The sequence below is a fragment of the Prionailurus bengalensis genome, chromosome E3 (genome assembly GCF_016509475.1).
Source record: "Prionailurus bengalensis isolate Pbe53 chromosome E3, Fcat_Pben_1.1_paternal_pri, whole genome shotgun sequence".
Taxonomy (NCBI): Eukaryota; Metazoa; Chordata; class Mammalia; order Carnivora; family Felidae; genus Prionailurus; species Prionailurus bengalensis.
In genome coordinates this window covers 20,278,352-20,401,375 of record NC_057357.1, presented here as the reverse complement: position 1 = coordinate 20,401,375, position 123,024 = coordinate 20,278,352, and the positions used below count along the sequence as shown (strand labels likewise).

Sequence of the window (123,024 nt, the reverse complement as noted above, 5' to 3'; positions counted from 1 at the left end):
GAGAAACAGCACCCTCAGAGCAAAGCGTACTACTTATGAGACAAGGATATTCTCCAAATTTTTATCAAGGGAACCTGAATATCTTCTCCCCTCTAAGGAAGAGCCCAGAGTAATTCTCAGATCTAGTGGAGGGGACGGGGGCTAATCCTCACACTGGGAATGTGAAATGTAACTGATCTAGAATAAATGAATTCACTTCATCATATTATAATCAGATGGAAGTTAACAGAAAGTTGTGTTCTTTGAGAACAATAGAAATAATGTCACCAAAGTGACAATTTGTGAGTGTATCACTAGGCTTGACCTTGAGAGCAGACACAAATTTCTTCAGAGTGCAATAGAGGAAATTAATCCAATTATAATTTTTTTTAATTTTTTTTAACATTTATTTATTTTTGAGACATAGAGAGAGAGCATGAACAGGGAAGGGTCAGAGAAAGAGGGAGACACAGAATCTGAAACAGGCTCCAGGCTCTGAGCTGTCAGCACAGTGCCCGATGCGGGGCTTGAACTCACGGACCATGAGATCATGACCTGAGCTGAAGTCAGACGCTTAACCGACTGAGCCACCCAGGCACCCCTTATAATTTTTTTTTAAGTAGGCTCCATGCCCAAGGTGGGGCTCGAACTTGGGACCCCGAGACCAAGAGTTGGATTAGCCACCTGGTGCCCCTCAACTATTCTTACTTAATGAAAAATGTCTAAGAGGGGGCACCTGGTCGGCTCAGTCGGTAGAGCAAGTGACTCTTGATCTTGGGGTTGTGAGCTCGAGCCCCACATTGGGTGTAGAGCCTACCCCACCCCCCAAAAAAAATATCCAATTTCCTATTCATTGAAAGATTGCTCATAATAGTGAAAACATGAAAACAACATAAGTTTACCTCAATGGTTATTTTAGGATACTTTATTTTTTTAAGCTTATTTATTTTGGGAGAGCGAGAGAGCAGAAGAGGGGCAGAGAGAGAGGGAGAGAGAAAATCCCAAGCAGGCCCTGTGTTTTCGCTGCAGAGCCCAGCGCAGGACTCGATCTCACCGTGAGGTTCCTTCCCAAGAACTCTCAGATCCTGACCTGAGCTGAAACCAAGAGTCAGACGCATAACCGACTGAGCCACCCAGGCGCCCCTTAGGATACTTTAAAAGGATATTACAGATTTTACAGAATGTTCTGTAATAGTTTGCTAGAACTGCTACAATAAAATAACACAGACCGGGTGACCTAAAGAATAGAAACTTAGGTTTTCGTAGTCCTGGAGTCTAGAAGTCGCAGATCAAGATGCTGGCAAGTGTGGTTTCTTCTGAGGCCTCTCTCCTTGGCTTGTAGATGGCCGCCTTCTCGCTGCGTCTTCACGTGATCTTTTTTCAGTGTGTGCCCGTCCCTGTTGTCTCTCTGTGTCTGAATTTCCTCTTATAAGGACTCCACTCAGATTGGCTCAGGGCCCACCCTGATGGCCTCTTTCACTTCACTTCCTTAAAGGCTCTCTCTCCACATACAGTCACATTCTGAGGCACTGGACATTAGGGCTTCAAGACACATATTTTGGAGAAACACAGTTCAGCCCCCTTCCCAACCGTATAAGGCAACACGGCCTCCTTTTTAGCTTCTAGTAGTTTGAGTTGGATTTCTGCCTCTCCTTTTTTAAAATTTCACTTCCTGGGGGCACCTAGGTGGCTCAGTTGGTCAAGCGTCCCACTCCTGACTTCAGCTCAGGTCGTGATCTCACTGTTTGTGCGTTTGAGCCCCGCGTCGGGCTCTGCCCTTACAGCACAGAGCCTGCTTGGGATTCTGTCTCTGCCCCCTGTCTGCCAAGTGTCCGACTCGTGATCTCAGCTCAGGTCTTGATCTCGGGGTCGTGAATTCAAGCCTCGCATTGGGCTCCGTGCTGGGTGTGAAGTCTACTTAAATACTAACAATAATAATAATAATATTTAAAGTGCTCCTAGGTCCCACTTATACCCAGAAAGTGACTGTGTATGTGAACTGGCCATGGAGATATAACCCGAGGGCCAAATAAATGTAACTCTTGGCCAAATGCAGCACTAAAGAAATCGCATCATCCTCTCTCGATCCACAGCCAGAGACCGGTCGTGGCATCCACAAGACTGCTCAGAACCTAGACGAACAGCGGCCACCTCGGGATGAGGAAGTCACTCTGGCAGCGGGCCAGCAGGACTCCTGTTCTTGCTATGTCTGCACTGGAGGTGGACACATTCCCTCTGGAACCAAGAAATGCTCTGGGGTTCAGGGATCATTCAGGGTCAGGGCAGGGGGGCAAGGCAGGGGGAAAAAACCTGGAGAGAAATGTTATAAACGTCCTGCTGATAATGCAGGTGCACGCCGAAGCCACCGGTCAGAGAAGTGAAAGCACTCTGCCTTACTGATGCCCCAAGTCAGGGGAAAAGTTCTTGCTGGCGACCTGGAAATAAATGGGAGACCAGATCTACATGGCCACGCCTGGTGCCCACTGAATGCTGTTATTGTCGCTGGCCACGTGCCACGATCATCTGTCACTCAAATACTAGCTCATTCCATTCAGTCCTTTCCCAACAACTGTGAGGTCGTGAGCCTTATTATTAGTCATCCTTCCATCACAGATAAGAAAATGGAGGTTCAGAGAGATGAGATGTGCCCACAGTCCATCATGCTGGAGCACAGACTACGACCCAGATTTCTCACTTTCCCCTCTAACACTGTCACTGGGGGAAAAAAAAAAAAAAAAGGCTTTTTGTTGTTTTCAAAGGCAGTAGACAAACAGAGATAGGAAGCCTGCATTTATTGAGCACCTACTATGGCCGGGTCCCACACACAGCATTTTCACACGTTTGCTCATTTCGTCTTTTCCCGCAGTCCTGCCCCCGGGTTGTTATCACCCTCTTTCGGTAACGGGCAATGGAGGCTCAAAGGGGCGAGGTACGTTCTCTGCATCACTCTGCCGGTGTGGGGCTCCGAAGGGACTCGGCACGTTTAAGAAGGAACCCAGGGATTCTCCAGGAAGGGAGCTCCCTGCGCACCAGAGTGCCATCCTCACCCCTACTCTCTAAGACCTTGCCAGACTACTCTTCTCTTCCAGGAGATCCAGTCTGTGCATACTCCACGGCCCTCAGAGGAGCCCCCGGCTCTGCTGGCTGGGTCCAGCCAAGAGAGGGATGTCTGAGCTACAATAGCAACTCGAGGGATTCCAAGATAGAGACAGAGACAGACAGAGAGAACCTGAAGGGCAAGGAGGGTGGGTAGGGGGAGGTTGGGAGGGGGCAGGTAGGAAAGAAAGGGTAAGGAGGACTGAAGAGGAAGAACAGGAATGGCAGAGGAAGCAGAGGGCGGGGGAAGGAGCAGGCGTCTGGGGGCAGACATACCTAATTTTTGTAATAAAGGAAAAATTAAACTTCTTTACTCAATATATTTAGTCCCTAATCTGTACCCATCTCTGTACTAAGCATCGTCAAGACAGATCAAGTCCGCTCTCGCAAGCAATTGTAAAATGATGCCTAACTAGTGGGGCGTCAAGATGTGGGACAACTTTCCGTGTGGGCAAGGGGAGGAAAGGTCTTCCAGCCAAAGGGAACAGCATGCACAAAGACCCGGGAATGTCAGAGCGCATGGAGTCTAGGACGGGCAAGGAGCTAGTTAAGGTTGCAGCAAAGAACAGAACAGAGCCAGAAGTGAGGCAGGGCTAGATCACTCTAGAAATGGAGACTTTATCTTGAGGACCAGCATCTAAAATTGTCATTCGGGGCGCCTGGGTGGCGCAGTCGGTTAAGCGTCCGACTTCAGCCAGGTCACGATCTCGCGGTCCGGGAGTTCGAGCCCCGCGTCGGGCTCTGGGCTGATGGCTCAGAGCCTGGAGCCTGTTTCCGATTCTGTGTCTCCCTCTCTCTCTGCCCCTCCCCCGTTCATGCTCTGTCTCTCTCTGTCCCCAAAATAAATAAACGTTGAAAAAAAATTTTTTTTTAATTGTCATTCAAGGATCCCCGAGGGGCACCTGGGTGGCTCACTCGGTTAAGTATCCTGACTCCTGATTTCGGCTCAGGTCATGATCTCATGGTTCATGAGATCGAGCCCCACGTCGGGCTCCATGCTGACAGTGTGGAGCCTGCTTAAGATTCTCTCTCCCTCTCTCTCCCCCCTTCCCCGCCTTCTCTCTCTCTCTCTCTCTCCCTCTCTCTCAATAAATAAATAAATAAATAAATAAATAAATACACTTTTTAAAGAAAGGATCCCCCAGAATCTGCTGACTTATACTTAGGGATTTATGTGAGTGCTCAGCAAGAACTTTTAAAACTTTGATGTGTTCACCAAATATCAGCACGTCCTGGATCCTCTCCCTGACAACCAGCATGGAATTGTAGTTGGCCACGAGGTGTTTTTGCCTGGGATCACTTTGGGGTCTAGTAAGAATGTTTCAATTGTCCCAGGACAAGGGGGAAAGAAAGGAAGTAGAGTTGATATGCGGATGATATGTTTGTGGCAGTGAAAGGCCAATTGGTGGCTTGCTACGACAGGGAAGTGTTCCTAGAAAAAAGGGTAGGAAGATTGGGTCTCCGCACCAGCCAAAGTAATAAAGGCAGTGGAACTCAAAAGGACCTGTGCCAAAACAGCAATTTATCCTCAGTAAGTGGCAAATTAGCTTCAACAAAACAACGTCATCTATCATATTAACGGACTAACACTAATTTGAATTTTATCACTTTTATTTGTACATAGTTTCTAATTTGTGTTAGTCTTACAGCTGTTTATGAACTTTTGTCATTGATCCTAACACATAATTTCTGTCACATGTTGACTCTGAAATTGGGATGCATCTTAAAATCTATAGCCTCTTATAGTTACAACTGACAGCACTTTTTCTGTCTTCATGCTACGTAAAATAATTACACATCAAAAAAAATAATTATGTATCTTACAATGGATGGTGGATCAGATTCACATGAAGACTGAATTGATACCTAGTTTTGTTTGTAAATAGCTGAGCAATACTAAAATAAAAAATGGTTAAGCCCATATGAAGTCCATAGAATATTCTTTATAAAAATAGTTTACATAGGGATGCCTGGGTGGCTCTGTAGGTTAGACATCTGACTCTTGATTTCAGCTCAGGTCATGGTCCCAGGGTCATGGGATTGAGCCCCATGTTGGGCTCTGTGCTGAGCATGGATCCTACTTAAGATTCTCTCTGTGTCTCTCTGTCTGTCTGTCTCTCTGTCTCTCTCTCTCCCTCCCTCCCTCCTTCCCTCTGCCCCTTTCCCTCACTTGTGCTTCTCTCTCTCTCTCTTTAAAAAACATAGTTTATATAGTACTCAAGTTGGAGTACCAAATATAATCACAGAAGTCATATTTCCATATTAGAAAGACATTCTAGCACTACACCAGATAGAAATAGGCCAGTTTTGCAGGAAAGCAACTGAGAAATTATGAGAACATATATAGAGAAAAATATATGTAAATATGGAAAGATGATGACATAACTTGAAGAGACATGCAGGAGACAGAATCAGTGGGAGGTGTGAAGATGTGGGGAAAAAGAAAGAGTGGTGGGAGGGCCCAAGGAGGATGCTGGGTTTCTGGATGGGATGGAGTAGCACCTCCCAGGTACAGAAAAGTAATCAAGGTTGAGATTGTATTGTTGTAGCAGTAATCATGGTGATTGTGACAGTGGCATTAAGAGCTGTGGTGGTGATGGTGGTGGTGGTGATGATAATAGGGTGATGGAGATGATGGAAGTGGTGATGATGGTGATGATGGGGGTGATGGCAGTGTTGGCTGTGATGGTGGCGGTAGAGGTGATAATGATGGTAATGGTGGTGATGATGGTGATGATGGAAGTGGTGATTATGGTGGTGGTGGTGATGGTGGTGGTGATGGTGATGATGGTGGTGATGATGGTGATGATGGTGGTGGTGTTGGTAGTGGTAGTGATGGTGGCAGTTATGGCGATAGGGTAATGGTGATGATGGTGGTGATGGTGATGATGGTGGTGGTATTGGTAGTGGTAGTGATGGTGGCAGTTATGGCAATAGGGTAATGGTGATGATGGTGGTAATGATGGTGATGATGGTGATGATGATGACAATGGCAGTGGTGGTGATGATGGTGATGATGGTGGTGGTGGTGATGGTGGTGGTAATGGTAATGATGGTGGTGATGATGGTGATGATGGTGGTGGTGATGGTGGCAGTTATGGCGATAAGGGTAATGGTGGTGATGATGGTGGTGATGGTGATGATGGTGATGATGCCAGTGGTGGTGATTATGGTGATGGTGTTGGTAGTGGTGGTGATGGTGGCAGTTAAGGCGATAAGGGTAATGGTGGTGATGACGGTGGTGATGATGGTGATGATAGTGATGATGGCAGTGGTGGTGATGATGGTGGTGATGGTGGTGATGATGGTAATGGTGGTGATGGCAGTGGTGGTGATGATGGTGGTGATGGTGATGACGGTGGTGATGGTGGTGATGATGGTGGTGATGGTGATGATGGTGGTGATGGTGATGATGGTGGTGATGGTGGTGATGGTGGTGATGGTGGTGATGATGGCAGTGGTGGTGATGATGGCAGTGGTGGTGATGGTGGTGATGATGGTGGTGACAGTGATGATGGTGATGATGGTGATGATGATGGTGGTGATGGTGGTGATGATGGTAATGGTGGTGATGATGGCAGTGGTGGTGATGGTGGTGATGGTGGTGGTGACAGTGATGATGATGGTGGTGATGGTGGTGGTGTTGATAGTGGTGGTGATGGTGGCAGTTATGGCGATAAGGGTAATGGTGGTGATGATGGTGGTGATGGTGGTGATGATGGTGATGATGCCAGTGGTGGTGATTATGGTGATGATGGTGGTGGTGTTGGTAGTGGTGGTGATGGTGGCAGTTATGGCGATAAGGGTAATGGTGGTGATGATGGTGGTGATGATGGTGGTGATGATGGTGATGATAGTGATGATGGCAGTGGTGGTGATGATGGTGGTGATGGTGGTGATGATGGTAATGGTGGTGATGATGGCAGTGGTGGTGATGGTGGTGATGATGGTGGTGATGGTGATGATGGTGATGATGGTGATGATGGTGGTGATGATGGTGATGGTGGTGATGATGGTGGTGGTGATGGTGGTGATGCTGGTGGTGATGGTGGTGGTGACAGTGATGATGGCAGTGGTGGTGATGATGGTGATGGTGGTGATGATGGTGGTGATGATGGTGATGGTGGTGATGATGGTGATGATGGTGGTGATGATGCTAATGATGGGATGATAGCAGTGGCGGTGATGGTGGTGATGATGGTGGTGATGGCAGTGATGACAGTGGTGATGATGGCAGTGGTGGTGATGGTGGTGGTGACACTGATGATGGCAGTGGTAGTGATGATGGTGGTGATGGTGATGATGATGGTGATGGTGGTGATGATAGCAGTGGTGGTGATGATGGTGGTGGTGGTGATGATGGTGGTGATGGTGGTGATGATGGTGGTGATGGTGATGATGGTGATGATGGTGATGATGGTGATGATGGTGGTGATGGTGATGATGGTGATGATGGTGGTGATGATGGTGATGGCGGTGATGATGGTGGTGACAGTGATGATGGTGATGATGATGGTGGTGATGGTGGTGATGCTGGTAATGATGATGATGATGGTGGTGATGGTGATGGTGGTGATGGTGGTGGTGACAGTGATGATGGTGGTGATGGTGATGATGATGGTGATGATGATGGTGGTGGTGACAGTGGTGATGGTGATGATGATGGTGGTGATGGTGGTGGTGACAGTGATGATGGTGGTGATGGTGATGATGATGGTGGTGATGGTGGTGGTGACAGTGATGATGGTGGTGATGGTGGTGATGATGGTGGTGATGGTGATGATGATGGTGGTGACGGTGGTGGTGACAGTGATGATGGTGGTGGTGACAGTGATGATGGTGGTGATGGTGGTGGTGACAGTGATGATGGTGGTGATGGTGGTGATGATGGTGGTGATGGTGGTGATGATGGTGGTGGTGATGGTGGTGATGCTGGTGGTGATGGTGGTGGTGACAGTGATGATGGCAGTGGTGGTGATGATGGTGATGGTGGTGATGATGGTGGTGATGATGCTAATGATGGTGATGATGGCAGTGGCGGTGATGGTGGTGATGATGGTGGTGATGGTAGTGATGACGGTGGTGATGATGGCAGTGGTGGTGATGGTGGTGGTGACACTGATGATGGCAGTGGTGATGATGATGGTGGTGGTGGTGGTGATGGTGGTGATGATGGTGATGATGGCAGTGGTGGTGATGGTAGTGGTGATGGTGGTGGTGTTGGTAGTGGTGGTGATGGTGGCGGTTATGGCAATAAGGGTAATGATGGGGGTGGTGATGGTGATGATGGCGGTGGTGATGATGGTGGTGATGGTGATGATGGTGGTGATGGTGGTGATGGTGGTGGTGATGGTGATGGTGATGATGGCAGTGGTGGTGGTGATGGCAGTGGTGGTGATGGTAGTGGTGATGGTGGTGATGATGGTGGTGGTGGTGGTGGTGATGGTGGCGGTTATGGCGATAAGGGTAATGGTGGTGGTGGTGATGGTGATGTGATGATGATGGTGAGGGGGGTGGTGGTGGTGTTGGTGATGGTGGTGAGGAAACTGGTTTTAAGTAGCGAAAATGGTAGTGGTGGTAGTGGTCATGAGATAATGATTAATACAGTAGAATCATAATCATGATGCTATACCAGGAGGCCTAGAAGGAAAAGTGGCCACACTGGGGACTGGCCACTACTTTTTCAAGCATCTACTGGGAAACAGCCTGGCTTCTCCAGGCCTCATCCATAAAATGAAAATCACACCTCTCTCCTGTCGTGACGGTAGGCATCAGCCTCACTCTCTAATCAATCACACGATGGGGAATAAAACCTGTGTGAACACTAGAACCAACGGATTCCCCCCACAGCGGGGAATAACCATTATTTACCCATAAAAATATTTCAAGGGTTATTAGCATGTAAACTGTGATTAATTAAATTCACAAAAATTGTTTCTGAGGCATGCAAATGAGATGGTTCCTGCTGGGTGGCACTGAGGCTTTACTCTTCCAGCGGCTGCTGGAGGGCACAGTGGAGCGAAGTCATTCAACACATCTCCTCCAGAAACTTTGGAAAAACTATAGGGTCCTGCTGAAAGGTGGCTCTTCCCCGATCTCTTCCACATTCATCCTTCTGGGTCAGGTCTACACAATGAAGGGGATAGATTTGGATGCTTCTGTGCCCATTTCGAATCTATTCACGTCCATGAGTCCTGAAGGGACCCAAAAATTATGGAGCTTGAAGGAACCAAAAGGGAGAAAATCAGCTGTCTTTTAGTCCACTCTGACCGCTCTGCCCAGGAAAGGGCCAAGACTAGCTCAAGGTTATACCGACTCCTTTCCAGGACTTTCCATATGCTACCCTAATTCTTACAGGGTTTTTTTCATGAAGTCAGTGAGACCCTGGATCTCACACCCAAAGGAAGCTGGCACAGATTAGCAGCCAGAGGAAAGGGACAAGGAGACATTGGGAGGTGGGAGTCGGGCTGAGTTGTGCTTTAGTGACCTCCAGATCCAAAGGGTGGGTCCACTGTCTCTGTCTTTCAAGCCTCTAGATATCCAACTGGCTGAAGCTCTAGGCCCTGGTGCCACACTGGGCCCGTGAGGGTTTCAACTACCCAAGAACGCGTCCAGATCCCCAGCGCCCACCCTGGTACAGACCATCTTCAACAAGAGCCCTTCTCCCTGCAAACTCCCCATGAGTCCAGTCTTCTGTTTCTCCCAACCCCAGAAGTGTCCATATCAGCATAGACACCTACCCCCACCAGGCTGCCAAGGGAAGGAAAGCACTGTGTGTGCCTGGACGGAAGTCCCAGTGGCAGGTGTGTGTCGAGGACAGACCCTCTCCTACTAGGACCCGGGTCCAGCTGCAGCTACCTTTCCCTACACTCAGCCGGGGGCTGTGTTGTGTGTTTTCACACACGGCCCTGTAAGTGACAGCATTGCTCAGATGAGGAAATGGGGTCAGCTGTGCCTCGGGGACGACAGCTGCACCAGGAACCTTCAACGAGACAGGCAAATCCCCTGCACAGGCAGCGATGCCCCACACCATGGACAGCTACCAGTATAGCAAGACGAGGCTCAAAGAGTTCCGCTCTCCCCCAGAAAGCTTCCTTAATAATTGAGGGCAGCCTTTGGCTCAGTGTCCTGGGGCCTGGTTGCTAACCCTTGACTCCTCTGCCCCTTTGATCCTGGAGGCCCATGAGACTGCTTTGAGTGTGGCAGGTTGGGAGTTCTCAGATGTAACGCCTTTGAAGAACGAGAGGCGGCCTTTCTGGAAAAAACACAGCTCTCGGGTAGGATCAGGAGGGAGACACAGAAAGACCAGGCCCATGGTTGGGACAAAGGAATCAGGGAGAACAGAGCTTGGCCCAGGAACGGGTCCCAGAGACGTAACCGTCCCTGAGCCCTGGAACTCAAGCAATCCCACTCCTGTAGGCCTGCAGATCAGGTCGCCCAAATACCAGGAAGCAGCAGACACCAGAAACAGAGAACTTGCCCGTCTGTCATCCGGGCAGCTGCGGGGTCTGTGAGGTCAAGTGTGAAGAGGCCCAATAATAACAACAGGGAGGCCTGATAATTAATAGAACTGGAAACAAGGCAGAACACAGCAGAAAAACTCAGATCTCGTTTGAGTCTAAACCACTCCCTGACGTCACTCCATGCCGAACGAGCCTAGAACAATCTCGGGTTCCTCTTGTCCTTCCTGCGTGCAGCCAACCTCTCTGAAAGGCCAGACCTCTGCTACTTCTCCACATCATTCCTGCCCACAGACTTTTGGGGTCCTCTTAGAGAAACCCAGACCCTTGGGCTCATAAATAACCTTCAGGAGGGGCGCCTGGATGGCTCAGTCGGTTGAGCATCCGACTTCGGCTCAGGTCATGATCTCACAGTTCATGGGTTCGAGCCCCACATCGGGCTCTGTGCTGACAGCTCGGAGCCCGGACCCTGCCTCGGATTCTGTGTCTCCCTCTCTCTCTGCCCCTTCTCTGCTTGCGCTCTGTCTCTCTCTCTCTCAAAAATAAATAAACATTAAAAAAATTTTTTAATAAATAAAAAAATTTTTTTAATAAATAAGTAACCTTTAGGGGACCTTACACTTGACTGAGCAGGTGTCATGGTTGGCTACAGTGGTTCCAAAACCTGTTGGCATCCAGATCGCCTGGGGATATTTTTTCTCTGCAATTAATAAGACAGGTGCACAGAAGAGATACATGCAGTCATAAATTGAAGCAGTGTCAGAGGGCACAGAGTCAGAATGTAATTTTTCCACCTAACTCAGTCCTGCTGTCCCCACTTCCAGTCCCCACAGGTGACCGGTGTAATAATTTTAAGGGGTGTCCCTTCCAGAAAGAGTCACGTATATACAAGCAGACGTGAAAATACCCCCCAACCTCCCCACCCGCTTCAAATGGAAGCACACATCCTAAAGATTTTCATCATCCTGCTTCTTACACTTAATATTTATGGGAGAAGACGCCATAACAATATCTGTAAATCTGTCTCATAATTTTAAACAGCTATGGTTAATCATAATTTATTTAATGGGTCCCCTTGTGACAGGCGTTTAAGAAGTGACTAAGTGCATGGCGTTTATTCCTCGAGACCACCTCACGAGACACTCGTGTGTTATTCCTGTCGGACAGTTCAACGTATTTCAAAGGCCAAGTCTTTGTATCACCTCAAATGGTTTGAATAGGAGTCCTGTGGTATCGTGATTTGTAATAAGAAATAATTTGGTCTCTGTGCCTGTTTCTGGCACAGAACTCCTAAAACCCTTGGAACTCCCCAAGCGATGAGAGCAATCAAGGGGACACGATCTTCAGAGCAAACCCCTTTTCCACCACATCGGACTTCATGGTACTGAGGTGACTTTTGGAAAGCACCTAAGGATGGGCACCTGTTGCCAGGGAAACCAACCATGTGATTGGAGGGACTTTCAGCCCACCCCCCTCAACCCCCAAGGAGGGGAAAGGGGCCGGAGGGTGAATGGCCACCAAGGCCACAATTTAATCAGTCGTGGCTGTGTGGTAAAGCCTCCACAAAAACCCAGAGGAGAGCTTCCGCGTTGGGGACCACGTGGATCTGCAGGGAGATCGGTGCCCAGATGGAGCCTGGAAAATCTGTGCCCTTTCCCCATACCTTGCCCTATGCAGCTCTTCTATTTGTTCCTGAGCCACATCCTTTTATAACAAACTGGCGATCTCGCAAGTGACGTGTTTCTCTGAGTTTCGTGAGCTGGTCCAGCAAATCAACGGAACCCAAGGATGGGGTAGTGGGAATCCCCAATGTATAGCGGGCCAGAAGCACAGGTGACAGAGGAGCCAAGGTGGCGGAACAGCATGGAAGGTTTTTTTTTTTTTGCGTCTCGCATCCATGAAATACTACCAGACCAACTCTAAACCACCCTGCACACCTAGAAAACCGATCGGAGGATTAACACAACAATCTGCACAACCTGAACCACAGAACTCAGCAGGTACACGGCGCGGAGAGGTGAACTGGGGGGGGGGGGGGGGGGGGGAGAAGCCGCTGAGGGCAGGGAGCTGGTGGAGAGAGGATGGAGGCGGCGGGAGAGTACGGGGAAAAGCGCCCCCCCCCCCCCACCAAGCAGCTGGAGAGAAAGTGGAAAAGTGGAAACAGCCGCAGGGGCTGAACTAAAAAGGGAGAAAGGAGAAAGGAGAGGGTTTCAATTCCATTAAGACTCTATAAACGGGGAGCGCAGAGGCTGAAACTCTGCAGCTGATACCTGGTGGTGCCCTGGTGGGAAGGACGAATCCCCGGGAGCAGAGTGGAGTCTGGGGGTCTTCGGGCCACACGGCAGAGGCGGTTCCCCTGCTGGGAGGGCATCTGGTAGAGTCCGTGTGGCCACCTCGGCAGACCCCAAAGAAAAACCACATTCGCAGGTGCTGGAACACAGTCCCTGGGGGTGAAGCCTGGTGCCAGACGCGTGTCGTGATTTGCCATAATCCCTGAAACGCTGCTGCTACACTGTCGCGCAAACATTTTCTGGGGCGGGCTGGCACCCGGCCGCGGTCTCTGGGCCTCGGCAGCAGCACGGTCTCTCGAACGTTCCTGGGTGCGGCCGGGACCCGAGCGGCCATCGCTCGGTGAGACCCTCCCGCAGAGGGGCGGAACAGGTCAAAGCCACAGTCCCTCAGAAGTAAGGGGTCGGGAGAAACAGCCGCATCTGACACAAAACTCAGGAGGGAGGTGCCGTTTGGTCACAGACGGTGTAAAAGCAGGGAGTAGACAGAAGCCGAAGACAAAGGACGGGAGCGCGATTGCCGATCGGGGAGAACTGGAGATCTGATAAGAGACTGGGTGGCTGGATGACGCCATTTTCGCCGCTCTGGCGCATGCGCATACGCACCTACAAGCGCCACAACCATCCACCCCGTAAGCTAAGCAGCGCCATCTAGTGGAGAACAGAGCAATTACACTAAGCCCCGTCCAACTGGGTCAACCTCGCTCTTCAGAAACCGGAGTCCGCCTGCTTAGTTTACGGACTATAAAGTGCTTCACAGTTTGACTTCTAGGAGAAAACGAAATAATCTCAGTCGTATTGCAGTCTGTTATCTGGTCCATCTATTCAATTTTTTTTTTTTTTTGGTTCTTTTCTTTTTCTTGAATACGGAAAGAAAAAATTTATTTTTATTTTCAGTTTTTATTAAAAACATTTTTCTTTAATTTTTTTCTACTATATTTTTTATTTTTTGTAAATTTTTCAAATTCTATTTTACCTCCATAATTTCATTTTATTCTATTTCATGGTATTCATTTTTTCAAAATTTCAAATGTTTTCCTTTTTTTTTTCTTTTTCCTTTTTTTCTCTAATCTATCAAGCCCCTTTTAAAACCCAGACCAAAACACACCTAGGATCTAGCATCATTTATTTGATTTTTTGGTGTGGGTGTGGTTTTTTTACGTTTTAATTTAATTTTTTTCTTTTTTTTACCTTATTAATTCCCTTTCTTCCTTCCAAATGACAAAACAAAGAAATTCACCCCAAAAGAAAGAGCAGGAAGAAACGATAGCCAGGCGGCAAGGATGGATAAGGCAGAGTGGTGAATCAGCGATAGAGAGGACAAACTTATGGAGAATAACGAAGCAGAAAAAAAGAGGGAGATTAAGGCAAAAGAGCACGACTTAAGAATTAGAGAAATCAGTGACTCATTAAAAAAGAACAACATCAGAATCATAGGGGTCCCAGAAGAGGAAGAGAGAGAAGTAGGGGTAGAAGGGTTATGTGAGCAAATCATAGTGGAAAACTTTCCTAACCTGGAGAAAGACACAGACATCAAAATCCAGGAAGCACAGAGGACTCCCATTAGATGCAAAATAACAGACCATCAACAAGGCATATCAAATTCACAAAACACTCAGTCAAGGAAAGAATCATGAAAGCAACAAGGGAAAAGAGTCCTTAACCTGCAAGGGAAGACAGATCAGGTTTGCAGCAGACCTCTTCACAGAAACTTGGCAGGCCAGAAAGGAGTGGCAGGATATATTCAATGTGATAAATTGGAAAAAATATGCAGTCAAGAATTCTTTATCCAGCAAGGCTATCATTCAAAATACAAGGAGAGATTGAAAGTTTCCCAGACAAACAAAAAGTTTTCTATACTTTCTATGAAGTCAGCATTGCCTTCGTTCCAAAACCAAAGAACCCACTAAAAAAGAGAACAATAGACCAATTTCCCTGATGAACATGGATGTGAAAATCCTCAACAAGCTATTAGCCAACTGGATCCAACAATACATTAAAAAAATTATTCACCACGACCAAGTGGGATTTATACCTGGGGTGCAGGGCTGGTTCAGTATCCACAAAACAATCAATGTGACTCATCACATCAATAAAAGAAAGGACAAGAACCACATGATCCTCTAAATAGATGCAGAGAAAGCATTTGACAAAATACAACATCCTTTCTTAATAAAAACTCTCAAGAAAGTAGGGATAGAAGGAGCATACCTCGAGATCATAAAAGCCATATATGAACGACCCAACGCTAATATCATCCTCAATGGGGAAAAACTGAGAGCTTTCCCCCTGCGGTCAGGAACAAGACAGGGATGTCCTCTCTCACCACTGTTATTCAACATACTATTGGAAGTCTTAGCCTCAGCAATCAGACAACACAAAGAAATAAAAGGCATCCAAATCAGTTAGGAGGAGGTCAGACTTTCACTCTTTGCAGATGACGTGATACTCTATATGGAAAACCCAAAAGATGCCACCAAAAACTGCTAGAACTGATCCATGAATGCAGCAAAGTCACAGGATATAAAGTCAATGCACAGAAATCAGTTGCATTCCTATACACCAACAATGAAGCAACAGAAAGAGAAATCAAGGAACTGATCCCATTTACAATTGCACCAAAAATCATAAAATACCCAGGAATAAATCTAACCAAAGAGGTGAAAAATCTATACACTGAAAACTATAGAAAGCTTATGAAAGAAATTAAAGAAGAGACAAAAATATGGGAAAATATTCCATGCTCCTGGATAGGAAGAAGAAATATTGTTAAAATGTCGATACTACCCAAAGCAATCTACAGATTCAATGCAGCAGCTATCAAAATATCACCAGCATTCTTCACAGATCCAGAACAAACAATCCTAAAATTTGTATGGAGCCAGAAAAGACCCCGAATAGCCAAAGCAATCTTGAAAAAGAAAACCAAAGCAGGAGGCATCACAATCCCGGCCTTCAAGCTGTATTACAAAGCTGTGATCATCAAGACAGTATGGTACAGGCACAAGAACGGACACTCACTTCAATGGAACAGTATAGAGAGCCCAGAAATGGACCCACAAATGTATGGCCAACTAATCTTTGACAAAACAGAAAATAATATCCAATGGAATAAAGACAGTCTCTTCAGCAAGTGGTGCTGGGAAGACTGGATGGCGACGTGCAGAAGAATGAACCTGGACCACTTTCTTACACGATAGACAAAAATAATCTCAAAATGGATGAAAGACCTCAATGTAAGACAGGAAGCCGTCAAAATCCTCAAGGAGAAAGCAGGCAAAAACCTCTCTGAAATTGCCCACAGCAACTTCTTACTCCACACACCTCCAGAGGCAAGGAAAACAAAGGCAAAAATGAACTACTGGGACCTCATCAAAATAACAAGCTTCTGCACAGCCCAGGAAACAATCAGCAAAACTAAAAGGCAACTGACAGAATGGGAGAAGATATATGCAAACGACATATCAGATAAAGGATTAGTATGCAAAATCTATAAAGAACTTATCAAACTCAACACCCAAAAAACAAATAATCCAGCGAAGAAATGGGCAAGAGACATGAATAGACACTTCTCCAAAAAACACATCCAGATGGCCAACCGACACATGAAAAAATGCTCAACATCACTCATCATCAGGGAAATACAAATCAAAACCACCATGAGACATGCTCTTACACCTGTCAGAATGGCTAACGTTAACAACTCAGGCAACAACGGATGTTGGCGAGGATGTGGAGAAAGAGGACCTCTTTTGCATTGTTGCTGGCAATGCAAGCTGGTGCAGCCACTCTGGAAAATGGTATGGAGGTTCCTCAAAAAACTAAACATAGAACTACCCTACGACCCAGCAATTGCACTACTAGACATTTATCCACAGGATACAGGTATTCTGTTTCGAAGGGATATATGCACCCCCATGTTTATAGCAGCACTATCAACAATAGCCCAAGTATGGAAAGAGCCCAAATGCCCATCGGTGGAGGTGACAAACCGCAAGTCGTGTTTGAAGTGTGGGAGCACTCTTGTGGGACTGAGCCCTTGACCTGTGGGATCTGACGCTGTCTCTGGGTAGGAGACACAGCTGGTGTCAGAGAATCGGTTGGTGTGGGGGAAAAACTCAGGGAAAAACGGTGCTGGTGTCAGAATTGTAAATCCTCAATCCCGGCCTCCCGGTAGAACTCCTTGGGGAGCCAGGCTGCCCCTCAGAGCTTCTGGTCCCAGCAGCCCCTCCCTGGCCTTGGCCGCTGGAGCCTGTGTAAGGACTGGCCAGTCTTCGTTTTTATTTTGTATTAAGGTTCCTATTTCGGCGGAGACTGCTGCCTCCAGGCTGTTTCTCAGGACACTAATCTTTATGGTCCTTGCCTGCTGGGGCGAGGTAGGCGGGGTAGCATTTGACCTGGGGACACATTCGCTGCAGAATAGTAACTGGGCAGTTAACCCTGCAGGATCTCTGTGGGGCTGCCCCTCCCAGCTGGGACTGGTGGCTTTGGGTTCAGTCCCTTAGATTGGGATCTTGAGCTGGACACACATGAAGAGAAAGACACCTAGAGGGGCAGAGAGAATGGAGACGGATAACCGGGAGAGGCAGAGAGGCAGAGGGCTGTGTCCTCATCCACAGCTCTACAAAGGTGACTCAAAGAGGAACGGGTTCAAGAGCATTTTCAAACAGATAAGTTAATAAATAAATCACTTAAGGGGCGCCTGGGTGGCTCAGTCGGTTAAGCACCCGACTTCAACTCAGGTCATGATCTCGCAAGTTCGAGAGTTCGAGCCCTGCATCGGGCTCTGTGCCGACAGCTCAGAGCCTGGAGCCTGCCTTGGATTTTGTGTCTCCCTCTCTCTCTGCCCCTCCCCCGCTCATGCTCTGTCTCTCTCTCTCTCTCTCTCTTTCAGAAATAAACTTGAAAATAAAATAATTAATGAATGAATCATTTAAGACGGTTAGCAATAAAAAGCATTACTAGTTTTGAGTGCCTCCTGGGTGCCAGCGGTAACATAGACATCATATCTAACCCTCTCCGAAGTCCTACAGAGGGAGGTTTTATTATGAAGAAACCACAGCCCGGAGAATACACTTTGCCCAAGTGTATCAGTCAGTATAAGCTGACTCCACATCGGAGTCTTTGCGGACAGCACAGAGTCTGTTTTGGATCCTCTGTCCCCCTCTCTCTCTGCCCCTCCCCCACTCATGCTCTCTCTCAAAAATAAATAAACATCACCCAAAAAATGTTAATTAATAAAAAAAATAATTGTTCTCTGAGGGAAAAAAATACATGTGCATATACATGTCCATACATATACACATATTTATCCACACGCACCTATATGCATATATACACATTCATTATAAATTTTGCCGATATAAAGGTTGTGCAGTATAGTTTATCAATAATGATAAAACACACAGTACTCTTTACTGTAAATTCCATATAGCCAAATAATGCTCATAGAACGCTTTTGTTGGTTTCTCCTGATCCCTTACACCTCTAGCCTTCCTAAAGCTGCGTTTCAGCTATGACTTGACAATTCTTTTCCTATTCACAATGTAACAGCTACTGATACGACGCTTTCTGGTTTAACCTGCCTTTTTCCCATCACTTCCTCAACTCAACAATGAACAAGGCCCTGAGTTGTAGCATTTGCCTATGTCTGTGGGACAAATACCTCCACTGTGACCGATTTCAAGTCACCACGGTCCCTGGAAGGCAGGGCTGGAGATGTGTGATTGTATGGCATGTAGGACTCCCCCCCCCTCCCCCCACAGAGACCGCGGACGTGAATCAATTCAAGGCTTAGGTAAAAGTAAAATGTAGTAAAGCTATTCAGAAGCAACGTGCTCTGAGTATTCATCACCTTTGTTTTTAACAAGACGTATTTAATTATAGGTTTACACAATTTTTCAACGATGGCTGTATTGAATAACTGGCTCACAGCATTTCTGAACATTTAACGACCAGCCCTTGTTGGCCGAAGGAAGCTAGCTCCAGCTGGTCACTGCTATTCCCCAGTGGCTGGGAGGGCTGCCCTCAGCCCCTCGGCTGTCATCCCTCTCCAGGAATCATTCACAGCTGCAGAGATCCATTTCTCGCCAGCTCACATCTCCTTTATGGGGGTAACTCACATCCAATGAGTGGTTGACGTGCAGATATAAGAGCTCAGACCATTGCCCCAGCTTGAGACATCTGCTCCTTAGCTCTACTGTGGATCCCGACGTCCCGATCTCTGCCGCATCCTGGTTCCTCCTGTTCCCCTAGGAGAATGGATCTTGAGATCCTGGTAAACTTTATGCATGTGGCTCTCCCTCTCAGAATCTGCTTCCCAGGGGGCCCAATCTTCACTCTGGGGTCCAGGTGGATGGAGAGGTCCCACCTGGAACATTTCTGCTGGTTTTCGTGGAGGAAGGATAGAGCGATCCCTCAAGGGTCTCCCTTCTGCTCACAACCCACTGGTCCAAGCTAAACCCACGATCCTACCTGGCCATCCTACCTCGCTCCCTAAAAATGAGAGATCCGGAATATTTGGCCACCAGCACTAGAGACTGCCACTGCACAGTCGCAAAGCTGGGAAACAGCCGCTCTGGGATGTGACTCCAGGTACCTTCTAGTTTCACTCTATGCTCTTTCCTCCAGGCCATTTGAGGATGGAGACTCCTTGCTAGGTCCTGAGAATACGAAGATGAATAATACGAGCTCCGCTCTGAGGCACCCACAACTCTAAAGGTGATATACAGTCTTGTCAGGTCAGAAATGCACACACAGACTGAATCTTGGTATCCCGAGGAGACTCCTGAGAGATCAGCTGTCTGGGGCGGCAAATACACTCCACCCTTCCCTCTCACATCCACTGCAGACATCACTAATCGATCGTGGCACTCCCTCCGCCCGGCCCGGTGGGCAAGACCTCCATTCCTGACTCTGGGCAGGCATTACCAATCGATCAGAGAAGTGCATACCTTGAAACTAGTCGCCATTCCGAAACCATCCATTTTCAATCCGAGGAAACTGAAGCCAGAGAAGAAAAGTTCATAAACCGCACACAGGGTAAGTGTGGGTGGTCACAGTGACACTGAAGCGAAAACCTATGTGCAGGAAGGACGGGACGGTCTGCCTGAAGCCTCCCCCTGAGTGCTCAGCGCACGGGGGCGGAAGGCCAGCCTCAGCCCAGAGCTTCCCCCAGTAACCCTCCTTGATAACAACACTGATAGCAAAGCCAGTATTTGCTGTGTACGGAGCCCGTTCCACGCGTGAGGTCCAGCAGTAAGTCATTTCAACACACTTATCTCTTCTCATCCTCCTACCATCCCGAGGCGGTTGTCAGCCATTGGCGGCATGATGTCAGTCCATTTCACAGACCGAGACACTGAGACTCGGGGGCTGATGATACTAAGTCTCGTACTGAGCGAGTATTTACAATGTGGCAGGCGATCCTCAGAATAGCCCGGCGAATGGGCTACTATCACCCCCATTTTACAGATAGGAAACTTGGGGCTTAGTGAGGTTGTGTCCATTGGCCTCAGGTGACCGAGGTGGGACCGGAATCCAGACAGTCTCACGATACCATCTATGCCGATGACAGTGAATGGTGAGACATAGAGAGGTAGGATTTGAAACCCTCCCCCATTAGCCTGTTGCCCTCAACCCCTAAGCTGCCCCGGCAGTGCCCACTGCCCATCTCAGGGTGGTGCTAGGGAGGGGCTTCGAGCTAAGTCTGGGACCCGGAGGCCACGCGGTCTGCAGAACAGGGCAGGACAACGGACTGGAATGCGGCGCCCCAGGCAAGAGGTGAGCAGCCGCCCAGAAGCCGTGATCAGGGGCACTCTACCTCCCCACGGCCAAGTGCAATGCCTAGCATGGGTTAGGCACCATGAGATACTTGGATGGTGGTTGTTTCATTTTCACATTTACTACAGAGCAAACCATCCCAAAAGACGGTGGCTCAAAACAACCATTATTTGATTTCGCTCACGACTCGGTAGATTTGCTGGGCCGGCTCACCGCAGCTGGATGGTCTCAGGCGGTTCCTCGAAGGCGAACAGGCGGCTTCCGGGCCCATCAGCTGGGCCGGCGGGCCCAACCGTGTTCTACAGGGTCTCTCGTCATCCAGCAGCCTGGTCTGGGCTTCTTCACCCAGAGGTCTCAGGACAGCAAGAGGGTACTAATGTCAGCATGCCAGCTCTGGGGGCATCGCGTGACCAAGCTCAGCTCCAAGAGGTAGAGAACTAGACTTCACTTCTTAACAGGAGAAGCACATTACAAAGCCACCACATGAAGGGATAGGAAGATTCCGTGCCTGCTTTTCTGGCAACGGACTTGTGATTAAGGGAATAGATGAATCAGTGCGAAAGCAGAGAGGTGTGCCCAGGTTAAGCCCCCGAACAGTGTCCGGCCTCAGAACTTCGTATATTTCTGTGTCCGTCGCAAGGAGCAGGGGCCAGGGCAAAGCCTCTCAGATGAGATTAAGTGGCTGGCAGGAGACAGCAGGTGCCTGGAAGCTGAGCAGATCCACACGCTCGGCTGAACCTGGGCCCCTGGCAAACTGGTCCCCCCCACACAAGCCCCGGGAGGACAGACAGACTTGTGTGGCAGGCAGGTCTCTGTGTCCCCGTCCCCCAGCGCCCGCTCCCCCAGAGCCACAGGCCTGCCTCTTGCCCAAGCCATCCCTCTGCCCACCTGAGCATTCTTCCAAATCCCTCCCGCGCCCCTTGTGACGCACCGTGCCGGGGAGCGTAATTGCTGTAGTGATTACTTACAGCCATTACATTAAGTTTTAAAATGCTCCCTTCAAATTGAACAATGTTTTTTCAAAGTCAACAGCTGGTTCACAGCTTGAATGCAACCGTTAGGATAAATTAAATAAAAAGGGTAATAAAATCACAGTCTAAATTTAATTTCTGAAGAGTGCATCGCCTCCAAAAAAAAAAAAAAAAAAAAGGCTTTAAAAAAAGTGCCTTTAAAATACGGCCAGAAAAGCAGAAGTTAATTCACTCCCTGATTATGTCAGCTAATGGGCACACTGCAACAGTCAACCACCTAGCTGCCCTGGTGTGGACACGGCCCTGGGCTCACTCCCGAGGGCCGCGCTGTACAGCTTCTGGGGTCTACGTGCAGAGGGGGTTGTCAAACAGGGCACTTTCACAGGCCGACGTCCCCACGAAAGTGCTGATAAAGCGTCCCTGTCCCCTGAAGCAAAGCAACAATGAAGACGATGTCCCAGACAAGCCTCCGTGCGCCCTCTCATTCCCTGCAGCTACCTGGAGACACCTGGCAGGACGCTGGAAACTTCTTTGTCCTCGCTGGTGCACAGAGGGCGAGATTCAGCCACTGAGACCCTTCATCTCTGGAGGGTAGCAAGATAGGCCACCTCAAAATACTCTACTCTGGCATAAGGATTATTTTGAGCCCAAGGCGATGGAGGAAAACAAACAGGTAGCACTCGGTCTCTGCCCCCTCCCCGGTTACTTGAAAGCTAAACACAAATCTGTAAGGGCGCCCCCCCTCCCCTCTCTACCAGAAAGGACAGAAGTCAATCGGTGGAGGCAACTCTGGACTCGTATCAGCCCAGCTAATCAACCAACCTCAATAACTACCTTCCCCGTAGTGACCTTCGCACATTTGTTGCCCTGGAAACTCAAAGTCCTTTCCCTTTTGCCCTGTCACCTGTCTATGAATGTCTTGTTCTTTGTTAAGACACCATGGATGCCCAAGTTCTAACCATGCTTTGAGTGACTCAGCACCGCACACATTAATACACTGTTTCCTCTTCTTAATCCAGCTTTTTTTGGTCTAACTCAAGGGCTCCATCCATGACACTAAGGTGGATGGGGGGGAAAAATAACTTGTTTCCTCCCCTACACCTGAAGGCAACTGACCTAAAAAGACTGGTCCAGGGGCGCCTGGGTGGCTCAGTCCGACTTCGGCTCAGGTCGTGACCTCACGGTTTGTGGGTTCGAGCCCCGCGTCGGGCTCTGGGCTGACAGCTCGGAGCCTGGAGCCTGCTTCGGATTCTGTGTCTCCCTCTCTCTCTGCCCCTCCCCTGATTGTGCTCTGTCTCAAAAAGAAATAAACATTAAAAAAAAAAAAAGACTGGTCCGGCTCTCCCCCCGCCCTGCCCCAGGATCAAAACCTACATTCCAAGCTTTGGACTCAGCCTGGACTTGAATCCCGCCTCTGCCACTTATTTGCCATATGACCTTGGACAGTGATCTGCTCCTTCCTCAGAGCCGTGGTTTCTTCCTCTGTGAAAAGAGAACGCATTCATTCTTTCATACAATGAGTAAATATCTACTGAGCACCTAGTCTGAGCCAGGCCGGGTCACAGGACCCCAGAGGACAGCAGTGAGCCAGCAGACAACATCCTGGCCTGAAGGAGCTTATATCCTAGTGGGCAAGACAGACAATGAACACAGTCAGCAAGCAATGCATATAGAATGTGAGGAAGCAACTGGGGAAGATTAAATAGGGGAAGGAGGGAGAGGGTACTGTAATTTTAAGGTGTTTAGGAAAGGCCCCAGAGAGAAGGGGCCATTGGAGTACAGGCCTGAGGGAGAGGTGGGAGCCAGCCACATGATGTTGGGTGAAAAGCATTCAGGCAGAGGGAACAGACATGCAAAGGTCCTGAGGCAGGTGTGCCTAGAGTGGTCAGGAGAAGCAAGGAACACAGTGGGCACAGAGAGTGGCAGGAGATGATGTCAAAGCTAACAGGGCAATAATATCCCATTCAAACGGCTTGTTTGTTCATTCAAGTAGTACCCACTGAGGATTTAGTCCACTCGGACAGAAGGGCTATTGTAAAGATTAAAACCAGATGAAGTGAGGGCAGCTCCTGGCACATACTACATTCTCAATAAGTGTTAGCTGCTCTTAACTGCAGAAGCGTGGACCCCCTGCCTCCTGGCCAGGTGGAGGTGGAGGCACTGTTGAGGAGAGCCTGGGTTCGGCTCTGCTTCCCACCCCCCACTCCCCCAGGGGAGGGAGGGGTGCTCCCACTCTAGAGAACCACCTGGTACAGCCTCAGCTAACGAGATCGGTCACTTATAGCAGGGTGTGCACATGCGTGTGCGTGCATGAGAACAGTCTCCTTCCTCCGAAGCTGCAGCCCACCCGCGACGTCATCATCATTTCCTTTTCCCCTTGTTACCACCCGGCCTGGGCACCCGTTCCAGTCACTACCCAGGTCGGCCAGCAGGGGGCGCCCAATGTTCCCCTTTCTCCTCCCTCCTCCCGTCAGTGTTCCCAGGCCACACACGCGAGCTCACGCACACTGGCGCCCTCTCCGTCTTCTCTCGGCCCTCACTCTTGAAAGCCCTGGTCCCAGGACTGGTGCGGTTAAGAGGTAACCTGGGTTTCCTGCTTTTTAAGGACGTTCCTCGCTGGGGGCGGCCTGACGGGGAGGGGGAGGGTCACACTGACCATTTCTACGGAAACACTGGGGTAAACACTTGTTTTCCACCACTGTGTCCTTAAGGTAAGTCCTTGCACAAAGAGCAGCAAATGCTTCCCACGCGTAAGATCGAGAAGGAGTGGGTGATACTCCCGGGTGCTCCGGGCCCCGCCTTAGAAACATTGCCAACGGGGGCGCCTGGGTGGCTCAGTCGGTTGAGCGTGGGACTTCAGCTCAGGTCGTTGATCTCACGGTTTGTGGGTTCGAGCCCCGCACCGGGTTCACTGCTGTCATTGCAGAGCCGGCCCCAGATCTTCTGTCCCCCCCCCCATGCCCCCCAACTCTCTCTGCTCTTCCCCTGCTCACGCTCCATCTCAAAACTAAATAAACATGAAAAAAGGAAAGAAAGATGGTTGAGGGAAACTTGTCAGGTGCCTGGGGGCACCTGGACCACAGGGGCACCTTCAAATGCAGACCCTGCCTGACTCGGTAGTTCTGGGGTGGGGCCTGGGAATGGGCATCTCTAATAAGCCCTTGGATACGCTGGTCCAAGGCTACGCTGAGCCTTGGGTAAGGATAGGGGCTGTGGGCGGTCTCCACCCCTCCGGCTGCCCCAGTGCCCCCTTTCTCTCCCTCTGGAGGCAGACAACAGGTACTCACTGAAGCACCATTTATGAAAAACAGAATATTTGAAACGTCTCACGGCTCTGCGGATGGGAGGTTGGTCAGCTAAACCTTAGGGCCCCCACGCAAGGGGTGCAGGGCGGTAAATGCCCCCCGGGCTGTCTGAGCAGGAAGCCCTGGGCCTTGGAGTCGACCCACTTCTGCCAAGCAAATAATTCCACCGTGGCCACTGCAAGCTGCCAGCATGCCACCAACCCGCTCTCGAGATTTCTGACAGCTTGAGGGTCAGCTCTTCAGGGGCTCCTGGGCGGCTCAGCGGGTTGAGCAGCCGACTTCGGCTCGGGTCACGATCTCACCGTTCGTGGGTTCGAGGTCCACGTCAGGCTCTGTGCTGACAGCTCGGAGCCTGGAGCCTGCTTCGGATCCTGCCTCTCTCTCTCTCTCTCTCTCTCTCTCTCTGTCTGCCCCTCCCCTGCTTGTGCTCTCCCTGTCTCTCAAAAATACATAAATGTTAAAAATTTTTTTAAACATCAGCTCTCCAGAACCAGAACGGCAGATTCCAGCATACCCTCCTATGCAGCCGTAAAATAATATAAATCACGATTAAGAAGCTCTCTGTGTACGGGTGTGGAAGGAGCTCCAGAATGTACTGGCAAGTGGAAAAAACAAGACATAGGACAGTAAGTACAGTTTGCTACCTTTTGTGTAATAAAGGAGGGAGCATACAAACACACGTGCTTGCATTCGCCTAAAGAGCCACTGGAAAAAAAACAAAGGAAATAAATGTCATCTGAGAGACCACAATGGGTAAGAAGAGGATTGATTTTTTTTTTATATAAACCTCTTTTTAGATTATACAGCATGGCGTTTATTCCAAAAATTAAATTAAGAAAGAAAGCATCTCAAAAATGCAAGCAGGGTGCCTGGGTCATTCAGTTGGTTGATTCCGTCAAGCACAGAGCCCGACGCGGGGCTCGAACCCACCAACGGTGACATCAAGACCTGAGCCAGAGTCGGACGCTCAACCCGCTGAGCCGCCCAGGTGTCTCTGGAGATTCCAAGGCCCGGGTCGCTCTTGCCTTTGGCTCAGGTCATAATCCCAGGGTCGTTGGATCGAGCCCTGCATTGGGCTCCATGCTGAGGCATGAAGCCTGCTTAAGAGTCTCTCTCTTTCCCTCTGTCCCTCTCCCCGCCTCTCATTCTCTCTTTCTCACTCTGAAATAAAAAATAAAATGCAAGTGAGCGACTTTGACATTCTTTTTTTTAATGTTTATTTATTTTGAGAGAGAGAGAGAGCATGCATGAGCAGGGGAGAGGCAGAGAGAGAGAGAGAGAGAGAGAGAGAATCCCAAGCAGGCTCCATATTGGTGGCACAGAGCCTGACACGGGGCTCAGGCTCACAATCCCTGAGACCATGACCTGAGCCAAAATCGAGAGCCAGAAGCTCAACTGACTGAGCCACCCCGGCACCCCGACATTCATTCTTATTGGGGCCACGGGTATGAATTGTTCTGTAACTCCTGAAGTGCAAGGTATGTCCCATTTCGTTGCATTTCCAAATCAAATCGTGTCTCCGTTATCAATATAGGTGGTAGGTCCGAGAGTGCTCAATTTCTGGATACTTCTCCTTTTCCGTGGATCTTACAAACCCCGCAGGGTTTGGTCCAAAATAATCAGAGGGGCGCCTGGGTGGCGCAGTCATTAAGCGTCCGACTTCAGCCAGGTCACGATCTCGTGGTCCGTGAGTTCGAGCCCCGCGTCGGGCTCTGGGCTGATGGCTCAGAGACTGGAGCCTGTTTCCGATTCTGTGTCTCCCTCTCTCTCTGCCCCTCCCCCGTTCATGCTCTGTCTCTCTCTGTCCCAAAAATAAATAAACGTTGAAAAAAAAAATTAAAAAATAAATAAATAAATAAATAATCAGAAAGGATTCAGTCTCCAGTTTGTGTGGTCACATCGTCACAGTTGCTGCTTGTGGCTGAGGAACACAGGGACCAAGAACAGACTGTAGCCTACCGCTAAAATGTAGATACCAGCTCTGCCTTTCACTGGCTGTGTGACTTCGGGCAAGTTGCTAAACCTCTCTGTGCCTCAGTGGCCTCATCTGTAAAATGAAGGGTACTAACAAGACCTGTGACTTGGTGGATTTAACAAAGTGAGACCGGTGCCTGGCACTAAGGAACGTTTGCTATTGAAATCGCCACCATCATGCCCAACACCCCTGTCCTCAGTGTCCATCTGCCCTTTAGGATGGGTGACAGACACCCCGCGAGGCACTGCGGACAACACCCTAGGGCTGCAGAACTGCGTCCAGCCCTTACAGACCCCACGGAGCCACTCCCGGCTAGGAACCGCCACCTGGAGGTCCACTGCAACATCTCCCCACCTAGTTCCTGAGGCCAAAAGGTCCCCTTCCCCGCCAATACCAGCCTCCTTCACCTCTGCCCCCCCGGGTGAGCCAGCTAAATTCCTCTCCAGGGAGCCTCAAACATCCAGGGTTCTTCCCACCATATTAGAGTCTCCCTGAAGCGCCTGTTAAAAATGCAGAGTTCTGGGCCCACCTTAGACCAGGTGGGCAGAACCCAAGGGTCCGTATCTTTCACCTTCCTGCACTGGGCAGGGGCGGGGCGGGGGCGAAACCCTCTGCACTTGGCGGCAAGGTCCCAGGAAAATGGGAGAAAAGATCCCTTTATGCCCTTCCGATGAGTCTAAAGCAGTGAGAAAAAAGGACAGCAATTAATTTTTCAATAACTCACCCTGCTCCGTAGGAATAACTTTGAATCAGCTGTGATTTTTGTTAAAGGAAACTATCCCTTGATGTTGGTGTTTCAACTACTTTGAATATCAAATGATTATGACCGAACCTCACCTCTGATTACAGACCCCGGCCACAAATTCAGGAGGCCAGGGCACGAACTTTGTCAACCCTCAGAAAACTTTCTGCCCACCAAATTCTGCCCAGAACCCTGAAACGGCGTGTCACATTTCATGCAAATTTGCATTATGTGACTTGGAAATCGGGCGATTTAAAAATATTAATAAAGACTCGCCGTATGCTCAGATTTTGAAATAATGCAGATCTGGCTTTACATTCATCCCTCTGGGAAATTTAGTCTTGAATAATGCATAGCTTCAGGAATGAATCTCTTGCATAAATCTGATAAAAGCCGATCTGCTCTGATTGGGGGGGGGGTGCGGGAGACCCACCATTTAACACTTTCCTCCCCTCCCTCGCCCTCCCCATGTCTCCCACAGGAACCTGGCACTGGTCTGGGCCCTACTTGGGTATTCATTTAGCTTGTCAGCTGAGATTTCATGGCCCCGTCACGGTCCTGAGATCTGCACACTCATCCACTCAGTGCATATCTGTTAAGCACCCACCGTGCGCCCATAGCATAATGTGGGTATAAGGTGGTGACTGAGACAGCAAGGTTCCCACCCTCGTGGGGTTTACACTCGGGTCCAGCCCTGCCCACAGCCTGAGAGGCCAGCATTATTAACATTCCCCTCTCGAGATGAGGAAACTGAGGACCAGGCTGAGGCCACACAATGTGTGCAGAAGCCACCTTGGAACGTGGGTCGTTTGATTCCCAAAGGTCTCCACTGTTTGCGTGAAGAGGAGGATGTTTGGGAATCTCCTATCTTGGCCAGACACCAAGTCGTCGCAACCATGAGTCTGCTGGTGAAGTCACCGTGACTTTGGTCGCACTCAGAGGGCACATGCTTACGTCACTGCAAGGGAGGTGGGGAAAGCGTCTGGTGTCTTTGGAGACCCAGAGACAGAAGAGGGGCTGATGGCGGCGGAGAACCGGACAGAAGGCCGTGGGAAGCTGCTGTGAGCTCTCCCATTCCCAGTGGCCAAGGACAAGGGACGTGTGCTCCCATGCACACGCACGTGGACTTTGCATGTGGACGGACCAGCCCCGTGTGGCTGTGTTTTGCTCTCCCAGTGAGTTAAGCCTTTTATTCGTAAAAGCAGGGGATTTTCGCCCTCGGGAAAAGTCTAGATTCTAGGAAACATTCCATTTCACGTTGCTTCTGTAAAACCGACCCAAAGGCTTTCTTCTCAGTTTCAATTTTGCATATATGTAGAGCCCAGGATGCTACAGAAAAGCAGCCAGGTGCACCGGGGTCCTGGTGCTTGGGAGGGTGGGTGCATCCCTTCAGTGCCAGGCACATGGCAGGTGCAGAGGAGGCCAGCATGTAACCTGCAGCTCCCTGGGCGCACTTGCCTGATTTTCCGCGGTGGCTGGGATTTACCTGCGCTTACGAGATCCTTTGGCCTCAAGAGTCCCATGTTTCCATCCGCGGATGTCACTGCTGTGTGCTCTGTTGGGGGGGGAGGGAGAAGAGGGGGAGGAAAATGCATATTTTTTAATTCACTGTTGTATCAGAGCCATATCTCCAGCCCTGGACAGAGACAGACACCCACAGGGTGGGGCCTCCATAAAGACCAGAGTGGCCTCTTTGGTTTCAGCCGCAGAAATGTTCTTGAATGGGGTAGATCCTTGGGGACATCTGTCCAGCTCACAACAAATTCTCTTTCCCGGGAACTGTCAAAGGGAAGGGACGCTGCAAGAATGTTTGTATAATGTAACTCTACTCCGGGACACGGTAACCGGGCCAATCAGATATATTTCTTGCAAGAATTTGGTGCTGGGGCCAAGGGACATGGGGTCTGTTTCAAGGCTAGAACTCGTAACCATGGCCCCCATGCAAACAACAAAAAAAAAATCCGAGAGACCATATGCGTGGGCATGGATGGAGAGAAACCGAGATGAGAGTTGGAAGGAAAGACCATGTTGAGGTTTTCCACGTCCCTGCTCTGGGCCTGTCCTGGCCCGGACTTCCATGAGGCGCCTCCAAATCCCCTAGGCCAGTCGGGGTTCTTGGTTCCCGTCAACAGGCTGCACTGCGGCTGGTGTAGGGGACGAAGGCATTCACCAGCCTCCCTTCACCAAGTCTTCAGAGGAGCCAGAGAATCAGGCTGGGAGGCCGCAGAGCCAGGAACGACACAGCAAGGATAGTGCCGTAAAGCCCCCACGGCTACCACGCACGCCTCCAGGGCTGGACCCCGAGCGCTCCTGCCAGAACCTTCCTCCCGCTGCCCTGAGAGTAGGGCCTGCACCCCGGCTGCAAGGGAGGCCGCCAAACGGCCCTCTTGGCTTCTCTCTCGGGGAGGCAAGGCCGCTAAGGAAGACGACTTCCCAAAGGCGTTCAAAAGAAACCACGGAGCGCGACAGATGTCCACGATATCCCCCTAGTAATGTTTCTTTTTATTGCTGTTGGTGGTGTTGGCAAGGGTCTTAGGAGGAAAGCCGCTCAGCGTGCTGGCCCTGCTCTGACCACTGGGGGGCAGCATCACGGGTCTGGCTTCTCACCCGGGTTGGAACACAGGGGAGACTAAGCGCTCGAGGATGCAAAATTTAAGGAGGCACTCAGGCTCATGGGAGCACAGGGCAGGCACCTAAGGGCGGGGGCTTCCTTAAATCCTGGGTCCTAGGGGGCCTCTTTGGCCTCAGCCAGAAACCAGTGGTGCTTCTCTCCAGCTCCAGAGAGGTTGGCTCTCTAGAAGTTTCTCTGTCCTCATGCAAACATGGATGGATGCCACACCCACCAACACACCAGTGTTCCTGGTATATTTCGAATATATCTGAATCTACTGGAACCCAATCCGATTGTTTGACTGACTGGTTAGTTAATAACCCAACAGGACACATCTATCGCACACTGACCTTGCACCAACGCACTTTAGTATTTAATCAGTTCCACAGCTGGATGAGGCTGTCACTATGATTACCCCCACTTTTTAAATTTTTTTTTTCATGTTTACTCATTTTTGAGAGAGAGAGGGAGCAGGAGCAGGGGAGAGGCAGACAGAGAGGGAGACACAGAATCACAAGCAGGCTCCAGGCTCCGGGCTGTCAGCACAGACAGAGCTCAACGTGGGGCTCGAACTCGCCAATGAGTGAGATCGTGACCTGAGCCGAAGCCGGACGCTTAACCGACTGAGCCACCCAGGCGCCCCTGATTACCCCCATCTTACAATGTCTAAGGCACAGAGAGGTGAGGGGACTTGCTGAAGGTCACACAGCTCTGAAATAGCAGCACGAGGATCTGAACCCAAATCTCTACACTGAGTCTGGCAAGGCCCTTCACGGAGAGTGGCTGCCTGACTGAGAACACAGGAACGGTGGGGTGACAGTCTCTAACTCACTCAAGTGCAAGGTGTGTTAGAATGGACCTGGGGCTATCGAACCCTCGGCCCCTGAGTCCGACAGCTATTGTAATCAGTAGCATCTGTGTTAGTGCTGGTCCTCTTACTGTCACCATGACCTTGACTATGGAGCAATGACTCCGCGCTGGCTTTGGTGGGGGGATCTCATGTACGCTCAGTATAAGCAGAAGTACGAGCAGAAGAGGTGTTACTATCCTATTTTACAGTTGGGGAAACCAAGGCACCAAAAAGTCAAGGACGTTGCCCATGACCACGCAGCTAGGACACAGTGGACTACCTCACACTACAACATGGGTAGAGTCACAGGGGATGAGACACGGCGTGACCTCTCCCAGCCCTCGGCCTCTGCAGGGCTCCTTGAGGCCATGTCAGGGCAGGAAGGAGGAGGGTACAGAGAGCCAAGAAGAACCCACCAAGCATATCCAACCCAGCAACCACAGGCTCTTGAGAGAAATTGAAATTAGCTTCCTTCTGACTGGTCATTGGGGGCCAGCCCCATCATTTCAGTGCCTCCTTCTGCGACCTGGTTCAAAGGAAAGAGTGTTTTCCTCAGAAAAAACACAAAGGAAAGAGTGTTTTCCTCAGAATCCGCAAAGCCTTCCAGAGACCTCATAAATCTTGGTAATGGGAAGCAAATTCCTCCCATCTTCTGCTCTCGGCCAAGTGACAATTAATTAAGATTTATAAAGCCCTCCTAACACGTGATAATAATTATAACACTGTATTGGGGCCAGGGAGCCTTGAAGTCCGGCACCAGGTTGGCCAGATGGGCATGGAGAAGCCCAGGTAAGGATGGGGGGGGGGGGGGAACGTGTCCCTCCGGTGATCCCTCCGGTGTCCCTCCGGTGTCCCTCTGGTGACCTCCAGGCAGAGCCAACACGAAGTCTGCATTTAGACCGGGCAGGGGGAGGTGAGGAAGGGGAGGAGCTGGGTTCTGGGGCACGGTTTGCTATTGGATGAACTCACAAGTTTTGCAAGATGCTGTTCTGTTCAAAACAATTGTTTGGGCAAGGATAGAGATTCATACGGCATTAATGAGTTTCCACGAACAGCTGATGATGGTAATGATGGTGAACATGAATCACCATCATGAATCACCATGATTAAGCCCTTTTCTTAATCATGTTCGTATCTTGGCATTTAACACAAGCTTAAAATACAGAAGAGACTCATAAAATATCTGTGACTTATACGGAATTATACTGGTGGTGGTGAAAATACTGGTGATGGTGGCAGTGAAGGCGGTAGTGATGGTGGTAATGGTGGTGGTGATGGTTATGATGATGGTTATGGTGTTGGTGATGGTTATGGTGGTGGTGATGGTGGTGATGGTGGTGATAGTTACGGTGATGGTGGTGGTGGTGGTCGTGGTGATGGTGGTGGTGGTGGTGATGGTGATGGTTATGGTGATGGTGGTGGTGGTGATGGTCGTGATGATGGTGGTGGTGATGGTTATGGTGGTGGTGGTGATGGTGATGGTTATGGTTATGGTGATGGTTATGGTAGTGGTGGTGGTGGTGATGGTGATGGTGGTGGTGGTGGTGATGGTGATGGTGGTGGTGATGGTGGTGATAACAGTGGTGATAACAGTGGTGATGGTGGTGGTCAAGAATGGTGATGGTGGTGGTGGCCAGGCAGTGACAAAGACAGTTCAGTAGTAATGACAATGAGGACTGTGGTGAACGATGATGATGAACAGGTTCACAGAATAGGGGCGGCGATGACAGTACTGGTAGGACTGAAAATGGTGACAGTAGTGGTGACAACGATGTCACAGTGATGGCAGACACGGCAGCACTGAGAGTTCAGTGATGGTGTCAGCACTTTGGTGACAGCGGTGCATGGAGACGATGGTAGGGCCTTGGGTGATGGTCATAATGTGATGATGTAATCAGGCCAGCGAGCTGGTGTTGATAACAGTGGAGTGTAGTGAACAGGGATGGCGATCAGCGGATGGCATTGGAGATGGAGGCTGTGACAATGGTAAGTGAAGGAAGATAAAGAGGGATGGAGAAGCGAGGGGAGGAAAGAAGAATCCCAGAGCATTAATGTCATCAGCCTTGGTGACAGGAACTTAGTTCCATTTCTTACCCTCTGGTCACTGGAGCTCATTGTCCCCCACTCCAGGCACCCCTCCACCTACCACCATTTCAGCCGGAATGTGCACCCTTGACATCTGCCCAGTCAAATACCCTTCCCAGGGGCATATTGGCCCGGACCAGGTTTCATGGATGCACAGATGCCCTCCTCCCCTCCATTGTCCGAACCACCAAGCAGGTTCCCAGCAGAGTAAAGACAGCCATATGATGTGGTGGCTGAGAATCCGGGCTTTCAGTAAGACATGGAAACAACCCAAGTGCCCATCGATAGACAAATGGATAAAGAAGATGTGAGCACACAGTGGAATATTAGTAAGAGTGGGAGATACAGGCTTCCAGTTCTGGAATGAATAAGTCACCGGGCTGAGAGTCACAGCATAGGGAGTAGAGTCAGCGGTATTGTCATAGTTTCCTGGTGACAGATGGTAGCTACGCTTCTATAATATATTTGTCAAATCACTACACTGTATCCCTGAGATTAGTATAACACTGTGTCAACTATACTTCCATTTAAAAAAAAAAAAAAGCACATAGGAAGATAAGAAAACATATTATCAAAAATAGTCCATTGGCCAAAAAAAAAAAAAAAAAAGGATGTGGGCCCTGGAGTTCACTTGAATTTGAATCCTCGAGTGTGCTGTGTGGCTTCAGATAAGTCACTTAACCTCTCTGAGCCCTGAGCCGTTCATATGTATGGTGAAGTTCATAAGAGCACATACCTCCCAGGATCGTCGTGAGGATGACAGAGTTGATGCTGTAAAACGCATGGCCCGGCGCTCAGTGCCCTTGGGGATTCGGCAACGTTGGTTGGCATCGTTATGACGCACCGTGCTGTTCGACGAGTGGCAGGGCCTGGTCCCCACAATTCTCAGCGGGTAGGGACTGGCAGCCGGAGCCTCCCTCTCCCAGACCCTGTGTGCTCTCCAGCGCCGCCCGTCTCAACGGGACAGGAGAGGCGTCCTGCTTTCAGAACTGGGCTGGGGGTGGCTGGGGAGGTGGGCTCCCTGCCAGAGCGGTCGGGGGGTGGGGGCTAAGGATTTTTTCTTGCATGCACAGCTCCCACGTCTTCTGCTAGTGCCCCGGAAACGTGGTGATCTGTTGAATCGCTTTTTATTCTACTTAAGTTTGGAGTGGCTTCGGTGATTTGCGACAAAAAGCTTTGATACAGCGGGGCTCCAGGGCTTCCAGCCCATCTCTTCTGAGCAGACACTGCCCTCGCTCAATACGTGGCGTTACCTTAGTCCCTAATATTCTCTAAGGCATGGCCTGGGCGGCTTTGTCTGGAGATCCCTGCCCCCCCCCCCCCACTACAAGCCCCGGAGGACTGAGCCCCAGCCACCACGTCACTCATGTGCCCGACCACATGTATCGAGAGCCTCCTGTGTATGGAGTATCTCGCAGCCCACTGGGAAATCGCTGGGTTATCACTGGGGAGCGTGGGATCCTCGCTAGGGTAGGACCAGCAACAAAGAGGGTGGTCGTGACATCATCTAGCACTCGTCCCGCTCTTCCCAGACAACAGAGGTTATTTTTTTTTTTTAAAGTAGGCTTCATGCCCAGTGCAGAGCCCAACGCAGGGCCTGAACTCACAACCCTGAGATCAAGGCCTGAGCTGAGCCCAAAAGTCGGACACTCAACCGTTGTGAGCCACCCAGGCGCCTCCTGCAGATGTCATCCTAAGCACTTGAGTTCACTCGCTTCCTACAGCGACATTACCAGATAGATGATACTCCCATTTTACAGATGGGGAAATGGAAACACGGACAGGTGAAGCCACTTGCCCAAGTCTTAGGCTTTGTAAGTGGCAGGCCAGGGCTCGAAGTCAGGGTGGCCGAGCCTGAGCACGTTACAGAGGTACCTAACCCAGTCTTGCAGCACGCAGGAGGACGGGAAGGTGGCCTGAAGGCAGTGTCAGTGACCTTGAGGCCTGGGAGATCAGCGGGAGACAGACGGGCGAAGAGACGGGGGGGACGAATGTTCTTGGAAGAATAGTTAGGAGCAACTCGCACAAAGGCTTGAGGGCGAGAGAGAGCCTACCTCAAGCCCAGTTCATTTTTCTGAGCTATTCCAAACACGGTAGTTTATGGAGAGTGTAAAAATATGCAGAATGGGAGGAAGTTATCATCTGTGGTTTGCTTACAGGGTAGCCGGCCTCGTATTAGTCAGGATAAGCAATGCCAGCTGTTACAACAAACAAACCACAAGCTTACGCAATAAGCTTTTATTTCTTGCTCATGGAGAGTCCCCCATGGAGGTTCCTGGCAACCAGATGCCTCCTTCTATGTGGTTACTCGGGGCTCCAAGCTCTCCCCATCTCGTGGCTCGGCCATCTTCTAGGGCAGGGGTCGGCAAACGTTCCCGTAAAGGCACGACTGTAAATAGTTTTGGCTTTGCGCGTCATATAGCCCGTCACAATGACTTAGCTCTGCCGTTACAGCACAAGCGTCCAGCGACAGATGATACAGAAATGAATCGATGTGGCTGCGTGCCAGTAAAACTCGACTTGCAAAAACAAGCAGTGGGCAGGATGTGGTTCCCAGGCTGTAGTTTGCCAACCCCCCGTCCTAAGGTTTCAGAGCCATCGGCTGGAGCCTCCCAGCCAGCCAGCAGACAGGGGCAGGGAAAGAAGGATCTCCCGGGAGAGGTCGTAACAGCCGGGTTTGGAAGTGATGACGTCACATACGGCCACTCCCACTAGCCACAACCGAGTCCCGTGGCCACATTGCACGGCCAGCAGGGCTGGGAAAGGCAGGCCATGTGCCCAGGGGGCAGAGCACAGGGGTTTTTGTGAATGCCCAGCTGTCTCTGCCACGGGCACTTCACATGCGTTCATCATCCACTAAGTGGCGGGGAGGTGGGAAGCAGGTTATCGGTGGTCCCAATACACAGCTCAGTATACTGAGCCAGGGTCACAGGATCAGCAGCAAAGACCTATCTGCATTAAACCTGCAAACCCAGAGTCTTGAGGGAGAAGAGGAAAAGACAAGGAACTCAGTCTTGCGAGGGGGGAGACATTGAAAAAAAAAAAAAGTTTCACAATGGAGGATGGGGTCTGGGCTCAGACGCGCTCCATCCAAACACCCAGGCGTCAGCCCTGATTTCTCCCTTTCCCGAACCCAGGACAGCTCCTAGATGCAGACGGGGGGGGGGGGGGGGGGGGGGGGGGGCTCACACCGCGGAGGACACTGCCCCAGTCTCTCCTGGCCACCACATTCTGCCGTAGAGCCCCTAATGCAACCTTGGCCTCCCAGGTCCCTACAAAGAAATAGCTCCCAGGACGGGAGGGCAGAATGTATTTCATGTGGTAGAGTAGTGTTGACTTGCCTTCTAAACATCAGACACACGGTACGTGGATCTCTGGGCTTTGCCCCTGGCCAGCCGACAGTAGGGGGCCTGTCCTCCCCTACCCCCCCCACCCCCCACCCCCACCCCTGCACAACACCACTTCTTAGCCTCAGCAGATTCCATCACTCTCTGCCCGAAATATTTCCCAAACCCACCCGCTTCTCCCAGACTCAACTGCCCCCCACTAGTCCATACAATCTTCATCTCTGCCTGGTCTGGGGCAAGGAGTGTCCTGCTGACGAGCCTCCCGGTGGCCCCTGCAGCCCCTCACCCTCCTTTGTCCACACAGCAGCCTGAGCCATTACCGCAAAGTGCAACCCAAAGCCAGTTACTCCTCCACTCGACATCCTTGGGGGGTGGCTGCCTTGTTCTTACCGTATCATCCAGGTTCATGGCCACGGCTGCATCCCGCATTCATCTCCTGTTCACCTCCTGCTCATCCCTACTCTTCCTCAAGCTCCGGCTACTCCTTCACTTAGCCAAACCCATTCCTACCTCAGGGCTTTTGCACTTGCTATCCTGTCTGCCTGGACCATTCTTCCCCTGATGTCCACATCTTGCTATTTCCAATGCCGCTTACCCAGGAATGCCCTCCTTAACCCCCCATCTGAAGACCCCTGTCACCTCATGCCCTTCAAAGCATGGTCACAATCTGAAGGGATCCAGTATATTCTTTGTCTAATTGCTTATTGTCATTCTCCCCTCAGGGGCATGTCAGCTCCAAGAACGCAAGGGCCATCTTTAACCTTTTAATTTTTTTTTTTTTTACATTTATTTATTTTTGAGAGACAGAGCACAAGTGGGGGAGGGGCAGAGAGACAAGGAGACACAGAATCGGAGGCGGGATCCAGGCTCCGAGCTGTCAGCACAGAGCCCAACGCGGGGCTCGAACTCACCAACCGCGAGATCACGACCTCAGCTGAAGTTGGATGCTTAACCGACTGAGCCACCCAGGTGCCCCAAACTTTTTAATCATCCAACACGGCCCTTGCATGTTTTATTGCCAGGGTTGGGGGGGGGGGGGATACACACACACACACACACACACACACATTCATTATCAACCATCTTCAATCTTCCGTGACACTTGAGGACAATCCCAGCCAGGATCACCAACTGTTCCAGTTTGCCCAGGACCGTCCCAGTCATCAAAGCCCCTCATCCATCCTGGGACAGACTTCAGTCCCCGGAAAACCAAGACCGCTGCTCACCCCAAGTGCGGGACAGCAGTCAGGAGCACAGATGCCAAAGCCTGGCCGCTGGGCGTCCACCGAAACCCGGCTCTGCCGCTCACCAGCTGTGGGACCCTGAGCAATTTACTTAGTGCCTTGTGCCTCAGTTTCCCCATTTGCAAAACAAGGAGAGTAACGGTGCCAACCTTAGAGGGTCGTGGTGGGGACTTAATTGAGTTAACACTTGTAAAGCGCCATGTGGAGCGATATGTAAAGTAGGTGCAGTGTGCCTGCTACGCGGTGAGTGTTCTGATAAATAGACACCCCGTGGGCCCCAACCTCTCCCCTCATCTCCAGGGAAATACCAAGTGACTAAGCAAAGCCACAAGCACGTAGCTACTCTCCTCCTGCTGAGAGTAATAGCCCCAAGGTGGCACTTAACTGTCTCTTGCCCGTCCCGCAAAGCGACCTGTTCAAATGCCAACGGCCACATGTCACCTTGGCTGGCAGAAAGTTGTTCCACCTGGTAAAAGCCTAGAAATAATGACACTTTGCTGTTCTACATGGAAGCACAGGCCAGGGCGATCTGTAAGCGTTGGCACCTGCCAGTCTCCGCAGAGCCGATGACGGAGAGAAAATCCTAGGGAAGGGGGAGCAGGACTTTGTTCCAAGGGGACTTTTCTGTGCTGCTCCTCAGCGGAAATATGAACGAAATACATCCTGCTCCAGGCCCACCCACCCACTCATTTGACACAAGCGCCCCCCCCCCCCCCCAAGAGAGCGTGTCAAGGTCAACCCCAGCCCAACCCTCTAGGCTTTCTCCCAGTTAGAGACCTTGGATCCCTCCACGCCTTAAGTAAGAGATGTTAGTTGGTGCATTCTGGCTGATAGTCAATATCATAGAAGGTAGTTCTCAAGCCTGGCTATATATGAAAATGACCTGAGGGTATTTTTAGAAAATACCAAGCACTGACCTCACTCCTGTACGCATGATTCAGACAGGTCTTTTAAAAATCTCCCCGGGGGTGAGTCAAACGTGCAGTCCTGGGTGAGAACCCCCAACACGGGTTTTGATTCCGACCGAATTAACACGCAGAGGGCCCGCCCTGGGTGGCCGTGTTATCTCATTTTAGGCACACAAATATGCTGGCAAATAAGCATCGCCCTGTTACAATACAGCGAGGCTCGGAGAAAAGTGAGTCGCACAATGCCACGCAGCCAAGGCCTTAAAACCTATCTTCAGGCTCCAGACCCCACCTCCACCCACTGTCCCTCCAGCCGCTGTGTGACTTTGTTCATAGCATCTCCTTCTGGGGCCTCAATGGCATTAACGCGGAGCTTGCCTCAAAATCAGCGAGCAAATCCCAGCTCTGGTTTCCCCTGAGCGCGTAGAGAGACTACATCTCCCAGCTTCCCTTGCAGGCACGTGTGAGCATGTGACTGGGTCCCAGCCAATGACGGTGAGCAGAGGTGACGTCATCGCTTCCAGGCCCCGCCCAGTAAAGGCCTCCCAAGCGAGCGCATCCTCTTCCCCAGCCTGCCGACTGGACAGAGTGGATCCAGTTTCGTCATCTATAAAATGGGGGTGATGAGGAGGGCTTCTGTGGGGGACCGTGAGGAGTGGAGGGGTGGATACATGCCAAGGGCTTCGGGGAATGCAGAGTGATCACTGTATAATTGTTAAGTATTACAGTAGATCCCCCCTTATCCATGGGGATATGTTCCAGACCCCCGCGGATGCCTGAAACCCCAGGTAATACCCAACCCTATACACACGTACCTGTGATAAAGGTTTTCTCCTCTACACACGTACCTATGATAAAGCTTAATTTGTAAGTTGGGCACAGTAAGAGATTAACAATAATATGTAATAATAAAATAGAACAATTATAACAATACACTGTGATAAGAGTTGTGTGAATGTGGTCTCTCTCTCTCTCTCACACACTCTCTCTTCCTCAACATATCTGATTGTCCTGTACTCACCCTTTGTCTTCTTGTGATGATGTCAGGTGATAAAATGCCCACACGAGGAGATGAAATGAGGTGAATGACATAGGCGTTGTGCCGTAGTAACATTAGGCTACTAACGACCTTCTGATGGTAAGTCAGAAGGAGGGTCATCTGCGTCCGGACCGCGGTTGACCGCGGGTAACTGAAACCGCGGAGAGCGAAACCGCGGATAAGGGGGCCCGGGGGACTACTGAACTCTTTACTCTCTCCTCCTAAGAGAGGAGTCAGGGGTGAGCACCGCCCCCTACCCTTCCCATCCCTTCCCCCTCAGCTATGTTACCTCTGCAAGTTTAGGGATGCACGTCCTGGTGGCCGGGCTTGACTTCGTAGCAAAGCAAAGGAACCTTTTTTTTTTTTCTTCCTTAAAAAGGAGATGATAGATTCTACCTAATAAGATTGTGAGAACTAATTAATACGATTGTCTAAATGGGTGCTTCTCAAAGAGTGGTCCCCAGACCAGCAGCCTAAGCGTTCTAGGACCTCATTAGAAAGACAAATTCTTGGGCACCCTCCACCTGCTGAATCAGAAGCTGGGAGGCTGGGCCCGGCAGTCTGTGTTTTAACAGGTTTTAACACCCGATGATTCTGAGGCCAGCACTTTGGAGTTTGAGGGCATAAAGGGCCCCCTATTCTGCCTGACAGGTGAGAAAGCCCTCCTAAGAATGGTATTTTTGTTTCCTGGGGGGACAAACTGGACCCTGCCCCAATGTGTGGCATCAGACTTTCATCTCATCCACAAATTGGGTTGCTCAGGATATACATCAGTTTTTTTAAATTTTTCTTAACCCACCGAATCTCTGACTCGTGCCCTCTGTTTGGCTGTGCCGAGCCAGCACCAAAGCAGATTCAGACCTTCTTGACTTGCACAGTCCTTTCTGCCGTCGGGCCTCGGGCCTGGCAGCCACAAGATGTCAGTGTGGGTGGGGTGGGTGGGGCATCTGTCCACGTGGGTTACCCCCGAGATGCCCGTTCTTCCCGTTCACGTGACCCCTTCAGAAGCGGAATCTCTGTTGCCTTCAGAACATGCCTGAGACCCTAGAAGCTTCACTGAAGCTGCCTCCAGCACCATCCTCCGGGGCCCCGGCACCCAGATGCCCACAGGGGCTAGGCTAGTCAGGAAAAGGAGCCACGTGGACTGGCTGAGACCCGGCAGCAAGAAGGGGGTGCGTGGGGGGCAGCAAGTTCATGCCAGGCCCATGGGGGGGGCAGCCTCCTGGGAGCACAGGGGACCATGCTGGCCAGATCTCTTTTTCGAGATAAACGACAAATGTGGGTCTGAAGTTTCAAGAGAAATTTGAAATATACAATCTCTTAACTGAGAAAAGAAAGGAAGGAAAGAAACAAACAAACAAACATGAGCCAAACCAGGCATAGCTGTGGGCAGGATTCAGCTGGAGGGGGCCTGGGTTGGGATCTCTGGGCTTAGAGGCAACCTCTTCCCCAGGGCCTTGCGGCCTCCCCAGGGAGAAGCCGGGAGGTAACGTCCAGGACTTACTGCTCAGGGCTGGCAGCACTACCCCTCCTGCCCTTCCCCTGCCCCTCCCCTGCCCCTCCCCTGCCCCTCCCCTGCCCCAGCCCGATGAAGCGTCTCCAGTCTGCGGAGGGAGCCCCAGGCTCCCCACTCTGGCTGCAAGATGTTTCCGGTGCCTCAAATCCCCAGCAGCTTTTCTAAAAGTTCTCCGGAAAGAGAAGAAAAGCCAAGAAGACTTACGAGCTAGTGCTTGCTCCCCTTCTGCTCTATTTCTCCCCTGAGGCAACAGCTGCCTGCTTTGATGAGAAGGAAAAGGGGGAACTGGAGGAAGGAGGAACAACAAAAAAGATAAAAGTCATGTATCAAAATGCGAGGCTGCTTCGGGTAGGAAAGCAGCGGGGAAGGGGTGGGGGAGGGGACGGGGCAGCCGCACCTGGAATTCAGGCCACTCCTCCTGCTGGGGGGGGGGGCGGGGGGAGCATGGCCTTGGTTACTGGATTAGATGGGGTGGTCAGGGGAGGCCTCTCCGAGGAGGTGACGTTTGAATTGACACCTGCAAGATACAGGAGCCAGCTTGGAACCAATCGCGGAAGAGGAAAGAGCCAAGTGCAAAGTCTCCCAAGTGATGTTCAAAGGAAGCGAGGAGGCCCGTGTGGCCCAGCGTGGCGACGGAGGGCAGAGGGGCCAGACCCGTGCGCAGGAGCCCAGCGGCCGGCCTCGGCGATGGGTAGAAGCCCCTCTCGGAGGGGGGTGAGCGGGAGAACAGCAGGACCGACAGCTTTTGATCACGCTGGCTGCTGTGCGGAGAACAAACTGTAGGGGGCGCAAGAGTAGCGGCCAAGGACGGGTCTGGAGTTGGCGGTCATCTGGGTGGGAGGTGGGGGCGGCTCAGGCCACCGTGCTCCTGGAGGAACTGGAGACTCGAGTTGGCAAGCGAAGTGCTGTTGGGCGAGTAAAGAAAAGAAGGACATCCAGATGATGCCTTTTTTTTTTTTTTTTTTTTTTTGCCTTGAGCGTCGTTGACAGTCACCGGTCATTCAGGTCATTCAGCCCTCTCTTTATTCAACTACCAGTCCTTGAGCACCATCTGTGTACCCGGCTTCCAGAGCTACAGAGATCAAGAATACAGGGCTGCTGTCCCCAAGGAGTGTCCCTCAGTGACCTGGGCTTTCTGTGAGTCCCCCCACCCCGAATTGCAGACAGGGAGGGTAACAGGGTGCAGTGTGTCCCCCCCCCCCCAGTGAAATATCCCCTCATGGAGTCAGTAGATATCTATTGAGCACCTACTGTGTGCCCGGCACAGTTCAGCAGTGAACAAGACACAAGGTCCCTGCAATCATGAGCACCTAATGTAACCTAACCTACCAAACATCATAACTTAGCCTAGCCTACCTTAAATGTACTCAAAATACTTACATTAGCCTCCCTACACTTGGGCAGAATCACCCAACACAAAGCCCATTTTATAAATAAGCGTTGAATAGCTCCTGTAATTGATCGAATATGGTTCTTTTTTTTTTTAACGTTTATTTATTTTTGAGAGAGAGAGAGAGAGAGTACACGCCCACACAAGTGGGGGTGGGGCAGGGAGAGAGAGGGAGAAAGAGAATCCGAAGCAGAATCCCAAGCGGGCTCCAAGCCGTCAACACAGAGCCCGATGCGGGCTCGAACCCACGACTGGTGAGATCACGACCCGAGCCAAAGTCGGACGCTGAACCGACTGAGCCACCCAGGCGCCCCAGCTGAATAAAGTTTGAAAGTGACAAACAGAATAGTCGTGTGGGTACAGGATGGTCGTGGGTACAGGTGGTTGACCCTAGAGATCATGTGACTGACTGCCCCTGCCTAGTGTCACACGAGGCTGTGCCCTGCATGTCACCAGCCCGGGGGGCGGGGGTGGGGGGAGATCCACGCTGAAAACTCCAAGTATGGTTTCTACTAAATACGTATCACTTTCGTACCTGAGTAAAGTTGAAAAGTCCTAAGCTGGACCATCGAATGTCGGGGCATCTGTGGTAGGTGCTGAGCGGTAACACGGGAACATAGGCTGGAAGGACGTGAGGGAGGCCAGTGGAGAAAAGCCCAGAGAAGGAGAGCTCCAGGCTGGGGAAGCCAGAGCCTCAGAGGCCCTGAGGGGGGGGGGGGGGCACCTGGCATGTTCTAGGAGCAGCAAGGAGCCACAAGGAGCCAGGGTGGCTGGAGGCAGAAAGAGAGCAGGAGGGAGGGAGGGCAAAGGACCAATAGGGCTTCACCCTGGGCACAACGGGGACTCATCGGAAGGTCCAGCTCGCCGAGGACCACCCCCTCAGCTATGCTTCTGCCCTTCCGCAAACATCCCTGAGTCCCCAAGAGGACCGGACGCAGCCACCCACTGTCACGGGCTTCTCCGGCTGACCCAGCTCGGCTGCTGTCTCTCTGGGCTGGCGGTGTACGTGATTTACAAGGCCCTCCCCGGGATTGTGTGTTTGAGGACATCTGTTCCATTTTGGCTGCTTCTGGCCAGGGCTTTGGTGCTCCTTCACAGATCAAATCACTGCCTCCCTTCTCAGCTAATGCAAACAGCTGGTTACCGCTCACCGATTTCCCAGCTCTAATTGCCAAGGGGAGAATTATAAATAAATGTGTACAAGCAAACAGATGCTGTCATTTAAAAAATCGATCCATCTAGCAAAAATGCCCCACTTAGGACTGAAGTGGCATACCGCAGAGCATGTGTCTTGGTGGCACTTTTAATGAAATCAGGAAAACAACGGCGGAGCTCGCTAATGGATTCCGAAGGAGCGAACTGCCAAGGACGGAGGGAGGGACTTTGTGGCTTCAACGTCCAGGACCCAGAGCCATAAAGGAGACGCAGGGGCCCCACTGCTGTTCCACACGTGCTTCTCTCCTCTGTCGGTCTTCCAACCTTCCCCTGGCTCGTCAACCCGGTATGACATCGGATAGGACTCATTCAGTATTATTTTGAGTCTCAGTTGGTTTGTGGGAACCTCAGGCCGGGGTGCACAGTCATCCCCTTTGCTGTCCTGGGTGCACAGTGAGGGCGCCCCCCGGCTTTTCTTGCGGCCAGGTTTGTACTAAGAGGCGACTGGAACCAGAACAGAAGTGACCGTTGTCAGGCCTACGTGAGCTCTGCCACCATCTCTGCCACCCATGGGTCTCCCGTTTGAGGCCCCTGCAGAGGGTGGAGCCTCGGCTGGAAGGAGAGCAGGTCCCCGAATGAGTATGTGCAGCAGACATTTGTATCCATTGCGTTGAGGGGAGGTGAGAGAGAGAAATAAACTCACCGCTTTAGGCAGAAACTTGGGGGAAGTTTTTTTTTATTAAAATCTTTTTTTGGGGGGCGCCTGGGTGGCGCAGTCGGTTAAGCGTCCGACTTCAGCCAGGTCACGATCCTGCGGTCCGTGAGTTCGAGCCCCGCGTCGGGCTCCGGGCTGATGGCTCAGAGCCTGGAGCCTGTTTCCGATTCTGTGTCTCCCTCTCTCTCTGCCCCTCCCCCGTTCATGCTCTGTCTCTCTCTGTCCCAAAAATAAAAAATAAACGTTGAAAAAAAATTTTTTTAATCTTTTTTTAACATTTATTTATTTTTGAGAGAGAGAGAGAGACAGAGCATGATCAGGGGAGGGGCAGAGAGAGAGGGAGACACAGAATCTGAAACAGGCTCCAGGCTCTGAGCTGTCAGCACAGAGCCCGATGTGGGGCCCGAACTCACGAACCGTGAGATCCTGACCTGAGATGAAGTCAGATGCTTAACTGACTGAGCCACCAAGGCACCCCTGGGGGAAGTTTATACTGTAAAAATCCTACCCTGGCTAATACACGATGCATCCCAGAATTCATTCATTCATTTATTCACTCATTCACTGAGCATATAGTAAAAATAATATCTGTCTATCACCACACATCACAATAATCTCATGGAAGGAATGGAATGAGCCCATTTTTTCAGATGGAGAAACTGAGGTTCAGAAAGGCTAAGTAACCCACTAAAGACAAACAGCCAATAATAATAATAATAATAATAATAATAACAGCCATCATTTACTGAACACTCCCCACGTGCCAAACACTGTGCCAAATGGCTCATAGGTAGTATCTTCTTTATTCCTCAAAAAGTCTCGTAGGTGTTATTATTAGCCCCATTTTCCAGAGGAGCAAAGTGAGCCTTAGAGAAATGAGTCTACCAAAGGGAGAAAGGAAGGAGGGAAGGAGGGAGGGAAGGAAGAAAGGTTGGAAGGAGGAAGGAAGGAAGAGAGGAAGGAAGGGAGGAAGAAAAGAGGATTCAAGAAATCCTCTATTTCTTGAAAATAGAGCTATACTGTCTGTTCTTTCAATCCCAAGGAATCTCTAATAATAGGCTAATCTTAAAATACCAGCTTACCTCCAATCAGTCCAGCCCTGAAGAACTGGAAAGCTACACACACACACACACACACACACACACACCCCTTAAAGGTTAAAACCATTACATCAAAAGAAAACATATGGTCACCCAAATCTGCATTTATTATATCTAATTGGAAGAGACACAGTCAAGTACGTGAATATTTTAGCAGTTTCCGACATGCAAATCACCGTGCCAAGGCCCAATTACTCACTAATCGGCACACACATGCCCAGCTTTCAGTCCACTGGGTTGGAATGACACTCCAACCTTCCCTCTTGGCCGCGTGCTTGCGTGTTCTCTCATCGCCAGGCAGTTATCATTCGCCTGTGCCTTTCGATAGGACCCCATGAGCAGAGAGACTTGAAGAGCCCCCCTGTCACCAAGTTTTGACCCTTGATTAATGTCTGGAGAACACTATAGGCAAAGGCAAGCTATTTGGCTCTAAAATCTGATGAAAAATTCCGATCTTTGCACGAAATCTCTGACTGATAAGCTTTAATGAAGAGGTTTTGGTGGTTGTTATTGAAGTCACAGGACGGCCAGGGAACAAATGGGAATTAACAAATTTATTTTCTGGCCAATTCCAGTAAAGACCAGAGTTCCCATGCCGACAGCAAGACAAAAACACAGTGGCAGTATTTTCCCAAATGCAAATTTCATTTGCGGTTTTGCCCCGAGGATTTACACCATGTCTGACTATTCACCTATTTTTCCTTGAAGCGCTTTTTTGGGTAAATTTTGCCTCATTATGTAAACGAAAAATCCAGTGTCACTCACCCTATTTAAAAGGCGTATTAGTCAAGAAAGACTAGGCAATACATGGGGTGCCTGGGTGGCTCGGTTGGTTAAGCGTCCGACTTCGGCTCGGGTCACGATCTCGCGGTCGGTGAGTTCGAGCCCCGCGTTGGGCTCTGTGCTGGCAGCTCAGAGCCTGGAGCCTGTTTCAGATTCTGTGTCTCCCTCTCTCTGACCCTCCCCTGTTCATGTTCTGTCTCTCTCTGTCTCAAAAATAAATAAACGTTAAAAAAAAAAAAAAGATTAGGCAACACAGCAATAATAGTTGATCCCACGAGTTCAACGACCTAACATAGCATAACCAATGTGGGGTGACAGAGGTCCCCCCACGCAGTGAGAGTCTGAGCAGAGGGACTCATGCCATCTCCTAACAGGAAATGACAGAGCTGGACGGTCGCTCACAGGTTTCAAATCTTCCGCGCACAGCCCCATTGGCCACGGATGGTCACGTGGCCCTGCCTGCCGCAAGGGGACCAGGAAATGTGGGGGTGCACCTGCCTACTGGTTATCCGTAAATGTCTCTGCTGCGGAGAGTAGCTGTGAAGTCCATACAACAATAGGATTAAATTCTACCTAGAAGGCTGTGCTGTGAGCCAGAACATGACGAAAGAAAATAAATTAGCAAGCTTCGTAAGTATGTTAAAGACGTTAGAGCAGCAAGCTGAGACTTTCTCCTGGATCCCAACAAAAGGACTAGGAGAGCAGTGAGGAGGCAATGATCGGCTCACAAGGGGACTCGGTGTTATGTAGGGTGTGTCCCTGTAACAGCAAACCATCTTCGAGCAAAACCAAACCACGGAAAGAGTTTCTTTGACGCCAAATAGAAACCCAGTGGGGATGAAGGATGTTTTAAGTAAGATGAGAATCCTCGGGCGTGCAACAGCGTCACTGTTGTGACAGATGGTACTTTCCAAAGCAGATGACACGGGCTCTGACAGTGTGACAATGACAGACCTCTACAGAGAGGTGGAGGAGTTTCTATTCTGTGCCCTTGATTCTGAGTGGGCCCGCGATTACGACAGAACTGAACCCCATGACTTCCGAGGCAATGGTAAGAAGGGGTGTTAACACCCCGGCAGCAACGAGCCCGCGTGGCCCCTACATCTCGGTTTCTAATACCATTCTCCAAAAAAAAAGGAACACGGCTCCTTGGAGAAATGGCTGACGCTGGCCCCGGCGCAGGGAATACACGCAACGAGCCTGGAGCATCTAGTGCGAAAAGGGAAGCAGGTGCGCGCGTGCGCACGCGTGCACGCGCGCGTGCGCACGCACACGCGTACAGTGAATGATGGGGGAAGGAAAGGGTCATGAAGCCCTTCTGAAAGAGCTCCCAGTGGCCAAAGCTGGAGCAATTCAAGCCACAAAATAAATACCACACTGTTGGATGATACCCCAAGGTAGAAAATAAATAACCGTGGGTCAACAACTGATACAAACCAACGATGGTATAAATAAATAAATAAATAAATAAATAAATAAATGGGGGGGGTGGAAATAGACACATAATTTGTGCAGATGCTCTGCCCTCGAGGAGGTGGAGCGTAACTCCCCACTCCCTAAGTGCAGGCTGCACAGAGCTGGTGACTTCCTTCCAAAAAGTACCATGTAGAGAAAGGAAAGGACGAGTAATTTTGCAGTGGGGACACCTAGCAAACGCCGCCACAGACAAGTGGTCAAGATCAACGTCGACAGTGACCGGTCGTGCTGATGGTACGTGCTCTTGATACGATGCGTTCAGAAGGGCCCTTCCCCTCTGTAGTCTTTGTCCCCCAACCCACACCCCAGCCCCATCACGAGAAAAACATCAGAAAGATCCCCACTGAGGGACATTCTGCCAACATTCTACTGCCTCACTAGTACTCCTGGAAATTGTCAAAGCCATCCAAACCGGGAAAGTAAGAGAACCCGTCACAGCCAAGAGGCACTAAGGACACACGCCAGCTAAAGGTAATGCGGTATCCCGGATACCACATTCCATCCTAGGACAGAAAAATGACTTCAGGTTAAAAAACTACGAGAATCTGAATAAAGCATGGGCTTCAGTTATAAAGTTACGTGGATCCATATTGGTTCATTCATTGCAACAAATGTATCGCGCTAGCCTAAGTTAGTGTGGGAAACTGGGCGTGGGAACCGTGTTATCTCAGCGATTTTTTTTTGTAAAGCTAACGCTATTCTAAAATCAAGTGTTTGGTTTTTTAAAAAGGCAATACAGCTTCCGCCTGGTACTCTCTCTCTCTTAGGGCGCAGACCCCGGCTGCCTTGTGCTGACACAAGTTCAGCTCCCTGGTGCCGTCCTGTTGAAGAGACCACTCAGACAGACCACACGGATAGACAGAGATGCCCAGCGAGCCACAGCCCTTGCTGCCCGGCTGAGTCCTCCCAGTTGTCAGTCTCCCCGGCCCAGGGGCCGGATGTGTGCGAGGGGGCCTTTCTAGAGGTCCCGGCTCCTGGCCTTCTCGCAGGTTCAGTGGACACCGAGTGGGACATAGACAAGCCAGCCCCACTGAGCTGTGCTCAAACTGCAGAGTCATGCCCAAAATAAGCATTTTATGAAGTCCCTAAACACCGTGATGGCTCGTCACGCGGCATCACTTAAATGGAACAACCGGTCCGCGCCTTCGACTTTGGTTATTGATCGATTTCCTCTCCACATCTGTCTTTAGCTCCGCTAGGGGCTGGGCAGTGGACACGGAGATCCCCAAGAGCTGCTGGTGATCCACAAGTCCCTGCTCTTGAAGAACTCCCGGTTGAGTGGAAGAAGCTAAGCCCCATGAGAGTAAAACGAATGCCAACCACACTGGATCGTAGCGAACGGGTGAAGGCAGGACTTCAGAGGCGCAGAGAACAGGATGCACGACTCTGAGGGATCCCAGAGGGGAGAGACACGGGGAGAGAGAACAGCGTTTATTGAGCACCTAATATGCTTCACTGTTCTAAGTGGGGTACAATATGTATATGAATTCATCCTCCCAGTTGACACCATGATGTCATTATAACCACGTTGGAGAGGAGGAAACTGAGGCACAGAGATATGAAGGGATTCATCAGGGCCCCACCAAGTGGCAGAGAGAGATGTGAAGGTCGTCTCGGTTTTCCTATCTATGATACGAAGGTATTGGATAAGACGCGCACGAAGGGTCTTTGTGCCTCCAAGGCTTAGGTTATGTGTGGGTTTTGCCGGCCCGGCGTCTGTTCCCCTTCTTCCAGTAACAGAACCCCAGCTTCTATGAGCAGAACTGCCCCACCTCTACTCTCAGTCAGGAAGGGAAGCACACCCAGCCTCGGCCAGTCGTAATATCACATCCACCTTACGCGGTGATGGGCTCGGGCAAAAAGCACAGAGACTCCAGCCAGACGAAAGAGAGTCTTCTGAGGGCCTTTTGCCAGAATTCTTAGGAAAGAGGCACTCTGTTTTCCCTGGAGTTGCCAAGGATGTAAATTTGGAGCTGTCAGGGGCCGTCATAAGACGAAAGTCTGCCTGGAAGTAAAACCAGTTCAGAGGAGGAGGGAGGCCGAGCACTGATGCCAAGATCATCCGAGCACCTAGGTCCAGCCTTGCCTGAAGCCGGAGAGATCAATCCTTGGAATTTTCTGTCGCGTGAGTCAATAAATGTGATCCTTTGAATGGGATTTCCGTAATTTATAACCAAAAGATGTCGCATACAATTCCATGGCAATGAGATGTGCTAGGGTTGGTGGCCTTATTTTTATTCCCCTTATTAGTGCCAAGTTCCCTGAGGATATAAAATGTGCCTTTTTCATCTTTGTATCCTTACCCCCAGCCCCATTGGTGTCTATCAGTGCCTGGCACATAGGAGGGCTCAGGAAAACATTTGTGGCCTTGCGCTGATGGGCAGCACAGATTACTTTCACTCCAAGGTCCTCTGGCTCTTCGGCTAGATGTAAGCCCCCCGGAGGTCCGAGGTGCCTGAGGTTTGGTGTGATTCCTAAGGAACACGACGGTCTGAGCAATGAGAGTAGCTTCTGGCAGTTTCTCCAATGAGCCAGGAGTAGAGGATTGGGACATGATTACGATAGCACGCCAACCGTGTTTAAGAGCGTGGGCTTTGAGGTCAGACTTACCTGGCACCATATCTTTCCCCAGGTTCCTGCCTGAGCTCCCATCTCCTCCGCTTTAAACCGGAGTTTTAGTATCTTTATCTTCAGGACCACAAGTGAAGATAAAATGATATATAGCGCCCAGCTCAAGGTTAACCCTCAAGAAATGGCAGCTATTGTCAAGAACAATCCTAATCCTAATCCTAATCCTAATGATGATGATGGTGTTACAGTCCCCCCTTCCCAGTCCCCTTGGAAAATCGGCTACACGTGAGGACAGGACACACTGTTCTCTTCTTCCTCCTCCTTCTTTGGAAAGATTAACACACGAGGCTGGGAGCGCCTCCCAGAAACCACCCGAGGCTGGGGGCCAGCAGGGCGGAGGATGCCAGGCTGAGGTGTCTTTGCAGCAGGGTCTAGGGTGGCAAGGAACAGAAGGATCTGGAAGGATCGGAGCTCGGGCTGCAGCCCAGCAGGCCAAGCTTTCTCCTTCCCCTGCTTTCATTCTGGACTGAAATTCCCACAGCATGTAGAGCAGCGGGGCTCCAAGGTCCCCTGTGCTCTTCAGGCTTGAGGAGTCTGCTGGGCACCGGAGGTGGAAAAACAGGGGGCCCTGGGCCCGGAGGCAGCAAACCCAGGACGGAAGAGCAGGCCGCCCCAGGTGGCGCACCCACACTTGGGGAACTTTGCCGGAAGCCACCACCGTAGTGTCCCCTGCCCTGCCCGCCCTCCTGCTGACGGGCCGTTTTCCGCGCCTGGAACACCCTCTCCCCACGGCAAGGTGTCTGTTCTTCTTCTTCCCAGCATCTGGCTGAGCCACTCCGGAGCTTAGCAGCACACAATAACCATTATACGGTGCTTGTGGGTTCTGGGGGGTGGGGAACGGCATGTCTGTGCTCCACGATGCCCAGGGGTCAGCTGGGAAGGCTCCTATCACTGGGGCTAGAATCTTCCCGAGGCTTGTTCACCCAGTGCCCAGTGCCTGGGCAGGGAGGACTCCAAGACGAGGCCCCGGGGTGGTCAGATTTCTTACGTAACAGCCCCAGGCTCCTGCGAGTTCCCGGTGAACAAAGCAGAAGCCAGATCGCCGTCTGTGACCCAGCCCCAAAGTTCCACAGAGTCCCCCCTGCCTTATTCTGTCAGCCGAGGAGGTCACAAGCCCACAGACTCAAACAGGAGAGAATTTCTGCCTCGAAATGCGCCCCCCCCCCCACAGGCGCGCATGCGTGCTCGAGCCTCCTGCACTAGGACTTAAAGTTCCCCTCTCCTCTCTTGGAATCCTGCCACTGTCACGTGAACAAGCCCCAGGCTAGCCTCCTGCATGATGAGTGACCACTGGTACCTTTATCTCCATTGCCCCGGCCAACAGCCAGCTGACCAGCAGACATGTGAGCGAGGCCACCTTCACACGAGCAAGCCCCACGAAGACCAACGGGGTCGGACTCAGACGACCAAACCATCCAGATGCTCAGTAGTCTTACTGTTGTCAGCTACTCAGGTCGGGGATGGCTTGTTACGCAGCATTATTCGTGCTAATGGATGACTGGTGCAAGCACTTAGCCCAGGGCCCGCTTGGAATATGTGCCCAAGAAGAAAGCAACTAAACAAAACCCTTTGGCTTTCAAGGGTTTAAGAGAAAAGCCTCCTGGGACCCACGGAGGAAGGGAAGGTAGTGGTGTCTTGTCTGTAAGGGAGCAAAGCTTGAGTCTGTCTTGAGCAGGATCTTTGGGCTGGCTGTGGCCCGGGCAGTGGTTTGTGCGAGAATCCAAAGACGTACTGGCGGAGGAGGGTCTGTGCAACAGCAAGAGAGAGGACCCAGCCTGGCCAGGAGCCTCTGGGCTTCTCCCTCAGGTCAGCTTTATGCAGCTTCTGGAACCCTCCACCACCTGCCTCACCCACCGTTGCAGACATCCGTGAGCCCCAGAGCTGCCTTTCGCAGAATGTAGTCATCATCTGCTTCTGAGTTGTCTGGAAAGCTAGTGAAAATGCAGAATCCTGGGCCTGGCTCCAGAATTGCTACGTGGAAAACTCCAGGGGTGGCGGCCAAGGACCTGTATTTCAAGAAGTTCCACACTGCCCTGGGGGACCTGGGGACACAGAACAGGAAGGGGCACCTGTGCTGATAGATTGGAACATACGGATTCTGGAACAGGCTACGGAATAGAGGCGATGACTGGAGACGAACGGCTGTCCTATCAATCCTCACCACCACACGGAACATAGGTTCTCATACCCATTTCCTGGACGAGAACGGTAAGGCTCGGAGAGGCAGTGAGTGTTCCTGGCTGCCTGACTTCATATCAGCTTTTTGCTTCCACCCCGGCGGAATCCGCTCGACAGAACACTTTGTTCTTTTACCTTCCTCCTCTTTCAGGGTCGGTTTAGGCTCGCTGGCTCCTTGCTGAGGTGGCAACGCTGAGGTGAAAGGAAGCACCAAACGGGTATCCAGTGAATGGAAGCCACAGTATGTGGGAGGTTTTCACACCACCTTTAAGCAACTGGAGTCGAATGTCTCTTCTGTGGCCAAGCTCAAGGTTGTTTTCCAGTTTAGAGTTTTGTTTGTATGTGTGTGTTTGCAATAAATCTGATAATTAAGCCACAAATGTTCCAAGCACACTTGGATATATTTAAATTGCAGGCTGCTGATCAAATGGAGAAAATTCACAAACACGGACATAAATGGTGCCTTTTGTTTGTTCCCTGCCTTTCTGCGGCACTCGATTGGTTCTGTCAGCTTCACAGCCAATTCCAAGGCTGCCTGGGATGAGGGGAGGTAGGGGGAGGGGTGGGGGCTGACAAAGAGCCGGCAGGAAGTGAAGCCCCCTGGTGAAAGACTGTGGTTCTTTTCTTTTATGAAAACGTCTCATTGGCGCCTGTAATTCATCTCAACGAGCCAGTTTTGAAAACACAAGTTGGCAAAAGGGATGTTTGTCTCTGCCTGATCTGGTGGCATTCCCTACTTGATGTTACGGGCCACAATCGCATTCCTGATCATCATGAAAGAGAATCCGAGGGTCCCGCCTTCCCATCTCTTTTGACCTATGCTGTGGAGACTGTTTGGGCACCTAGAAGCCCGGGGTCCCGCCCGGGGTCCTGTGGTCTCTGCCCATCCACTGACTAACAACAACAACAAAAAAAGTGGAAATAGTAAGGGAAGACTTATTTGCAAGGAGATTGCAATGGGGAGGGGTCTACTGTCTTAGAGAGAAAGCTGTGACCATAATGACGGGGTTTGGGGGCGATGGGGGTTCGGAGCTGACAGCCGAGAAAGAATTCTTGAAGACGTCTTTGGTGCAAAAAGGTGATTTTATTAAAGCCCGGGGACAGGACCCGTGGGCAGGAAGAGCTCCACTGGGGTTGTGAAAAGTGACTGATTATATATATACCTTCTGGTTGGCAGGGGGTTAGGGACAGTGTAAGTCTCTAAGGAATTTTGGAAGCAAGGTTTCCAGGACCTTGAGGGGCTAGCTCGGAAAACATCTTTTGTTACTGCTTAGTAAAACCTCAGTCATGAGACCCTTCAGATGTGTATCAGGGGCCGTTAAGTCTGGAATATGACTGTTAACATATATCTTTGGGGGGGGGGACGGTGGTAGAGATAAAGGAGGGTTGCAAAGGAATTAAAAAATTTTTTTTAAATATTTTATTTACTTTCGAGAGAGAGAAAGACAGAGTATAAGTGGGGGAGGGGCAGAGAGCGAGGGAGACAGAATCCAAAGCAGGCTCCAGGCTCTGAGCTGTCAGCACAGAGCCCGACGTGGGGTTCAAATTCATGAGCTGTGAGATCATGACCTGAACCAAAGTCGGACACTTAATTGACTGAGCCACCCAGGCACCCCGAAATTTTTATGTGTTTAAGGAGGCTCACAGGATCCTGGGCGGGATGGGGGGGGGGGGTGGTCAGGATAATATTAAGCAAAGATTCTCTTTTGCCCCTACCAAAGTGTCATCACCGTCAAGGCAGCTGAGCTCCTAGAGGAAGGTCACTCTGTTTCAAGGACTTGCTAATGGCTGTAGGGAGTAAGGGGATTCAATTTTTCATTTGCCTCGTTTCCCATATCACCACGGCAAGCACTTAAAGCCCCTTACATCTTGATGAGGGTGATGTTCGGGCTCCAGGAAATAGAATCTATAGGTTTCTGGAGATTAGGCTATGGAAAAGATTGCCTTTTTCTTGCAGTTTCCTAAGTTATCCGTACACTGAAGGAGACTCGTGTCCTGAAGGACTGTGATCTCTATCAGTTAACTATTTGCTTTCTTTCCTTTCCCCTATTCTTGGGCAGGCAGGAGTGTCGGAGGAATATCACACATATCCCACCCGGTGGAGGGGGGTGCTGTTAGCCTGTACTTTGCCCCTGGCTTGGGCCACGCTCCCTCATCGATAAGGTTTGCGAGCATCGTCAGGGTTGGGCAAAAAGATTTTTCTTTTATAGGCTGCAGAAAAGAACGAGAAAGTGGGATCAAAGAGTAGCATAACGGGACAGGGGATCGGAGAACATTCTGTCCTCTTCGCAAGAAGGACCGTCTGCTGGCTTAGGCTGGGCGTGGACCAAAGTTCAGGGGCTGGAGGAAGGAGAGAATTTAACGAAATTGGGCTGACAAGCATTTTGCTCTGATTGATTACTGGGGACAAGCAGTTCAGCTAATCACCTATGAGGCAAAGGGTGGGAATTTGGAGGGTCTGTGCCCGGCCTTGTCGGAGGTAAACACGGGCAGCATCCACGAGGCTTCTGGAAGTCACATGGAAAAGGGGGTTCTTTGCAGCAAGCTGTTTTCTGGAACACAAAAGGGTGAGGGAAATTCCTTCAACCTTCACTGTTTTCCAGAAACACGGGGCTCAGACAAAATTCAATGCCGTCACCACTCGACTGGGGGGTGGAAATTATAATAGTTAATCTAGGATTTTAATATTTGTAAATGCTTTGAAAGCTCAAGGTGTGTAGTCAATGCTCAATAAATATCTGTTAATCTCTCTTCCCTGCAAGACCCTTGAGGGCAGGAGGTGAGTTCATTTGGTGTGTTTTCCACCATGTTAGCCAACTGCCTAGAACCCACTGATCTGCTGAATTGGCCTTGAGCAACCCTCAGTTTCCTTGTCTATAAGACATTATAATCTCCACCTAACAGGACTGTTAACATAATTAACATCGGGCCCCAGAGAATACCTGACACATCCCTGGTGACCAGTGACAAGGCTCTTCTCAGTTCTCTTTCTGACTAAGCCTTGACCTTGGGCGCTGTCCTTGGCTTGCTGAGTCCAGTTTTAGCAAGAATCCTGTTGGATTAAGCAGAAATCCCCTACCCTTGGTATCTGACCCGATTTCTTATCCTCTACCCTTGAATATGTTATCACCCTGGCCTGCCATCAGCAAAAATCCTGGGTGGTCGGTTTAGCAGAATTCCCCTTATCCCTGACGCTTCCTCTTAAAAATTTCCCATCCACTGACCTAGACCGTGCTCCTTGGCTATGAATCTGCACTTGCCTTTGTCATATTTGGAGTCCAGGAGTACCTCTTTCCTCTATCACAGACCCCCACTGCAGCGGCAGGTAGCCTGCCTTACCACCTTTAACGGCTGTCATGAGTAACCTTTTTCTTTGATAGCAGGGAATGATTCCCTTGCCTTTCCTCCTCGGACTCCAGACCCACTGTGAGCAGGACTTTCTACCACCTCTGTACAATGCTTCAAAAGGCCTGAACCCCTGGAAGCCACGGGCAGTGTGCTCCAAACCAAAACCCGCAGTGATGCCCACACCACTCAGGGTCGGGGCCGCGGCGGCAGGAGTGAGGATTCTGGCTGCCCACCGAAACCCAGGATTTCCTCACTCCTGCGGGCCGTGGATGCAAAAATTTCGGAGCTGTGACTTTCCCAAAGTACAAGGATTCGGCCACTTTATTTCACTGGGCACTGGCTGACCTCCCTGTAAACTAGGAAAACGAATCCTCTTAGTTGTACGGTTTCGATGAAATGGTGGATGCGAAGCTGACTAGCACACTAAGTTATCCTTGCTGAGGAAGTCGCAGGCGTCACCCACGTGGGAATCGAAAACCAGGAAAAGATCCCTCACTTGCGGGTCGCCTCTACCCTACGGCCTTGTAAACACGACGGGGCGGGGCCGCGGCATCGATCACTCGGCGCTCGGCTAGGCACTCCGTCCCGATCAGGCGAGCACTGAGTGATCGATACTTCGGCAAGCCTGACTACTGGGAGGAGAGAGGCAGAGTGTTCCGACGAAACGGAACACGTCGTCGCCAGCCTCTGCGCCACTCCACACTGCCCAAACTCGAGACAGGTGAACTTGAGCAACTCCAGAGGGGGGGAAGCTCTGCCTCCTTAGAAGCAGAGGGGAGGACTGCGCAGGCGCTGTGTTAAAGGCGAAGCGCGGCGGGGCGTTGGGGGCGGGGATTGGCGGTGGAAAGACTGCCTCGCGCGTGCGCCTTGGAAATCCCCAGGCAGTTCTTCAAAGTAGAGAAATTGGGGCGGGAATGGGGAGGGGAGGGGAAAAAAAAAAAAAAAAGGCGGCGCATGCGCCCTGAGAACGCAGCGCCAACTCTCCTGCACGTCGCGGGTAGGAGGTAGGTTCCACGCGTGCGTAGTGCTCGCCTTAAACCAGTAATTTCGCGTGCGTGAGGCCAGCGGTGTGCGCCTGCGCGATTCCTGGGGGCGCGTTGGCGGAACTCTAGTGCGCCTGCGCGAGTGTTTATTTCCTCGGTGACGGTACCTACAGGTAGTGGACGAAGCCTGCCTTTGTCACAGGCCTGGAGCTAGGTTGCTGTAAACCGAATGTGGGCCGTGACAAATGAAGCCCCAGGCGGGGAAGGGGTGTGAGCCCTCGGGTGGAGCGTCGGCTTGGGGTACCTGAAGGGCAGGGATTTCTAAGTAATAGGAGTTAACTCTGAGCATCGGTGTCGCGTTATGCCCCTCGCGTTAGGATCCAGCAAAGGTAAGTCACCGTGCTCAGCAGGGTTACATATAGCAAGCCCAAGGTCCGGGGACAGGCAGGTGTTAGGGCCCCACCGACGGCCCGAACCCGAGACAGCGGGGCCCTTAGAAGGCCAAAGTTACCCATGGCGCCGCTAAACAAAGCTTTCTGGAAATATTTCCAAATCTCTCTGGAAAGTTTTATAAACCTCCCTAGAAAGCTCTTGTGTTTTTTTGCACAGCTTACGTGGAATCGTGCCACAATAAAATTGAAGAGATTTGAAAACTAAGTGGGCAGCCTGCTCCCAGAAAGCCAGGTAGAGGCTCCTATTTTGGAAGCCACCCACGGGAGGCTTCTCATGACCAGCATACTGCTCTCAGGATGGCCATTTCGGGTCAGCCAGAGACGTTTGTGGGACCCTGGGGGGCTCTTAAATGAAGCCAACCCTCTGCGAATCCTGGTGAGATTCTCCAAGAAGCCGTTTCTCCCAGTCAGTTTAAAGTCTGTTGTGGCAATTGCTTTAGGTTCTTAAAGATAATTTAAGAGAATTCTGGGATGAGTATCCTGACTTCCCAGGAGGCATTGTCTTGTAACCAGCTGAACCCACTTGGGCTGTTCACTACGAAAGGCCAGTTTACATAACGTGCTCCATCTGGATGGTGAATTTGCGAAGTCAGGACCTGAGGCCACGCAGTCTATTTTATGTAGCCGATACGTGGCTCCGTTGTGTTAAATACAACCAACAAGAAACCTTTTATGAAGCTCGCATCAGGTTGATTTATAAAGTGGAGACAAAAGCCACTTGGAGAGGTTAGTTCAGACAACCTTTATCCGACCCCCGTACCTAGAGTATCGTTTCATCAACAAATGAGTATCGTTATCATCAACAAAGACGCCAAGATACAGTCCACCGAGAGAAGCTATTTTGTGCAACCTGTACCTGACCTTCCCCTGAAAGCTGTCCCATGTCACGAAGCCAGTACACGTGGCACTTTGAAATGCCAGTTCACGAAGTCAGGACACAAGACCCCTGGGGCTGTTTCTGTACCTGACACCTCCACCCTCACCTCCTTCAAAAAAAAGACTTCTGTGACCAACAAGAGGTCTCTCCAGGCCGGTAACCTGACGAGTTTTAGGGAACTGACTTTAAAGTGACAATATAAGGCCACTCCGGCTTTTTCATAGGGCCTATAATTAGGGTGACCATCGGTCTCAGTTGGCCTGAATACCCCCAGTTTATGACTTGACCAGTCCTAAATATTAAATATTTAAATAATATGAAATAAATGCTGAAATTTACGTACATACGAAAGAAAACTAACAGCACTCCCAGTAGTCAGCTTGTGAAATCTCTGCTTGGAGAAATGAAAGTTCCAAACAATGTAAGAACAAAGAACTTTGGAGAAAACGATGAGAATAAAAAGTGTTACAAGAGAAAAATGTATCCTTCACCAAGCCAAAACCCAACCAAACAAAAAAGGCCTATATACAGCATCCTGGTTTGTAGGATATATTCTGTAGTTAACCCACCTGTACCTGACTGCAGAAGGCAGTTTATACAACCTCTGCTTATGCCTTTTTATGTGGAATTCTGGGGGGCCAATTAGAAGCTGAGTCTACAGTGCCACTCTGAAAGACTCACACAGTTTATTCTTGACTCCTTCCTCTGGAAGGCTGTGTTTTTTTTGTTTGTTTGTTTGTTTTGTTTTAGAAAGACAGAACCCATGAGTGGAGGAGAGGGGCAGAGGGAGAGAGAGAGAGAGAAAATCCCAAGCAGGCTCTATGTTCAGTGCAGAGCCTGACATGGGGCTGGATCCTGTGATGCTGGGATCATGACCTGAGCTGAAATCAAAAGTTGGCCATTCGGTGAACTGACCCACTCCGGCATCCCAGGAAGGCTGTATCGTATAACCTTTTATAAAAGGCAGTTCAGTGGGGAACTCTGGGAAGCCAGTCAATAAAGCCAGGCCAAGGCCGCAAGACTACTCTGACTGACACCTTCCTCTGGAAGACTGTTTTACTATTATCAAGAAGCCTTTTTTGTCAGACCAGTACATGGGGGGTGCTGGAAGTTTGATTTGTAAAGCCAGGACTTGAGGCCATTTGGAAAGGAGTTTCGTGTGGCCTGTACCTGCCTCCAGTGGAGGGCCGTATCAGATGGCCTGTTGTGAGGGCTGCTGACAGCCCACATGGGGCCACCTTCTCTGGACCATAGTTTCATACAGTCATCAAGAAGGGGTTTGACCCAGCCAGTGAAAGCCCTTTTCTGTAAGGCCATTTCACGTGGGAACAGGAGCTAACCAAGAGGGCTGATGGGTAGAACCTAACCCTTTCCTGGTGCTCTAAAGAAACCACGGGAGATTGGTTGGTTTGTAAAACTAACACAAAGTGTGGGTTTCATTGGGCCCTCAGACAAGGTCCAGTATGTAAAGAAACCTGTTTGTGAAACAGTTCACGGCTCTACTTTGGAAGACTGTTTCCTGTAGTAGGATGTGGCTCCTCCCCCAAAGGCTGTTTGATTCGGCAACTATTTAAAAGGCTAACTAATGAAGCCAGTAGAATCAGGCTGTAGGATTATTCAGAGAAATAATGACCGGTATGCCACGCCACCATGGAAAGTTGCTTCCACCCGCGAACACAAGGCCTTCTGGGAGACTAGTGGTTTTTTTAATTTTTTTAACACTTTTATTTTTTTTTAATTTTTTTTTTTAAGTTTATTTATTTTTGAGACAGAGAGAGACAGAGCATGAACGGGGGAGGGTCAGAGAGAGAGGGAGACACAGAATCGGAAGCAGGCTCCAGGCTCTGAGCCATCAGCCCAGAGCCCGATGCGGGGCTCGAACCCACGGACTGCGAGATCGTGACCTGAGCCGAAGTCGGACGCTTAACCGACTGAGCCACCCAGGCGCCCCATATTTTTTTTAACACTTTTAAGTAATCTCTACAGCCAGCGTGGGGCTCAGACTCACAATCCCAAGATCAAGAGCTGTGTGCTCCACCAACTGAGCCAGCCAGGCGCCCCAGGGAGGCTAGTGTTACAAGATCAGCCATGAGGCCCTTTGGGAGGCCATTCAAGTGGCTATGACAGAGCCAGTCTGACAAGTCATTTTGAAAACAAACTCGGAGCTATCCCGGAGCGTCCACCTCTGGAAGACTCTGTCATACGGTGTCAACATAAGTATCTCTGAAGACCATTTGATAAAGCCATTCACCGAGGAGCTCTGGATTCGAAATTAATTACTAAGGTTGTATTATGTGGCCAAGAGGAGACCTGTTTTGTACAGCCAACCTGAGGCCCTCTCCCAGAAGGCTGTTTGACATGGCCATTTACATGAGGCCCTCTCCAAGGCCAATTTGCAAAGTAACACATAGGCTGCCTGAGGAGGCAGGCTTGTGGAGACCAAACAAGACGGCCTTGGGAGACCATGTTGCAAAGCAGTGCAGGGAGGCCACCTTGGGAAGCCGGTTGGCAAAGCGGCACACGAGGCCACCTGTAGAGGCTCACTTTGAAGGGCCTTTGTGAGCTCTCTGAGGGGGTGTTTTGTGCGGTCACCCCGAGAGGCCAGTTTACAAAGTCCGTAATCTGCATCCCAGGGAACTGGTTTATAGCCCATTTAAAATCCTCTCGGAAGCCGTTTTTTAAGGCCACTAAAAGACCGATTTACAAAGCGGGTACATAAGGACCCCTTTCGAAGCCATTTTTCTAGTCAGGCAAGTAAGTGGTCTTCTGGGAGGTTTATTGCAGACCTTTGCGAGAAGCCAGGATATGAGGTCTCTGAGGTCTCCTGGCGCCCCGAGCCTTCTCGAGGCTGCTTTATAAGACATGTGAGTCACTCTTGAGGGGATGAGCCATGAAGCCACCCAGGGAGGCCAGTTGACGGGCACACGTGCGGTTTTGCGTGTGGGTAGCGGGTAAGGCCACATTGGAAGTTTGGGCCGTGAAGCTCTCCCAAGAAAGCTGTTACTGAGACCAACACAAGACATTTATGAATCTTCTAGGAGGCTAGAGATAGAAATCGTCCTGGTAGGCGAGGGCCGTGCCACTCGAGGCTCTCGGTGCCATCCTTCACTGGGCCGGCTGGAAGGCTATCCCTTGTGCACTGAGGACCGAGCTAGGATACAAAGATCCAAAAGCTGATGTAATCCTCACCCCTGAAGCTGAAAAGTGTTCTGGGTAGACGCCACCACTTACTGTGTAGTTTTGGACAAGTTGCTTACTCTCCCAGATCTTAACTTCATTCGTCTCTGTAAAACCTCACATCACGAGATTGTAAGTGATTATATTGTAAGATTATAACGTACAGAAACCACGGAGCATCGACACGGCACATAAGAAAGTCACTTCATTTTTCCCCTGGACTTTAGTTTCTTCATCAGCAAAAGAAGGTGGGGGTGTAGGGAAAATGATCATGTACGTCCCTAGCCACTTGACAGTGTTGTGAGGGACAAATGAGATTAGAGGGAGGGGAAGGGTGGGAGAACCATGAAATGGGCAGTGGTACATTATTGCCGTTGCTTTAGGCTCAGGAAGAGGTTCTTCAAAAATAATGACACACAAGGAAGACCATCCGTTTTGCTTCTACGAAGTGATGGGATTTTCTCATTTGTTGAGTGGGAATAATCCTTCATTACAGGGTTTTGTTGAGGGTTAAACAGCCCAGATCCCCAACTTCATCCTGTGCTGGCCGGAGATGTTGTGGCTCGGTTCCTTCACCCACGAGATCACGGAAGTCTGGGGGCCAGACTGCCGGAGTTTTAAATCTCTCGTGTCCCCTCTTCCTAGCCCAATGCGTGGGGCAAGTCACTTAACCACTTTAGCTTCCTTATCTGTGAAATGGGGACGATGATACTTTCTTCGAGTTTCTGTGAGAATTAAAAAGTGCTTAGGGCATCCTTGGCTTAGAGTAAACACTTGGCATATTTTCGGCTTCATCGGATTGTGAAGTTTAAAGAGGTAACGATGTGTTACTGTCAGTGTTGTGGGTGGTGTTAGTCACGAGTTGGCGAGAAATGAGTTAAAATGGGGCCCAGAGGTAGGGATGGGGCTGTCCAGCCTACCTGCAGGGACCATACCTCTAGCCTTCCTGTGTCTTCCCTTCCCTGTCTACTGCTGACTTCTTCATGCACGTTGGTGCTAAAAGAAACTGTGCTTTCTTCTCCCGTTCTTTTGTGTGAGTTCTTGTTGAGTCCCAGGGTGTCAGGGAAATGTGAATAGGGGTGTTTATTAGTTATCTAGTGCCGTATGACAATTAGTTTACGCTTAGTTGCCTAAAGCCACACATATTTATTATCTTAGATTCTTTGGGTCAAGAGTCTGTGGTGTGGCTTAGTGGGGTTCTCTGTGTCAGGATCTCACGAGGCTCGAGGTATGGTGTCCGTCAGGACGAAGTTCTTGTCCAGAGCTTCAGCTGGACAAGGATCTAAACCCCTGTGGTTGTTGGAACAATTCGGTTCTTGGAGGCTGTTGGATGGAGGGCCTCAGTTCCCAGCTTGCTGTTGGCTCTAAGCTGCCATCATCTGTTCGCCATGTGGACCTCTCCCAGCTGGCCACGTGCTCATCAGTGCACACGAGCCAGGAAGGCAGCAGGGAGAGTCGGCTGGCAGTGGAAGTTAAACCTCATGTAACCCAATCAAGGGGCATCCCATCCATCACCTTTGCCATCTTAGGCAAAAAAAAAAAAAAAAAGCCACACGTATCAAACTTACACACTTGTTGGCTAGAAGCAAGTCATAACGGTTTTCTGTTGCTGCTGTAACAAATTACTGCAAACTTGGTGGCTTAAAACAGTACAAATTCATTATCTTACATTTTCGTAAGATCAGACCTTCAACGTGGGGCTGACGGCTAAAATCAAGGTCTTGGCAGGGCCACATTCCTTTCTGGAAGCTCCAGGGGAGAATCCATTTCCTGGCCTTTTCCTGCTTCTAGAGGCCACCCACATTCCTTGGTTTGTGACCCCCTCCCTCCATCTTCAAAGCCAGCAAAACTGCATCTCTCTGGCCTTTCTGTTATCACCTCTCCCTCTGACTCTGACTTTAGCCAGGAAAGATTATTTCAAGGACTCCTCTATAAAGTTGGACCCACCCACACAATGCAGGATAATCTTTCCATCTCAGGGTCCTTATTCTTAACGGCATCTGCAAAGGCCATTCGAATTACAGGTCCTGCCCATGCACCAGAGGAAGGAGTTAGATAAGGGTGTTAGTCACAGGAGGCAGGGATCACTGGGGAACGGTGGCTTTCTTCCCTTTATAGGAAGTGAGGCATCTGATAAGGCTTTATCAGTCTTCCTCCTTGCCTTTCATCATCCCCCAGGGGTGGGGGATATCAGTGACTCCTGTGGATCAACTAGGGTCCCTGACCAAAGAAGCCAACCCTGGCTGACAGAAGGAAGATGTTTTTTGGAGAGCCACTGGGGCCACAGAAGGAATGGAAAGCTGGAGAATTGCCCTTTGAAAAGAGTAAGAACGAAAGGGGCTCCATAACCCAGGAATCCGGGACGATAACTGTGAGGCCCCTAGACCAGGCTGGCCCAGAAATGGCCGGTAGGAGACCGTGAAGCACCAGCCACCTCCAGTCCAGTCGATCTGCTCAAAGTTCACATTCAAGGAAGGCAGCTTAGAACCAGTCGCCTGGCTTTGCTCACACACCCACGGCCCGGCAACATCCCACCTGACTGACCTCAGCGGGGGAGATGAAACTCCTCAGAAGGAAACGGAGGAGTGTTGTTAAGAAAGAGGAAAGGATTCTGAGCCACAAAACTGAATACTCTGCCCTCTCTGTTTCCTCAGCAATAGAAGTTTCTGTGTCAGGGCAGCTACCCGTTGGGACACGCATCATCAGCAGTTTAGCGGCTCAACACGATGCAAGTTCTTTTTGGCTCATGAGGCATTCCAGCATGGGCGTATGTGCCCAGTCCTGTGGCCGCTGTGGCTGTGTCATCCTCTAGGGCCTCAGAGTCCTTCACTTGCAGCCAGCGGGTAGGGAAAGCGTGGAGAATCCTGTAGGGGTGTATGCGGGCCAGGCCCGGGAGTGGCTGCATCACTTGCGTTCACATGAGCTGGCAGCCGTGGCCACGTCGCATGGCAGGGATGACCTGGAAATGTAGTCTGTGTGCCCAGGAAGAGGGTGAAAAGGATTTTGGTGAGCTTAAAGCGAGGGTTTGTTTTCGTAAAGTTTTATTGGAACGCGGCCATGCCCATTTGTTCACATCCTGCGAAAGGCTGCTTTCACGCTACAGTGGCCGAGTAGCGGCAGCAGTGACCGCGTGGCCTGCCAGGCCTAAAACGTGTAACATCTGGCCTGTACGGAAAAAGTCTCCTGGCCCCTACCTAGCGTAGAGCAGTCTCTGCAAAAAGCATGATGGTCCCTATTTCTTAGCGTCGTGAGATAGACAGCGGGTGGAACAGCTGTTAGTATACCCAGAGCGCAGCGGCACAGGTGACCAATCAGAGGTGAGCAATTACAAACCTGTGAGAACCTATTCACCTATTAGTGCTTACGCGTTAGGACCGGCCTGCCGTCCGCATAGAAGAGCACCAACTATGATGTTTTTCCTTTCTGTGTAGGTTTTCTGTACTCCCAGGGTTCTTCCCGAGAAGTTAAGACCCCATTCCTTCAATAGCCTTAGTTGAGTGCCCACCAGGAGCCGGACTTTAGGGAAATGGAGAGAAATGAGGCACGTTCTTGCCTCGGAGAAGCTTGCCAGCTAGTCCTGGAGAGACAGACATGTAAGCCATCAGAGTGTTGGCAGGCTTCCCAGAGGGGATCATTTAAGGTGGGCCTCGAAGGTTGGATAGGAGTTTGCCAGAGAGGAGGGATGTTGGAGGCATTCCAGTTAAGGACAACATACGTTCCTGTCTGAATACACATTTATCCCGTGCCCACGGTGAGACTGGTATCGTACCAGGCCCTGAATGTAGGGGTGACCCCAGACAGACGGGGGCCCTGCCCTCACAAGAGTTTACCCTTGGCAGAGAAGACCGTTGTAGAGTCATTCACGTGAGACGTGTGTCACAAAGGACACGTGTGGAAAGCCGTGGGAACCTGTAAGGGAGATGTCTGCATGGTCTCTCTCTTTATAGAAAGTGACTTTATGTATATTTTTATTATTTTTATCGCTTTCTGATTTTTTAAAATCTTTTAATATTTTATTTTCATCATGGTAAGTGTACTCCTTAGTCCCCATCTCCTGTTCCCCCCATCCCTCCACACCCTTCCCCTCTGGTAACCATCAGTTTGTTCTATTTGAGAGTCTGTTTCTTGGTTTGTCTCCCTCTGTGTCTCATTTTTCCTTTGCTCATTTGCTTTGTTTCTTAAATTCCACATGAGTGAAATCCTATGGTGTTTGTCTTTCTCTGACTGATTTCGCTTAGCATAATACTCTCTAGTTCCATCCATGTTGTTGCAAATGGCAAGACTTCAATTTCTACGGCCGAGTAACATTCATTGAATATGTATATACCGCATCTTCCGTGTCCATTCATCAGTCGATGGACACCTGGAATCTTTCCTTAATTTGGCTATTGTAGATAATGTTGTTATAAACATAGGGGTGCATGTATCCCTTTGAATTAGTGTTTCTTTGTATTTTGGGGTAAATACCCAGTAGTGCAATTACAGGATCATAGGGTAGTTCTGCTTTTAACTTTTTGAGGAACCTCCATACTGTTTTCCAGAGCACGAGTTTGCATTCCCACCAACAGTTCGCAAGGCTTCCTGTTTCTCCAGACCCTCACCAGCATCAGTTGTTTCTTGTGTTTTTGATTTAGCCATTCTCACAGGTGGGAGGCGGAATCTCGTTATGGTTTTGATTGACGTTTTCTAATGATGATTGACATTGAACATCTGTTCACGTGTCTTTGGCCATCTGGATGTCTTCTTTGGAGAAATGTCTGTTGATGTCTCCTGCCCATTTCTTAACTGGGTTTATTTGCTTTTTGAGTGTTGAGTTGCATCGGTTCTTTATGTATTTTAGATACTAAGCCTTTATCGGATATGCCATTTGCAAATATCATCTCCCATTCCGTAGATTGCCTATTAGTATATACATTAAAAATCTCAGTGGGTGACGTTTTCGCTACTGGATATCATCACAGCTCTAGCTCCCCCCTCCCCAGTTTGATTTTATGAAAATCTACAAATGTATGTGTTTGGGCACGCGACACGCTGTTCTGCTCTAACTGTTCTTTCTTCCCGCAGCACCGTCGTCACGACCCGGCCGGCAGAGGGCCCCATGGCCGAGGGCGACCGGGAGCCCCTGGCTGGAGCCGGCACCCTCCGGGAGGCACTCAGGGCGCTCCTGCCCCCCACTAAAGAGGAGCTGACGCTGCAGCTCGGGGAGAGGGTGGAGCGCAGCGTGGTGCGGCTGCTGCGGGAAGCGGTCGAGCTGTTCTGCGGCGGCCGTGGGGGCGAGTGTCTGCAGGCCAGCGAGGCCATCCTGGACTACTCCTGGGAGAAACTCAACACGGGCCCGTGGCGCGACGTGCACAGAGACTGGCGCCGCGTGTACGCCTTCGGCTGCCTCCTGAAGGCCGTGTGTCTGTGCGAGGAGCCCGGGGACGCCGGCGCCGTGGCCGCAGCCCTGAGAGTCTGCGACATGGGTCTGCTGATGGGGGCGGCCATCCTCGGGGACATCCTCACTAAAGTCGCGGCCGTCCTGCAGGCGCACCTCCCCTCGGGAAAGAGGCCCGCCCCGGGCCCGGCCCAGGAGCAGCCCCACGAGAAGGTATCTGGGTGGGATTGCTGCCTGCCACACCTCAGGTGCCCCGCCCGCCCTGTTTTTCTAGAAGGAAGGAGTCCGCTCTCCCTGGGGGGTGAGGCCTCGCGGCATGAAAATAGCGTCTCCGTGGATTCGGAAGGGGAGGCGCTTGGCGTGATTTCCGATCCCCCCCCCCCCCCCCGCCCCCAGTGTCTACATAAGCAGTGCCCTTTCAGGAGAGAGGGAGGTGGACGCGCTGTGGCTCCAGAGAGCAGCAGCCCAGAGGGACACATGGGCCCACACCTTCCAGCTTGCTCTTGGTCAGCCCCTGGAAACTCACCCCTTTCCTGGCTGCCTTGCTCTCCGTGCCACCGCGTTTGGGCCACGTGCTACATCCAGCCATCTCCCATTCCTGTGACTGCTGGGTGCCGCCCCCAGGGTCCCGGCATGTGGCCTTCCCAGTGTTTAGCGCATGAGGAGTACCCTGCAGGGCGGAGGCCAGGCTTCGGGTCCCAGCGCTGACACGCAGACCTCACTTACCATATCTCTAGGCGTGTGGGAAAATGCTCGGCCTCACCTGTGGTTAAAAAAAAAGGCAAGCGAAATTGACAAAGGAGGGTTTATGCAATACCGGTGCCACGGAGGATGCCAGGGGGCCAAGGGCAGGGTGTGTGGGTTGACCTTTCAGAGGGCAGGGCAGACATGCAGACCACGGGGGGCAGATGCCAGTGTCCTTTGACCCGGAGTTTCACTGTTCACTGCCCTTTCCTACGCCAGCTCTGTCCCAAAGGAACACAGAGGTGGCCCCGTGCCCAGGGTGGGGCTCACGGTGCGGGTGGTGGTGGGCAGTGCGTGTAGCCGAGGGGGTGAGAGCTCAGGTCTGGAGTCGGCCTGCCGGGCCACGTTCCCACCAGCTGCCCACCGCCTGTGAGTCGGGCAGGTGTCTTGACTCCTCTCTGCCCCCTGCGCTCCCATGCCTGTAAGGGGGAGGGGTTTGCTCGGCAGCTTTACGGCACCAGCGGTGGCCTAGATGTGCCAGGCGCCGACAGAAGGGCCTGTTCTCCTGGAGTCTGGGTTACAGAGAGGCTGTTACAGAATGTGTTCTCCGTGCGGGGGGGGAAAGGTGGGGGAGGCAGCTCCGCTCACGGTGCTCAGGGAGGTGCCTCTGACGAGGGCGTGAGAGGAAGTGAGAGCAGAGGGTATAACAGGGATGGTGAGCACGAGGCCGCATGCATGGCCTGCAGGTGAGACTGGTAGTGTCACTGCCGCGGGGTCAGAGCTGGCGCACACACGTGCAGTGGGGGGGGGGGGGGGGTGCAGAGCTGACGCACGCGCATACAGCAGAGGGGGTGGGGTCAGAGCTGGTGCACAGACGTGCAGTGGGGTGGGGCAGAGCTGACGCACACACGTGCAGCAGTGGGGGCAGAGGGAGCGGGCGCTCCTGCCAGCGATCCTGGGCACTTCACGTGTGACACCTAGTCTCCCGGTCATGTAACAGAGGAGGAACCTGAGGCCCCAAGACACTAACTTGCTCAGGTCACTCAGTTGGGAGGTGGCTGGGAAATTCCGGCACAGCCCCTCAGAAGACATCGCGGGGACTGAGTGGCAACGTGGAAACGTGGCTCATTCGTCCTGCATATTCCTGCCGGTGGGTCAACGGCCCTCTCCTCACGAGTGACAGGATGGGAGAGGAACGCATAGTGATGACAGAGTACTTTAACATCAGACGGCATTTGGGGTCGTAACGTCTCCTCTGCGGAGTTTCTGTGAAAGCCTCACGTTCCTTTTACAATCAAATAGATGCTTTATCTACTCTTTCTTTTTTAAGAAAAAAAATTTTTTTCAACGTTTATTTATTTTTGGGACAGAGAGAGACAGAGCATGAACGGGGGAGGGGCAGAGAGAGAGGGAGACACAGAATCGGAAACAGGCTCCAGGCTCCGAGCCATCAGCCCAGAGCCTGACGCCGGGCTCGAACTCGCGGACCGCGAGATCGTGACCTGGCTGAAGTCCGACGCTTAACCGACTGCGCCACCCAGGCGCCCCTACTCTTTCTTTTTTAATATTTATTTATTTTTGTGAGAGAGAGAGCGTGCAAGCAGGAGAGGGGCAGAGAGGGAGGAAAAATCCCAAGTGGAGCCTAACACGGGGCTCAAACTCACAAAACCGTGAGATCATGACCGGAGCCAAAACCAAGAGTCGGACGCTTAACCAACTGAGCCACCCAGGCGCCCTGAACAGACGCTTTAAGTGATCTAGTAGGAAAGGGCCAGGAGTACCAGGAGCAGCAGCAGCAGTGACAATGACAGATGTTAGCTGTTCCCATTCGTGACAGCCGAGCTAGCCTGGCAGGGACGGACGCACGTTCCCGGCGGATGGCCCCGAATGTTAACTTTGCTGCACGTGCTGCTATTTTGTTTTGCTTTTAAACAGAAAGCGAGGCACGACCATGTTTGGATTCCAGACGTGAGGTCTGAGAGAACGGTGCCCCGGCTCCGCTGCCCATCCCTCCAGCACTTCCGGAAGCATTTTCTGGTTCCGGGGAGGCCTGTGATCCTGGAAGGCGTGGCCGACCAGTGGCCGTGCATGAAGAAGTGGAGGTGGGTGGCTGTGAGGCCCGGGAGCCTCCTCGGCCCATTTCGGGACCCGGCTTCCACCTCTCTTCCTCCCCCGGGAAATGCAGCCTCGCACACGCTTCCCGACCGGTCCCGCGTGGGCTGCTGAGGTTAAACAAGATGGCGCTGCTCCAAGTTCACGCCGGAGGTCGTAAGATCCGTGGCGTCCTCAGCTCACTTGCGCAAAGCAGGTGTTGTAGCGAGTGCTCGCGCGGCGGTGCCGCGTTAAGTCTGTTCGTGGCATTTTGCAGGAGCTGAGCAATCCCGTGGGCCTTCTCGGGGGCCTTGCGGCTTCAGAGCAGAAGCAAGAGCCTAAGACACGTCCCCTTCTCTCTCGGCGGGGCTCTTGGGCTCGTTCCCTCCTCACATCTGCATCTGGTCTCCCACCCCGGATTCATGGTTGTAAGAGCGGCTCAGGCTGCTGGACAGTGGCCGTAATGCTTCCCCTATGGGAAGGAGCAGGGGTCTGTGAGGACGGGGGGCCGGGTCACCTGTGTCTGGGGGTCCGTGGAGGGGGCGGTTCCCGCCGAGGCTGTGGGAAGAGCTCTGGTGCAGGGGTGTTTTACCAGATTGAGCACGTGCCAGGTTTGCTCCCTCTCTGTCCGCCCTGGTTCCCGTGGGACAGGTACTGTCATCGCCCCCGTTTACAAATGGGGGCCGAGGGCTTAGAGAGGTTAAGTAACGTGCTCGAGGTCCTTGGCGTTCAGGACGCAGGCCTGTCTGCGCCCCCGCTGCACTCTCTGCCATTGGCTCCAAGGAGGTTTCCCAGCTTAGACACGAGGTGAGCAGAGAGAGAACTGGGAGTTCCTGGCCGGCAGGGAGATAGAACGGCCCAGCAAGAGCCTTGGCAGGCCAGCCCCCCTGGATCTCTCTGCAAAGCTCCGTGGTGCCAGTGGGCACGTAACCCCACGTGTCTGCACCCGAGCGCCCTCGCCAGTGCGGTGGGGGTGACAGCCTGTCCCCCAGAGGTTCCGTGAAGACAAAAGGAGACCCGTGTGAAGCACACTTAGCGGGGGGCCCGGCGAGGCTCAGCGCACAGGTGATGGTGACCGTACGCGTCTGTCTCCCAGCTTGGAGTACATCCAGGACGTCGCCGGCTGCCGGACTGTCCCCGTGGAGGTTGGTTCCAGGTACACTGACGAGGAGTGGTCCCAGACGCTCATGACGGTCAACGAGTTCATCAGCAAGTACATCAGGGATGAGGTATGTCCCCGCGCCTCCTTTCCCGTGGGGCTCACCGCAGGGAGGACGCATGACATTCGGGCACTTCAGGGCAACCTTTTGGAGGCATCCGTCTCTCAGAGCCTGTGGTCAGAAGGTGGGTGGGCCAGAGCGAGGGGGGCAGGCTGCCGGGCGGGCACAACGCGACTCATTTCAAGTCTTTTATTTAATTTAATTTTGGGCGGTACGATTCGGTGGTTTTTTAGTGTATTTGTGAGGTTTTGTAGCCATCACCAGTGTCTCATTCCAGAACATTCTCATCACTCCCAAAGAAACCCAGTAGCCATGAACAGTCATTGCCCCTTCGGCCCTCCCACCCCGTCCTCAGACGGCCACTAGCCTGCTTCCTGTTTCTGTGGGTCTCCCAATTCTGGACATTTCATAGAAATGGAATCCTATCAAACGTGGGCGTCTGTGGCCACTTCCGCTCGGCAGAGTGCCGTCTGGGTTCGTCCACGCCGTGGCCCGCCGTCAGTGCCTCGTCCCTGGCTGTGCCCAGTACCCTTCCGTTGCATGGAGACCCCACGTTGCGTTCCGGCATCGGCTGACAGCCGTTCGGGTTGCACACACTTTGGCTGGCGTGCAAAACGCCGCCGTGAGCGCTCACGTACAAGTGTTCGTCTCTCCCGGGTGTGTGCCAGAGGCGGGACCGCTGGGTTCTGTGGTGACTCCGTGTTTAACCGTTCTTGAGGAACTGTCAGGCTGTTCTCAGAAGCAGTGGTGCCGTTGTACCGTCTCAGATAAGGGCAGTGGTGGCTTCCCCTTCCCACACCCAAGGCGGCCCCGGGCCCGGGCCCTGTGAGTTCTGATCTGGTTTCGTCTGGGTCCGCTGCAGCCACAGGGCCCAGGTGGTGACCGTGCTGGCTGACGGTCTCTCCCGTTGTACGCTGCTCTACATCGTAACTGTGAGCTCCCGAGGGCCCCCCAGATCTCCCCCCACCCTGCACCATCACCCTTCCTGCCCCCGTTGCTTCTCTTCCCAAGTGTCCAGCCTCCTCTGCCGGCGCCTGGTACGGTTCTCCGGGGCGCAGCCTCGTCCCGCTGCGTTCACAGACCTCTTCCGTGCCCGCGTCCCCCGCCTTCCACACCCACCCCCACTGCGTCCCTTGTCGCCCAGACGCCTGGAGAAGGGAACCGGGCACGAGAGCACACGATGCTGCTCTGCCCCTGTGCTCGCAGGAGTGAACCCCCTTTCCGGTCCCCTTTTCCGGGAAGAAGCCCCGAGCCCAGAGCGGAGCGCAGAACCGGAGGTGCGGTTTGCCAGGGGGCAGGCAGGTTGCGCTTCGGGTTGAGGCGGGAGAGCGCTAACTCCAGCACCGTCTTGCCGGCTCTGTGGCCCAGGCTGGTTGCCGAACCTCTCGATCCTCAGTGCCCTGACTTTGGGATTCGTTGGAGGTTGCCGATGCCTACTTCACAGGGTCGTTGGTGAGAGTTAAACGCGGCAAGCTGTAAGCGCGGCACGGTCGGTGCCCGGTTAACCGAAGTTAGTGTCTCTGGGCCACAGTATCCATGGCAGGAGAGACCACATCACATCCGGCCGTGCCCACCTCGTAGCCCTGGTCTGGCATGTTGTAGCTTCCATAGCTGTAAGGAAGACAAGGGAATGAGGGAGAGGGTTGGAAGCACAGAGGTTCTCCAGGGATTCTAGAGAAGAGCCTTCGTGTCCTTCAACACAGTTTGAGCCCCAGAGCCCGTTAGACCCAGGCTGACTTCCGCCCTGGCTGTGGAGTGGGGGGCGGGGAGGGGCAGCCTCGCGCAAGCTCTGCCCCCACTGGCCCTTCCAGAGCCCTAGACAGGAAGCCCTTCCTCCCAGGAAGCCCCTGAGCCTTGTGGAGCCCAGTGTGGAAAGCACAGATCTTTTCATCCATCTGCTGGTGGAAATTCTCACAAGATGATCATCCCCAGGGCAGGCCAGCGTGTAGGAAGCGGGCACTGACAGTTTTGCCAGGAAGACAACCTGGGATTCACTTTTGGGAAAATAACCTGGCAGAAGCAACTGGAACTTAGAATGCTCATGCCCCTTGACTCGGTTGTTCTGCTTTTGGGAGAACATAAACATAAGGAAGGCCCAGAATGTTAGACTGTTTGTGGAAATGCCGGGAAAACACCCTGAATGTCCACCAGCAGGGGATGGTTGACTTCATAATGATCTGTCCTGTCTATGAAACATGGACCCGTCAAAAGAATGAGGCACGTATGTCTGTGCTCACCTGAAGAGATATTCGTGATGTTGTCATTAAATGAAAAATTTTCCAAAGTAATCCATATAGTGTAGTTCCATTTTTGTTTATGAAAAAGCCTCCTATAAGTGCAGCCTCTTCATTTTCAGGGAGGAAGCTGAGTCCTGGAGCAGCCCCTACAGAGGTAGCCCCCAGATCGGCGTCTCCCCCAGGCCCAGCCTGGCCCCAGAAGGAGAGCGTCCCATTCACCCCCAGGACACAGGGGACCAAGCAGGATAGAGCCGAGGGTCCTTGCCAAGTGGCTGTCTGGGGCCGGGTGCACCCTGGTGCCGAGAGGCCACTAACGGCAGCACCTGGAGGGTGTCCCTTACGACTAACCAGGCTTTCTGTGTCACTTCTGGTTTTTCTCTTGAGCCTCAGCCGAGGGACGTCGGGTACCTGGCTCAGCACCAGCTCTTTGACCAGGTAAGTCTGACGCCCTCTCCTCTTGTCTTTTCCACTCTCCCTTTGTCCCACCTCCCTTCCTGAGCTCTGAGCCCAGAAGGCAGGAAAGGGCCTGACAGCCTCATCACCCACCCCACTGGTGAGCAAGGAGAACCTTGTGTGGCACCTGTGTCCTCCAGCAGCGGGCGGAGAGCAGACAAAGCTGCCAGGTGGCCAGTGAGAGCCTGGGCCTGCCGACCCCAGGGCCCCAAGACTCCGGTAGGGGGAGGAGGTGGCCCCAGCGGGTGGAGCCGGAAGTCTGAGCCGGTGTGGTCACACCTGAGGAATGGGTCTTGGGGAGCCAAGTGCGGGTGGCAGGCTCTGACCCGACCCACGAAGAGCGGGTCGCTGCCTTCCTTGGTGAGGGTTCTCTGGGCGGTCCCAGCACCGTCCTTACCCAGTGTCAGCTGTCTGTTCACGAGGCCGTCGCCCCGAGCTGGGCCCGTGTGTGCCCAGCCGGGCCCGGGTTCGTCTCCTGTGGGTCCCCAGTGCTGGTTGGCCAGATCAAAGACCCTCAGGACAGACTGGTCGAAGACTGAGAATGGAGGGGGTCTCGGGCCGGCGGAGAGGAAGAGCAGGGCCCGGCCAGGCTGGAGGCAGGACATTCCAGTGAGAGGCGCTCCTGCACCGAGACTCGGGCTGCACCCTGGAGCGGGCCCCAAGTGCCGGCCACGGCCGCCTGCCTCGGAGGGTTCATTCAGAAGAGCAGAGCAAGAAGGTAGTGAGGGAGGCTGGGGCCCAGCGGGGAGAGCCTTGAAGGCCAGACCAAGAAATCGGACGCGGGGGCCCCTGGGAGGTTTCTGAGCAGGAGGGGTCCCAGTGAGAGGAGGTATTCCGGGGAGATCTGTCAGGAGAGCCAGGGCAGTTGTGAGGGAGAGTGCCCGGGGGTAGAGGTCCTGCACCAGCTCTTTCTCTCCTTCACCAGTCGACCCTAAGAAGGGGGCATCACAGGCTGGCCCCACCAGCCTCCCAGGAGCTGGCAGAAACGCTCTCAGCCCCCACCTGGCAGTGTGCCCCCCACACACGCCTGTCACCCAGCGCCCTGGGTGCAGGGCTCGCTCACGAAGCCACCGTGGGAACTTGGGGGCCCGCCGGCTGGGGGGAAGCGAGAAAGGATGTGCCCTGACACGGAGGGACCTTAGCTCTGGTGGGAACAGGAAGAAAGGGCCCAGAAGATTCACAGCGATTCGTGGGTGGTAAGACCGTGAGTAGTTTTCCCTTTTTTTCTCCGCAGTTTGCAAAGTGTCTATTATAATGAGGATGTATAGTCATCATCGTGAGAAAAAATAGACTTTTTTTTTTTTTTAATTTTTTTTTTCAACGTTTATTTATTTTTGGGACAGAGAGAGACAGAGCATGAACGGGGGAGGGGCAGAGAGAGAGGGAGACACAGAATCGGAAACAGGCTCCAGGCTCCGAGCCATCGGCCCAGAGCCCGACGCGGGGCTCGAACTCACGGGCCGCGAGATCATGACCTGGCTGAAGTCGGACGCTTAACCGACTGCGCCACCCAGGCGCCCCAATAGACTTTGTTTTTAAACGGAGGCACAATAAGGGAACAAAGAGAAGCGGAATCCGATTGTGTTCCATACTTTCAAAACCGTCTAGTGAGGCTGGAACCATCTGAAGGCTCATCCTGGGGAGATGATTGAACAGTTTGGACAGGTGTCAGACAGGTGCCAACTGCCGGGGGCTGGACACAGGTGGCTGGGCAGGGTTGAGGGAAAAGGCGCGGTCGAGGAAAACTCGAATTGAGACCCCGGCGACTGGTGAGCTTTGGTGGGGCTCGGGCACCACGGTGCCGCTGGGCTGGGGCTGCTCTCACTGCCTGTCCCGCCGGGGGACCCGGGCCCTGTTGGGGCTGTGCCAGCCGCCAGGAGCCTGTGCGCCGGAAATGAAAGAGGCCGGAGCAGGTGGGGGCTAGGTGGGCTGGGGTCTCTTGCCCGGGTCTCCCGAATTAGGACTTGTAGACCCTGCCTCCTGTCCTCTCTTGCTTAATGAAGGAAAGGGGAGTCCAACCGTACGGTCCCCAGAGACCTGACCTCAGTCACACCTTCCAGGGGGACCTGAGAAGCCACAGGTAAACTTGGCTCCTTGTCCTGGAGCAGCCATTTTCCATTTTACTGGAACAAGAGGAAGCAGTTTTAGAAGCAGAAGGTGGGGGTGCCAGTGGTTCGGTCCGTTGAGCCTCTGACTCTTTTGTTGTTTAATTCTTTTTTAACATTGATTTTTGAGAGACAGAGTGAGAGTGGGGGAGGGGCAGACAGAGAGGGAGACACGGGATCCGAAGCGGGCTCCAGGCTCCGAGCTGTCGGTACCGAGCCTGACGCGGGGCTCGAATTGACAAACCGTGAGATCATGACCTGAGCCACCCAGGCACCCTAAGCCTCCGACTCTTGATTTCAACTCACGTTGTGATCCCAGGGTCATGGGATCAAGCCCCGAGTTGTGCTCCACACTGAGCATGGAACCTGCTTGAGATTCTCTCTCTCTCTCTCTCTCTCTCTCTCTTTCTCTCTCTCTCTGTCCCTCCCCTCCCCCCCCCACATACTTTCAAATTAAAAAAAAAGGTTAAAAAAAAAAAGTAGAAGGCAGAGTGTCCGATTGCTTTTAACACAAACCTTGAGGATATTTTGCCTTTTGGAGGGCCACCCGGCTCTTTATCTTGGGTCCCCAGAGACGTGTTTTTACCCCTGCCATCCAGAGTGCTGCCTGGCGGGTCCCTGCACTGCTTTCTGGGGCCTTCTCTGCCTTCACGGAGCTCAGTGGCAGAAACCTCTTGCCCAAAAACCTCTTCCTTTTCTCCCAGGGGCCCCATGTTGTAGATTTTGGCCACCATGCCAGGCCTCCCTTTAATTATCAGGTCACATCCTGGGAGCATTCCTTTCTCTTGGGGGGTCTCTGAGTCCAGTGGCTCTGATTACACCATTCAATCAACCAGTCATATTTCAGAAATCCTGATAATGTCGTCAGGGACCAGTCAGCTTGTCAGCATTCCGCAGGCCCAGGGCCTGGCACGATCCCAGCGGGAAGCGGCCGTGTGGTGTGACAGCCTGGTGGCGGAGGAGCAGGAGGTCCCCAGTGGCCTTGGGGATCTCCTCCCATCCCCCCTACCCCTCTGGCTGACAGGACAGGGGGCCCCAGAACAGTGGACACAGCAGCCTGTCTGTATTTCTTCCTAGGCTGCTGCGGGGAGAGCATTCCAGCCATTCTGAAGGACGGATGGCTTCTCAGCAGCCCGAACCTGGAGGGGCTGCTACTGAAAGAGTGGCCAAAAGCCGGCCCGCAGCTGCCCCTTTGACCCGGGAGGCGTTAACTCGGGAAATACCCGAAGAAAGTAGCAGAGGGGTCCCCCTTGTCCCCCTTTAGGGACCAAACTTGAGTTTCTGTCGAATTTCCCAAAGCCTCCGAGCCGTTTGCCCCCGCGGTAGGTGATCTTCGAGGTGATCTTCCCGACCTCGGCCTCCGTGAGGCCCCCGGCCCGTCCGCACCAAGGAGCACTGCTCAAGCTCACTGCCGGCTGGGTCGGAGCCTAAACACCCTGAAGACCGGCCCGTCCCCAGTCACTGTCGCAATGATTTTATCTTGACCTCACCAGCAGCCCTGCACAGGGCCCCCTTTCCCCACACCCTCACCACCGCTGGGCCGCATCCCTGGCCCAGTCTGCTCGTTTGGTTAGTGGGAAACCGTGGCTGGCATCAGTGACGTTTCATTCAGATTTCTTCCCTAACGGGAGTGAACTCTTCCTTATGTCTAATTCATTTCTGTGTGATATCTGGGTTTTGCTCTTTGATTATTTGTGGGGTCACGTACTGGGGTCCTTGTTATTTTTCCTTTTTATTTTGTATGAGCTCTCTACACTAACCCCCGTTTACCACACTTCAAAAGTTTCCCACGTCAGTGGTCTTCATGTCAACGTATTTAAAATGTATGTCTTGTGATTGCTTTATCATTAGTCAATTTTGGAAAATCTTCCTCTGCGGAGATGTGATAAATCCTCAACCCCGTTTTCTTTTTTGTTTTTCTTGAACTTGATTTTCAAAAAGAGTGCATTCTTTAGAAAATTACAAGTCGGTTGGCTTGTTTATGTACTTATTATTTTAATGTTTTTATTATTTTTTGAGAGAGCATGCATGCACGTGTGAGGGGCGGAGAGAGAGGGAGACAGAATCTGAAGCAGGCTCCAGCCTCCGCACTGTTAAGCGCAGAGCCCCGATGGAAGGTTCTACTCGTGAACCAGGAGATCATGACCTGAGCCAAAGTCGGATGCTTAACCGACTGAGCCACGAGACACCCCTATTTTTTTTTTATGTTTGTTTATTTTGAGAGAGAGAGAGAGAGAGAGAGAGAATCCCAAGCAGGCTGCACGCTATCAGCACAGAGCCTGATGTGGGGCTCGAACCCATGAACCCGTGAGATCATGACCTGAGCCAGAATCAAGGGTCGGACGCTTAACTGACTGAGCCACCCAGGCGCCCCAAGCTGGGTTAAGTGCAGAGCAGTGCTATCAGGCTTTTCAAACAGAAAACGAAGATGCCTATGACAGGAACAAATCTGAAAATAAAATGATAACTCTTCCCTAATTAAGCTATCTATTAATTTTTTTAGTTGGTTTTTAAGTCCCCGTCCCATGAAACGTGGACACAGGCGTGTTAGCGCCGAACCAGGCAGTGTGCGTTTGGCCCGTCGACTTCTGGGCCCGTGTGTCCCCGGCCGGACTCGGCCTCCCACATCTGCTCTGACACCCACAGATCCCGGAGCTGAAGCGGGACATCAGCATCCCCGACTACTGTTGCCTGGGCGATGGGGACGAAGAAGAGATCACCATTAACGCCTGGTTTGGTCCCCAAGGAACTGTCTCTCCTCTCCATCAGGACCCTCAGCAGAACTTCCTGGTCCAGGTTAGAGTCGCTCCAGAGCATTGGCTTTCTGCCTCCTCCCGGCCCCGCCTTGCACGGGCTGGCCACGTTATGGGTGTCTAAACGCCCAGAGAGGGATGTGGCAAAAATGAACCGGAGAGATGGCACCAGGCCCCCCGTGGGACCCTCTCTCCGGATGGGGCTGTTTCCACATGCGGTTCCCTGACCAGGAAGGACCCTCTGGGGTCCTGGCCGTGTCACCTGGGCAGAGCAGGGCTGGGCGTCATCTCGGGAGGGATCGAGTGCCTTCCCCCTGCCTGCCCTCCGACAGAACCAGGGTGGTCCCCTGCGAGCACCTCTGTCCTCGTGAGAGGCTTCCCGGCCACTGGATGGTGTGTCCGGAGACCCAGACAGAGGAGCATGTGTGTTTCTTGCCAAAGGAGAGGCATCTGTTGTGGAACCACCTGATTTTTTCTAGGCGGGTAGGTTTAACAAATGAGAACATTCTCCCGGCCCAGAGGCTCTGCCCGGAGATGCTAGAGAGGCTGGGATCCGGGGCCCAGAAGCCGGACTGCTTGGCATCCACGCCAGCCCTGTCACCTGTCAGCTGGGCGAACCTGGGCCACTTGGCTTGCCTCTCTGTGCCTCAGTTTCCCTATCTGTGACATGGGGTGACGCTGAACCGCCGTGGAGGGTTGTGGGGAATTCGACAAGAGAACACACCTGGAGCAGCTGGAGGGTGGCTGCCACGGGCCGGTGCTTAGTTATCATCGGCTATGGTCACGGAGTTACTGATTCGTGATCTGTTTGGAGGCTGAACGTATGCCTGGCCTGGAGTGTGCGTGGGAGGGCTGGGGCATTCTGGGCGCAGGGAACAGCGCGTGGAAAGGCGTGGAGAGGTTCGGGAGGCTGGGGGGTTCAGGGACCTGTGGTCAGTGGGGGCGGCAGCTGACTGACGAGGCACTGTCTTGCAGGTGACGGGGAGGAAGTACATCCGGCTGTATTCACCGCAGGAGTCAGAGGCTTTATACCCACACGACACACATCTTCTTCACAACACGAGCCAGGTGGGTACGCAGGGAACCCGGTGACGCTGCAGCTTCCCCCCCTTCCCCACCCTGTCTCTGGAGACCTGGCAAGTGTTTTCTTCAGGTTGATGTGGAGAACCCCGACTTGGAGAAGTTCCCCAAGTTTGCCGAGGCCCCGTTCCTGTCCTGCATCCTGTCTCCCGGAGAGATCCTGTTCATCCCAGTTAAATACTGGCATTACGTGCGGGCTCTGGACTTGAGCTTCTCCGTCAGCTTCTGGTGGTCGTAGCCAGGGCGGAAGGGTCTGAGTTGCCAACGGCAGCCACGGATTCACGAGTTCCCTGCCCCACGCCCGGCCTGGGGCTGGGTCCCGGCATCTAGAGAGAAGCCAGACCCACCTGTGCCAAAGCCCTCGCCGGGCGCCGGGCTGCGTGCCAGGCGGATGCAGGGCCCGGCAAGGTGCACGTTCCGGCCAGGGATGTGCGGCAGAGGCTGGCGGGTGGGACCCCAGAAGGATGCTCTGCATGGAGACCGTGGGCCTCCTAAAGCCGGATGCGGCTGGGACGCGGGCAGGCAGTGTGGGCAGCGGTAGAGGGTGGGCTCTGAGGTCGGCTACCTGGATTCCAACCCAGCCCCGTGGCTTAACTGCGGCGTCAGATTTGGGGCGGAAACCTCGTGGGTGGGTCTCCATCTGGGAAACGGCAGCCCGAGCCCCCACCACAGAGAATTCCAGGGTCGGTGCTGGCACAGGGCCCCTGCGGGTCCGTGAACGCTCGCTGCTAATAATCACTAGGATCGCCACCTACTTGTTCGTCATGACTGCGCCACGGCCCGCGGACTGGAGAGGCGGTGCAGGTCACAGGGGAGGGTCCTCATCGGCTGGCTCAGCTCAGACGGGTTTCGGTTGTCGTCACGGAGGCCTGACCTGCCTGCAGGGAGGTGCCTGCCTCTCCTAGCCTGCCGAATTTTCAACGCGTACCCTCCCGGTAGCCAGTTCCCCAGTCGAGAAACAGCCATCTGCGGCCCCCGGCGGCCCCCCTCCTGCCCCTCGGTCTCATTTGTTCCTGTCCCGCAGAGAGCCTTCCGCCCGGGGGCCAGCTCCGTGTCCCTGCAGCGCCAGGGCCCTCAGGCTCAGAGGCCCCAGGGAACATTCGGGCGGGCCCGGGACCCACGAGTTCCTGGAGCCGGAGCCTGGCCGCCCGGGTTGGGGCTGACACACTGCAGGTGACCGAGAGGGACAGGGAAGCGTCGGTGGGCAGCCGGAACGCTAGCCGCTCGTGTCCTCTGCCACCAGGCCAGGGCATCGGAGCTTCATCACGTAGGTCCGGGGGCTCAAGTCGAGCGGGACCCCGTCAGGATATGCACGGAGCGGGGGAGGCGTTGGCGGGCAGGGGGTCGGGCACACGCTGACTCCTGCAGGAGGGGGTGTGCGGTCGGGGTGCAGCACTGGGCACGGTGGGCAGAGGCGAAGACGAGCTATTTAGGAAGTGAAATCGAGGGTTCTGTGGGGACTGCTTGCTCCCCTGTCTGGCGTTAACAGTTATTTGCCAAATTCTGCAGATGAATTAATACCAAATTCTGCAGATGAATTAATACCAAATGGCAAAGGTATCGAGGCATAAACTAGGGCTGCCACCATGTCTGGCTCACTGGCTGTCCGTGAGGAACGGTGGGGGCTTGACCGCGTCACGGACACCCCTCCCCACCCGAAGGGTGGTCGTGTGGCTCCAGCGCCTTACCCATGACGGCCGGCCGGCCCCCCGCTTCTGCTCCAAGCCGCTGTTGACGAGCAGAGGCCCGTCTGTAACGTAGGGATTCTGAAGTTAGGGACGAGGATTTGGGCGTTAAAACACGGTACGGACACCCGGCCACCTGCAGCGGATGTCCCTTGTTTGGTGGCAAGACAGCAAAAGATAAAACCTTTGCGTGCTCTCTGGGCAAGGCTCCCGGGCTGCCGGCAGCACCAGCCAGGCTAGCAGAGGGCTGCTTCAGTCCCGAGGAACATGGGCGAAGGTCTACTGGGAATGAGTGCTCGCCTGCTGCTGGCACCACCGAGGAGGGGCAGGCACGAGGCCGCGTCACCCACCCATCCACCCGAGTCCCACACAGGCACGCATGGTCTCCGGATGGGGCCCGCCCTGGTGGTCACGAGGGCCTGGGGGTCCGGAGAGGAGGGCGACGGTGCAGGTAGTGACGAGTGCCATGAAGGAAACAGAACAGGGTGACGGGGACACGATTTACCGTAGACGACATGTGAATAAGCCAGAATGAGCGGGACACCCAAACTGGCAGTGAGGTTTGAGGGGGACCTCCCCGCAGCAGGTGCAGCAGCCCTGGGGCAGGAAGGCCCAGCCCTTGGGGGAGAGGAAGGAGCCGTGCAGGCGGAGCAGAGAGAACTGGGTGGCCGGAGGGGGCCCGGTGCAGCCAGCACTGGGACGGACGAGGGCGCCGGGCCAGGGAGACAGGTCTGCGTGCTGTTGTGTGACAAGGGCCGGAAGGGGAGGCCCCAGGAAACAGGACAGCCGTGAGCGTCACCGGTCCAGTGATCGAGCGAGCGGTGTCAGCAGGGAGCTGAGCGAAGATGGGCTGTGCAGGGAGGCGGGCAACGGCCCGATGTCCAAAACCTGGAGCATCAGGCAGGGTCTCGAGAATTGCGCTTGAGGGTTTTGGTAGGAGTCTTCGGGAAGTTCACGTTGGAATCGATGCAGGGGAGACCAGAAGCTGGGGGGGGGGGGGGGGGGGGAGGATGGGGATGTCCCCAGGGACCAGGTGCTCAGGGCTTCCTGACAGCTGGGACTTGTCTGCACCTGTGTGCGATGACCCTGCCCTTCCTCGCGGGCCAAAGCACCTGGCCAGGCAGGCAGGCAGCGGGCTGTCCGAACTGCCCAGCCCTTCCAGGCCCCCGGTTCCAAGGTCGGTCTTTTCTCCGCTGGTTTTCCTGCCTTCCGGTCATCTCCACAAGCTTCCTCGTATGTCCCAAGAAATACCTTCTCTGAGTAAGTCGGTGGGGATGCTCTCCGTTACCTGCCTGATGCTCCCGAACCCCCCAGGCGGGCTCTCAGTTAAGGGGGAGCCCAGGAAGGGAAGGGCCACGACCCGCACAACCAGAGACTCAGGCCGCAGCCACGACTCCTTAGCAACTTTTATTCCAGACCTGCTAACGAGCGAGCGAACACAAAGCAGCAAGGGGACTCGGTGGGACGGGAGACGCTGACGCTTCTCTTCCGAACAGGGCCCGCCAGCTAGTGCTGCCTGGACCGCGAGGGCTTTTTGTTCGCCTTGGAGGTCCCGGCCTCCTGCTCCTTGTCGGGGTTGAAGACTTCTGCACACGGAAGAGGCCGGAAGATACCGTGAGCGGCAGGGCAGGTGGCGGCCTCGGCCCGCCCTGCTGACCCGGCACCGCGGCCGGGGAGGGATGGGCACCGCCTTCACCTCCCACCGGCACGCAGCTGCCGGGGGTGGGGCAGGGGGTGGGGGTGTCTCGTCTAGACCAGACCCTCATGGGCCTCATGAGCCTCCTGAGCCAGGGGGTTTCCACTGCGTTCTGAGGGCCCCTGCAAGCGTGTGCGAACACAGGCGTCTGCTTACTGCGGGAGCGGCTTCCCCTGGAGGGCCGGGGACCCGCGGACAGACCCACACAGGCGGAGCCCTCACCTGAGGGCTCCCCGTCCCCGGATGTCCCTGCCCTGCCCCCGAGTGCCTGAGGGACGCGAACCTGGTATCTCGTGGGGCCAGTAGTCGTTACAGTGGGGGCAGCGCGGCTCCGGGGCGGACTGGAAATACTTGGCGACGCACGGCAGGTGCATCCTGATGCCGCAGGTCTCGCAGCTTTGCCCCTGAAACCAGAAGGGCGAGGGCTGAGCGGCCGCGCGCGCGCCTCCACGGGCGCGCGCCTCCACGGGCACACGCGCCTCCAGCGATCAGCGGGCAGGACGGCCGGCAGGCTCCGGAGTGTGGTCTTTCGGGCCACAGACGGGTGACGATGACCCCAAGGCCCTCAGGGCGAGGGCTTCTAGGAACTTTTATTAGAGAGTCCCACGCACGCACGCAGGCAGAGGGCGCTCAGGATGCTACAGGCCGGAGCGCAGCGGCACGGCCAGGCCGCCTCAGAAACGCGGGGTCCCGGTGCACGCGGCCCTCACGCCTCCGGCTTTTTGGACGTGGGTCGGAGGCTTTACGAAAACACATGGGGGGAGGGGGGGCGCCCGGGTGGCTCAGTCGGTTAGGTGACCGCCTCTTGGTTTCAGCTCAGGGCTCGAGCTCACGGTTTGTGGGTTCAAGCCCCACGTCGGGCTCTGTGCCCACGGCCTGGAGCCTGCTTGGGATTCTCGCTCTCCCTCCCTCTCTGCCCCTCCGCCTTGCATCTCTCTCGCTCTCGAAGAAATGAAACTATAAAACTTAAAAAAAAAAGCAACCGTGTACTCTGTTCCAGAAATTCCGGCCCAGGGAAATAATCACCAACCGGCCCAGGGTACAGGTGCACAGAGGCTCACGGGAACGGAGCTGACGACCGTAGAGGGGGGAGGGGGGGGAGGAGCCCCGAACGTGCCCCACCAGGTGGGCAGCGCGACACAGAACAGTGCCCGACGCGGCGGACGCCGGCCACGCCACTGCCAGGCCACGCGGGCTACGCCAGGCTCCTGAGAGCCCTTCCAGGGGAAAACAAAAATCAAGCGCGCCCCGGGACTGGACCCGGGGGACCCGGGGCGAGAGGAGGCAAGGCGGGCGCTGTCGTGGTGGCCCCAGACCCTTCGGATACCTGGGTGTGCTCGTGCGGGGGCGGGGCCCGCGGGTACCTGGATGAGGAGGCCGTGGCAGATGTTGCAGGTCTTCACGGCGTCGGGGTACGTCTCCCGGATGTACTGCTCCATCTCGAGGATGGCCCGGCTGTGCAGCGTGAACTCCCCTTCTTTCTGCAGGCACGACGGGGGGGCGGTGAGCTCTCGAGCCCCTTCCCCTCCCGGCGGTCCCGCAGCCCCGCGGGTCCGGCGAGCTCACGGGGCCGGGTGCCCCTCGCACGGCCAGCGTCCGCCTGCCCCGCCGACGGCTGTCCGCGCCGGCCCCTCGGCAGAGCCTCACGCGTGTAAGGACTTGGGCCAAGACCCAAAAGGGACCCGAGGAGGGTTCCCCGAACCCGTGCCTCAACGGGCGTGGATCCCGAGTCCGCGGGTGGCCCCCTCCCACGGTGAGGACACGGGCGGAGAGGGGAGGGAGGCAGTCTCCCCACGGGGCGAACTCGGTACCACCCCTGCCCCGTGCTCTTCCCCCCCCCCCCTTCCCCCACACAGCCTGTAGCTCCGGAGTTCCCTCAGCTGGGGCAAAGCAGTTCTGCAACCCCCTTTCCTTTCCATCTGTAACTCGCCCACAGGGAGCTGCCTGACCAGCTCCCTCCCCAGACTGTGGGCCCGAGACTGCCACACCAGGCCCGGTTCTGCTCTTGTGGGGACGCGCTCCTGTGCCCTGCGCCTTGGGGCTAGGTGCTTGGTGGTCCCGTGATAAGCCTCTGAGGGAAGACAAAGTCGACCCTGCGTGGGGACCACGGAGGATTGCTCTGGGCCCCAGTGAAAAGTTCGAGTTCACAGTCGGGCCCAAGACACGTTTACTCAACATCTACCCGGTGCCTGAAACCATGCCCCGTGCTTATTGTTCCTGACCCTACTCGCCTGGGGGGGCGTCACAGGGAGGGGCAGGGGCAGGTGAGGTGCCCCGCCCACCCCACCCAAAAGACCAAGACTCCCGCGATCTCCCAGGCCTCACCTCACCACTACAATCTGAGCTCAGGCCTCGCATCGGGCCGGTCCCTGCGACATGCGGACGCTGGCTGTCAGCACACCCACGCTTCGAGGATCCATGGTTTAGCTGGGCCACCTCAGGACCTTCCCCAGACCCCCCACCACCCGCCTCCGGCCCCTGCCATTGCGACACGGTAACTCGCGGGGCCAAAGCAGGTGCAGGGGGGCTACTGGAACGGCTCGGGGTGGAACACCAGGTGACTCCAGCGTGTTTCTTCACGAAGGTCAATTACCGTCTCCTCTTCGTCTGAGGAGCGAGCATTTCTTGGTATAGTTTTTGGCAAGTTTTACGTAAATTCTGTCTCTCTGGCACGTCCCTTACCTATGTGGCCATCTCCTCAGCAAGAGTTTATAGCGCACCTACAGGTGCAACAAGGCACAGTGAACAAGTCGAGGATGCCAGCCTCTGTCCTTAAACACTTGTGCGGTCTGACCCAGCTCAGCCAGTTATCACCCGAGCCGCCCGAGAATGTTCCGTACTGCCAGACGCCCCCAAGGGGAAGGAAACCCGTGACAAAGCAATCGGTAGGGAGCTGCAGTCACCCAGACGAGGGCCGGGTGCAGGACGCCAGCCAGACCACGGAGCTGCGGTTTGTTCAGCTAAAACCAAAGCAGAGGGGCTCTCCATCTCCGCGGGGCAGCGGGGGACGCGTGGCCATGGCACCGGCACGCCCGCCCTGGCGCCCCTGTCCGCAGCTCTGTGGCCCGTCCGGCCTCCCCTCCGGTCAGGAAAGCACCTCGGGAGCCGAGCACTTGTGCACTCAGTAATCGGCGGCACTCGGTACAGGACGGCCGCCCCGTCAGAGGGCAACGGCCCAGAGCACCGCAGCTTTGGCCACTGGAGGCGGGCCCTCCCTGGAAAGGAACCATCGCGTCGGCCACGAGCAGTGGTCCCCGGCCACGGTCTGGCCGCCGAGCGAGAAAGCCGAAGGCTGACCCGAGCGCACCGTGCGCGGGCACAGGCCGCGGCGAGCGAGAGCCGCGTCCGTCTGGCTCGGGTTTCCGGGCGAAGGTCTCGCCTTGTGTGGGAAAGCACGGAGACGTCTGCCCCGCTCCAGTCAGCAGAAGCGGACGTGGGGGGTCTCGAACCCCGAGCGTGCAGGGCGGTCTGGTCCCTTCCCGGGCGCCGCGGCTCCTCTCCAGCAGTTCACCCACACGTCCTCCCTGCTCCGGCGGGCCACCGGCTCCCTGAGAGGACTCGAGGGCGCTAGCCCCGAATAACGAACACCGACGATAACAACCACCGATAACCTTGACGGTGGCAGCAGCTGCCCTGGGACCCCGGCACCAGGCTCTGGCCATCTGCCGTCCCATCCCCGCCCCGAGGGGACACTCCTCCTCCCCTCCTACAGGAGAGGGGCTCCAGGCCACCTCACCGGGTCCCAGGCCCAACGCCAGAGCGGCGCCCTCACCCACGGTGCACACGGACCCGCCTCTGCGAACCGGGGGCTTGAGCCCGGGGGGCGCGTGCTCTGCGCTTCCGGCCGGGCCTCCTGGACACGTGACGTGAGTGAGCAGGAGGCCCCGAGCCCTTCTCGTACCGTCACGGCCGGCGTTAAGGCAGACGAGGGGCCCGAGAGGGCCCGGCTCAGCGGACCACCGGATACGATACGGTTCGGGGGGAGAATTTGCTATCCGGTCTGAACGGCGAGCCAGGCTGGGGAAGCCGTTGGACACCGTACCTCGATCAGCCATTTGTTTTGTACAAACTTCTGCAGCACCTGCTCTGCTTCCTTCTTCCTCATCTTCTTGCCTTTAAGTTGATCGACCAGGTTCAAAATATTTGTGGAGGATGCAAAGCCAGTCTCCGAATCAATAATCAGTTCCAACTGGAAGAAACAGCAGGTACCACGTTCATCTATTAAATCGGCAAAAACAACGTTTAAGCAATAACACCGATCCTGGCAGGGGCGCCGCAAAACTACCGATCACGGGCAGAGCTGAGCCCTGGAACAATCCTTCTGGAAGACAGTTTAGTAGCGAACATCAGCAGCCGTGACCATGGTCAGTCCCTCTGTCTCAACGGTCACCCTGTGACACCATGCCAGATGGATGACCCTCAGGCCCCCCGATCCGGAATCGGCCCCCTTGCCCCCACCTCCCCGAAGGCAGAGAAGCCGAGGGATGAACGAGTGGATGACGAGGCGGCACCCGTCTACTCAAACGCGGGCAGGAGAGCGGGGGCCGAGGGGCTGGCTGGAGGCAGGGAGGGCGGGAAAGCAAAGCCCGGGCGAGCCAGGGCGCAGGCCCACTCGGGAGCCGCAGAGACGCCCGGGGCCCGGGCCAGGAGGGGCTGCCGGGCACCGCCCCCGAGACTGCTCACGGCGGGGCGGGGCCACCAGGAAGACCGGCTTTCCGCACCGCAGGAGCGTCTGCGGTCACAGCCGGGTCCTCGACCTCGGCTGCCGACTGCCGTCAGAGGAGGCTCGAAAGAGAGGATTCTAGGACCCGTCACCGGAGACCCGGATCCGCCAGATGTGGACGAGACCGGATGTCTCGACGCTCCTACCTCCCGGTTCCTGGAACGCGGCCCGGGCTGAGAAGCACCGCCTTGACCCGGCGCTCGGCCGCTGAGAAGCACCGCCTTGACCCGGCGCTCGGCCGGGTGAGTGACAAGGGGGCTGAGGGAAGAGCCCTGAAGCCGGGGAGGCAGAGCAGTGCCTCTCCGATGCGGACGGGAAGGGTTCCACGGGATGCCCTTGTTAACACGGACGGCCGCGGGCCGCGGTCCGGGCAGGGACCGGGATCCGGCCTTGCCAGCGAGCTCCCTGGCGCCTCGGCCGCCGCCGCCGGGGGCTGGGCGGTGCGGCGAGCACCAGGCGGGAACGCCGGTCCGCCTGCCTGCACCACACACCCAGACGCCCGGTGCTCCACCGACCGGGGTTCACATCTGGACAAGCTCCCTCCCAGGCAGCCACGGCGCCCTCCCGAGCCGGCGCCCTGAGGCGATGCGCTGGCCAGGGACCCCGCAGATGGCCATCTGGGGCCGCAGCGGTGACCCTCTACGATGGCAGTTTCCGTTTCTAACGCTGAAGACGTCAAGTTTCCCGTCGCAAGCCCGGCCAATGAACAACCATACTGTACTTACAGCCTTTCTAAACAGATCCAGCTCGTTCTCTGCAAAATCCGAGGCCATTTTGGAAACCGGAGTCGTTGCAAGATTCACCTAGAAGACAGGTCAGCGTGACGGTCAGGCGGCGCCCTTCACTGGCCGGCTCGCCCAGCCCCCTCCTCTGTCCAGTCCCTGAGCGCAGGGGTGCGGGCACTGTCCGCCACGGGGCCCGGATTTGGGACCAGTCGCATGTTACAGACTTGGGTGTCCAGCTCGGAATCCCCGACTCTCGGAGATTTCCAGAGGCGGTGCGGGAGCTTCCGAGATCAGACACATTTGGGGAACTCATCTGCACGCTTAACGGAGCTTCAAATGCAAAAGGTGCCGCGAAGCCCGCGGCGTTTCCGCAGTTACTCAGCTCCACGACCCTTCTCCCCTGGAACAGTGTGGAACCCCTGGCCACATCTCCTCCAATGGTCTAAGGTGCTCAGTTCTGCCCCACCTGTGCTTCCCCTTGCTCTCTGGCGGGGGGCTTCCTGGAACCCGAATGGCTCAGTCCCCAGGCCCCCCCCCCCCCCCCCAGTTTCTCTTCTCACAGCCTCTGTGTCTTATTCCAAATGAGAAACCGCTTTCCTCCTTTAATCCTAGTATTCCATACATTTGGGATGACTTCTTACATCCAACTGTCGACAGACAAAGCCAAACGCGTGCTGCAGTGTCTCAGGCAGGGGCAGGGAGGTGAGCACTGAGGTGACAGCCCCCGGCCCTGATCACTGCAGAGGATTCGTACGGTGGCACCAGTGACCCGGAACCGGGCTGGAGGGGGAGGCGGGGCCAGGCTGTGTCAGTGTCCCCGGCTCCAGGGCTGCCGAGCTGCCGGGGCAGGGGCACCTCCACTCCCGCAATTCCTCACGGGAGCCACGAGAGGGCGCCGGCGTGCACTCACCAGCGCGTAAACGGGTCTCCCGTCGTCCTCGGTGGCCCCTTTCTTAATCTCAATATACAACGACTCCAAGACGCTGTTAATGTTGTTGATGAAGTCCTCCAGCTCCTCCACGGCGGCAGTGCCTGGAGAGAAACGGGATGGCGTCAAGAAAGTGTAGCCATCTTAACCACTCCGTCAACCCCAGCGCAGGCCAGCCAAGCCAGAGGCAGGCGAGGGCCCAGCCCGCTTGGGTGGATGCCAGTCTGTGTGGCCCCTTCCTCCCTGAGTGTGCAGACGGGGAGGGCGCTGTGCGTAGGAAGGGCCGGGAAACGGCGTCCGAGCCTGCCGCGCTCTCCCTGTCCTCGCTGGGAGCCCCCGGCCTGCCGCCCCCTATTCCCTGCTCCGCGCCCCTCCCCACGCGGAGCCTGTGCCCGCACGGCCTCACGTGTGCCGGGTCCGTCTCTATCCCATCTTCCCTTTATCCGCCATCCAGACGCGTACCGAACGCTCCCATGCCAGGCCCCAAGTGCCGGGCCCGGGGACGGCGGGCGGCAGTGAAGACCCACGACAAGCAGGGCGAGAGCAGCAGCTCACACTGAGCACCACCCCTGGCCCCCAGTGAGAGGCTGTGCTGGGTGCTTGTCACAGTCGTGAGTCCATCCTGCCAGCTGCCCTCGGAGGCAGGTGCTAGCACCCTCCCCTAACTCGGTGACCAGGCCAAGGGGTAGAGGAGGGCGGGCTCACTGGCTCCGGCCCCTTCCCGGCTCCGTGTGCTGTCCCGCTTCCACGCTGCCCAGTCCCCCCGCCCGGGGCCACCAGCCCACGGAGGAGGTGTAGGGACAGAGCCCGGGGCTGCAGTGAGTGGAGGGAAGAGGCCTGGGGTCCACCAGGCTGCAGGGGCGGCGGGAGCCCTGGCGCAGGGCCCCGGAGACCAGGGCAACGTGTCACCTTCCCCTGCGGGCCACAGGCAGCCCTTCAGAGTGGGAAGGAGAGAAAGGACGTAGTCGGCTTTGCGTCTTGGAATTACCCTTCTGTGTACTGTGATCCTTTTTCTAAACAAGAAGTATTTATTACTGTTTTCATTTATTAAAGTAACTTCAACAGATTTATGAGAAGGAGCCATCATAAAAACCGACAATATGATACCACTTACCTTAGGAACGACAATGAAACCAATGAAACAACACTGCAGGAGAAAGGCCTGGAAAGACACCCACTAGGCTGATGACTAAAGCCACCGTCAGGAGGGAGACACAGAGGAGGGGATCACATCCCAAGGCACTTGAGCTTTACCTGTATCAGGCTTCCTACAGAGAGAGAGATTTCTAAGCCCATGGTTAAAGCTGACAAAATAGCAGGTCACGCTGGTGGCAGTGAAGGTCACAGCCACGTGGGCCACGTAAAGGAGACCGTTCTGACACAGGTACGGGGGGACCCTGGGGGGCCCACGGAAGCTAATGACAAAGACCATGACATAACATTAATATGCAAATCTCAGCAGGCCTCAAAGCTTCCTTTTTAAGTAGACGTGTTTAAATAACAAGTCAGTATTGTTACTGATACTGGGCGGTACAGTATCCACAGGTGGTACGGGGACACGAACTGTGAGGACAGCGGGACAATAGAATTTGGTCGCAGCTGCTGGAAAGCCTGTGATCAGAGCCTGGACAGCGTTTCCTCCCTCCGGGCCTTTGCTCACCCCCTCCTTTCTGGAAGGCCTCTTCCTCCTCACCCCCCGTTTCTGCCTACTCTTTACGGAAGCCAGCTCAAACAGGACTTTTTTCCACGAAATGTCCTCTGCGGCCCCCGGTGCACAGTGGCCTCGCCTTTCTTCCTCTTCCACACCAAGCGTGAGGGCCTAGAAGCCCTTTCTGCCACAGAGCCCCGCCCCCCGCCTGCCGGCCCAGGAGCCTGGCTTCGTGGTGACCAGGCACTCGGGAGCCACCCCTCACCGACAGGGCAAGTGACAGGGCTCTTCCCCGGGCAGGAGCCACTCGGTCCACCCAATATGACACAATGGCAAGTCCCACCTCCCTCTGAAAGTGACACTGCACATTTTCCACTGGAAAGGCCACTCCTGGGTGTCGTTCAGAAAAAATGTACCCTGTGGGCAGATCACAAACACTCCAATACGTCGGAGTTTCCAGATACCCTGTGTGCGTGGAGGGTATGAACCGCTCGGCCCTTCCCCCTCTCCCACCCTCCTGTGCCGTGCTGTCCAGCCTCGGTTTTCAGAACCGTGAACGTTTTCACTGGATTTTCACTTAACAACAACACCAACAACAACCACTTCCTACTGCCGTGCTCACTGCAGAAACCAACCACCTGCTCCACGGCTCACGTTCTCTCCCCTCTGACCCTCCCTGACCACACGGCTTCCTACGTCAAGGCCACGTCCGTGTCCCTGTCTGCTGCTGACGCTGTGCGTGTTTCTCGGGCCCTGTGCCATGCTGTCTCCCTCTTGATCATCCCCTAAGAATAAACTTCTCGTGTTCAGTAACACCGCTCCTGGATTTGAGTTTTAGGGGACAAGTCCTGCCTTACCTTTCTGGGGGACCCCAGCTGAGTCCCCCCCTTTCTCTCATCACCCCCTGCACCTCACCTCCAGCTTCACATGTGTCTAGAACACACCCCCCAAACCCTCTGTATAGCGCCAGCCCTCACTCCACCCGCCACCCGCCCCCCCCCCCACACCCCCCCCGGGTCCCGGTCATGTCCCCTCCCATCCCCTCCCGTGCAGGCCTCCTCAAGCACTGCCTTCCCTGATCCCTTGGCTCCAGCTACAATCTGCCCACCCCAGATTTGGTAACTACCAGAGTCACCTGGTAATTTTCAGCTGCCAACAGCAATTTCCATCCCTAACCAGACCCTAGCTTTTTTTTTTTTTTTTTTTAACTGTCTTTCCCCTCTATGTGTGATTTTGGAAGGAGAATAATTCCAGGAACCCATATCCAGAGAACCAGGAGGCAGGAAGATGAGGGGGCCAGATCGGAGGTCAGCCAGGTGTGGGCCAGTCTAGGAAGCAACAAGAGGAGGGCCACCGGGAGGCTCCAGCTCAGCCCCGAGAGGGAGGAAGCACAGAGAAGCGAGGAAGGCTTTGGCCGTAAGGTCGTCCTGTGTCCTCGTGCCCCTGGGGTCCTGCCCATTCCCCAGCCTGGCCCCTAGCTGTCAACCAGTCTTTGTGTGTCCCTTTCCCACCAGCCTCCCAACACGGTTCTTTTAAAGTTGGCCAGAACCGGGATCGATCACTTGCTGCCAAGATCCCTGACATGCACGTCAAGGGTGCCCACCAGACGGGAGCCTCTGGACCTCGGGTCTTATGGTGAGCTGTTCTCACTGCTGTGCCCCCACTCCCCGCCCTATCCCCAAGGCCCCTGTGGAGCAGCTATGTTCTGTAGACCCGTGCGAACACGCTGGGCCAAAGGACTGTCAAAGGGTCCCTTTGGCCCTGGAGCCTGAGTCCAGGGTCATGATAAAGGGCATGAGATAAAAGACAAAATCACACACTTCTTGGTTCTACGACTGACGGGCTTCAGAAAATTCATAACATCAGTCCTCCCTTCAGGATCCCGAGCCAACTGAGAAAAGAGGCAGGCTCGAGCTAAGTTTCCAAGTCACTGCCTTTGCAGGTTGAGCTGAGTCAGAGCCTGGGTCCCTCAACACCACCGACCCGCTATCAGCACCACGGGACGACCAGCTCCAAGAAGTGAGGAGCCCGGCCCTGGCCCCACCCTGCTGTCTCCTCTGGGAGCGGGAGACACCCGAACCAGGATGCTCGGCACCACGTCTGAACTGAGCAAAGGTCTATGGATCTTACGTCACCCCCCGCCCCGGGTCCTCTCTACGTGGGAGCAGGCTGTACCAGGGCCTCCCCCGTGGGCTACGGCAAAACTGGGCCGCACACGGCGAGCCTACGCTTGTGTGGCTGGAATTCACCTTAATGCGTGCTGGGCGCCACTCAGGAGCCTGCTCCCTTCAGCACAGTGAGAACAGACCCATAATGTGAGCCGTTAGTATCATCTGTCTCTACAAGAGGCTTGGGGAGGGTTCAGTCACGTACCCAGAGTTCCCACGGCTTAGATAGGGCACCCGGGCCTGCCCGACACCACTTCCCAAGCTCCTGGGCATGAAGCCACAGGGCCCCTGGAGAGCAGAGCGAGTGTTCTCTGGGAACACACGCTCTGCCATGTTGCGGGGTTGACAGCCCAAGGCCCAGGAAGAGGACAGAACAGCTCCTTCTTTAGCAGGAAATGCCCTTCCGATGGGACAATTTGTAAAAGGGGACTCAGGTACGCCTGGGTGGCTCAGTCAATTAAGCATCCGACTCTTAATTTCGACTCAGGTCGCGATCTCGAAGTTCCATGAACTCGAGCCCCGCGTCGGGCTCCGCGCTGACAGCGCGGAACCCGCTTGGGATTCTCTCTCTCTCCCTGCCCCTCCCCTGCTTGCACTGTCTCTGCCTCTCCAAATAGACTAATAAACTTAAAACACAGGCGGGGGTGGGGGGACTCAGGGCAGTCCACAGGCTGGGGCAGCACCAACCAAAGAGGACACCATCCCTCTGACAAGCGAGGCTGCTTCACTCGGAGGCTGTTTTCCTCTGACCACTTCTATATATACTATTTCCTTTTCTTTCAAAATTCAGTTTTAGTTTAACCAACAAACCCCTGCCTGCTAAGCTGGGTCCTTGTTTCCCAGCAGGCTACTGGAACCCAGGGCACACCACACGCTTGGGCGGCGGGCGGGCGAGCGGGCGGTCAGGAAGTCTGCTGCCCTAACTTCTGAGCCACAAACAGTTTTGTTCCAAACTAGGCACTATAGATAGAAAACACTATTTTTAGGTAGAGGAAATAACAGCCTAAAATTAAAGACCCCAAGGGACGGAACCACTTGCAGGCCAACCCGCCCCGTGACAGGCCTCTCGTCTGATGGGCCGGCCGGGTGGCCCCCCTGAGCACGGAGCTGAGGATAGGGCGCAGAGCAGCCCCCCGCCCCCGGGCCGGGAAAGGCTGGCAGGCAGAGACACGGGGCGGCGGCAGTGGGGGAGTGGGGGCGGGGGGCACGTCTCAGCCCGTGACCTTCACATCCACCGGCCTGGGGCGAAATGGCTCCCCGGACAGTGGGATACGTGGGAGAGAGCTGGGAACCGACAACGACACCGCTCCCCAAGTCTGGCTGGTTCACGGTGCTGAGAAGAGCAGGGGGAAGAAGCCGTCTTTCATGTGGCAGATACATTAGATAAGTCGCTCTCTGTATCTGTGCACCATTTCACTCGGTGCCCCGGTTCCTCTCCCTCGTGATCTCCGCAGAGCCTCACGAACAACCACCCGGGGAGCCGGGGCGCAGCACGGTCTGCACGTCGACGGACACCAAGGGCCACAGAGCTTAAGGGCTTACCAGAGATCACAGGACCCGTAAGTGACCCGGTGCAGACGGGAAATCAGATGTCTGGCCTTTAGTTTGGCACAGCGACAAATGGCCTCGAGCATTCATTAAAACAAAGAAAAAATGTTGCTTAGATACACCGCGATGTCTGAGAATTACTTCAGAATAACAAGGGTTAAGGAGGTAGGAGGTAAGCAGATAAAACAGAATTAGTCATGAGTTGCCACCGTGGCTGGGCGATGGACGGGCCTCACTGTATTCTTTGACTTTTCTGTGTGACTTTTCCCATTTAAGGGTAAAAAAATACCTCAGTGCTCAACAGTATCACTCGATGCCTTCACCCTCAGGTTTCTGAATCGAAAAAGAGAAACGGGGCAGTGCCCTCTGACAAGGTAGATTCGCTCAGAGCTCTGATGGCTCGGGGTGGAGAGGCTTTTAGTAACGGACAGTTTTTAAATCTCAGAGATCTGTCTGCAAGTCCACAGAGACTCTTTTTGCCGTGTTTTGTTTTTTAAATCAACAGATTATTTTAGTTAGAAAGGCTGCTCTGGGGCCTCGCTTCAAATAACAGCACATAAAACTTGTTTTACACTGTTTGGCACAGTTCCCGCGTTTTGGCCACAGGCACCAAGTGTTCCAAGACCCACGACGACACCGTGGCCGGTGGTGACGGGGACGTGCGCCTACCGTGTCCGTCTGTGCGGTAAACCCACCTATCGGCCAGCCCCCTCACCAGGGGTGTGTTGGTCAGTGCTGCGGTCGGCAACAGAACAGTGCCGCCTCCTCAGGACGGTGCTGAGCCGGGCAGCATCCTGAATTACGTGACTCATCACAGAAAACTAAGCCGCCTGCAGCAGAACCTCACTACCGATTCCATTCGTGCGCATGTCACTTCGTCCCCGCCCTTGACAACAGGTGGGCCATCTGCCACTGGGACCTGCGGTGGCCCCCCACTCCCCCCACCAGGGATCCCCAAGGAACTGATGCAGGGGCTCCGCGGGGGGTGGCCGCCCACCCCCTAAAACCAGAGCGGCTGTGCCTCATTCCGGGTGTGCAGGCTTCCTCCTCCCCAGCTTTCATCTGAGCACAGCCTGCTGCTCCTGACAGAATCAGACGCCCGCAGACGCCAGGCAGAAGCACAGACGTGGACCAGCGCGGGCGCAGCGGGTGAAGTGGGGAACGCGCGTCCCCCGAGAGGAGCAGGACTTCCTCTGTTCCTGCCACAGACCCAGTCTTTGGATTTTTGTGACAAGTCTCTCTGTCAGTGTTTGTTTTTTAACGTGGGAATTAATTTTTAAAACACTGTAGGGCAAACAATCCGTATCCGTCCGCTACAGACCACTGACAGTCCCCAGTTTTCGAATTCTGACGTGGGCTGTGACCCTGCCATAAAGAGACACGATGACGAACGAGGCCATCGTGTTCCCGGAGCCACCAGATAAGAGGCGGTGGAGAACCCGAAGGAACAGACTGTGTCACGCTCATTCTTCTGAGAGACTGAGCACGGGCAGACCTCAGACCTTTCGTGGGCTTGGTTCCAAACCACCACGATAAAGTGTCGTCGCAATTAAGCAAGTCAAACGCATTTTTCGGTTTCCCGGTGCATAGAAAAGTTACGGTCACGCTACACTGGAATCTATTAAACACATGATGACGTCAGGTCTGCAAAAACAGTGTGTGCCTTAATTTAAAAATACATTATTGCTAAAAATGCTAACCATCATCTGAGCTTTTGAGTGAGTGGTAATCCCTGATCACAGATCACTATAACCAATATAATAATCATGAAAAGCCTGAAATACTGCCATATAAGCCAAAGGCAGATAACGTGCAAGAACAGGGCTCTGACCCACAGTCCGCAGCACCCAGCCCAGAGGAGGAACCCCTCATCCACAGGAACCAGCCCGGGGCGCCAGCCTGCCGCCTAGAAGCCAGACCCGCAGGAGGCCAGACCTCCATCTCCAGCAACCGGCCCAGGACACCAGACAACAGCCCCCACGATAACTGGCTCAGGGTGGCCAGGACTCGCTCTGTAACTGACAGCTTCCCTAAGTGTTCGTTCCTGTGTCCAACTTAGGACGCCAGCCGGAGGTAGCCAAACATGTTCCCCCAGCCGGGGGCGGGGTGTCCCGCTTCTAGGAAGCCCGCCTCCAGCTTCCCGGGCCGCCAGCCTCCGGTCAGGCTACACCGAAGCCCTCCACTCTCCCCACTCCCCTACCTGCCCTGGAGTCTCTACCGAGACGCAGGTGAGGTGAGCGCCTCCCCTGCCCGAGCACGCTCTGTTCTGAATGCGCGGCCTCGGGGTGGTCTTTGCCCAGGTCCACGTGCGAGACGTAGCTCAGGGCCCCGTGCCCAGCAGGGGTCAGCAAGGCGGCCCGGTGTTGTGAGTGGGCCCCCAGCGCGGTCAGGGGGAGACTGGCCACTTTCTCCAATTCCCTACATACGGCCCCCTCACCTTCTCCCCACGGTGTGGACCAGCCTCCCACGGTCTCCCGGTGCCCACTCTAGCCCTCTACCCCGTCACCACGCACAGCCAGAGAGGGGCCAGGTCCCGGCGGCCCCTCTCCGCACGGCCCCCGGTGGCTCATCTGTGATCCCGAGGCGCGCCCCCGGCTCTGCACTGCAGTTGCGCGGGCCTGCCGCCGGCCCACAGGGCGCCTTCCCAGCTCAGTACCACACGCGTGACTTCCTCCCGCTAGGAAACCGTGACCACACTTTCTGGATTTTTGGAGAAAACTCTCAGCACCAGAAGTTCAGTCCTCTGGTCTCTGTCGCACTATTTAGCAGCCTGACGGGTCTCCTGATTGTCCCCGGGCCCGTGGGGTCAGATGACCACAGAGGAAGGAAGGGGCAGCAAGGGGCACGTGCTGAACACACACCAGGAAGTACTTTGCACCAGGCATATGACAGAAGTCTCCCTGCACACCCTCACAAGTGTCCCATGAGGTAGGTGAGACTTCCTTCGTCAAACAGAGAGCTGAGGCTCAGAAACTGAAAGAACTTTCCCAGTCCCCGATTTAAACCTCTGTCCGAAGAAATGGTTCACTGCTCTGGCCAGAGCTTACCCGTGACAATCCGGATTCATCCCCAGCCCTCCACTGCCCACACACGACCTCCCTTGTGTTTGGGACCCAGTACAAAACACAACCCAAAACCAGTGACGTCTACACCTGGAAGAGCGTGGAACGCGCAGAAATCCGCGCCGGCCGCTGTGGATCCGTCCCGCCCTGGGCGCCTGAGCTACACACGGTCAAGAGTGGGCTGGGATCTGGACCCATCGGGTCCTTCAGGAGCCAGGGATGTGAGGACAACGTCTGTCTCCTCGTGGTCATGGAGCCTGCTGAGACCCGAGATTCCTGTCGAAGCACAGTGAGTTGTGGACTTCTCTGTGTTCAAAAATTCACCCAGTGCCATTTTAGACGTCGCCTTTCACGCTCACTACATGCCAAATCCCCTTTAACTGGGAAGCCGAGCGGGTTGTGACGGTGGTAAGTCTACTAACTGTTCTTTACAGTCAAGGGGGAAAACGGTACGACGGATCATTAAAAGTAGGGGGATGTTTATTGGGAGCCAGCTTCTAATTACCACCGAGTCCTCCCCGGAAAGAGAAGACGCTTACAGACGCCACTGCACACGCGAGATGAACAGCACAAGCGTCAACGTCGCTGTGACCCTCTGCTGACGCGCGCTGAGTCCTGGGAAGGCACCGGCGCGGCGAGGCCAACAGCCGTGTCACTCAGCAGGAGAAAAGCAGAGCTAGGATGAAGGCAGGCACGAGGTCTGAAAAAAGCGGAAAATATCTGTCAAACCCCAATGTTCCTCTCATACTGTGGTGGCTCGTCTATTTTCGGTACATTCGTTTCGGTTAACTGGTTTTTCGCTCGAACGCCGTAGTATTTGTTCTGCTCGCTGAAATAACGTCGGATCTTAATTTGTTTCATCGAAAAGTGTAGAGATTCTACCTAATTTGTCCTTAGGACCACAGATAATGAAAAGACCCCCTACACTTAACATACAACAACGAGCATACAACTGACGACAAAATGTGAGTGCTGGAATACAGAGGGCACTCACGGCCATCTGACAAGCGCCAGAAAAGAAAGGACGCTGGGGAAGAAACACCAACGGATACTACATCTAGGGCGTAAGGGTGGTACATGTGCTTTGCCTCAAAGAGCTTCCCTGCAAAGTGCTTCTGAATCAGAGTCACAGAATCAGGGGAGAGTGACGTCACAGCGCAGAGACCCGGCAGGCGCGTCTGAGTCAACACTACGCGCCACCGGGCGGGATGCGGACACGACCACTTCTACAACATTTCTGCCGAACGAAAAAGTACACCCATAACCGAACCAGGAGGAGGCACCAGACGAACCCGAACTGAGGGAACATTCCACAGCTATGCTGCCTGATACAGCAGCCACCAGGCCCGGGGTGGCCCGGCACTTGCACTGTGCCTCGTCCGAATTAGGTATGTCCTGTGTGTCAAATACGTCCTGGATTTCAAAGACGTGCTATTACAGAATGGAAAATATCTCATTAATAATTTTTGTATATTCGTTACATGTTAAAATGCTATTGCACCTGTTTCTTTCTACCTCTTTTGATGTGGCCACCAGAAAACTTTAATTACAGATGTGGCTCACATTGGATTTCTATCAGCTCTGTTCTACTAAATAACTAACCTGGGGCACCTGGTGGCTCAGTCGGTTAAGCATCTGACTTTGGCTCAGGTCATGACCTCACAGTTCGTGGGTTCAAGCCCCACGTCAGGCTCTGTGCTGACAGCTCGGAGCCTGGAGCCTGCTTCGGATCCTGTGTCTCCCTCTCTCTCTGCCCCTCCCCCACTCGTGTTCTGTCTCTGTCTCTCTCTCTCAAAAATAAATCAACATAAATAAATAAATAAGCTGTAATCTTCAACAATGTCAAGGTCATAAAAGTCAAGGAAAGACTGAGGAATGATTCCCGACTGGAGGCGTCTAAAGAGACAACCAAACGCAACACGTGACCCCGCGGTGGGCCCTTTGCTACAGAAGACAATATTGAGACAACCGGAAAACTCCAGTGGGGTCTGCAGATGAGAGGGCAGGGAATCCTCAACGTTAATGCCCAGATTTGAATGGTTATCCTATGATGACAGGAGAATGTCTTTGCCGGGAGGAGACATTCCCTGAAGAATTTGGTGGTAATGACAGAGCTTCAAATTGGGCTATTGGACCCTGGACTATTCTTACGGTTTTCTGGTGAGTTTGGAATTATTTCAAAATAAAAAACAAGTTTAAAAAGCAACCCAAGGAGCTCCAGTGAAGAAGGCACTCTGCAAGCGAGCCACTGATGCGGGAGGCAGCATGTGACCGTGGGGGGGCTGGAGCTGGTGTGAGAAGCAGCTGGGTGTTGGGTGACAGCACACCCGACTCCCAGGGGTCTCCGCTTCCGCGTCTGTAAGGTGAGCAGGCTGGACCCCGCGATTCCCTAAAAAGCGAACCTGTCCAACCAAAACACAGAAGACCAGACCCAGAACATTTTAACGAGGCCAGGGACTCAGAGTCGTCGTCAGACAACTGTGGGCCGCGGCAACCTTCTGCTTCTGTTCAGTAAAGCCACGTGATAAATGGAATAAAGGTTCCAACCAAGAGTCAGCCTCCAGGCTGGCACACCCTCAAGCCCCACACTGGGCAGCACCATTCTGTGACCAAATCATCAGGCTTAAGCACCTCCTCCCCAAGGGCCTTGGGCCACTTGTGAAGGCTTCAGAATTCAGGCTTCCGACGTTCGTTCTGTTTTCCAGGAAACCGAACCAAAGAAACTTTCCATGGCTACGTGACTGTTCCATAACCACTTCCCAACTCTCTTGTGAGTCAGACTTCAAGCAAGGTGCTCCTCCGGTACACCCTGGATACAGGACAGAAAGGATACATTTCCTGGATGGTGTAATCATTCCCGTAGAGGCCAGCACAGAGGACGCAGAGCCTCACCGGACCGCAGGAATGAGCTCTATTCCGCGCACCTGATTTATCCCCTAAATTTCACCATCTCGGGCACTTAGAGGCTTTAAGCACCTGCCACACAGTATCTTCATAACCTTCACAAATAACCCTGGGTGACAGATATCTCCAGCCCCGCTTCACAGCTAGGACAACTGAAGCCCTGAGGCTTAGTGACTCGACCAAGGTTATACAGCCACCAAGTTGCAAAGTGGTTTCAAATTCAGATTTTTAAAAAAAAAAAATAGCTTTGGAGAGACAGAACTGACATACAGTGAACCGTACCTCTTTAAAGACACAAGTTAGTAAGTTCTGACACATGTGTACACCCTAGAAACCATCGCTACAATCAAGACAATACATAGACCCCTCACCCCCCAAAAGTTCCCTCAAACTCTCGTAATCTCTCTCTCTCACCCCTCACAACCCTCCCCTACACCATCACCAGGAAACCAGTGGCCTTCCTGTCACTTCACCCAGGCACACGCTGTCTAGGATTGCACGTAAATGGAGTCCTGCTACAACACGTAATCTCTTCCCCTGCTTCTTCCACTCAGCATAATCACTCTGAGATTCATTCATATAGCAGCATGTAGCAACAGCTCGTTCCTTTTTACTACCAGGTAGTATATTCCAGGAGACAGACCCTACCACAGCCCATTTACAGGCTCGCCTGTTGATGGACGGCCAGGTTTCCACTCTGTGGCCGTTACGAGCAAAACCACTCTGAATATTTACACACAAGCCTTTGTAGGGACATGTATCTTCGCTTCTCTTGAGTCTAAAAACAAATACTTGAAACAGAAATGGCTGCGTCATAGAAGCGCCTGCGTTTTTTTCAAAATGGCTCTACTCATTTTAGATTCCAACAGAGAGAGTTCCAGTGCCTTCATTCTCTCGTCACTACTCGGTACGCAATCTTTTCAAGTTTGGCCTAACAGGCGCGTAGCGTATCTCACTGTGGCTTCATTCTGCGTTGCCCTCAGGAAGCGGAGCGCTTTTCACGTGCCTATGTGCCGTCTATAGAACTTGTTCGGCGAAGTGTCTGTTCAAGTCTTTTGCTCATTTTTTTTTTTTTTTTTTTTGGTTGTATGTTTCCTAACTGTTGGATTTGGGGAGTTCTCTATATTCCGGATATGAGTACTTTATTGGATTGTGATTTGCAAACATTTTCTCCCAGTATTTTGCTTGTCTTTTTATTCCCTAAACAGTGTATTTTAAAGAGAATTTTTAAATTCTGAAGCCCAATTTATCAACTTGTACTCTTACGGATCATACCTTTGTGTTATACTCAAGAAAGCTTTGCCGAACCCAAGGTCACAAAGGTTTTCTTCTACGTTTTCTTCTGTAAGGGTTACGGTTTCAGGTTTTACGTTGTGGTCTATGTTACATTTTGAGTTAATTTTTGTATATGGTGCAAAGCATGGCTCGAGAGTCATTAAAACATGGGGTTATCCAATTATTATACCAGCATCATTTTTTGAAGAATATTTCCACTGAACTGCCTTTACGTTTTTGTCAAAACGTAGCTGTCCATCCACATGTGGGTTTATTTCTAGACTCTCTCTTCTACGAGTTTATCTTTAAGTCAATACCACACTGTCTTGATAGGAGAGCTATATATTATGTCTCAAGATCAGGTAGTCACTCTTAATTAACTTTAATTCATCAGTGTTAGCCCTCCAAGTTTGATTGTCGTTTTCAAAATTGTTTTGGCCTTTCTAGGTCCTTTACATTTCCACGTGAATTTCGGAATCAGTCTGTGAATTTCTACAAAAAGTGCTGCTGGGGTGTGACTGGGGTTGAGTTGAATCTACAGACCAACTCTCGAGGAGAACGGATTATCTTAACAGTATTGGGTTTCACAGCCCACGAGCATGGTGCGTCTCTCCATTTATTTAGATCTTCTTTGACTTCTCTCAGCAATGTTTCGTGCATTTCAGTGCACAGGCCTTACAGACTTTTGTCACATTTATTTCTAAGTATTTTGTATTTTTTAATGCTATCTTGAATGGTACTTTCTAAAATTTCAATTGCTGATGATTCACTGCAAGCATATAGAAATACCACAAACTTTTGGATGTTGATCCTGTATCCTGCCACTTTACCAAACCTACTTATCAGCTCTAGTAGCTTTTTTGAAGGTCCATCAGATTTTCTACATAGAAGATCATGTCTTTCAATCAACGGTTTTACTTCTTCCCTTCCAATCTGAATGCCTTTTCTTTTTTTCTTGCCTAAGTACACTGGCTAGAACAGAGATTGTTAGAATGGCCATTCTTGTCTTGCTCCCGATTTTAGGGTAAAGTATTTAGTCTTCACAGTGAAGTATGTATGATGTGAAGCTGAAGGATGCACACAGAACCCCTTTAGGAGGTTAAAGAACCTTCCTTCTTTTCCTACTTTGCTAAGGGATTTTGGTCAAGAATACATGTGAGGTTTTTAAACTCTGCAGAGCTGTTGAATCCTCTCTCCTGCTCTAAGCCTGTCCTGTAAATCTGCTTCTCCCCTGTAGTTTCCTGTAAGAAACCTTTGGGGCATCATGCCAAGATAGACCTCAGATTTTGTCAAATGCGTCTTCTGCACTACTGACACGATCACATGGTTTTTCTTTTTTAGTCTGTTAATATGGCAAACTACATGGGTTGGTTTTCTTTTTTTTTTTTTTTTTTTTTTTTTGGGACAGAGAGAGACAGAGCATGAACGGGGGAGGGGCAGAGAGAGAGGGAGACACAGAATCGGAAACAGGCTCCAGGCTCTGAGCCATCAGCCCAGAGCCCGACGCGGGGCTCGAACTCCCGGACCGCGAGATCGTGACCTGGCTGAAGTCGGACGCTTAACCGACTGTGCCACCCAGGCGCCCCAGGGTTGGTTTTCAAATATTAAACCAACCCTGCATTCTTGGGCTAAACCCCACCTTGGTCATATTGTATCATCTTTTCTATATATTGCTGGATTCGATTTGCTAAAACCGTGTGTTTAAAATTTTAGCATTTATATTCATGAAGGACCTTGGTCTTTGGATTTCTCTCCTCGCAATGTCATTGTCTAGTTCTGGTATCAGGATAATTCAGGCCTCGGAAAGTGAGCTGGGAAGCGTTCCCTTGTCTTCAACTTTCTGGAGGCGCGTGGGTGGAACTGGTAGCACCTCTTCCTTAAACACTGCAGAACTTACCAGGGAAGCCGCTGTGCTTGGAGCGGGCAGGATTCCCAGCCCTGTGGACATCAGGCACTGCTTCAGTCTTTGTTTGTATGTATGTATGTATGTATGTATGTATGTATGTATGATTTATTTATTTATTTATTTTGAGAGAGAGAGTGAGAGAGACAGAGGGAGATAGAGAACCCCAAGCAGGCTCCACAGCACAGAGCCATCAGCACAGAGCCTGACGCGGGCCTCGAATTCTAGAGAAGTGAGATCACGACCTGAGCCAAAACCGATCCAAGAGTCAGCCGCTCAACTGACTGATTCTGCTCCCCCCGCGCGCCCCCCCCCCCCAGCCGGTGCCCCTCTCTTTATCCTTCCCACCACATCTCTGCCCAGCCTCAGGCTGCTCACCGGGTAGCTCAGCCCTCAGCTGACAGCCCCCACCTCCAGCTCTCTCTGCGCACCCCCTCTGCCACTCTGACCTGCCAGCGCTTTGGTCTCCCTGAGCCCCCATCCCCATCCCCTCAGCTCAGCCAGTCTGTTTAGTTCTGCTTAGGTTCTCTGCCCCCCCCGCCCCGCCCCGCCCCATGGCCTGAAAACAGACTCAGGGAAGTGAGCCCCGGCAACTGTAGTGCTCATTCCCTTCTTGCCTGTGGCATAAAAAAGATACTTGGTTGTCATCCCTGGTCCCTGGCACAGAACTCCTAAAACCCTTGGAATTTCCTGAGCAATCAGGGTAACACAAGTGTTTTGTTCTAATGAGGCGACTCTTGGCAGGTCCCTAAAGAACTTCAGGATGGGAGTTGGCTGCCAGAAAGACCAAGGCTTGATTGGAAGCCTGGAACTTTCAGCCTCATCCCCATCTCGGGGAAGGACAGAGGGACTAGATAGGGGGAGCTAATCACTGATGGCCGGTTCATCATCGACCACGCATCTGTAACGAAATCTCCATGAAAACCCTCAAATGATGGCATTTAGAGATCCACATCAAGGTGCCGGGAGAGAGCACCCAGAAAGGGCGTGGAAATTCCGTGCCCCCCTCCCACCCCCCTAGGCCACCCTGCCCTAGGCATCTATCTCTCCCATTTGGCGGTTCCTGAGCTATATCCTTTATAATAGGCCAGCAAATGTAAGTCAAGTGTTTTCCTGAGTTCTGTGAGCCATTCTAGCAAATTACTGAACCTGAGGAAGGGGTCATGGGACTCCCCACTTGCTAGCCGGTCAGTCAGAAGTATAGGTGGCCCAGACTTGAGACTGGCGTCCGAAATGGGGGCAGCGTTGTGGGACGAAACCCTGTAACCGTGAGATCTGGCCCCAACTCCCGGTAAACAGTGTCAGAACCGAGCTGACCAACATCCAGTTGGTGTCCAGAGAACTGGAGAGGAGGTGCTGGAAAAGACAACACATATTTGGTGTCAGGAGGGGAAAAAAACCTTCACTGCCCGTCTCTTAAGGTATCACTGTGCTTCGCTGACCAAAGTCTAGGGTTTCAGATATTTTGTCCGTCTTTTAATTGTTTCAGACAGGAAAGTAAATCGGTCCCTGTTACTCTATCTTGGTCAAAAGTGGAAATCCTAAGGGGCGCCTGGGTGGCGCAGTCGGTTAAGCGTCCGACTTCAGCCAGGTCACGATCTCGCGGTCCGGGAGTTCGAGCCCCGCGTCGGGCTCTGGGCTGATGGCTCGGAGCTTGGAGCCTGTTTCCGATTCTGTGTCTCCCTCTCTCTCTGCCCCTCCCCCGTTCATGCTCTGTCTCTCTCTGTCCCAAAAATAAATAAACTTTAAAAAAAAAAAAAAAAAATTTTAAAAAAAATTTAAAAATAAAAAAAAGTGGAAATCCTCAAATGCAAGTCTTCTTAACCATCACTCCCTAGGCTTCCTGTCCCTACTTCCGTCAAGGGAGGCTTATCCTGGAATCACGAGTCTGGTCTGCATGACTCACGAAACCCAAGGCAAAAGCAAAAGCTGTGTGTCTATGTCACCAGTCCCTAGCACGGGGCCCTGGCCCACAGGAGGCCACGGCGGGCAGTGCTGCGTGACCTCATGCACGTACACAAGCTCTGGCTCACAACCCAACGTGCCCTCTTCACGCACGCGGGTCCCCGGTGCCACTCGGAGAGTCCAGACACGAGGCTTTACAAAGCCAGCACGCCAGAACGAAATCTGAACTCTCGCTAGCCAAGAGAACTGGGGAATTTATTTCTCCCACTAGTGACAGGAAGAAGACAGCCCAAACCAGAGCCCAGAATAGGAAGTATTTTTGATAAGCTGGATGAAAATCCATGGGAAACTGTAATCACAATAACTCGCAGAAGACTCAAATACCCTTCTGTTTCATAATTATCTTAGAAGCTAAGTGTTTTTCCAGTTGGTAAAAGGGGACTTTCCTGGGCATCTCTTCAAAAGACAGATAATAATGGTGGGTCTTGTAAGTATTTACTTAATTTGAATAATTTCTTTCTAACGTTCCTTGCTTGAAAATCTCTAAAATAACAACACTCCTTGAGAAAGAGCTTTTTTTTCTTTCTTCTTTTTTTTTTTTTTAAATGAAGGCTAGGGGAAAATGAACTACAGTTCTATCCTGATGACCCAGCCGTCACTTTATCTTGACGCACAGATAGGGCACATAAAACATGAAGAATAAATTAATTCCTAGATATATTGTACAGGACTTTCCTAAATTAGGTCATAACAGCTTTAAAGGTCAAACAAAGGCAAAAACACTTTCATTCTTAGTACTAAGGCAGCATGTGGCTCCTTGCAGCGAGCTACAAAACTTCCCCATTAGCATTAAAGCCCACATTTAGGACTTACATGAGAAACTGAAGGCGAACAGAAATGAACTGCCATGTAGTCAAAAAACTAAGAAAAACATTCTTATGCCCTTCACTGGAGCATACCAAGGGGTGGGTGGTTAAAATCCTCTTGTGTTTTTTCAGAGCAAGGACAGCTAGCTTGGCAGCTGTAATGTTCCTTTTCCATAAAGGAGGCCCTCACCAAAGCCCTCTATTCACCCCAGCGCCGGCCAACTAGAACGGGTATGCTTTCACCAGAAGGAGAGTCTTCCAGCCCAGCACTAATGATGTGCTTTCCCTGCTTCGAGTCCTTCCAGACGTCCACCCTGTCCCCGGAACTAAGTACAAAAGAAACCCCATTACCGTGGTGTCTATACGACAGGTTGTTCCTGATGTGTAAACCTACACGCCAAAAGAACATATGTTGTTCCCACACATCGCGCTTTCCTGCCTGGGGTCTCCCAAAGGATGTCAGGCGCAGGTCAACGAAGTCTGGATACATGGGATCACACAAAGTTACACAAGTTTCCTCACTGTAGGACGCCTGCAAGCATTTCATTTGTCAGCGTGGACCAGCAGGCCCAGAATTTCGCACGGGATGCCTCGAGGGGCCAGTCCCCCCAAAGCTACGCACCCTCTGCTCTCCCTCCCACTCGTCACGGAAAAGCGCCTGTCTCTGTACCCTCCGTCTCGGCCTTCCTGCTCCCATCCACCCTTCACCTCTCTCCATCTGGCTTCTTCTGCTGTGCCCCGGGCGCCGGTCCCTAAATGCGGCCCCTCTTCTCGTGTGCCTTCACCCGTAACCCTGGCGCCCCACGCATACCTTTCCTCACCCCTCTTGGCTGGCTTCCCTCTATGCAGTTTCTGCTCTTCTCTTGAAAACTAAACACGCAGACAGAAAGACAAAAACAAATATAAACAAACACCTGTACTCCCGTTCATCAGAAGTGACGCTTGTTTATTAGGCCACACTACTAATACCCTGTTTGCTTCGACTCTTTTTTTTTTTTCTTTAATGAAAGACCAAAAGAGGATAAAGACCAAGGTGTCTTCTGTTGTCTCCCCAAAGGCAAGCACCTCACAAGTGTGTCTGTCACATATCCTTCCGGTGCACCCTTACATCTTTATGCGCAGATGTGTGTGTTCACGAACAACAAGAATCCTGGTTTTACAAAAAGCTTAACGCAGTGACATCGTGCAGCGAGTGAAATTTATCCACTTCCTCTTTCACACAACAAGATCTCCCCACACTGACGCTCAACTCCACGAGAGCTACCAATGCGGATCTTACTGACATGCTGGCATCCTTTCTGCTGTTTCTACGGCTCCCTCCCGTCACTGAAAACTCAGCCCGGCCCGGCCTGCGTGCTTCGCCTGTGTTACCTCCCCTCCCCTCTGAGCAGCCCACTGAGGAGATGCTTCAAGCACCCACCCCCCGCACAGGGCAGGGCGGCCCTTGCCCCGGGTCTGGCTGAGTCCAGGGCTGTGCCCTCACCCACTGTGCCCAGCGGCCCTCTCACCGGCCACGGCCAAGGGAGCGCGTTCCCCGGGCCTGGCCAGGAACTCTGGACGCATCTTGTCTCTTAACCCTCCGAACCCCCCTCCCTCCACGGTGTCCAGGATGCTTAATTATCTTCATTTGAGACATGAAGAAATGCAGGCTGGAGAAGATGCTGGGGCCCCGGTGTGAACCACAGCTAGGCCGCTTCAAGTTCCCATCGACTGGGCTAAATGTCAGATTTGCTCACAAAAAAAAAAAAGAGGTCAAAGAGGAGGTGAGAAACGGGCTGGCGCGAGCCTGAGGAGACCTGCACGCCCAGGTGAGGCGTGCTGCCTGACCGGTGGCGAGGCTCACACCCGTGTCACCGGCCGCCGATGGCGCGGTCCCGGGCACCCTGGGGACAGGGAGACGGTACTCACGGCCATGGACCCGATAGCAGTGCTTCTGCAGGCGTCTCACGCCCCGCTCCTCCAGCACCCCATGAGTCATCAGCAGCTGGAGGAACCGCCGGTGGACGTCGGTCATGATGCCCGCTCTCCGCGCGCCGCCCTGCGTGCACGAAGGCGCTAAGAAAAGAAGCAAAGGACACCCAGTCACCTCTGAGCGCTCGAAAGCCAAGTTCTGGGGTCTGTGCTTCCTTGCGTTCACAACTACCCCTCTGTGACAGCTTGCAGACCCCAGTTCATCCCGCCCAAGAGCACAGAAGCAGAAAGGAGGCAAGTCAGGGGCAAGCACACTAGTCGGGGGGGGGGGAGGGGGGCGGCAAGAAGTGGGGGTCTGGAGCCAGCCAGCACGCCTGGACGCAGCCTGCTCCACACCCAAGTGTGTGAAAGGGGGCGTGGCCCGGTTTCTGATCTATAAGGTGAGCCCACCCCTAGAATGTCCACCGGAGAATTAATGCTGTTCAAGGGGTAGGACCTGTGAAAGCCCGGCGACAGGCTGAGCGCTACCTACGTGTCGGCTAGTTTTACTACTGGGCAGTTCTGGCTCTGAAGCCTGGTTCGGCCACTCACGAGGCTCACTGGGACCAAGTGTGCCGAGGCCCCGTTTTCTCACGATAAAACGAGAACGGTGTGTGCTGCCTGAAGAACTCCTAGCAGACTTGGCTTAACCAGTGCTAGCTTCCTCCTCGTCTCCCAAACCGCTAATGAAACGACTGTCGCTGTGGGGTGTTTTTTCAATCTCTTGCTCTCTACTAAAACATCGTCTTTCCACAAACCACAGAGATCAGAGCTGATAAAAGCATCACATGAGTCCTGATCAAAAAGCCTGCCCTTGCCACGGAGTGGTGGCACCGTGCGGAGGCAAAGGGCGTGGGTTTAGAAATAGACACGTGGTGCCGAGACCAGTGTCTGCCAGACCTGCTCCATCTTAAGAATCATCTAATCTGTGCGTGAAAAATACAGATTCCCAGGCCCCTTCGCTGGAGGTTCAGGCCACAGAGGGGCTGGAATTCTGAGGTTTTAATACACACTCCAGGCGATGCCATGACCGGACAAGAAACTGGCTGTTACCTTGGGCAAATACGGCACGAAAACATTTCTAGCTAACAAGCTTCATCTCCCTAAGCCTCAGTCTTCTCGTCCGTAAGATGGGGATAATAAAGAGCTCTCTTTAAGGCAGAAGATGAGGTTAAAGGAGACAGGACTAGGAGACACACAAGAAGGCGGGCTGTCGCTTGCTCTTCTTTCCAAGCAGCACATCAGCTGGACCTCGGAGGAAGGAAGACACGCCAGCTCATGGCCGGCTTCTCTGCCTGCCTGCGAAACTTCCTTGAGAACAGTTCACCGGAAATGCAGCCTCGACAGATCCTAAATTGGACTCCTCCTTCCCCCTCCTCAACCCTTTTCTTCCGGAGTTCTCTTCATGAATTTCAAGAAACTTAAATAATAAAGAGCAGAATTTAATGAAGTTAGCATATACCTGAGATCAACAAAACGAAAATTAGTCTTTGAAAAAAAAAAAAAACATAATAGGAGCACCCGGGTGGCCCAGTCGGTTAAGCCTCTGACTTCCATTCAGGTCATGATCTCACAGTTTGTGGGTTCGAGCCCCACATAGAGCTCTGTGCTGACAGCTCAGAGCTTGGAGCCTGCTTCAGAATCTGGGTCCCTCTCTGCCCCTCCCCAGCTCACAATCAATCTCTCTCTCTCTCAAAAATAAATAAACATTTTTAAAAATTTAAGAAAAAAAAACAACACAATAAAAGCGACCAACCTCTGACAAGATCTTCCAAGAGAAGACTAACAAATAAACAATATTTGGAATGAAAAAGGAACACTAATTGCAGAGACATAAACAACTTATAATAATCATGAGTTTTAAATAGGCAAAGTTATAGGAAATCCATTCAAAACCAACTAAAGAATGATCTGAAAACCTAACAGGTTTTATAACCATTGAAGACACACTGTGGGAAATCTATCCCCCAACAAAGAAAACTTCAGATCCGGAAAGATTTATCAAGAAGTCCTATCAAACATTCTAGAAGTGATTTCAAATGTCACAAAACTATCTCAGAGCCCAAAAAAGAGCAAACCCTCCCCAAATCATCTGATAAGGTTGACATATGTTGGGCATTAAAATCTAACAGAGACTTCAAAAGAAAGGAAAACGTATCTTTCAGGAACATAGCTGCAATGGTCCTAAGCAAAACGTTAATCTGAACTAGCAACGTAAAGAGGATAATAAATGGTAACCAAATTGGGTTTATCCGGGCAGCAGTTTAACATTTAAAAATCAGTCAAACGTTCTATGTCAATAATGTCTTAATAAAGCTGGAAAAAAATCAATCAGTGTGAGCCACCACATTAACAGCATACAGAAGAAAAAGCCTACTATCACCTTAATAGATTCAGAAAATACGATTGATAAAATTCAACAGTCACTGGTACTAAAAACTCTTAACAAACTTGGAATTGAAGGAAACTTCCTTTATCTGCTAAAGATATCGACAAAACCCTACAGTGACCATCACACTTAAGGATGGAATGTTGAAAGCAACCACTTTTAAATCCAAACTGAGCGATTCCAATCAACATCCCAATAGGCTTCTTGTGTCTGTGAGTGATTTGATGAGATCATTCCAAAATTTACATGGAAAACATAAAGGCAAAACAGCAACGCCATTCTGGGAGAAGATAAAGGCAGGAGGACTTGTTCCACCAGTTAGCAGTTTATTCTGAAGCTCGAGTAAGGAACAATGTGTGACAATGGTACAGACATGGACCAGAGAAGACCAGTGGGCCAGAACAGACAACTCAGACACAGAAACGCACAGATATGAATACCTGATACGCTGGAGAAATGGAACTCCAGAGCAAAGCAAGCTTTTCAATAAAAGGTGCCAGGGCAACAGATTACCCTCATGTGAAAAAACAGACAGCCCAACCCTCACCTCAGACTATGCATAAAAATCTTTTGGAGGGTGAAGAGCGTAGGTAAGGAAACACCATAAAACTTTTGGACAACAATATAGGGGAACATCTTTCTTTTTTCAAGATTTTATTTTATTTTATTATTTTTTTTTTTTATTTTTTTTTTTTCAAACGTTTATTTATTTTTGGGACAGAGAGAGACAGAGCATGAACGGGGGAGGGGCAGAGAGAGAGGGAGTCACAGAATCGGAAACAGGCTCCAGGCTCTGAGCCATCAGCCCAGAGCCCGACGCGGGGCTCGAACTCACGGACCGCGAGATCGTGACCTGGCTGAAGTCGGACTCTCAACCGACTGCGCCACCCAGGCGCCCCAAGATTTTATTTTTTAATGGTTAATTATTTACTTTGAGAGAGAGAGCAGGGGAGAGGCAGAGAGAGAGAGGGAGGGAATCCCAAGCAGGCTCTGCAGGATCGACATGGGGCTCAATCCCATGAACCTTGAGATCATGACCTGAGCTGAAATCAAGAGTCGCACGCTCAACTGACTGAGCCACCCAGGCACCCCGGGGAACATCTTTTATGAGCCAAAGGCAGGGAAGAATTTCTTAAAAAGATACAGAAAGCATAAACCATAGAGGAATATACCGATAAATTCTACTTCATTAAAATTAAAAACCTCTGTTCACCAGAAACAGTAGAGGGTGGGAGAAAAAGAGAGAAGAAAAGCTACACACTGGAAAGTATGTGACACACAGTGAAGCCACAAAAGATTCATACTCAGAACACACAAAGAATCCCTACATATCAGTAAGGGGAAGACAACTGTAAGCGAGAAATCAGCAACAGAAATGTGCAAAGAGGATGCACAAATGATGAATAAATACATTAAAAGATGCTCAATCTCAAGGTCATCAGGCAAATGAGTATTCAAGCCACGGTGATTAATGTCTTATTCATCCCCAGGTGTAGGCAAAAAGTCTTCAGAATGGCTGAGGCTGGTGAAGGGTAAACTCTTCTTATAAACCACTTCAGACGATTCGATATTAATAGCAAACCCGGGTAGCCCCAGAAATCCACGGTTAGGTATATAACTTACAGAACCTTTTCCACATCTGCCTCAGGAAATGTGTGACAGCAAAAATCTGGCAACCGTCTAAATGGCAATCAGTTGAAGAACGCCTCCATTTACAATCAGGCCACGGAATTCAAAATAGCCACGGAGCAATGAAAGTAAGGGAAATGGGGCTACTCACGTCAACATGGACAGATCTCATATATGTAATGTTACATGCAAAAATAAAGTCACACAAATATAGATTAGGATCCTCTATAAAATATAAAACCTAGCAAAACATACGTGGTAGTCATTACAGATGCATAGTAACAACCACAAAGAAAAACAAGGGATTAGGTAACACAATACAGGGAGGCGGTCGTCTTTAGTGACGGGAAGAAAGGATTCAACCTGGGCATTACGGATATGGAATTGTTCGATTTCCTAACCTGATGCTGGATATATGGGTGTTTATTTTATTTTTATTCTTTAAATTTACAGTTGCAAACATTTTTATAGATATGTTATAGGTCTTAACATTTTTTTTTAACATTTATTTTTGACAGAGAGAAACAGAGAGCGAGCAGAGGAGGGGCAGACAGAGAGAGGGAGACACAGAATCAGAAGCAGGCTCCAGGCTCTGAGCTGTCAGCACAGAGCCCGACGCAGTGCTTGAACCCACGAACCGTGAGATCATGACCCGAGCCGAAGTCCCAGATATGTTATATATCTTGATTAAAAAAGGATGTAAATATGTTACATACCAGCCGAAATAAATGTTAAAAAGATGAGTTAAGAGAGACGGAGGGCCCAGGTGATGGGCATAAGGGTGGCAAAACAAACAGTTCAGGAACTGTCCAGGTAAGCGAGAAACAGGAGCCTACAATTAAATCAGGACCGCTCTACCTACAATTCTCAAATCAAAAGACGTCCTAAAACCAAAATCTTTTAAGTTTGAAAACCTGACCTACGGTGAGACTCTGTATGGCGGTCCTTTACCTCCTTTGATGTAAATACGCACATATTTAGCTGTGAAAATATTAGTGTATTTGATTACGAGAGGCTGCCCCAGACCCCAATTGAAGGTATGACCTAACATCGAATATATGCATCATATTCCTTTCGAAAATCCGAGAAATTCGGGATTCTGACCACGTCTGGCCTCCGGGCTTTAAAATACCAGGCTGTGGACTTGCACAAAGTAAGGAGTTCTAGGACAAGGGCAGAGGGCGGCGAGATAACTGAGGTGGTCCACAAAGGCGACATTTTACGTATTCAGCTCGGACACAATTCTGTATTTTGCTTTTTTTCACCTAATATTAGGAGCAAAACGCTTTGTCCACCTGGTACGACGATTTAACAATGTCTGTGTGCCGGGGGTCCTAGGTTCCAGCCTACTTTGCCTTCCTGCCCCTCTCTGGGCCTCAGTTTCCTCATCAGGAAATGAGGAGCCCCAAGCCCCCGGGCCCCCAGCGCCACACTCCGGTACAGACACGGGCCGACCCCGGGGCCTGACCCCCACCTTCCGTCCTCCGTCGCCTCTCTGCGCGGCCCTCTTCCATCCCTGGCAGCCTCGCGGCCCCGCACCCGGATTACCCACCGCGGTACCCCGGCGTAGCCCCCGACGCCGGCGGCCCAGGCAGAAAGGCGGCCTCGGCTCCTCCTGCGGGGCGGGGCGAACGCGGGCGCGGCGCTCCCATTGGTGGATGTCACCTATTAGTCCCTCCCCTGGTGACGCACTTCCTGCTTTCCCGCCGCGCCGTTGCCATGGTGCCGCGGAGGCCCTCCCCTAGATGCAGCGTTCGGCTCTTCTCGCGCCTCTCTACGCGCTTTACCCGGCTGGGCCTGGTTGCCTCCCTCCGCCTGCAGCCCCACAGTGGCACCCCGCGACCTAGGAGTCGGAAGGGGAGGCATGCAGCGGGATCCTCCCCCTAAAAGTCATGGCTCCGCGGACACAAGCCAGTACGCGGCCCCGGGGCCTCAGTGTCCCCATCTGTACAACCGACGCTGTGGCCTCAGGGTCAGCAATGAGGTCTCTGTTGTCACATAGCTTGAACTGAAATCCTGGCTCTGCCACCTCCTAGTTGCCAGATCTTGGGCAAGTCGCTGAGCCTCAGTTTCTTCTTCTGTTAAATGGGGATGATAATGGTCCCCAGGAAATAGTGTGTTCCTGAGGTTTTGAAAGAAATCACGCACATTGGAAGAGCTGATTCAATGTGCTACTGTCTTAACTAGGGATTGTTGGGAGAAGCAAATGAAGTTATTAAGAGAAGTGAGTGGACTCTGCCAGGCGGGGGCACTCATTCTGCAAACGCTTGCCTCCCAGTTCCCGGGGACGCAGTCTAGCAGGGAAACAGGTAACTGATTACAGAACGGCAGAGTGCAAGCATCTATCTCTGTGATGATAACTTCAAATCCCTACTTGACCGGTTACCGCTCCTGTGATCTTGGGCAATTTCTCCAACCTCTCTGGACCTCAGTTTCCCTGTCTGCTGAGTGAGGAAAGCAGTAGAGTGTACTAGTTAAGAGCTTGAGCTTGGGGGGCGGCTGGGTGGCTCAGTCCGTTAAGCATCGGACTCTTGATTGCCACTCAGGTCATGACCTCACGGTTGTGAGATCAAGCCCCATCCATATCCGGCTCTGCCATGACAGCACGGAGGAGCCTGCTTGGATTCTCTCTCCCTCTCTCTCTGCCCCTCCCCCCCCCCAAATAAATAAATAAACTTAAAAAAAAAAAAAAAAAACAACTTGAGCTGGAGAGCTAGACTGTCTGGATTTGAATTCTGGTTCTTACACTCAGTATCTCTAAGACCCAGGACAAAATACTGAAGCTGTCCATCCCAGTCTGCTTATCTATAAAGCAGGGATAATAATAGCACATTGTTGATACAGGATCATTGAGAAGAGAGGAGTTCATATGTGCAAACCACTTAGAGTATCTGATGCATAGTAAGGCCTCGATGTGAGTTATCTTTACTAATAAAATACTTTATAAAATGCCCCCGGAGCACTCAAAGAAGAGAACAGCTCTATGGAGACCATCTATGTTTTGTTTACCCTGCATAGTTTTATAAAATTTTGAATTCATTACCAATAATTAAAGCTGAACCATTTCACATAAAACCCTAGGGTATCTGACAGCTCTTGAAAAATGGGGGCAATCCGTGGGCATTGCCCTCTGGCAGCCCTTGTTTGAAGTTTGGTGAAGACTATGCCCCTTCGTGATGACACGTGTGCTTTCCTGGGAAGGGGGGGTGGGTAGAGGAATAAAAACAGAGACCCATGGATGGAAAACACTGGGAACACCGACATTTCAGGATCAAAGAGCCAAGAAAGGAGGTAGAAAGAGAAGAAAGGAATTCAAGGCCAAGTGGTATCAGAGGAAAACAGGTGGGAGGGAGTATTGAGTAGCAGGGTGTGGTCTGAATTGTCAGTGCTCTGGAGAGATCAAGAAAGATGTGCCACATAGGGGCACCTGGGTGGCTCTGTTGGTTAAGCATCTGACTTTGACTCAGGTCATGGTCTCACGGTTTGTGAGTTCAAGCCCCCATTGGGCTCTCTGATTCAGTGCAGGGCCCACTTCAGATCCTCTCTGCCCCTCCCTTGCTCATTCTCTCGCTTTCTCACACACACAAAATAAATAAACACTAAAAAAAGAAGAAGAAGAAGGATGTGCCACCCGTTTAGAATGTGACGGCCAACAAGAGCCCATAGAAACAGGAGGAAGCTGGATTGGCCTCCAAGACAAGTGAGTGCATGGAAGCTGAAGAAGGGGAGAAGGGGGTGCTGACTACTTCTAGAAAGCGTGGTTTGGGAAGGGGAGACATGAAGAGGAGTAGAGGGAATAACCAATAGAATAAAAAACAGGGGAGACAGGAGAGGATGGGGTCAAGGGCATATGGAGACAGGTTTTTCTTTGACCCCAGAAAGGAAGAAGAGACATTTCTGAAACTGGAGGAAAGGAGGTAAAAATGGTTAGATAAAGAAAGGTTCACCCCTGATGTTTCCTATTTTCTCCACAAAGCAGCAAAGCTCTCATTCTGCTAAACAAAGGAGCTGGGAGGCGCTCAGGGATTTGAGGGGAATCAAAGGTTTGGAACACATGCCAAAGGGAATGCAAAAGTGAGGTCCCAGCTAAGGTTGAAACCATCATAAATGCGTAGGGAGGAGAGTCACTCCCGATCCCCCTCAATCTCCCATCGCCCTACCAGGGGCCCCAGAGCAGAAGCTCTGTGTAGACTCCTCATGGGGTGGGTTTGGGTTGAACCGATACAGCTGACCCTAGAAGTCAAAGCAACTGGAGAGTGTCGGTGGGAGGGTCTTTGAAGTCGCCCACCATGGTATGGGCAGGCAGACATAGGAGGGAGAGAAAGTGCTGAGACATTAGCATGGAGGGATACAGCAACCAGAGGTCCCAGTGAGGTGAACTGGCTTCACCAGAAGCAAGTAGTAAGGACTGGCGTTCCAGATGAGTGAGTGACCCACCGGCAGGTGACTGTCCTGCCTCAATGTGACTCCACCCTCAGAAGCTAGCTCAGTGAGTCTCCGTTAGGACCCTCGATGCGCCAGACATTGGACTGTTTGCTACAGAACATTCCGCCAGTTCAAATTTTCTTCTGAAAGTTGGCCCTGAAAGGTCCAGGAGCTACATGGACATAAATTCCTTGTACATAAGGCAGGTGGCCAAGCAACCTGGCTAGAGAGGAAGCCTAGGGCCAAATCATAGGCTAAGAGGGTCGTCTTTTAGCTGAAGACCACAAAAGCTATCGGGGAGGAAGTGATGAGATCAGGTTTGTATTTTAGAAAAAAAAAACATCAGCACATCTGTTCTTTTCAAACATACTTGGAACATTTACAGAAATTGACTGTATACTGGCCGCAAAGGAAGCCTCAATAAATTCCAAAGAATCTATAGACCACATTCACAAACCACAATGAAGTAAAATGAAGAATCAACAGAAAGGCAGCCAGAAAGAAACCCATACCACTTACAGACCTTAAATTACTTACTGAAATTGCCTCTGAGGAGGAGGTCCTGAAGACAAGATTTTTGTTTATCATGTGCATCTGTTACTTACGAAAAATAAAATTAAGCCTGATAAGCATTAAGCTAAGTGATCGTTATAGTAGTGTTCATACCTTGGTGTATGTTGAAAGATTTTAAAACATTCTTAAGAGAAAAAGAACATACATTTGGAAACTGAAAAATACATATGTGTTAAAAAGAAAACCAATATGGAAATTACAAAATATTTAGAAATGAATGACAAAAAGAAGCCTCACATAATGAAACTTGTGAGATCCAATTAAAACAACAGTTACAGGGGGATTTATAGCTTTAAATACTTACTATAAAACATGAAAAAATTTAAGTGTTGAATCTAAAAGGTAAATAACAACTAAATAACCCAGAGAAAACGGGGGAGGGGGGAGGAAATTATACTAAAGCAAAAGGCAGAGATGAATAAAACAAAAAAGAAAAGAAAATTGATTATAGAAATCAAACACTGGTCCTATTAAAGACTAATAAAATAGACAAACTTCTGGTAGGATTTATCCAAAAAGAGGGGTATCTGGTTGGCTCAGTCGGTTAAGCATCTGACTTCGGCTCAGGTCATGCATGATCTTACGGTTCATGGGTTCGAGCCCCGTGTAGGGCTCTGTGCTGACAGCTTAGAGCCTGGAACCTGCTTCGGATTCTGTGTCTCCCTCTCTCTCTGCCCCTCCCCTGCTCGAATTCTCTCTCTCTCTCAAATAAATAAACATTAAAAATTTTTAAAGATTTATATAAAAAATAACACATGTAATGCTATAAATGGCAAAAGAGACATACCAGATAGAGTATAAACATTTTAGAAAGCAGAAGAGTATACTATGGACAAATTTATGCCAATATATTTGGAAATCTAGATAAAAGGGGGGAATTTTTGACAAAAATACAAATGACAAAACTTGGCCCTGGAAGAGAACAGACCAATAATCACCCATGAAACTGAAAAGCGACAGATCTGCTCCAACTCTGAAAATGCCCAGGCTGAGATAGTTCAACTGGAGTGATACACACACATACAAATGCAAAATATAAAACAAACGATATTATGCAAATGGCACCAGGATATGAACAAGACAGAGAAGTCTACCCAAGCATTCTATGGGCTAATCTAATCTAGGTACAAGAACAGCAGAATTAAGGAAAACGTCAGGTCCATGTATATTATAAGCAAGGACGCAAAAATGGAGTCTCTCGGTGTCTCACAAGGCTGTCTCTTATGACGAGAGATGTTGAGCATCTTTTCATGTGTCTGTTGGCTGCCTGTCTGTCTTCTTTGGAAAAATGTCTATTCAGGTCCTTTGCCCATATTTAAGTGGATTTTGAATTATTATTATTATTATTTTTTTTTTTTTTTGGTGTTGAGTTGTCTAAGTTCTTCATGTATTTTGGATACCAACCAGGTAAATGCAAACCAAAACCACCAGATATCATCTTACACCTGTGAGAATGGCTAAAATTAAAAAGGTAAGAGATGACAAGTGCTGGTGAGGATGTAGAGAAAAAGGAACCTCCGTGCCCCATTGGTGGGAACGTAAATTGGTGCAGCCACTGTGGAAAACAGCACGGAGATTCCTCAAAAAACTAAAAACAGAAAATACCATATGATCCAATAATTCCACCACTGGGTTTTTACCCAAAGGAAACAAAAGCACTGATTCAAAAAGATACATGCACCCCTATGTTTCTTGGGGCATTATTTGCAAGAGCCAAGATATGGAAGCAATCTACGCGTCCATCGATAGACAAGTGAATAAAGAAGATGTGGTGTATTTGTATAGATGAATATGAATATTAGTGCAGCCATAAGACAAGGATGAGATCTTGCCATTTACAACAACATAGATAGACCTAGAGGCTATTTATGCTAAATGATATAAATCTGACTAAGACAAATAGCATACGATTTCACCCATATCTGCAGTCTAAAAAACGGGGGCGCCTGGGTGGCGCAGTCGGTTAAGCGTCCGACTTCAGCCAGGTCACGATCTCGCGGTCCGTGAGTTGGAGCCCCGCGTCAGGCTCTGTGCTGACAGCTCAGAGCCTGGAGCCTGCTTCCGATTCTGTGTCTCCCTCTCTCTCTCTGACCCTCCCCCGTTCATGCTCTGTCTCTCTCTGTCCCAAAAATAAATAAACGTTAAAAAAAAAATTAAAAAACAAAACAAAACAAAAAATCAGTAAATAAGCAAACAAAAAGCAGAACCGGACCTATAAATAGAGAGAACAAACCGATGGCTGCTGGAGGGAAGGGGGTGGGGGATACAGGCCGCCAGTTACAGAATGAATAAGTCATGGGAATGAAAGGCACAGCATAGGGAATACGGTCAATGATACTCTAATAACACCACATAGGGACAGATGGAGCCCACGCTTACGAACACAACGTAATGTGCAGAGATGCTGAATCACAAGGTTGTACACCTAAAACTAATGTAAACATTGTGTGTCAACAATACTCCAATTAAAAAAAAAAATGTTTGGGGCGCCTGGGTGGCACAGTCGGTTAAGCGTCCGACTTCAGCCAGGTCACGATCTCGCGGTCCGTGAGTTCGAGGCCCGCGTCGGGCTCTGGGCTGATGGCTCAGAGCCTGGAGCCTGTTTCCGATTCTGTGTCTCCCTCTCTCTCTGCCCCTCCCCCGTTCATGCTCTGTCTCTCTCTGTCCCCCAAAAAATAAATAAACGTTGAAAAAAAAAATTAAAAAAAAATGTTTTTAAACCGACCATCTCTTCCAGAAGAAGAGATTCAAATGGCTAAAATGGAAGCATGGAAGGATGCTGATCTTACTATCAGTTGGAAATACAAACAACAAAAAGATACCAACTTTCCCCCATAAGAATGACAAAATGTTGCCTAGGGAGAGGGAAGGGAGACCAGCATCCCTACGCACATCTGGAGGAGTTGTAAATATCAGAGTTGCTCTGGAGAGCAATCTGGTCTGGAAACTCTACTTCCAGGAATTTAACTGGAAGAAATCTCCCTCGTGATCTTGAGAGATTTGCTCCAACAGAGTTGCCGATAGAAGAAACAATGCAAACGTCCTAACTATCCATGAACAAGGAAACAAAACAGCAAGATATTCATGTCTGATGGATAATCCTATGACATTAAGAGGGATGAATTCACTCACAAGTATCTATATGGATGAGTTTTGTTTTGTTTATTTTTTAATTTTTATTTTGAGAGAGACCGAGAGCGTGTCAGCAGGGGAGGGGCAGAGAGAGAGAGAGGGAGAGAGAGAGAGAATCCTAAGCAGGCTCCACATTATCGGCGTAGAACCCAACGTGGGGCTCGATCTCATGAACTGTGAGATCATGACCTGAGCCGAGGTCAAGAGTTGGACACTCAACCAACTGAGCCACCCAGGCGCCCCTGTCATGTTCAAATGTTAAATTAAAATAACAAAATGTATATAAATGTATACATTGAATGAATGAATGTATATTCATATAGTGGTTGTCTACTTTTCTGTTCGGGGCAAATATGCCTAAATGCTAACAAATATGCCTAAATGCTAACAGAGGTTAATGTTGGGTGGTGGGAAAGTGAATGAATGTTATTTTGTTCACTTTCACTCTTCTGTATTTAAAAACAATTTCTAGGGGCACCTGGGTGGCTCAGTCTGTTTAGCCTCCGACTTTGGCTCAGGTCATGATCTCCAGGTTCGTGAGTTCAAGCCCCGCATCAGGCTATCTGCTGTCAGCACAAAGCCCACTTCATGCCAGGTTTTGTGCTGATAACGCGGAGCCTGCTTGGGATTCCCTCGCTCTCCCTTTCTCTCTCTGTCTCTTCCCTGCTCATTCTCTCTCTCTCTCTCAAAATAAATAAATAAATAAATAAATATTTAAAAAATAAAAATAAAGACAATTTCTGATAGGAAGTGTGAACACAAGAACAAAAATCGTATTTTTGGTTTTTCTAGAAGTACACGGCCATCAGTGGAAAGGGTGAGGGGCAAGATGAGGTTTCACCGGAGTCCTGGTCAGACCCTTTCCACTTTCCTTTCATGGTCCTCTTTCACACCTACATACTCACGTGTTTTTTGGATTCATCACATTTTAGGTTGGACCCGGTGGAGGTGACGGGTCCGAGCCAGTGGGGCAGAATGGGAAAGTGATCTCCCTCTACCAGGAAGACTCAGACACAGGGTTGAGAAATATCCCCGCTCCCCAAGGCAGCGTAGACCGCTCAGTCTTTCTAAAGGGCAATTTGGCCACGCTCCTCGACAGCACGCACACATCATGTTCGTTGACCTTGTAATTCCACTTCGGGGAATCCGTCTGAGGGAATAATCAGACAGGCACCCAAAGGTTAATGGACAAAACCAAAAAAATGCATCAGAGCCTTAATTTTATCAGGAAGAATGGCAACAATTTGAATGACTCCAAATAGCTTTATAAAGAGAGGAATGGTTGGAATAAATAAAAATTCTGCAGAATATTTGCAGAATATTACATAACTGAAAAGTCATGTTTTCAAAGCATAGTTGAGGTCAGAAAAAAGAAAGCCATAATGCAGAATATTGTGAGAGAGAGAGAAAACTAGAAGAATATATACCAAAATTTTATCAGTGACTATCCCGGACTGGGAGGATTATAGGTAAATTTTTTTTTTCTCGTTGCTTCCTTATAGTTTTCAACTTCTTCCCAAAAGCATTTTTTTATTTTACAATCATAAGAAATACTGTTTTTCGGGGCGCCTGGGTGGCTCAGTCGGTTGAGCGTCTGACCTCGGCTCAGGTTATGATCTCACAGTTTGTGAGTTCAAGCCCCATGTCAGGCTCTGTGCTCAGATCCTGGAGCCTGCTTCCGATTCTGTGTCTCCCTCTCTCTCTGCCCCTCCCCCACTCATGCTCGCTCTCTCTCTGTCAAAAATAAATAAACATAAAAAAATAAAAAAAGGAACACTGTTTCCAAAATAAATTGAGTCTGTGATCATAAAGACTTGGAGGGGGTCTAATAAGACTGATCCTATGTACAATTAGGAGACAGTTAAAGCCATGTATACACAGCGTTCTGAGAATTGTTTCATGCGAGCGAATTTTCCCTAGAACTAGATTATCCCTTCAAGCACAGGCATGCTAAAACCTTTTTCTATTTTCCGTATTAGTGGTTCTAAAATATAGACTTATCTGCTCCTGTAAGCAATGACTTTTCTTGATGAGTACAGGACGTCTCTGAGGACAATGATTACATCTCGGGCTTTTTTGCTTTTCCGTGAAATATCCCAAGACTGACGTTGCTTAATTATTAGAAATGAAAAGCCAGGGGCGCCTGGGCGGCTCAGACAGTTAAGCGTCCGACTCCGGGTCAGGTCACGATCTCGCGGTCTGTGAGTTCAAGCCCCACGTCAGACTCTGTGCCGACGGCTCAGAGCCTGGAGCCCGCTTCCGATTCTGTGTCTCCCTCTCTCTCTGCCCCTCCCCTGCTCGTGCTCTGTCTCTCTCTGTCTCAAAAATAAATAAAAAACATTTTTAAAAAAAATTAAAAGAAAAAGGCCAGAGCTTTTCATTATTTCCACTTCCTTCCCCATGTCAAACCACCAGCAGTGCTCATCT

General features: G+C 52.1%; 2 protein-coding genes and 1 long non-coding RNA gene across 7 annotated transcripts; 1 reads left to right on the top strand and 2 right to left on the bottom strand.

Annotated features, from left to right (window-relative positions):
- Window positions 1-54,803: 54,803 nt before the first annotated feature.
- Window positions 54,804-56,511, bottom strand: LOC122471154. Its single transcript, XR_006294135.1, has 3 exons — window positions 56,320-56,511; window positions 55,569-55,678; window positions 54,804-55,178 (listed from the first exon to the last, which is right to left on the bottom strand). It is a non-coding gene; the product is annotated as an uncharacterized LOC122471154 (long non-coding RNA).
- A 48-nt stretch (window positions 56,512-56,559) lies between these two features.
- On the top strand, window positions 56,560-80,217 carry KDM8 (lysine demethylase 8). 3 transcript variants are annotated; one of them, XM_043560251.1, is made up of 8 exons: window positions 56,560-56,695; window positions 66,528-67,053; window positions 69,460-69,626; window positions 70,712-70,844; window positions 73,463-73,507; window positions 78,277-78,426; window positions 79,359-79,451; window positions 79,537-80,217. In XM_043560251.1, exons 2-8 carry the CDS (start codon window positions 66,562-66,564, stop codon window positions 79,699-79,701), a joined length of 1,245 nt encoding a protein of 414 aa, XP_043416186.1. In that variant the 5' UTR covers window positions 56,560-56,695; window positions 66,528-66,561; the 3' UTR covers window positions 79,702-80,217. The 3 variants fall into 3 exon arrangements, with proteins under 3 accessions (XP_043416186.1, XP_043416187.1, XP_043416185.1); XM_043560250.1 differs by lacking the exon at window positions 56,560-56,695 and adding an exon at window positions 56,995-57,346; XM_043560252.1 differs by lacking the exon at window positions 73,463-73,507.
- Window positions 80,218-82,542: 2,325 nt separating this feature from the next.
- On the bottom strand, window positions 82,543-114,095 carry NSMCE1 (NSE1 homolog, SMC5-SMC6 complex component). 3 transcript variants are annotated; one of them, XM_043560254.1, is made up of 8 exons: window positions 113,942-114,095; window positions 108,408-108,554; window positions 89,203-89,324; window positions 88,293-88,370; window positions 86,887-87,033; window positions 84,209-84,325; window positions 83,128-83,248; window positions 82,543-82,734 (listed from the first exon to the last, which is right to left on the bottom strand). In XM_043560254.1, exons 1-8 carry the CDS (start codon window positions 113,979-113,981, stop codon window positions 82,655-82,657), a joined length of 852 nt encoding a protein of 283 aa, XP_043416189.1. In that variant the 5' UTR covers window positions 113,982-114,095; the 3' UTR covers window positions 82,543-82,654. The 3 variants fall into 3 exon arrangements, with proteins under 3 accessions (XP_043416189.1, XP_043416191.1, XP_043416190.1); XM_043560256.1 differs by lacking the exon at window positions 86,887-87,033; XM_043560255.1 differs by lacking the exon at window positions 108,408-108,554 and having other exon boundaries at window positions 113,942-114,087.
- Between the last annotated feature and the right edge of the window lie 8,929 nt (window positions 114,096-123,024).

Coding starts and splice junctions, on each gene's coding strand:
- KDM8 (XM_043560251.1), top strand. CDS start 66,562: ATGGCCGAGGGCGACCGGGAGCCCCTGGCTGGAGCCGGCACCCTCCGG. Junction 70,845..73,462: donor GCAAGTACATCAGGGATGAG/GTATGTCCCCGC, acceptor CTTGAGCCTCAG/CCGAGGGACGTCGGGTACCT. Junction 79,452..79,536: donor TTCTTCACAACACGAGCCAG/GTGGGTACGCAG, acceptor TGTTTTCTTCAG/GTTGATGTGGAGAACCCCGA.
- NSMCE1 (XM_043560254.1), bottom strand. CDS start 113,981: ATGGAAGAGGGCCGCGCAGAGAGGCGACGGAGGACGGAAG. Junction 89,325..108,407: donor CTGCTATCGGGTCCATGGCC/GTGAGTACCGTC, acceptor GTTTCTCTCCAG/GCACTGCCGCCGTGGAGGAG. Junction 82,735..83,127: donor CTGGCCCCACGAGATACCAG/GTTCGCGTCCCT, acceptor TTCCGTGTGCAG/AAGTCTTCAACCCCGACAAG.